We start from the raw sequence: 136,045 nt of genomic DNA, 5'->3' as shown, positions 1-136,045 counted from the left end.
TTATACTCTGCCATGAGTTAGAAAAGGAAAATTCACTCTTTCCATTTGTCTACAAAAATAAGTGTACTGGGTGTTTGGTGACCAGTCAGTACTCTCCACCAATATATTAAGCCATTTCCCACAAAAGCTTGTGGGCACGTAAGGTGCACAAACACAGCTGATTTGACCTTGTATAGAACTGATCCATTTAAATGCACAAATATTGTCCACATCTTAGAAAGGCATAATAAAACCTTGCCTAACTTGCTCTGTCATTTATCATGTCCACAAAGAGTCCAGTGGGGGTCATTAGTACCATTTGCAGTAAACACTTCAGGGGGCCACAAGGAAATCCTCACCAGTAATGACTGATGACAACCAAAACCTCACACACAACATTAATGTACAATGTATTCATACTTGCTGCTCAGGAAAATCTGTCACAAAAAAAAACGTAATATTAAGAAATTACATTAGTTACAAGTTTATATCTACTTATAGATTTTTTTTTTACTGAAATATGAACCCAAATTTTCAATAAAATATTCTGATAATAAATATATATTTTAGATTGTACAAAACATATCCAAGATATCCGATGGGCCCAGCATTTTTAATTCTCAGCTACATCTAACGAGCAACGGTCGTCTGCACAAAGGTTAGTCTGCACTAACAAGAAGGAGACCCGAGAGAGAAGCCGGCGACAACCACAGAAGCACAGGGACACCAGCTGGGACACTAAATGACCCGAAAATAACTCTATCAAAGCACTTATGGAGTTTATACATAATAGTGACTAAGTTGCATTGTGATTTTGAGATCAGAGGACTCAACACTACTGGTGTTTGACAGCACAGAATACAGAACAAAGAACAAATATGAATATCCTGCAACCCAGTCAAAGATGTTCAATTTCAGTGTGTGCGTGTGTGTGTGTGTGTGTGTGTGTGTGTGTGTGTGTGTGTGTGTGTGTGTGTGTGTGTGTGTGTGTGTGTGTGTGTGTGTGTGTGTGTGTGTGTTTGACGCCTGTAAGGGCTGAGGATTTAAGAAAGGTTAAGAAGGATGTTTTGTCTAGATAATTTTCTGACATAAAACAATATTACATGAAAATTATTCATGTAGGGCTTTTTAAAATAAAAATCTAAAATTTTATGTTAAAATAATTTTTTGCACATTATCAAAAATGATGTAACCTGTTAAGATCTTTAACTCAAATTGTACTTACAATCTTATTTTTTAAATGCGTAAAATGACACATTGATGCACACAACACTGCCGCATTGCGCTGCTGGAACTGACAGCTGAATCTGTGTATATTCATAAGGTGATCTGTTATTTGTGGTTATTTTATGAAGACCTAACAAAAAAGACAGACTATTTATATATAATCAAACTTATAAATATATATATTAAGGATATATTCCTGAACGATAAATTGTGAGCTAATACTAATTACTCACAGGAAATGTGTTTACTCATATAGAAATTTGGTTAGCAAGTGCTTCAACACTTAACACTGAAATAAACTGGTTTTATTAAGTCAAAAATATTATCTGATATCACTGTACATTAGGTTATGCCAAGCAAAAATGGTATTGGTCATATCTGCAAGAAATAGCTCCTTTAGTTCACAACTACACATTTTCACTTCGTACAGCACAGTGCAATTAATTCCAAGGCGCCTTAAAATGATCTTGAGACTCGTAAAATAAATTACTGCTTCCTATAAATCCATATTAACAATGTCCTATAAGCACCTTAGTCACCTAATTAAAATTACTAGAAGCATTCATATGCTTTAAAAGTTAAGTGTTATAAAGGCCTATAAAAATGATAGTGTGAATGAACCTCTTATAGAATTTAACAGTCCCCTTGTGTGCTGGCGTGCAATGCATCCGATGCAATTTCACAAGCCGCAAACACTTTGTAACCCTTCTCTCATCTCTGCTGTCTACGCCACTCAAATGAAAATCTGTCAAGGCTGGTGATTTGTGCTAACTAGCTATCGATCGCACCAGCACAACGTGCGTTTACAGCTCGGGGGGCTGAATGAAAGGAGGAGGGGAAAAAAGGAGAGAAGGAGACTGCAAAATGAGGACAGCAATGCATAGTTGGTGGGGGGAAAAGAAAGGTGGGAAATACTGAGAAGAAAATACAATGTTTTGCATTTGGTTTACACTGAGTGCATAGACAGATGCGCAACGAATCCATTTGGCTGTGTGGTGGTGGATGCGTTTGCAAGAGATGGGGATGGTGCACTTGACAACACTGCATGTTAAACAATGGACCTTGACTTAAGGTTGGCTTCTCTGAAAGCTCCCCCCTGCACCCTCCCACCTGCAGTTAGCCCAAACAAAGGGGCACATAATGCACACCGGGGGCGAACTATTAACACGTGTGAAAGCGCACTCCGGCTGTGGCAATTCAATTATGCGTGTCCGTCCCGCTGCCTTTTCAGTAAAGACAATTACCGTTTTATATACTGATTAAACTAAAGGACAAGTGCCAAATGAAGGATGCACACATCAAATATATGAGCTTATGGTTTACATAATTATGCCGCTTAATGTTGATGTATAAGAAATTATTATTAATAATTATTATTAGTAGTAGTAATAATAATAATAGTACTTCTACTACTAATAATAATTATTATTATTATTGGTATTAGTATTATTACACAGCTACAACCTTCATTAGTTGTTCTAATGGTCTTTAGGTTTCACACACATGGAACATGTATACAAACGTATACATGTTTTTTTTAAACATTTATGTTACTTTTAGTAAAATGTTATGTTACTTTTATAGAGCATATAAGAAAAATTCTTAAACTATTCTACCCATCAAAGAGTGTGTCAGAACAGTGGCCTAAAAAAGCCATACTAAGAACTCAATTAAAGAATTTTGAGCAGAGTTTGTTTAATTAATTTAATAATAATAATAATAATCGTAATAATCATAATAATGGAGAGATTAAAACCATGTGGCTAGAACATATCAAGATGATTAATAGAGTATTGCTGTGAGTGAAGATCGAGATAAAGATCAACAGGAAATATTTCTAGAGATTTTTTTTTTCTTTTGAACCTCTGTTATTTAATGTAGCTTTTAATGTAATTTAACTGAAATAAATACTTGGATTTTACAAAAGCTTAGAGAGCCACTTGCTTTTGTTTTTCCTTAAGAAAATAGGTAGGTGCTTTAGTAAATGAAATGCATTTAATACATATCATCTTTTCATAAAACAATTAATCTTTTAATTAGTTGTACTTTTATGAAGCTTTCATATTTTTTTCTCACAAAGCCATTTTATATGATACATTCTATTTGTGACAAACTACGTGTGTTCTGTTAAATTTGGTTTACTAAATTAAAATTTAGTAAAAAAAAAAAAAACAACATTTTTTGAAAGCCCTCACTAACATAATTTTGACCTTAGATCATATCCAAACGATCTAAAAACTTTTTATAACTAATTTATAACTAAATCGCAATGATCTGTACGTAATTTTCCTTTTAATAAAAATGTAACGCAGAGAAAAACTCAAGAAAGAGTCACATCATTGCTCTTGCTCAAAACCACTATAATGTAAAGGAGAGCATTTTTTGCATGTATGCCTACATTAGTGTGTTTGTGTGTGTGTGAGCAAGACAGAGAGAGAAAGTGAAAATATATATATTTTTAAAGGCTATACATTTAAAATGGGGGGGGGGGGGGGGGGGGGTGTGTACAAATATTGCCACCTCATACATTTTATGGAGTGTTTTACTTGCATAAATCCAAATCTATACTGTAGTAAAATTATAAATATTTACCTTCTTTGATGGTTCCCTGGACTTTATTTTTTTCCCAAACAGACTTCTCCTCCTCTGAATCCTCAAGCAGAGACTTGTCACTGGGCACATACCAGGTGGCATGCTGCTCAGCCATGAGTGTGTCCAGATCAATGGTGTCCACGGAGCCCTTCCCAGCATCCGGGCTACAGCTAGAAAGCTCTCCATCTCCATTTTGACCACTGCAGTCACTGCTTTTTTTCTTATTTTTTCCAGCTAAAGGCTGGTCTTCTGAAATGCTGAACTGCTGCCGTTGAAGCTGGATCTGAGCCTGCAAAATTTCTAGTGGGTGAATTTCATCTTGGCCAGAGGTGCTAGAGGGTGTACGGGCTTGCTCCATGCCTGGTGTACCCGGATGGCTCACTCCACCAAAGCCATCCAATGTTGAGGTAGTGTGGTTGGAGAGGCCCATGCCTTGCCCTTTCTGCCCACCTATTAGTCCGTTGTCTCTCTGCAACTTGGGCGAGCCTAACAAAGTGCTGCGGCCAGCCTTCACAGTGGATGGAGCATCTGAGCTTGATGATACCTCATCCTCATTGCTATAATGTGTGCCCAAGTCATCTGTAAAATCCATGCGAGGGGAACAGACTTCAGACTTTGATACACTTTGAATGCCACTGTCAAGAGATGACATAAGGTCAGCCTGATCTGCCAGCAGCAGGTCACCCCCTTTCCCCCATGAGGGAGAGGTGTGGGACTTTTCTTGAGGTGTGCCTGTACATCTCTCCCCGGCACCAGCTGCTGAGGCCACCTGCTGGCCGGGACTTACAACAGGGTTACTGTTTTCAGAGGGGAAAAATATCCCAGGGCTCACATGGCCACTGTCTTTTTTTCTCCTCCCTCTCCCTCTCCCACTCCCTGTCGCCGCCTTCCCCTCACTGCAAGGGGTAGTGTCCATATTGTAATTTGGGGAGAGGGTGCTGGCTTCCCCCTGCACCATTTGATTTTGACCTGGTGGTTTAGTGTTGCTATTTCCAGCTGGAGGCATTTGCCCATTTTGGGGGGAAGTAATGCTTGGGAAATATTCAGTCCCAGCATTCCCAGTGCCATTAACTGCACTATTATTTAAGTCCTGTTCTGTCTGACTCAGCTTTCGTTTCCCTTCTCCCGGAGTCTTCTTGTTGAATGTCACATTGAGGTTAGGGGCCCCCAGGCTGGCAATCATGTTCTGACAGGCAGTAGAGAGAGCTGCCAGGCAGCTCTGTCCAAAAACATTGTCCTTGCCAGTCGTTTTGCTAAAATTCCCTAAGGAGAGTCCACCAAGTTTGCTGACTGAGGAACGTTGGTTAGTGGGAAAGTCTGATTGGGATGTAAAACTCCCTGGTGAGGTGCTCACCCCTTGAGAGTTACAGAGAGAGGCTCCCTGTCGATTAGAGCCTCCATAGGGAAAAGAGGACGGACCACCCATGGGTGGTCCTGGAAAGTCATTAGGGCGCCTTTCTGGTGGTGTATTGGGCAATCCAACACCTGTACTGGGTGACTGCATCTGTGAGAGGTTTCCCATGCCACTGTTGAATTGTGAGTGGACGTTGGGTGAAAGTAAGGGCTGCACATGGCCCTCCCCCGGTATCCTCATAGGCTCCTGCATGCCCATTCCATTCACACCAGGTCTGAACATCATGCCAGGACCATTTTGCTGCATTTCATGAGCCCCCACCTCTCTACCTGGACCCATGCGATGGCCCAGCATTTCCCCAGGTGGATGCGGCCCGGGAAACCACCCACTCTCCAAAGTTATGTGTGGGTTCCGTCCATCAAAGTTCACCATCCTCCCACCATTTTCTCTCTCGAAACTCGACTGAGGCATTCCTCCCACCGGGCCCCCATGCCCCAGTGGCCCTTGAGGAACATCACTGTGGTGACCCAGCTGCTGTAGATTCGGTTGTCTCATCCTCTGCTGCTGACTCCGAGAGGCCATTTGCTTGATCATCGATGCTGCATTTTGTTGCTGCTGCATTGACTGCTGCTCAGGCCCTGTAAGCTGCAGTGATGGGCCTGTTGAAAAGCCATCCGTCACAGGGGGGGTGAACTCTCCAGGCAGGCCAGGGTAGGCTGCTGGAGAGAGATTATTCTCCATACCAGGCGGGTTATGCATACCACTGTTCCAACTGCCGCAATTCTCCCCACCATGAGTGGCATTTGGAAAATCAAACCTGGGCCTCTTAGCCATATTTAAATAAGAAGAATCAAAGTGTTGCAGCCTCTGATTGGAAGGCTGCTGAGGAGGGGGTGGCTGCTGTTGCATGTTGAACATGGGGTCGCCATAACTATGCATCCGTCTGTTCTCTGGTCTGTGAATAGGGTATTCAAACTGATTATGCTGGCCAGGCATCATGACGCCTCCCTCCTGCATGCTGGCATTTGCGGAACTCGTCTCTGATTGTGGGGGCTGTGGGAGAGATGGTGGGCAAGTGTTCTGTCTGCCAATCAAGCCTGGCTGCTGCTGCAAGAGAGGATGCCTGGATCCAGGCTCTATCCCCACTGGTATTTTGCGTCCACCCCCAAAACGTTCAAAGAACACATTGTGCTGGGCTGAGGGCTGCTGCTGTTGAGGGGGGGCATGGGGGTGTTCTTTAGAGATGCCCTGCATTCCAGGAGCACGAGACAACCCTGGGTTTCCAGGAAAATTGGGCCCTGGCACCTGACGCCCAGGCCCAAAATGAGAAAGCTGAGAATCAGATTCAGAGGGGGAGTACACAGACACTTCAAAATGTCCAGATGAGGGCTCATTGGAATAGTTGTAGTCCAGTCCATCAACACCACCTGGTGGGGGCATTCGTCTGGGCTCTAGATTGTGACTTTCTGATGAAGAGGATGAAGAAGACAGGCCATGGAAGGAGGCAGCACGATTAGGTGATTGGTCCAAAGGGAGACATGGGGCAGGTACAGGGTGATTTCCGCTGGGGGGTCCATGGTGCTGAAAATCAGGCATGGAGCCTGTCCTTTGCTGCTGCTGGGACTGCTGCTGAGAGAAGCCATCTGCTGACTGCCCCTCAGAGAGTGGGTCAAACCCCTCCGTAAATCCTTGCTGGAGCCCCATACCGCTGTTGTAACCCATTATCCTTCCACTGTGTAAGCAAGAGGACCCAGGTTCAGGTCCAAAATTTCCACCAAAGTGTTGATGGTGTTGCTGTGAATGGGTTTGATGTCCATGGGGATTATTATGAGGTCGTTGAGGGTTAAAAAATCCATGCATTGAGGCCTGTTGTTGCTGTTGGAGATTCCCCACATGCAATTCAGAATGTCCTCGCTGGAATCCACCATACTGTTCACCTCCATTCATGTTAATGTTCATCTCAATCACAGGAGGCTCGTTAAGTGGGCCCATACCAGGCTCAACTGTCCCCTGTGGGCCTCCAGCATGAAAACCTGGGCTCTTGTAATGAGAGTTCATGCTTACTCTTGGCTGGTTAAAGTTTTTCTCAGTGGGGCCAAAATTTCTGTTATTAATCTGTGGACAAAACTGTTCCAGCCCAAACATACTTCCCACAATCAGTCCCGCATGACAACCAGCTTCCCTGGCTCCACTGCAGTGTCTACTGTCTCCTTTATTTTCTTTCTTTGGCAAACTCAAGCAATATCAACAACAAGTTGTATAATACAGGGGTAAATTTCAAATGTGGTATTGTCATCAATAAAAAAAATATGTTTGTAATAATGAATAACTAATTACTGAGAAAGTCTATGATATTGTAAATGAACTTGAAATTGTAATACGAAATGCTCTACAAAAAGTTTTATGGTCTATTCCATAATCTGCTCCATGTTGTTTCTTCACTGCTTTAAAAGTATTTCATAAAATATAAAAGAAATACAATTATTTACTACGTGGAATATTTGCACTGAACAAACAAAAAACTTATTTTTTGCCGAAATTTTATCTACATCACGGCAAAACACGACTGCTATAAAAACTACTCTCTTACCACAAAAACACCCTCACCTGACGATCTGACGACAGCTACAACACATATAGAAAAAAATATATAAAACATGTTCCGTCAAAACATCCTCCACAGACTATAATTCCAATGTGCTGTCAAATGTCCAGAGTGAGGTAAATGTTCTATTTAAAAATCCATTTTGAACGCATATTACAACACTTTCCAGGGTACCACAAAAATATCCAAGTCCATATGAATCCAGAACAGCGTAGGATTTGGTATCCACTTTCTTTTAGAAATGGGTAAGATTCTTTCAAATTGCATAAGTTGTAAAGCAATAGTTCCCTTGGGCTGAGCTACACAAGCGATGACACAAAAGTAAAGGCAAGAAGAAAGTCCCGTGAATGAGGGGGTGAACCCCGAACTCCCGTCTTTGTGCGCCCGTCTTTTGGAGCTCCGAGGGATAGGCAGCACACGCGCTATCCAAAGCCCGCCACCACAGAGCTGCTGGGCAACACAGTCCCATCGGTCCTGCTCATTTTCCGCGCAATCGAACAGCTTGACTGCAATTTCAATTACAGTCAACACTTGCACATTCAGGGAGTCCTGTTTTAATAGCACCAGTTCTGAGATTTGCTCCACTCCAGCTGGAAACGATTCACCGATAGATCACATACTGATGTCTGAGACGCTCAGCACTGCGCGCAACGACCGCAAGGACCAGCAACAAGTTTTGCATTTCAGCAAGGTCCTCCGCTGCAAACATCAGCCAATGGTTTACGTGCCGAGGGAGGGACGATCTCTTAAGGTAGTCCAGGATTTGTCTGTTTTGCGTTACGAGAAAGGGTTTTCAGGTGCTTCAGAGAAAAATAGGCCTATTTGGGGAGGTTTTTTGGATCCAAATCTACTCACTGTATTAAAAAAAAACTTAAATTATTATTTATTTTTTTAAATGGTACAATGCATTTAATTTTACTGTTAGAATGATGTGATTTTACTTCATAATGACGTAGCCTAAGTATGATCATAATTTTTGAAATTTTAACAAGGCGGTCAAATTGTTAAAACAATGTTTCCATAAGTAAAAAGGGCTGGATTTTTTTTTTTTTTATGGAGAAAGGAGCATTCCAGAATTTCCACGAAGAACATCCATGCAGTTTGTTGGGATTGTAGGTAGCCTATTTAAACATTTATTTTCTTATGTTGTTTTAGTTTTATGTAAATTTGAGTGCTTTGTATTGGCTTTCGTGTTGGCTAACATGTTGTTAGTGTAGCAAAATAATGCATTGCTTTAGTGTCATGAGTCTAACACTGTTGTTTTGGCTTTACAGTCATTAAGCACATTCTACAGATTTTAGTAGCTTGGTATAGGCTATTGTCAATATATAATTCTATGATCTGTAAAACATACAGTTGAAAAAAAAAAAAAAAAAAAACGCATCTTGTAATCAAATCATTGTCAACCACAGCTGGTAGGCTATAGGCTGATTCTTTTGCATTTAATATCTTGATTTACGCCAGCTGATAACTGAACAACAGGTCTCTGAGAGTTTTGTGATGCTTTTACATTTATTGTAGAATTTTTGATAATACAGCGTAGTGAAAACCTGGATATTGTGGAATGGAAAAGCATTGAAAAAAACCATTTGTAGGGAGCCTCAGTCTATCCCTATGCAAATGCTTAACAAAAGCGTAAATGCGCGGCATAATTACCACCCGGAGTTTGCATTGTTAGTGCACTTCAAACTGCGAATTAACATTTCCATTCAGATTAATTGACCAATTAACATAATTCTGTTTACATTCTATCTATCTATCTATCTATCTATCTATCTATCTATCTATCTATCTATCTATCTATCTATCTATCTATCTATCTATCTATCTATCTATCAAAAGATGAAGTAGGTCTAAGCTTTGAATGTATCAAAGCCTCATGAACCCTATACAAAGCATTGCTGCTGCCCACAGTAATAATGGATAAAGTGTGAAAACTGATTATTCTCTTTAGCTAGCTACTGTCACGCTTGTGTGTAAAACTGCATGCATTTCAGTTCCCCTAATAATATTATTCCAGAAGAGGAGAGAACCCCGTCCTACGGTGCTTCAACTGATTTGTATTAGCCTAACGTCACAATCACCGTTAAAGTAAAGATTTGAACGTACACGACTCGTAGAATCAGAGAGTGTCTATTCAGAGTATTATTGTCTATTTCTCGTTTTAAATACGAAATACACTAATAGGCCTAAATCAGGAGCTTGTGAGCAACAGAGTTTTTTCTTTCTTTCTTTACCTAATGGAAGTGAACATGTTAGGTAGCCTATAGTAGCCTATTATTTTTTTTCTTCTTTCTGTAGGCTATATGTTCCTAAACGCATGTTAAACACAGATGCTTTATAAAAATAATTATTAATTAATTAATTAATTAAACAAACGATTTGCCGAGATGAGAAACCACCCATTTACTAAGCATTTGTTATTCTACCCAAAGGACCTGTGTACATTTAGGCTAATTCAAAATAAATTGTTAAATGACAATTTAAAACATCGTCTGTCCTCTCTAATATAATAATGATACTAACAATCATAATCATAATAGCCTAATAATAATAGCCCAATTAAAGCAAATAATTTTGCCGAGATGAGTAACCATAGACCTAATCATTTACTACAAGCATTTGTAATTTTCTTAAAATATTAAACAATTAATCTTGCAGGAGGAAAACACACACAATGTAAATAAATGAGTGTTAAGTGACACCAAAAGTGTCAATTTAAAACATCGTCTGTCCCCTAACATAACACAAATATGAAATCTCGATGTAATGCCGTTTATGCATGGCGTCTCCGCAACAAATACTTGGGTTGAACAGACTGACTTTTCTAAAGAAATACATTTTTCTCCTATAGGAGAAAAAAAATGAGAAGCCATTGAAATTCATTTTTCGGTGAACTGCTTTCGCTGTGGAAATTCGGTGAAAAAGACACAGTGCCATCTAGCGATTAATAAACAACATGCAACTGTATAAAACAGTGTGTGTTCATTACAGTTCATGGTTGATAACAAAAAAAGTAGGCTACTTTTAAACCAGCTCGCATGATCCTTTCAAGCCCCAAACACTCTATTCTGTTGGTGAGACGAGTCTCTGAACTAATGGTTAATCCTTCCTTCTTTCCTTCCTTCCTTCCTTCAATCCATCCATCCATTCTCCAAACCGCCTATCCTCTGTTGGGTAGTGTGGGTTAAGGTAATGATGAAATACAAATACAAAATCATAACTATTAAAATGCTGTTTATTGTTAATATTTTTTTTAATTATAAATATTTAATTTAGGTCGGTGCAGCGAGCATCTTCAGAACGCTGAGTAAAACTGCACACTGGGTTAATGGTAATATGTTTTCTCTTGCAACCAATCACATTCTTCTGTTAAACCTGATATCTTATTGCACTGTGAACTATACAAAATGGTTAAGTGAATGATAAATATATATATATATACTGTTTAGTTTATTGTTTATATTTGTGTATTATATTTAAGTTTGGTCAGTACAGTGAAAATATTGTCAATGACTGAATCAAAAATGCTTGATTACTATTTGAGTATTAAAAACATAGCAGCAAAACAGAGAGATAATAAATAAATAAATAAATCGTTACATTAAATTAAATTAAATTATCACCACAAGTCTGCATTCGATGTCTGGAAGGGTACTTGGAATTGAGATTGTTGTTTTGTCCCAGAATTTAATCAGTGCCAAATGACAAGGCAGTCAAAGGCAATGTTACAAGCTGTTGAGAAAATAAAGAGGAAGGCAGGGGTGGGCACGAGTGGGAGGGGTGTGGAAGAAAGACTTGAAGAGAACATGATGAAGTCGGAGACACTAGCTGGAACAACAGAACTGTATCTTTTTTTTTTTCTTTTTTTTTTTCACAGTTGACTGCAAAGAATTTGGCAAAAAAAATGGGAAGCACAGAAAGACAATAGAATGAAGAAAATCAGTGCACAAAAATGAAACGTTAAGAACTGAAATGTAATCAAATGAAGTGGAATAGAATAGAATAGAATAGAATAGAATAGAATAGAATAGAATAGAATAGAATAGAATAGAATAGAATAGAATTCCCTAACAAATTAATCACCAGTTTTAAAAAAAAAGATATAGGTTGAAAACTGTGACAAAATAATTGTATTGTAAATGTTGAATGCAAAAGGAGGAGAAAGGTTTTGAGTCTAATATCCAAGTCTATAAAGACTATCATCAGTGATTATATGGACTGAAACGTTTAAACAGTTTATCACATATTTGTTTTTTAATTGTTCTGTAAAAATTTGTTTCGATTTTGCATCTAAGGTTGAAAGCATTCATGCTTCTCCATGCTTCTTCTATTCATTCTGAATTGCACAAAATAGTAATTTTGTATTATTGTCGTTTATTTATTTTTGGATAATACACATACAGTACATTGCAACAACAACAAAAATGTATAGAACTGGTTTAGGGGGAAGAAAGTGTGTGTAGTCTAATAAATGGGATATACCATGCTTACTTATATAATAAAACGGTGAAAAAGAAATGTTGGCCGTGGAATAAAGCAAAGCTTAACACATTGTTTTGAAACTGCCTGTTTTTAAAACTGATGACATCCAAAGATTCTTTCAGTGTTTTATTATTATTTTGCTCACAGTTGTCCTTCCTTTGTGGAGGGGAAGTAGTGCAATGCAACCCTTTCTCTGAAGAACATCCAGTCCTGTCAGTCAGTAGTGGTCCGTTTAGAGCTGTAGGTCAAGGGTTTAAGTATCATCTGTCATCCAAAGGAAAGCAATTGTTCAAAGAGGGGAAAAAATGAAGTGCAGCAAAAGGGATAGAACACTTAGGCTGTATATTTAGTTGATAGGTCCTTTACATGCAATCTGCAAGCAATCACATCATTACCACATGATACAAGCTGATTGGATCCTGCAGCCAATGAGATTGCTAGTCCTGCTTTCTCTGAAAGCCTCCACCTCCCCCAGCTCCTCCTGCCTAGATCTGCAGCAGCATATCTTACATGCTTAAGTTACAGCAGTGTGTTTATGTAGCTATTAGCATATCTTACATGCTTAAGTTACAGCAGTGTGTTTATGTAGCTATTAGCATATCTTACATGCTTAAGTTACAGCATGTATCTATTAGCATTAGCAAGTCTGTTCTTGCTCTGTAGCAGCAACAGCGGATCTAGTCTGTCAAGACCAAATACATTAACAGAAACAAAAGGCTGTTCACTGAAAGTGGTCACAATATTTATTAGATATAAGTTTGTCTTCTGTTTACTTTACACAGTTTATATATTGCTAATTGATAAACAATTAAAATGTATACTTTTGAAAGCATCCTTCTTTTTTTTTTACTATAGTAAAATGATTATAAAGCCCCAAACATATACACCTTATTTTTAATGTAAGAGCGTGTGCAGCCATTTGAAACTTGAATGTGTGAGGCTTCCGTTGTCATTCGCTTCCAGCTATTTTATCTGTCCAAAAACAGTCCATTATACTGCTTACAATTGCCAAATGTTATCATATTATTTTAATTTCATTATCTGGTGTGTAGCGCAAATATATCTTTTACCGTCTACGGGACTTTCTTCTAGTTATTTACCTATAGCGGCCTATGAACCTGAAGTCTCACACATTCACAGAAAATAGCTTTATTCTGCTGTGTAAAATAAGGTGAATATGACATTGAATTAGATGCCAAAATATCAAACCAAGTGGCAAGAATAAAATAGCACAAACACACTTTAAGTAAATTATTCAGAACTATATAATACAAATATACACCATATACACTCTTAGAAAAAAAGTTTCTATATAGAACCTTAAATGTTCTGTCAGACGCTTCATATATAGAACCTTTTAGAACCGTAAGCTATTCCCAGCATAGGATCATTTTATTAATTTTGTTGTAATTGATTAATTTAAAAAATATATATTATTTGTATTTTTTATGAATTAAACAGCTCGTAAATACATTATCACAAGAAAAACTTAAATAACCTTGGAACTTAAAAGTATTATGCAATCATCTAAGACATTTTGGTAACATGATTATTTCGATGGTCCACTTTAGACATTCTACTAACTAAAAGTAACTTCGTTATAACTAAGTCATTAGAGCAGGGGTCGGGAACCTTTTTTGACCAAAGAGCCATTTTTTCATTTTTGGATAATGCATTTTTCCAAAAGAGCCACAGTAGAAAAATATATATATATTATTAAAGACGTGCTTTTTTTCAATAAAAAATTCAACAGTAGTAATTATTAGGTCCATAGACAACTAAAAACAAGCAAATATTCAGCAAACAATAAATAAGTGGCAATATGGAATTAATTGTGCAGGGCTTTCACTGTGAGGTTGAGTTACCAAGTGATGAGCATAAATCCTGTTTTGTGTGCGTGTGCGTGTGTGTTTGTGTGTGAGAGAGAGAGAGTGAATGCACACAGTACTATCTGCTGTGTTTACGTGAATACTCGACTTGGCATTTTGTTATATTTCTGTGTTTATTTGGCCGTTTAGGCGCGCAACCGAAGACAAAGGCTACTGTGCTTGTCCGTGTTTGCTCGGAGCGCGCGCACAGCATCCTGTCAGTATAGTTCAGTTCTCTTTCACGACTTTTAATATTTAATTTCAATATAAAGCACATCCTGTTCTTTTCTTTCTCATTCATTCATGTTTTGTTATTAATAACTTTAAACAGAATCGTTAACTGAAATCTGCACGGATTATCAAAAATACGACACATTTATAGGACATAAAGGGTCTCTGCGGCAAAAGTGAAAGTACCAGCGGGTGAAATGTCTCTTTGCGCAGCAAAGCACCCGTTTAAATAAAATGATATATTAAAGTTTATAAAGCCTACTTTTACATTTTCGCTGCTGTTCTAGAATGGTTTTCGCCAGCTTGAATCCCAGTGCAGGAGCTGTAACTTAGGTTACCACAGAAACGTAAGCGGTTAGTTGATTGCTGTGGTGACTCGTGACACTCGCGAACAGCACTGAACACGCACTTTTGCCGGTACAACTTTAATATTATTATTATCATAAACTTTTCATTAACTTCAGTAGGCTGTAGGCTACTACAACAAGGGAATTGTAATTGGCTGCTTTTTCTGCAGAGAGACGATCTGTTGATGTGTTTTAATTGTTTCATCGATGGTTTGTTGATAAAGGGTGAGAGACCTCGCGAGCCACATGATTTTTGCCAAAGAGCCAGATGTGGCTCGCGAGCCATAGGTTCCCGACCACTGCATTAGAGGATTACTAGTACTAGACATAGTTACTACTTTGTAGTTGCAAAGTTATTTATAATTAGTAGAATGTCTAAATTGGACCACTGAAATAAAGTGTAACCAACATTTCTCCTTATAGAACCTTTTGACATAAAGGGTTCTTTGAGTCATGAACCCTATATAGAATTAAATTGAACCCTTTTTTTTTTTTTCTAGTACTATTCAAAATAAAGACAATTTTAGATTTTTTGTTTGTTTTTGTTTTTTGGCACTTTATGGCATTTCCTCATCCCATGTCATGCAGGAAATGTTCTCTGTGACCTGGGCTCATCCTGCATGAGACCGCAGGAAGAACATCACAGCTCTCATACAAGGCCAGAATTAGCACAGCGGATTTGGTCATGTAAAGGGCTCGACCTGTCAGAACAGCAATAGAGGCTTTAGTCTAGAATAGATAAAGGTGATTTATATTTTTAAATTCGGAAGTTCTGAAAAATTGGTTCATTCTGTCTAGAATAAATGGCAAAGAAACCCCAAGAAAATGCTCCAGAAATCTTCTTAACTATATTACTTTGGTTGTGTGGTTTGTTAAAGTCTGTAACTCTATGTGTGAGCAATAATAGTGATGTTTGGCTTCACAAAAATTACTAATGAGACGACGAGGCAAAATTAGGCTGAAATTTAATCAACTGTATATTTTAATGTTTAAACACACACACACACACAAAGAACATTCTCACTATTTTGAATTTCAGATGAATTTACACACATGCATTTTAAACCACTCTTTGTTTTATGCCTATAAGCATTAATTAAAAGTAGATGCCCAAAATTCTAATTAAACACTTGATTTTATGTAGTCTATAACCAGTCTCAATACACTGATAAAACATTTGCCTGAAGTCAGGAAATACTGTACTCAGAGTTTGTGAGAGTGAAAAGTTAGTTCTCTGACCAGTAGGAATGTAAAAAACATCAACAAGCAGAGAAATGATTATCCAAGCAGGCATATCTGACAGCAAGTGCTTGCGAAATTGAAATATAACCATCACATAGGCAGGAATTGTTATTAAAGGTGCACCATTGAAAGTCAATTAATCTTCATAACAAAATTCAACTACATTTCAATGCAGTTTGCAAACACAAAATATGGCAGAGCTCTATCATTACAGGAAGTTAAACTCAGTCTAGGCAGTTTTTAGGAGGATTTCATGTTTTGATTCAACAGTCATTTATGCTGTTACACAAGCTTAAAAATACTGATCAAATTGATCAAAAGATGCTAAACGTGCCACCATGCAACACTTTTCAGAATATTATATAAAATAATAACAAGCATTACATTACAAAAACGGATTTTCAATGTTTTCAATGAGGTAAAATGGTACGAAGGGACACTTTAGAGCACAGAGGGGAAAAGTAAGGCAGGACAAGTCAGTACAAGTGTGGAGGAACATATTCAGAGGTTAATATCCTGAAAACAGTATAAGAGTACCAAATGTACTGTAACACTGGGTCTTTAATAACATTCATGTAATACAGCTCCCAAAAAAAAAAAAAAAAAAAAAAAGTCATTCCAACGACAACATTTTTCATTTTTGGTTGATCCTTTTCTTTAGCATAGCACATAATCTTTGAGCACTTTGAGCATTACCTGCAATATTCCATAAAGGCTATTGTTATAAAAGAAGCATGCGATAAAACACACTGAAAGCAATCTTCAACCTTAAAGGCCTCGTGGGAAATCACCACACAGGAATTCACACCTGGGAGTGTTTGCGCATCTGTGTGCATATTATATATGCTTGTACAATTGTGAGTTTTGGAGCGAAAAGTGTTTGTAAATGATATGTTCCCAAAGTTTGTTCTTAATAAAGCCCAGGCAGGACAAGACAAGAGTGAAGGAAGTGAAATGTAAAGCCTGGCCCTGCCCTGAGGGAAACGTCTGGGAAACTGCTTTAAATGAGCAAGTGAATGAACAAGAAAAACTCTGTTTTTGTGCTTCAGCATTTATGATAAAGGCACTGTGGGGATGAGAGGTTTATATCTAAAATATCAGTAACAAATCTAAATGTAGAGCTCCTGATTGAGTAAATCTAATGGGATTGGCTCCGTTGGTTTGATTTGGACAGGCCGATGTGGTCTCTCTCCTTGAGGAAAGCCTTTGTGGTCGTGGTTGGTCTCATTCATCAGCAGCGCTGGTTCCTCGCACTTGACCTTGCTTGCGAAGCTAAAAAAGAAATTGCAGAAAGAGATGTTTGTGTTTGGACAGAGTCATGGATTATGGCTTATGTAGTTGCCACAAAAAACTTGAACATATATTACTTATTAAAATGTTGCGGAATAATTATGATTTTCAATGTTTTTGAAGTTATATGCTCAACAAGGCTGCATTTATTTGATCACACTCTAAAAAATGCTGGGTTGTTTTAACCCATGTTTTGGTCAAATACGGACAAACCCAATCTTTGGATTTGAAAATTTGACCTAAACATGGGTTGAAACTGCCCAGTATTTTTTAGAGTGCACAAAAACATTGTGCAATATTACTACAATTTAAAAGAATATATTTTAAAAAGTAATTTATTCCTAAATTCCCAGCAGCCATTGATCCAGACTTCAGTGTCACATGATCTTTCAGAAATCATTCTAAAATGATGATTTGGTGCTCAATCATTATCAATTATTATTGGTGCGCAATTATTATCATCAATGTTGAAAACAGATTTTGCTGCTTTATATTTTTGGGAACCTTGAAATATATATATATATATAGTGCTGGGCAACGATTAATAGCATCCAAAATAAAAGTTTGTGTTTACATAATATATGTGTGTGTACTTTGTATAATTATTTTGTATATATAAATACACACGTGCATGTGTATTTAAGAAATATTTGCATGTATATACTGTATTTATATTTATACATAATTTATATTATAAATAAATATTTATATATAAATAAATACAAATCTTAAATATATACATGCATGTGTGTGTATTTATATATACAAAAATAATTATACACAGTACACACACACATATGTAAACAAACTTTTATTTGGGATGCGATTAATCGCCCAGCACTAATTTTCTAACAGCATTTATTTGAAATGAAAATCGTTTGTAACATTATAAATGTCTTTACTTTTTATCAATGTAATGCATTGATGAATAAAAGTATTAATTTATTTCTTCTTCTTTTTTTTAAATCATAGGCTACTTAGCCCAAACTTTTGAATGGTATTGTATCACAGTTTCCAAAAATAAAGAAATAATTCAGCACAACTGTTTTCAACATTGGAATCAATCAGAAATGTTTCTTGAGCACCAGATCAGCATATTAGAATGATTTCTGAAGGATCATGTGACTGAAGACTGAAGTAATGAAGCTAAAAATTCAACTTTGATCACAGGAATAAATTACATTTTAAACACATTAAAATACAGAGCAGTTCCCCTACATTGTAATAATTTTTCACAATATTACTGTTTTACTGTATTTTTTGATCAAATGCATGCAGCTTTAATGAGCATAAGAGACTTTTCCCCCTTGTGTATTTGTGTGTAAATGACGTATAGGAAGAACAGACTTGAGTTCAGGTCTCAGGACATTGAGCTCAAGTCGTGACAAAGCCAATTAGTGGCTGAAATTGGTGGAGCTCGTAAGAATTCTTAAACAGACAAACGTTAATATCACCTGAGCAGATAGCAGCGGGAACTAACCCGTCCATTCCTCATTTGGAATCATGGCACAGGTGCTTTTCAAGCGCAGAAATCCATTTGTATGTTAATGAGCCCTCAAGGCCTCATGCCACACATGCTCAACACACATCAAGCGCACACAGACTGTTAGATCCCCAGAAAACCACAGACAGAGGCTGTTATGTCACGCAGTCAGAGAGTTTTGTCAGAGGTTGGACAGAGTCACTGTTAGTCAATAACAGACATTTCTTTCCCAGGCAACGGACCAGATATTCTACCTTTTATCCATTGACCCTCTCCAGACGACAAAAATGCTCTCTGAAGAAATTCTATTACTTGATATTGGTGAGTTTCTTCTTGTTGAAAGCATGCTGGATATACATTTCCACTGTGATAAATTAATTCCAAGATTAAACATGTGAAGTTAAGTATTATATACAAATTGTATTTATGTATTGCCAATGCAGAGTGAATTGGAAAAATTTATTGGGCATAAATATTTCTTGCTGGCCATGAAACTGTACTTTGCAGTTATTGTTTTGATTAAAAATATATTTTTGTCTGAAGGGCAGTTGCATTATTTAATCATTTTCGTTGACTTGCATATTAGTGAGAATGAGCCATAGAGCCATTGTGATTTTGTTCCTCATTGATCTGTTTTGGTGACTTAATGCAAGAATTCTTAAACATTTGTCAAAAAATCCTTTACGTACCCCTAGATGAATTTCTGACAGGAAATGTCCCACTGTGCTCACAACACAACAAATGTTTTCTTTTAGACAGTTTGATTTGACTGACTGAATAAATGAATAAATATACTTTGGCAACCCCTCTGCCAAAAACCACGCTTACATTTAACATAGAATAATATTTGAAGGTCTACATATTATCAGACATATTTTACATCAAACTAGCATTTGTTTATATAGAAATTCCTTCTCGCCAAATGAATTGTACTGCGTGTTCGTGTGAGGATTGCTTTGAACTTGAAAAGGGACAAAATCACAAAACTATTTCACCATGTTTTATTTCCCCTTGTAAAAGTATCGCATTTGGGGGCTGGTCTCCCCAGGGGCCTAAATTATGATGGTAGTTAAATAAACTCTTGAAAAAGGGTTACGGGATTATTTTCAATTTGAAGAAACCAAACCAATTCAATCAGGCTTTGATTGTACCATGACGCTGATCATCAACTTTGTCACCTCAGGCTTTGATCTTGAGTTCATAGAGCATGAAAGTGTGACATCAGTTGCGAAATCGCAAGCCTTTGTAACTGACGTAGGCCAGTAAGATCTGTGCGTGTAAACCTCACTCCCCTGATCTCAAGAGGCACTCTAGCGACTGACGCTAGCGGCTGCGGTCTTTAGCCTCCTTGTTAGAGCGCCCGCCTCCCACACCATTCGAATCCCGCTCGGAGCTGGGTGGGACTGGATAAATTTGGTGCCGTGACCCGGATGCGAGTGAGGTTTAGGGGGGTGAGTGTAACTGTTGTAGGCCAGTAAGAGCTGTGTGTCTAAACCTCACTCCCCTGATCTCAAGATCACAGTTCGAATCCCGCTCTGAGCGGGTCAGTAGGACCGGTTACACCTTGAAACATAAAGAAACTGCAATTCAATTTTCGCAAAAGAATCAGCAACATTCATTTCTATCTTCTGTCAAAGATGAACTCTTTCCCCACCATTGACAAAAATTCTATTTTCGGAACGCTATTATGCATCTTCTGAAAGAGTAAAGAATCTCCTGATCAAAACACAGACAAAAAAAGAAGCAGAAATAAACAATATCACATGTAAGCAGATGCATATGTAAAATAATGGGATCATCAATATAAAACAGCATATAAATAAAAAATGCTTAATGTTACTGCAATTTTGACCCAGGATGAGCTATAGGACTGTGAAGCTTTGGGGATATTGATGGACTCTATCTACTCTGAATCTGATCCAGATTTATTTTATTTATTTTCAGCTTTATGCTCAAAATGTTGCTTTTTCGTTAATGAAACTTAACCACATTCAAGTGTTGATTAAACAAAAAGGAATGCATAAATCTAGAATGAAATTGGGGAAAAAGTTCATAGATTGAAGAATATGAAGAACATAAATGCATTTACACAAGAAGAAGAAAAGTTGATAAGCCACTGATTCCAAATCTTATTATATATTACACATTATCTGTATATATTTATATTCATTTAAACTAAATGCTTAATAATAATTGTTAATAAATAATAAATAACAATTTTAAACTAAAATTGCTCATGTGTAATAGAATAGGGGTGTAATAATTATATAAATAATATAAAATAATTATAATAAATAATCATCCCTATAGCCAGACAATTATGTCTTTTAAAAATCAGTTACTATGTAGTAAGCTTTAATTTGGAGTAAGAGAAACTGGGGGAGTGACTTTATTGCATCAGACATGTCACTTTGCTCACAGCGGATTCAATTTCGGTTTGACATCTTTTACACAGAAGATATTAGCAGTGAAGCTATGAACTTTCATGGTGCCTAAAAAACAGGGTTGGTGCAAACTAAACTGAATCATACCTGGCTAGCCACCTAAACCAGCTTCACGGTATAGGTCCCAAGTCAATCCAAACTGTTTAACTCTCTGTAACTAGGTGATTTCTTCAACGGTGTGTCATACTATGGTAGTTAAGCAGTGAGTTACGTCATTGTACGAGAAACGCACCCCTGATTGATTCATATGGATTAGTTTTACAATCTCTTTATGATCTTTTTGATGATGATAGAATTTAAATTTTTGGGTGAAATAACCCTTTAACAGTGGTCAATAACACACAATCACCTATTCAAAGAACATCTGATGGCACGCACAAATAGAATTACCGTAGTACCCCAGAGTGCAGTCTGGACGATGGGGTGGGGCGACACTTTTAGGCGGGGCGACACGTGTCGCTCCGCCCACACCCAATTTAATTGGTTTATAATACCGCAATCTTATTGGTGTAGACGATTCAGGTCTGAGCATGCGCATTCCTTTAAGTACGATTTTATGAATGATTTGGCCGTATTAAAGAAATATTAAATGCTAACTTTAATCGTAGGCTATATGTCTATCTTGTCGGTTTACCATGGTAATTTTAGTTAAGATCTTTTGGCTAATGTTTTATTGTACTTAAGAAACAGAATGGATGAAGTTATTGTTTAAAAACGAACCCAGGCCTACTTCAAGGAGATGCTTTACAAACTCGGGATTTTACGCAAAGGATGATAATTCACTCTAAGAATGTAAAAGCAGCTGATTTTAATTTTTAAAGCACGACCGTTTTTTGTTGTCATTTTTTTAACGAGATGTTGTCCAATGCGTGCATTATTTGGTAGGCTACAAAGTGCAAATAAAATGTTTAATGGCAAACTCACGTTTCTTTGTTAATAAAATGAGGGCCTGTTGGTTCTGTAAATCCCTATGTTATAGTTTTAAAGATTCATGTTTTCTATAAGTGTCAACCGTAGGCTACTTCGATCTGTTACTGTGACATCAGGCCATTGGGTTTTGTGCGTTGGTTACAATAGAATTAAAACCGTGTAGTGCTGAAATGTGAAAATAAATAAATAAATAAATATGTATTTAGTAAAACAGATTTATTATATCGATCTGGGCTTGTATACTGTTTGGTAGGCTAGCCTATTATTGTCTTATTTGTCACTGTGGTTTTGCTTTAAAATAAAATAAATTCGGATTTATCCTATGTTTTACTGATATACAGTGAATTATCATAATTTGTGTAAAATCCCGAGTTTGTGTTTATTCACTGATCCTAATGGAAAAACGAAGAAGCATTTACGAATGATTTGAAATTCCGGAGCCCTGCATGACATGCGGAAAAATATTGTCTATATCAGCCTATAGAAATTATCTCTCCTTTGATAGCCTGTGCTATGCCAGTAATTTCATGCTGTCATGATCATTGCTCACTAAAAGTGGCACTGACTTATCTGCAGGGTAAATTAATAAATATAAGAGTAGGCTATCTAGGCTAAATCTCAAACAGTAATTTATCAGCAACATATTTCGTGATATTGCCAAGCCCTAAAACTGCTTAATATTTGCCTAAAGCTTACAATATGATTTTTTTTGTAAAGCTGCTTTGAGACGATGTGAATTGAGCGCTATACGAATACATTTTGACAGTAACTTCATCTAACTTGATTCGTAAATTCAGCAAAATATTATCCAATTGATCATTAAGCTACTGAAATCGGAAATCCCCATGGTTATCATCACTTAATATTTCTGTAGTATTGCTAGTCGTAGATCATTCATAAACTCCTACATAGACTCGTACATAAAGGAATGAGCATGCTCATGCCTCAAGCGTCTACGCCAGTAAGATTGCTGTATTATAAACCAATAAAATCGGGTATGGGCGGAGCGACACGTGTCGCCCCGCCTAAAAGTGTCGCCCCGCCCCATCGTCCAGACTGCACTCTGGGGTTACTCGAATTACCGGTATAGCTTTTCAAAGATTATAACATCCAATCAGGGGTACATTTTGCATACGACATGACTCGCTTCTTAATCACCATTGCTGGAGAAACTAACTAAGCTAGTCACAACTGTTTCCCGAAACCACAACTTTGTCGTGCATCCGTTGTTCAAACCACGTTGGTTCAACAATATAAAGACGTCACACAGGTGGTGGAGTAAAAACGTCTACTAATTAATCCATTCTAGATTGAATTAATGTCAGATTATTGCTGAATGTAAATATCGAACATGGCTTCTGAAGACCACTTTGCTTTATTTCTAGATGTTTCAATCAATGGCAAATTCCCCCTTACCTCAATCCGGGGTTCCCCCAACATACCAGAGCACGTATACGCATGCGCACTCTTCAGAAACAGCACACTTTCTCAAGCGCATGATCTATGTATTGACGTCATAACAAGAGACTATGGTCCAGATTTACGAAACAGGGCAATTACAAAAAAGCGCAGATGTGAGTGGAAAAAATTAAAGAACACAGACGCAGCCGGATAATTTCCCTAATGACCAATGCAATCTATGAGTTAGCGTCTGGTTTAAGACATGCTTTTTTTGAGCGGTAAATAATGGTGCAAACACCAGTAAATTGACAACCTTAGTAAATCACCTTGCATGATTCATTTAAATACTTTCCTCCCAAAAATGTTGCGTCTGAAAGAGAAACTCCTACAAATGCAAATGCAATGAAGCCGCAAAAATAACTGTGCCCACGCCTTTTCAGCGCAAATTTTTCACTGCGTGTCTTTTGTAAATCCTGACAGTAGTTTTTTAACGCCAAAAGAGGGTTTGCGCTGGAGCAAGCTGTTAGTAAATCTGGCCCTATGCTTCTAACCACAAGTCGAGAGGTGTAGGCTAGTTCAAATCACACAACTTTGCGATGCGGTTTGTGAATGTTTGTTGGAACTACGGTTTCGGGAAACAGAATTGTTTAACTATGCTGTTAACAAATGAACTTGCAACCATAGTTGGCTAACGATGCCTTTGGGAAGTGCATCCCAGATTAGTTGTTTTTTTAAAGGGATACTTTACCGTTTTTTCATATTAAACTATGTTATTCCCTTAACTAAGACGAGTTGATACATACCTCTCTCGTCTCAGTGCGTGCACTAAATCCCTCTGTCTTGCGGCGAAACTTTGTTAGCCCAGTTCATTTAATATGGGCCAAGCAGAGAAGCTACCAAACACCTCCACGTTTTCCCTATTTAAATACAGTTACTCGCGAAGTGTAACTCGACCTAGGACGGTGACACAAAACAAAACGTTGCGCTTTTCTAAGCGTGTAAAATGGATAACTATTTTGTATGGCGGAATACCATAGCAAGTGCTTGTAAGCACTTCGACTTGGCGCAGTAATATCTTCACTAGAGGGAGCGGGGGCCGGTGAGAGGATTTTTCACGAGTGAAGATATTACTGCGCCAAGTCGAAGTGCTTACAAGCACTTGCTATGGTATTCCGCCATACAAAATAGTTATCCATTTTACACGCTTAGAAAAGCGCAACGTTTTGTTTTGTGTCACCGTTCTAGGTCGAGTTACACTTCGCGAGTAACTGTATTTAAATAGGGAAAACGTGGAGGTGTTTGGTAGCTTCTCTGCTTGGCCCATATTAAATGAACTGGGCTAACAAAGTTTCGCCGCAAGACAGAGGGATTTAGTGCACGCACTGAGACGAGAGAGGTATGTATCAACTCGTCTTAGTTAAGGGAATAACATAGTTTAATATGAAAAAACGGTAAAGTATCCCTTTAAGCAATATCCAAGAGTCAGCCGCTACATCTGACAGTTAATGACATAACGTAACATCATAGAAAGATATGCAGAGTTCAGGCCACTTTGAAGTAAATAATCTGAAATATGTAATTGTGCTTATTTGTTAATGTTAGTTATGTCTGTGAAACTTTCAGATGGACATAAATGCTGATAACAATGTCTACACACAGCTCTTACAAACGTATTTTATAGACTTCTTCATTATGTGGAATAGGTTTCTAAAGGAATTGTGTATATCGTTTAACTTGTTGCCATTTTTAAAGCGAGTGACAGCATGTGCCACCAATTTTAGAATGACCCAACAATACACTGTGCTGAATCTTTTATAAACACCGCATACATAAATTTGAATAAATAAATGAATTTGCAAAATATATCTGAATATTAACTAATCTGAAATTCAAAACAGAGTCTGTCAATTATTGGGACATCTCCAAATGCCTCCATCTGCTCAATTTCATTGCATCCTTTGTTTCCAAATCCTTTTCTTTCCCTCTCCCTTCTGCTTTCTCTAGCCATTATTTGTCAGTGGATGGCAGAAGAACTGTATTTGGACTGCACACCAAAGAAACTCTGCAAGCACTCTAGGATTGGAAGCGCCACGAGACAATGATATTTTTGATCTGTCTGGAATCATTCTGAAGGGTGGGTGGTCTCCAGGCAAACGATTACAGGCCAGTGCACAAAATCTGGCTTTTTACTAGCGTCATATTCAAAGCCAAGGGTCAATAAGCAGTTACAGTTTGCAGATGTGTTCAAAAGACTAACTAATACACTAATAGTTGCAAGTTTTGACATGCTGGAGTGAATTAAAAAAACCTTTAGATGTTGAAATTTGATTTTCAGAATAACTGTTTACATATATATTTCTTTTACAAAAAAAAGAAGATTATTTTGTCAAGTTGATAGTTAAAGTAAAGGTCATGAGAATTTGCCAAGTCAGACATATTTTGTTGATCCTGGAACAACATTCCTGTCCAAAAATATTGTCCTAACCCTATCCCTGCCCCTAAACCTAACCCTACCCATAAATTATCCCTAAAATCAGAGGGATATGATAGGTGAATAACACTGATGTAGAAGCACCTAACCCTGGTTGTAAGCCTAAACTTGACATAAACTGTAAATTTGTCTCTCAAATCTGATTGGTTGATTGGAATATTGTTCCAGGATCAACAAAGATGTTAATCCAGGAACAGGTTGCGCTTGGTGAAATGATGTTCACTTTAAAGGAAAGCAGCCAAGAAGTGCCAGTCATACAGTGGGCACAGTGAGAATTGGAAACAGCCTTTGCCCGCTGATTGCTTTTGCTTCACAGCAGGCGAGACTAACGTGCAAGCACTAATCTCAGTGGCTAGTGCTTTCTCGCATTTTACCGAACACAAACAACGGGATTATTACTTTTTTTTTAAAGCCTCCCAAAATCTCAAAGTGTATCACTACTTAATTCCTATGCATCGATTGTGCTTTGATGATTTTATTATTACTATCTGTTAATTGTTATTCTAAAATGTGGAATAAAAAAATAAAGAAATATGATCTAGTATGTACAAATTGTTGACAGGTATATTGTACAGTGGTGTAATAATAATAATAATATGTTTATTTTATATAGAGCCTTTCGGTCACTTTACAATAGTAAGACCAATAAACAGGACAGCAGGCATAAATAAAGGCAAAATAAACACTGAGTGTAGAGAAATATAGCATAGAGAAACATAACATACATAACACAAATCAGATCATAAGACTAAGGATCAGAAAGACATAAGGTGAAAAGATATGTTTTAAGGCGGGCTTTGAAATCATGTAATGATGTGAGGTTGCGAATTATTGGGAAATAGCAGTCCAGAGTGTTGGGGCATCGATACAGAAGGACCTGCCACCAAACGATACTAGTTTGTGGCGAGGGACCAGCAATCGACCCAATAAAGACCATGGAGGGCTTTGAATGTGATGAGAAGTATCTTGCATTGAATACAGAAACGGGTAGCCACCGTAATCTGCGTAAAACAGGTGTAATGTGGGAGGATTTCTTGGTATGTGTGAGGACCCTGATTGCGGAGTTCTGAATACATTGGATTGGAACTTATTTAGTATTGTAGTGTGTGAGCCAGACAATACAAAGTGCATTTAATAATTAAAACAACGCTAAGCAATCACTGCTGTGAACCCACAATCCTCCCAGTTGCACTTACATAGCATTTTTTAAGCTAAACTGGATGTAGCTAGTCCTCTACAGCCTTTGTGCCCTGCACTGACCCCCTTTTACAAATCTGAGTACTAAATGATAACATTAGCTGACCAGGGTACATGACAATAAGCTGAGAACTCATGTACCCCATCTGTACAAAGAGTACAACATATTAATAAAATGTGGTATAGTATTACAAATATAATATTTCATAAAATGCTAAATCAATTTTCCTTGTTCTTATGATATATAAGAGGTATTTATACCATTAAAACATCCTGCAATATTGATAGCTTAAAGCGTCCTCCTCCTCATAAACAAAGCATTTATTTAACCAAGCTCCAAAAATTATTCGTTTGGATGTATTGTTGTGTCTGTGACATCACACAGGCAAACACATAACTGCCTCAAGAGCAAGAAATCGACAAATCGTTTGATATTATTGCACCATAGGCCCCGCCTACTGGCGTTCAGTCATGAAGTCGCCATGAAACGGAAGTTGCGATAGTCTTTTCTTCCCTATTGTCACATATACTGTACAAGAGAAAACATTTCTCATTTTTGAGGGGGAAAAAAAATGTTAGAGCTGGACTTAATTTCATCCTTCGGGAATTGATTGGATGGTAGGAAGTTGGGCATTGCTAACTAAATGGAGGTAAATAATGATTAGCACAGATAAATAATTTAAAATAAACATTGCAACACTCTGTATTCATGGTAACTTTAATGGCCGCGACACAGACGTGAGCATTGCGTCGCATTAAAAGCAAATAAAACCCATTATAATTACTATACAGTATACTGATACTCGTTCAATTTCTGACATACTCCACGCACTTGAGTCAGTTGACAACAGTCTGTACAGACTTCAGAAGGATCCGGAAAACAGTGGACGGTTTATTTTTAAATGACGTCCTGGATTGTGTCGGAAGATTATGTTTGTTCCAAGCATTTGATTGTGCCTTGTTGACAAAAGAATCAAATGCAGTGTAATGGAGAGTTCGTAAAGAAACCTTTGCTGGACCTGACAGCAGATACATCGCAAATCGTGAGCAAACGATTTCATAATGCTATGTCTGTAAATGTACTCATGTGCAATGGCGAGGGGGCGTTGATACATTTCCCTAAGCGATGATGTTAACCAATCAGTGGCAGTGTACTGACAAGCCTTGAAAGAGCCACCCCTTCAAAACATTCATAGATGATGCAAGAAAATAATTTTTCTGCATATATTAAAAACTTTAACAAAACATTATAAGTAAACCTCAAGGAACTAATTTTAAATTCTTAACTTTTTTAATTCACACTAACAAGTGCTTTTCTTCCTGACAGCTAAGTTGGGGTTTGACTACAGATTCAGCTAAATCTGTGTAATGTGTAAATGTGTATGAGTGTACGCACCTCCTCCAGCTCTTTCTGTGTCTCCTCTTCCATCCTTCTGATATCCTCCATGTTGAGCTCTACCCACTTATCAATCCAGCAGAACAGCTGCCGGTGGAAGTTGGTGAAGATTCTCTTCTCTTGCTTAGTAAATGACCGAAAAACAAAGCACATAAATCACAAACCATTCCACAGAATTATTTAATTACATAGCAAAATATTAAGTAGGAATGTCAGCATTGAAATGTTAAATTTATTGGTAACACTTTATTTTAAGGTGATGTGTACTTACATGTACTTACTATAGTAATAATAGTAAATGATGCATAATTACAAGTAACTAACCCTAAACCAAACCATAACCATAACTCTATAGTAAGTCCATATGGTTAATTAATATTACTCAGAGTAAGTACAATGTAACAACGTCACCTTAAAATTAAAAGTAACCAAATCACTTATAACAAATATCTCAGAAAGGTGAAATTCGGCAGTTTTATTCCTAATATACAATAAAAATTGACTTTAGATGGAGTTAAATTAAAACCATTTCTAATATATATATGAGTTAATGCATTTCTAGAGATCTTACCTTGTGAAGGAAGCTTTCTATCCTGTTCTGCAGGCCCCACCACTTAAACTTGACCGTGACAAGCTTGTAAGCACACATTCGTGGGCAGTCAGGGTTATTTACCAGTTCTTTCTGTGAGGTTTCAAACATAAATTAATGAAGCTATGTCGACCATGCAGAAATTAAATCTTAACGTAAAACACTAATACAGTACAAAGGTCCTAAAATCAAATTATGCAGATGCTTTTCTTAGAAGATCTCCAGAATAGATGCTGTAATAATCTGCAAAAACACATTTTAGGTGCGCCACGATCTAAAAAGCCTTAGGAAGGTTAATCTAGTCTTCAATACACACAAATGAAGACATCTCTAATTCATATTCATGTGGACACGCACATGTCTTAGTTTGTGCCAATCACTGTGATGCCTTTTACGGTCCATCAAAGCGGAGTGATTCATCTTCATTAGCTCTTAACTGCAAAACACTTCCACTAATACACTCAGAGGTAACTTACTCAGAGGTCATTGTAGAAATAGCACTGTACATTTTTACTGAACTGTTATTTTGGATTGTATCTTTTGAGATTGTACTGCTGTTTAAATTCACAAGGCCAGGACAAAAAAAAAACATAAAAAAACAGACTGGAATCATTATTCACTGAAAACCTTGATATTCAGCCCATCATTCTCTCCCTGTTGTGTGTGTGTGTGTGTGTGTGTGTGTGTGTGTGTGTGTGTGTGTGTGTGTGTGTGTGTGTGTGTGTGTGTGTGTGTGTGTGTGTGTGTGTGTGCGTGCGTGCGTGCGTGCGTGCGTGCGTGCGTGCGTGCGTGCGTGCGTGCGTGCGTGCGTGCGTGCGTGCGTGCGTGCGTGCGTAATCCGTTAGTTGCTGAGAAAAAGTTTGTAATTAAATTGTAATTATTTATTAATTGAAAATGTTAACGATTACAAAGGGATTACATCTGAATATTTTCTGTAAAAAGCTAGGATATGTTGAATAATATTCATTTAATCACACAGACACACACACATACACACACACACACACACACACACACACACACACACACACACACACACACATTTAATTCATTTCTTTCCCAAATTGCACTGACTGCTCTAAAATATGAGACACTAATGTTTCAGGAGTTTAGGACACAGAATAGGCCACATGCTTATTTGATAACTGTTTTATTTCATATTTGTGTAAATGCATATGCTTTATTTTTTTTAAGATGAACTGTTTTTTGCAAGGCATTGTTAGATGCCAGTGTTTCCTGTCATATGTGACCCTGGACAACAAAATGGAAAGCTGAAAGCTGAATAAATACGCTTCCCATTGATGTATGGTTTGTTAGGATAGGACAATATTTGGCCGAGATACTTCTCAATCGAAATATTGAGAAAATCATCTTTAAAGTTGTCCATTTATGTTCGTGATTGTGCTGCATTCACTCACAAAAATACATTTTTGATATATTTAAGGTAGGAAATTTACAAAATATCTTCATGGATCATGATCTTTACTTATTATCCTAATGATTTTTGGAATAAAAGAAAAATCGATAATTTTTACCCATAAAATGGATTGTTTGCTATTGCCACAAATATACCCGTGCGACTTGTGACTGGTTTTATGATCCAGGGTCACATATGAATTTAAATCTGTATTTCAAGATCTCAAAGTAAAAAGAGATGATAAAGCCTGATTTTGTAGTGGCTGTACACTAAACTAAATTGGGTTAAACTTTATTTTAAGGTGTCATTGTTACAGTGTAATTATATATTTAAGTACTGAGTAATATTAATTAACAACATGTACTTACTATAGGGTTAGGGAAGGATAAGGGTTTGGTTAATGATTAGTTGCATTTAATTATGCAAAATATTACTAAAGTAAGTACATGTAACATGTGTAACAAGAACACTGTAAAATAAAGTGTTACCCTAAATTTTTAAAATCTTAATTCAAGTGATAAAGGATTTTGAAAGTCTGACAGTAATCAGTGTTGAGCGCTACTGTAAGGTTAACTCTGCCTGGTTTAAATGTTTGAAAATGATTAACAGTTGAAATCATTAGTTAGTTCTTTATTGGCATTGACAGTTCCACATAGAACTTTAAACAGCCATGGAGCATTTCCATTGCAAAAAAGGCTCTTTATATTACTATAATATTCTTCAAACCAAGAACAACATGATTCTTTTAAGAACTGTCTTTTAAGAAAAATGGTTCTTCTATAGCATCATTTCGAAAAACCTTTATTTTAAGAGTGCAGACTGATCTGGAAGGCACTTTCCTAAAATCACTGTAAGCCTAAGTACATCACAGAACCATTTACCACCATTGGTCTCTACGATCAACTTAGCTCATGATGATTTTGGGAAACGCAGCCCTGGTTGTTGAGTTTAGTTTGCTAAATCGATCCAGATGCAGAGATTACCAGGCCACAAGTAAATCAGTGTCAGTAAATAACAACATAAACTTCAGTCCTCACACTAAAATATTGAATGACTTTAGAAGACTTTGAGTATATATTACATGAGAATTCTTCAAAATGTTTCATTCCTTTGATGGAAAAGTAGAATGAAGGGTGAGAAAAAGGGTCCCTACCATCCAATTGGGTCCCAGTGGTCCTCTGCCGGTCTTGACTGACTTAAAAATAGCTGGATCCTCATCTACCTTGTAGTCCTGTATATTAACAGATAAAAATCAACCTTAGTTTAAAATGTATACTGTATACAAAAATGTTGTGAATTAGACTTGCTCATCATCATCAGTGAACAACTATAAACCTTAATTGTGTGGATACTCACATTCTTAACCAATATAACATTTGGAAAGCTGCTGCATTTTTTTATTTTTTATTTTTTTTATTTTTTTTTTAGAGCTTATTTACACTTTGAAACTGCCAAATTTAAACCCTTAGTAAGCAGATTCATCAGGGAATATATGTCAAAACTTGAGTCAGGTACACCCTTATAGACTGAGGTTATGCCTAATAGAGCCCAAGTCATTAAAAAGTATTCAAGGACAGATGCAGTGAGGTAAGGAGAGGTTAAGAAAAAAACACGGAACAAAAAAATAATAGACTTAATAAACCAGAGACGGTGGAAACTGGGAGAGATGGTGAGAAAAACAGCTGCTGGTAAAATAAATGGACGAAAAGCATTTAATTTTAACTGGACCTCCAGGGCCTCGCAATTGTAAATAAATCATGATACGCCTCCGGCAAAATAACAACTTCTCAGTTTCTGTACAGTTAGTGAGGCAAACAAGCATTGAGGGCTTGTGTGCGCGCACACACACACACACACACACACACACACACACCACTGTCACACTGAGAACAAACCGACCTGTTTAATACCAAGTATGCTGTCTGGAGGCCAAAGCCTGATGATACGGTAACAATGCTTGGTGTGAATTCATGTAAAGCAGAGGTTTGTTTGTGTGCCAGGCTATATAAGCCCTTAATTACTCGAACCCAAGTCACGGTTCTCAGCACAACGCCTGCAGCCATGCCTGAGGCCAGAGTCTGATAGGGCCCAAAGACACGGACAGCCAGGACACCAGAGAAAACTGCTTCATTAGACCATAATCCCTCCTTCCCCTCACACAAACACTCTTAACTAGCTAATCAATGCCAGAGAGGAGCATTACATTACAGTTATTTTCCATCCTATACGCATGATTTTTGAAACCGCAGACCTTGTTAAATTGGTCTTGCTTCCTCATAATACGTCATTAAGCTAAATCTGAAGAAATAAAATGGCATAAAAGAAGGTTTATATATTTATATATATACTGTACATATGTGTGTGTGTGTGTGTGTGTGTGTATATATATATATATACATATATAAATGTATAAATATATAGACAGACTTTTTTATATATCAGTTTTAAAATGTGGCAGATAAATAAGATGTATGGAAAAACTCACCTCTAGTTTGTTTATGAACACATTCAATATGACTATACAACAACAACAACAAAAGTACTATTAATAATTAACAAATTTGAAATGATGGTTGGTGTGCACTTGCAGAGATGGAGCACCACTAAAGCACAGACTGAGCTGTTCCTAGACACTGAAAACACAAGATCAGAAGCTTCTCGTGTGTAAAAAGAAAAAAAAGTGTCTTGCTTCAAGCACAAGCATTTTTGACAGCTTTTGGCGTGGTTTGCATTTCATTCCCTGTGGCTCTTTGCAGAATCCTGCAAGACATTTGCATGCAGTAAACTGATGTCACATTATCTGCCACTTACGTGTGCTACCTTTTGCTTTGATGTGCGTGCAAAATTTCATGAGTTTTTGAGCATGTTAAGGGCCTCAAAAGCCTCTGAAGCCTTGAAACAAGTATAATAAATATAGTTGCATGCAGCAATGACGGGCCCAAGCACTACAGTACCACCAAGTGGCTTTTTGGAAAACAATGCACAATAGACACATGGTTTTAACCTCGGGTATTCTTTGGTTGTTAGCGACCAAACAAAAGGTACGTTTTTTATTTTAGAACATTTTTTACTTCATCAGAATGGTGCAAAACTTGATGATTAATTTAGTCGCACTTGACTATGTGAATGTACAAAAAATATTGGGAAAAACAATATTGGAAAAGGCTACATTTTACTTTAAAAGGTCATATTTGTATTGCTGCATAGTAAACAAATGAGAAATATAAATATATATATATATATATATATATATATATATATATATTTGATGAATCAGCCCGCTAGCAATGTCAGTGTTATGAGTTTGTTTCCCAAGGAATACATGAACTGAAAAAATGTATACCTTCAATGCAATAAGCTGCTCTGAATAAAAAGGTCTGCCAAATGCATACATGTAAATAATATACCATAGTACTTTATCTATCAGACTAATTAAAAACATTTGAACACTAATAAAGACAAAAACATCTTGACATTTGAATGTGACTCAGTGAAGGATATGTGTCCCACTGGAACCCGTTATGACAACGTTTGCCAACTGATATGTATTTTCCGCTCAACACACCGACTGATGTTATCATGCTGGCTGGCTGGCTTGAGTTTCATTGTAGTCTACAATATTTCATCATCTACAAATTATTTCTAGAGAATTTATTAGTTTTGACAACCTTTTCTGGAAAATACACCTGTGAAATTCCTTGTTAATCCTAGGTTTTCTTTGCTCATGGGAACCCTGGTGATTAAATATGTAATAGGTGTTCAAAGAGGAAGATTCATTTGAGTTTGTAACTATATTGAGTGTAGCAGCTCAACAGACAGGGTACTTACACCAGGGGCTACTTGTTCTTTGTCTGCAATGTCAATGGGTGTGACCTCCACAGACCTCCATGTAGAACTGTCCAATTTGTGAACCTGTTATTCATAATTTAGAGGATTTATGATCACAGCAAATCAGTACAACAATGCTCACAACAAATATTTCAAAGCTATACTGTTTGTGTCCCTTAACCATTCAATAATAAAGTGTGGTTGTTACATCCTGGGATGTAATTATCTTTATTGTAACACTAAGAGTTTATCTAATCAAAATTCGTATTCCATTTGTGAGATTTGTGCGTAAAAAAAAAAAGGAATGTACATGGAATGTATAATTTACATCAATGTAATTTTGCCCAGCATCCATAGAACGAATACATTTAAATGATTATAATTACTGGAATAATTTTAATACATCCGACTTTCTTTTCTGCATTTTACTTTGTGTGTATTTGACCCTTTAAGTCAAATAAGCCGTTAGGCCTGGTTTCACAGACATGGCTTAGATTAAGCCAGGATTAGGCCTTAGTTTAATTACAACATTTAAGTAGATTTTATAAACGTTCCTTAGAAGAAGAAAAACATGACTGGTGTGCATCTTGAGACAAAACAAATGTACTGACAGTTCAAACAGCTCAAACATATATTTTAATCTGGGACTATCTTAAAACCTTGCCTGTGAAACCGGGAGTTAATCTGGCAAGGCTTAAAACGCATTCAAAGGATAAACCTTTGTGACACTTTGTGAAAACGTGACAATAATCCAAAAAAAAAAAAAAAAAAATGTTTTCTACCAGTTTCCCGTGTCTACTGGTATATCGTTCACCTTAATAGTAAAGTTAAAATGGAATTTGATCTGATATCATAATTTTAAACTCTGACTCTTCTGATGCAGAAAAGTTAGTTCTTGCATTCATGACCTCGAGACTGGATTACTGTAATGCTTTATTAGCTGGTTGTCCTGCATCCTCAATAAACAAGCTACAGTTAGTCCAAAATGCCGCCGCTAGAGTTCTTACGAGATCAAGAAAATATGATCATATAACACCGATTTTATCATCACTGCATTGGTTACCTATAAAGCGCCGTATTAATTATAAGATATTGCTACTGACTTACAAAGCCCTAAACGGCTTAGCTCCAGTCTATTTAACGGATCTTCTATCACCCTATAATCCATCGCGCTCTTTAAGATCACTAAATTCAAGGCTTTTGGTCATACCTAGGATATCCAGAACCACTAAAGGAGGAAGAGCATTTTCACATTTGGCTCCAAAACTCTGGAATAGTCTTCCTGATACTGTTCGTTGCTCAGACTCGCTCTCCCAGTTTAAAACTAGATTAAAGTCGCATCTCTTCAGCCAGGCATTCTTATAATCCTACAGTTCAAACTACAATCCGGCCTCTAGCTCATAAATGCCAGAGGAGAACTGGCCCCCGACTGAGCCTGGGTTCTCCCAAGGTTTTTTTTTTCTCCATTAGGTCACCTGATGGAGTTTTAGGACACCATTAGGTCACTTGATGGAGTTTTTCGGTTCCTTGCCACTGTTGCCTTTGGCTTGCTCAGTTGAGGATATTTTGGGGATATTTAATTTAATTTTATCAATCAATAAATTCCTCTTGAAAAAAACTTTGTTGTATTATTTTAATTTAATACTGTGAAGCTGCTTTGATACAATCTGTATTGTGAAAAGCGCTATACAAATAAACTTGACTTGACTTGACTTGACTCTTACCCAACTTCTGGATGTAACCGGTTTAATAGGTATTCCCTCTCATGAGCCTATTAAATTCATAGATAGCATGTTTTTTTTATGAAAACACAGAATATATACAAATGCACTCACATTCTCTAGTGTTCCAAGGTCAGGTTTGTGCCATGTCTCAATCTTGATGAAAAAATCATCCTTCATGTACTCATTCTGGGAGAACAGAAATCAGAGCATTGTATTGTGAAACAATATACAATATGAAATAACATACAGGCTAATATTTCAAAACAGATACATTTCTAAAAGATCTCTTAAATAGATTAAATTGCAAAGAATCTCAAAAAGCTTCATGTTTGCAGGTTCAATTTCAAATGTGGTGAATTGAGATCTATATCAGCTATCATTCTGAAGGTTGGGGTCAGTAAGAATTGATTTAGTCCTAATCAGTCTAATATCACAACAGGATCATGTGACACTAAAAACAGGAAATTCAGCTTTGAATTTTTTTTTTTAGTACAAGTTATTTTAAATAATATTTTACAATATTACATGTTTTTACTGTATTTTAAATCAAATAAATGCAGACTTGTTGAGCACAGGAAACTTGTTTAAAATAAATAAATAAATAAATAAATAAATCTTACAGATTAGTGTACATGACTACTATCCAAAAAATAACTTTTATAAATTTAAAAGTATAATAAATTTAAGAGATAGATTATTATGCAATTGTGACTCAACATTTCATGTGATTTATCAGTTGGCAACCATATACCATTGATTGACAGCATTAAAGACCCAGTGAAATCAAGATCAAGAACAGGTTTTGTGACTTTTAGTCAATATCTATTAACTTTGTGGCATTCTAAATGGTAATGCACTTTCTTAAAGTTGACTAAATAAACTTGTAGCAAATATAAAACTTAAAGTCTTTCAGGAAAATGGCCAAATAATCTTGTATGCATGTTTGCCAAATCTTTGTCCAATAAAATGCCTTTTAGAATGACAAGTCATCGACTAGCAATAGCAAACAGCAAATTATGGGTATGTCAGGCTATGACATTTGCATAAGCACTTGCTTCACAGGGTCTTGAAAACTGTCATTCCTTACACGTGATAAACAGAGGTAATATAAAAAGAGATTTTTTAATTTAATAGAACCAACAAAGTTTTCAGTGCACTTACCGTTACAACTGTGGCAAACGTATATCAAACAAGAAAAAAACACAGATACGATTAGAGGTTACACCAAAGAATTAAAACCAGTTATCCTAATAAAGTCTCTATATATTAAAAGTAAACTTCATGTTCATTTAAATTCTTAAAACCTAAAGAATGTAAACATGATTAATCATTCTTAATGAAAGTGCAACTTACTTAGGTTGAATGTTTAGAATAGAAATTAACTGATGAAGCCAAGAAATATATATGATTTTATAATGAACCATTTTAAAGCATTTCTTTCACTGGTTGGTGCATATGTTTCCTGTGCACATCTCTAACCTGACAGTCTGTGATGCATAACCCATAAGCTTGTTTCAAAGTTTTCCACCCACTTGTTCTGCAGTAAGGGTAGGCATTCCAGGCCTTTTCGTGGAACACAAGCGAGCCTTCAGGAGCGATCACCTTTACAAAGCCTGGTACTTTGCTGGGCAGCAGAACATACAAAACGAAACACACAAATGATGTTTGAATTACTTAAATGTTCCTAAAACGTGTTATATATAATATGTTGTCAAACTGTATTGAAAGCCAGGCTCCTCATGCAGTCATGACTGGTATGCATACAGGTCCACATCTGCATACCTTTTGAGATGGTAGATTTTGTGCGTGTACTGTCCTTTCTCGCCATCCTTTTCATAGGGCTCATTCTTCAATATCTCTATGCCCTCTCCTCCGCCGGTCTCATTCTTGCTGGCTTCTGCCACAGAGTACAGCTGCCCTACTTGATACTGAAACGGATCATAATAGCCAACAACATTTAGGCTATGTTCAATGGATTCTACTACACTGCTTACTGCATCTGGTGACTGTGGAGGTCATTTGAGGATAGTCAACTCATTGCCATGTTCAAGAAACCAGTTTGAGATGATTTGAGCTTTGAGACATGGTGCATTTTCCTGCTGGAAATAACCATCGGAAGACGGTAGACTGTGGTCATAAAGGGATGGATGTGTAGCCCATCTTTAAGATGCGATGTGTTGTGCGTTCTGAGATGCTCTTCTGCAGACCTCGGTTGTAACAAGTGCTTATTTGAGTTACTGTTGCCTTTCTATCAGCTCAATCCAGTCTGGTCATTCTCCTCTGAGCTCTGGCATCAGCAAGGCATTTTCACCTACAGAACTGCAACTAACTGGATATTTTCTCTTTTTCAGACCATTCTCTGGAAACCCTAGTGATGGTTGTGCCTGAAAATCCCAGTAGATCAGCAGTGTCTAAAATACTCAGACCAGCCCATCTGGCTCCAACAACATGGAAGTTTGCTGAGGCCCCCTTGTGGGGTTGAGAACCACTGAACTATACCATATTTTTATTTTAACATATAAGATTGCTTTGGTTTGTTTAGCATTTGTTGGTCACTGCATAATTCCCATACTTCAATTTGTGTTATTTCTTAGATTTGATGACTTTACTATGAATCTAAAATATGGAAAACTGTACAAATAAAAGAGTAGGTGTCCAAACTGTTGACTGTATGCTAATGTAAATACTTCCATATGCTGCTGTAGTAAAACTACAACCAATGTTCACAGTCTTTCACAGAGGCATGAGTTAAATAATGTATAATGTGACAGTATACATTTATATTCCGCTGCTTAAAAAAAAAATGAAAAGCAATAATAAACTCACCTCTTCAACAGTGCATGGCAAAACAATGTGGCTGAAACACACCGAGAGATACTGAAGTGAGACTTACATACACACACAAAAAGACAATGCAACATAATTTATACAAAATATTCTTGGTGAGGAAAGAACATGACAGGCACAGGGGATACTATAGTTTACCCAGAATGAAAATTCTGTCTTTTTACTCACCATTTACTCACCCTCATGTTGTTTCAAACCTCTATGTTTTTTCATCTATGGAACACAAAGGATTTTTTTCCTAAAATTGGTTCTTCTCTAATGACTTGTTTATTGGTGCGAGGGCAGGACAACCTGTCACTCACATGAGATCCACCAATAGCAAACAAAAAATGATTTACATTATATGTATTGACATATTACACTGTGTCATTATTTATTTAACAACTATTAAGCCAAAATTGAAAAGCAATAGGTAAACTAAGCTTCCATAGGAATCAAGAGGGTGAGTAGCAGCCTGGCGCTTATAATCAAATGTCTTTGATTAACTGATCATCAGCAAGTGTGCCCACCTCTATAAAAGCAGAGGTTTTGGCAGTTTGCTGGTCTGGAGAATTCAAGTGTGTGTTAACACAATAACAAGGAGGAAAGACGTCAGCAATGATCTCAGAGAAGCAATTGTTGCTGCCATCAATCTGAGAAGGGTTATATGGCCATTTCCAAACAATTTGAAGTCCATTATTCAACAGAAAGGAAGATTATTCACAAGTGGAAAACATTCAAGACAGTTGCAAATCTTCCCAGGAGTGGACGTCCCAGCAAATTCAACCCAAGGTCAGACCGTGCAATGCTCAGAGAAATGGCAAAACACCCAAGAACTACACCTCAAACTCTATAGGCCTCAGTTAACTTTAAATGTTAAAGTTCATGACAGTACAATTAGAAAAAGAAGGGACCAGTATGGCATGTTTGGAAGGGTTGCCAGGAGGAAGCCTCTTCTCTCTAAAAAGAACATGGCAACACGGCTTAGGTTTGCAAAAGTTGAATCTGAACAAACCTCAAGACTTCTGGAACAATGTCCTCTGGACAGACGAGACCGAGGTGGAGATGTTTGGCTATAATGCACAGCGCCAAGTTAGGTGAAAACTAAACACAGCAAATCAGCAAAAAAAACTTCATACCAGCTGTTCATCACGCTGATGGAGGGGTGATGATTTTTGGCTTGTTTTGCAGTCACGGAACCCGGGCACCTTGCAATCATTGAGTCGACCATAAACTCTTCTGTATACCAAAGTATTCTAGAGTCAAATGTGAAGCCATCTGTCTGACAGCTAAAGCTTGGCCTAAAAGCAACAGAACAATGATCCCAAGCACACCAGCAAATCTACAACAGAATGGCTGAAAAAGAAAAGAATCAAGGTGTAGCACTGGCTCAGTCAAAGTCCAGACCTTAAACCGACTGAAATGTTGAGGCGTGACCTTCAGAGAGCTGTGCATAAACAGATGCCTACAAACCTCAATGAACTGAAGCAACGTTGTAAAGAAGAGCGGGACAAAATTCCTCCAGAACGATGCGAGAGACTGATACTGTCATACAGAACACAATTCCTTCAACTTATTGCTGCTAAAAGTATCGCTACTAGCAATTGAATCATAGGGTGTACTTCGTATGTCACCCATGGCTTTTCCATTTTGGCCTAGTTTTTGTTAAATAAATAATGACACAGTGTAATGTTATTTGTTGTTGTTCATCTGAGGTTTTATTTACCTAATTTTAAGACCTGCTAATGACTAGATAATTGTTATTATGTTCTGATATGTAAAACCTTAACATTCTAAAGGTTTTCTTTCTTTTTCACAAGACTGTATGATATATATATATGCTGCACAGTACTGTATACTGAAGTTATCAAAAGTATATGCTATAGATATAGATATATTATAGAACTATCATATTGGACCTTTTGTTTGTTGACGTGTCAGGTGTGCAATTCCAGTGGCTGTATCTCATATTAAAGGCTGTCACATTTTCGTTCGAATCATAGAGAATGTCTCATTTCAGAAAAGTAACCATTATAAAATGAACTGTTATTCTCTATGAGTCGTAATTTCAGTCATTTCTTTTTTACTTTGGATTTTAATGGTTACTTTCCTGAAATGACAAAGCCTGCTTTTAGGGGGGCTGAAATTCTACACATTTAAGCTGTGAATATTTAAACTGAAAACATTTCACACACAATATCATTATTAAAAATTCAATAATCCACATTCACCTTCCAGACTTCATTTACAAAATATTCAGTTTGTTTAAAAATAACACCTGTAATATTCAATGTAGGGGTGCACTGCTATGAAGATTTTGGCCGATAACCGATAAGTCTTTATATTTAAAAAGCCGATAACCATATTGGCCTATAAATCTAAATCCAAATTTTTACATGATTTTAGAGAGCCTGATTACAAAATCAAAAGTCTCACCCTGAAAAGCCAAATCCCAAGCACACAATTATAATGTTCTCATTATAATGTTATGTAGCCTATATGACAGACTTGCGCTGGCTGCACATGTTCCACTTAATGTTTTTTCCTTTTTTGAAGTGATTTCAATCATATTTTAAGCAATTCAAAAGCATCATGGCGAACAGAGTGTATCTGAAGTGTCTAATCTGAAGGAAATAATCCATTATTTATCGGCTTTAAGATATCACCCTAATTTACTTATCGGGCAGATAACGATAACATTAAAAAGTAACATATATCGGCCGATACCGATATGGTGGCCGATATATCGTGCATCCCTAATTCGATGAGAAATTTTCATTTTTTCATTTTGCTTTACAGTAGAAATAAAATGGGATGGCATGAGGGTAAATAAATGATGAGAGCATTTTCATTTTTGGGTGCACTATTCCTTTAAGGAACAAGAATGTACAAATATGTGTACATATGTCTTGTTGTATTGTACTCTAGAGATTAGAATTGTTGGTCCCAAGGAGCCAGAACTACCCTCAGCTGAGATACTGATGTTTACGTAAACATAGGCTATGTCAAATCTATGTAATTATATATAGTATATATTATATTTTTGTGCACCATTACAAAAGGGTAGTTTTCTTTATATATTAAAATCAAATTTTAGAGATTTTACACACATAAAACCACTGCTAGAGAAAACAAGAATTTGCAGACTATTGACTCAAACCATCATAGCTACTATAGCTTAACCTATAATCCCTGTGACAACTAGCCTCGATCTACCTTAAAACAAAACTTCAAAGTAGACAAAGTTACAAATGAGCTAATTGTAATGTCATAATTACACGGCGACACTTTTATTGTAGCACGTGAGGTATGAAAACGACTTCATGTGATAGAGAAACGTTACGGTAAATGATCAACTGCGTGCGTTTAGTCGCTGTCAGAGCCGGTAGGCCAGACCCGAGTTCACCCGCAACACACACATTATCATCATCATCATCATCATCATCATCATCACTGTTCACAAAACATGTAAAAGTCACGCAAACTATGTAGAGACTCTAGCAGCATAGGTAAATTGGAAAACAAACTATTCAATATGAAATAAGGCACCATTAACATCTATAAAATAAATAAATAAAAATAAATGTAACACTCACTATTCTTTGATGAGAACCATCTTCATCCCCACGGCTGAGCCGCTCGACTGACGTCACATGCGTTTATAAGGGCGCTGTTCAGTGTGTGTGTGTGTGTGTGTGTGAGAGAGAGAGAGAGAGGGAGAGAGAGAGAGAGAGAGAGAGAGAGAGAGAGAGAGAGAGAGAGAGAGAGAGAGAGAGAGAGAGAGAGGAGACTGTAAAAACAAAACAAAAACATTTTTTATGTCAAGTTTTACACAAGTTATGGGTGTCTCTCAGCTGCACTATAATTTCAACAACTATTTTGCCCCCAATAAAGTTTTTATTTATTTTTATTTTTTTTACGTTTACTTAGAAGACAACAGTGTCAGTAAAGATGATATAGGCTACTTCAGATGAGATATGAGATGGGCTATGTGAACCAAATGTCTTTATAGTGTGTCATTTACAGTCAAGGTGGGATTTGTAGAAACCTTAGCAAAAAGGATGAGTCTGCCATTTTATTCCATGATTTTATGTCATTTCCACCACTGATGGCTACTTCACCACAGAATGAGATGTTAGAAAAATGACACTGTGGTGGAAATGTTCATGATTTAGAGAAAACAAAAACGACATTATTGTCTTGTGATGTATGTATATGCACTGTTGGACACTGACAAATTAAATAAAGAGAGAGTCGAGTTTTAGAGAGTCGAATCCATTTTGTGATCAAAAGAGATGAAATGTTTTGAAAAGAAAACAAAATGCACAAATACCGTCATCAAACTACTGCGTGGGTTTAGTGTAAATATTACAGTTCTCACAAATGTATGGCTTCTTCTTCTTATTAACATTATTAAATATTGTCCTGTGTTGTGATAGACAACTAAGGAATATGGTTGTTATCAACGATCAGCAGCTCCTTGAATTCCTTTACAGCGTGTGTTTGAAAGTTTTTGTTGGATGTGGGACTCTGACAAACAAGCTGCTGTTGTTAAGAAGATTATTGTGAGCATGAAACAGAAAAGCCTTTGTAAATGGACACGTCACGTGTGGCTTTGAAAAAGTGCCTTTTTCCCCCCATTGTGTAATGTTTTTCATGGAGGAAATATCTAATATATATCTGTCTATAATTTAAAAGTCTAAACCTTTGACAGGACAAAATACAGCACTGTTATAATGTAAAAGTTATGAATTTATGAGATTTAAATGAACTTAAATTACTGCTGATACATTTTAAGATGGAATAGAACAAACTAAATGTCTTCTTTTGTGGTTATGAGAAAACACTTAACTGTGATAGCGAGTCCAGGTCATTCACTTCAGTCCTGATGATGAACCTCTTTTAACTTTGTTCACAGCAGCATCACAACAGTCTAAAGTCTGAAAGTGTTGTAAAAGGTCTCATAACCCCATGAAGTCACGTAAGGACAGAGCTATTGCAACCTGGAATTAACAGAATTATCAGCTTTTCTGATTCTGTGCAACATTCACAGTAGGATTTACTGTTACTACGCAGGCAGTGGAGACTTACACTTATGTAAGTTAAAGGAATAGCTCACCTAGAATATAGAAATGCTCTGGGAATGATAATCCAGTCTACAGGTGCTGGTCATAAAATTAGAATATCATCAAAAAGTTGATTTATTTCAAGAATTCAACCTAACAGGTGAAACTAATATATTATATAGACTCATTACATGCAAAGTGGGATATTTCAAGCCTTTATTTGTTATAATTTTGATGATTATGGCTTACAGCTTATGAAACCCACGAAATCAAAATCCCAGAAAATTTGAATAGTACATGAAATCACACAGTAATTACACAGTAATACCATGGTCATTGAACCAGGTTTTGGTTCTTTTGGCAGTGTGGGCAGGTGCAAATCCTGCTGGAAAATGAAGTCAGCATCTCCATAAAGCTTGTCTGCTGAAGGAAGCATGAAGTGCTCTGGAAATGTCCTGGTAGACGGCTGCGTTGAGTGGACCAACACCAGCCGATGACATGGCTCCCCAAACCAACACAGACTGTGGAAACTTCACACTGGACTTCAAGCATCTTGGATTGTGTGCATCTCCATTCTTCCTCCAGACTCTGGGACCTTGGTTTCCAAATGAGATGCAAAATTTGCTCACTGCCAAAAGAACCAAAACCTGGTTCAATGACCATGGTATTACTGTGTAATTACTGTGTGATTTCATGTAATATTCAAATTTTCTGGGATTTTGATTCTGTGGGTTTCATAAGCTGTAAGCCATAATCATCAAAATTATAACAAATAAAGGCTTGAAATATCTCACTTTGCATGTGATGAGTCTATATAATATATTAGTTTCACCTGTTAAGTTGAATTCTTGAAATAAATCAATTTGTTGATGATATTCTTATTTTATGACCAGCACCTGTAACTTAAGAAGATATGTGTTTGTGTGTTATAAAACATCATACTGTTAAAAGTTTTATAATGCTAAGCTTATACTAAGTTTTATAATGTATTAAAACTGTTGAGATGATACGTGAAGGTTTTTATGCATTATAATGCCTTTAGAACACCCTTATAATGCATTAAAAAGGTTTCATAGAAAGTGAAATTAAAGCAGTTTAGCATAAGGCTGTAACAACAAAATGTGAAAAATTAAGGGGTCTGAATACTTTTGCAGGGCACTCTACAAAGTTCAAAATTAAGAAGAAAGTATAGTTCCATTTTGTTATCTGTGTATCACACAGTGCTGCTCAAAAGTTTACACACCCCTTGCAGAATCTATGAAATTGTGAATAATTTTAACATAAAAGGATTATTTTTTATTTAGTACTGTCCTGAATAAGATATTTTACATAAAAGATGTTTAGTGCACAAGACAACAACCACAAAAAAAAGCTGAATTTATCAAATTTACCCTGTTCAAAAGTTTATGTACCCTTGATTCTTGATACTGTGTCGTTACCTGGATGATACACAGCTGTTTTTTTGTTATGTGATGGTTGTTCTTGAGTCCCTTGTTTGTCCTGAGAATTTAAACTGCCCAATATTCTTCAGAAAAATCCCCTGAGGACAACTGAGGGACTCAAACACCTGCACTTTTGAACAGGATGAAAATGTCCAAATATTTCTTGTGAATGTTTTCAGAATCACGGAATCTTTTTTTAATAGTTGTGTTTGAGTCCCTCACTTGTCATCAGTGTGAAAAGATGGATCTCAGAATCATACAGTCACTGCTGGAAAGGGTTCAAATTTGCAAAAGATGCTGGAAAACTGAAGAATTTTCGGGACCTGGAGGACTTTTCAGAAGAACATTGGGTTTAACTGCTCAGGACAAACAAGGGACTCAAGAACAACCATCATGGATCATCCAGGTAAGGACACACGGTAATAAGAATCAAGGGTACATCAACTTTTGAACAGAGTCAATTTTATAAATTCAGCCATTTTTTTGTCTTGTGGATTATATGTAAACATCTTTTAAGTAAATTATCTTATTGAGTATAAATCCATTATTTTGTAAAAATTAACATTTTCTTTTAGAAAATTACTTTAGATAAATACTTTCAAGCTACTATTTCTAACAATACACAAGATAAAAAAAAACAAAAAAAACATTTACCTAAAATAAAACAATTTGTGCAGTTTACTGGTTTACATTCAGTAAAAAAAAAAAAAAAAAATCAAACAATAGCAGGTATCCAAATACATCCATGCGCATTTGATCCTAGATACATACCATACCAGTGTAGAAAAGACATTTATTTTAAGTGTAGTATATTATGTACAGACACAATGACATTGTAAAGCACCATTCTAGCCCAGTTCACTCCACCAGTGACACGCAATAAAGTGTGATTGGATTCATTTTCCATGTAGAGCTGCCGACTTCCAGCGACACGAGCAACAGTGACCATCGGCGACAGGATGACGGCCTGCCCAGCAAACACAAGCTGACAGAAGTTTATGCAAACAAGCAGCGAATTTCACGTGTCGCCAAAACAGAGACGTCAGGAGTAAGCATATGTAGTAGTTTAAATTTATATTAAATAAAGGCTACTCAACACAACCAAATTGCCAGTTGTTTATAGGAAACGGCTTGTTTTGGCCGCGTATTCATAGCCACAATGGCCAAGCCTGCAAATAGGTTCTCTTTTTTATATCTTATATTATATATGTACAGATTGCATTTAAATAACCCCCAGAATGTCTTTGCTTTAGTAAAAAAATAAAAAAATAAATTAAAACTGATTCCATGTAAACAACATGGAATAACACCCGTAAATGTCATTCATAGCCATTACTGCATGTGACAGTGGCTAGTGTTTCCACTATTAGCTGCCCAATAACACTTACAGCATTAACAGATTTCCATGTTGTTGAAATCGGTTTTCTTTCTCGTAAAAGACTTTCTGGAGAAAAAGAATATTTAAAATGGAATCAGTGCATGAAACGTATAATATAAGAAGAAACTGTGTGTGCTCTTTGCCACTGCGTCCATCTTTATGCAGCCAAAGAACAAGTCGAGGGCTATCCGGATCCAAGAGACCATTCAGGCTGGAAGACTGTCTGATGTACTCTGGAAACAACTCAGCTTGATTACAAAAGTGAAAACAAGAGGGAAGCCAAAAGCCGGCAATTTTGTATGTGGCGAGTAGCCTTGATTTAACATCATAACAACTACATATGATTAACTTCTCTGTCTTGACACACGAGATGGATCATGTGTCTTCACTGCCATTTGTAGTTGCTCCTGAAAATCGCTGCTTATTTACATAAGTAAAGTCACATAACTGGGAAAACCTACATCCTGTCACCAATGGTTTCTGTCGCTTGTATCACGGAAGTCAATGAAAATGAACAAGGTCATGTCACATTGCAGAGCACTGATAATTGTGTGTAGAATACTGTTGTTGGTCAGAGTAATAAAACATGGCCTAATAAAATGTATCAGAGTAATAAAACAGACCATAAATATAGGCATCTAAGAGGATCTATTGAAATGGTGGGAGAAAACAACATTAAAAATACAATCGTCCATTCCACATTTAGACAAATAACAGACTAACATGAATTTCACAGAATATAAAAATGTGTAAAAGTCAGTCACATAACATGCAGATGTGGACAGTGGAATCTTCAACAATATTAAACTGTTTTTGTCTTCTTGTACAGACACATTTTCAGTTCACGTCTGTTTGTGGAACAGCTACAGTCTCTGTGAGCGGGATGTGACATGTTAGCCGGCTGCTAGCAGTCCTCCTACAGTCTTTACCACTTGCCCCTTTTGCTCCAGTCTTTAGGAGTGAAATGCAAACATTTGGAGTCGATACGGAGGTGCCGCTTCTGCATGGCCCGCTCATGACCTTCCACTATGTCCTCTGATAGGGTGAGGATATACTGACCCTGCAAGGAGATCAATCAAGCTCAACAAACCACACTCAACTTTTAAGCAAAAAGTAGAAAACCACCAGGGTGGATGGGAAATCTGAAACTGAAGCACACATCCGCTTGGGATCGCTTACCTTATAATAATTGATGAGGTTGAGGTATTGAAGTGTTGAGATCACATCCTCTTTCTTGACACTGGTAATCTCACTGATTTCACTGAGAGAATCACAAATAACGTTAAGAACAAAACCACCAGCCAACAAATTTTATTACAAGCTTTTTTTTTAAATGAACCATCATAATGGATGTGGTAAATCTCTGGAAGAAATGTCTGGGTCGTATCTGACCCCCATATCAAAGGAAAAGTAAATTATTTCGCATAAAGTTGTATTTCACACTGTAATACACTTTGAGAATTAAACGCATTAAACAAGTTAATCATTAAATTCTCATTATTGTAAGAACAATCTGGTCAAGTCTATTTTTTTATTAAAATCTGCATAAATTAAAGGCAGTGCAACTAATATTATAATGTACGTATACTTACAATTGAATATATCTCTGATAAAGTTCAAATTAAAAAGATTTTATAATCCTTACAGTAATGATAATTAGGGGTGGGGTGTTAATACTGAACTTTGGTACAATATCTTGAAAAATATTAATATTAAATACCATTTTCTATCAACCGAAACTCTGCTGTCTGAGATTCCACACAACATTATTATTATTATTATTATTATTATATTAAGACAGAAATACTGTATATTACTATTGTAATACAACTGCACTGTAAAGTGAAAATACACAAGAATATTATCATTACTACTTTAATTAGTAAAATTACAATACTTACAACTGAATTTCTTCACATGCAAGAGTTAAACCCTCAAGCCTTTATTTTGGCAGAAAACTGCAGGGAGATCTTTAAGTGTCTATGCTAAGTTTACATCCACTTCTCATTACAAATCTTTGCTATAATCATATGTCTACAAAAAAAGTTGGAAATGATGCGAAAGGTGAAAAAGCATAACTGCAGCACATTATGCTCCCAAATGCATGTTAAACTCTCAGCACTTGCAGAGTTGGAGTGTAATGCATCTAATGTAAACCGCTCTGAGATTCTTAAAACACCGTATCATAAGCTACTCGTGACGCTGTATGGTGACGCTCTGAAACAATAGACTATATACTTGTTTAATTAAAATACACAGTGCAGTGAGTCTCAACTAGATGTCTGAGAGAACACTAGGGTGATTAAGTAAGAGTAAGATTAAGTCAAATTCACCCACATACACTTTATGGTTCAGATTTTTGATAGTGAGGTTAAAGACGAAGATCCTTACTTGATGGTGATCTGCGGCCGTTCTCCATTCTCTGATTTGAGGTTCATGAGGATCTCCAGAATAGTTTGAGACCAGTAAGAGCGATAAGAGAGCAGACCCAGATCAGACAGAGGCTTCTCTGGAGTCCCTGTCTTTCCTTCCACTTTTGAGAGCTCATAACCTGACAGATGTGAACAAAAAAAGGGTTTTTTTTTTGGTTTTTTTAAAGGTTTGCTTATGCGACCTACACATTATTCTGAGATGGCAAGCAATAACTTTCAACACATAGTAAAAAATAAAATAATTTAAAAAATCCTTACGTGATCACTTTCTACGTTCCTTAGTAAAAAGATGATTACTCACTAAACTCGATTAGTAGTTTGCCATAGCCTCTTCTCTGGTAAGGTGGTAAAGTCAAAATGCAGGCTACATTATAGTCTTCTGTTGATTCCTTTTCCTTTAATGGGAGGGGAAAACACAGCCAATGAAATGCAAGCAAGCTTATCAAACTAAAAAAGGGGACTAGCCAAAATTGTAAAACACTTAGAATATCAGTGCATTGATGGAAGCAAAGCTATATTATACCTTGGAGAAGTAGCCGACTATGTGGAAACCCTTCGAGTCATACTCTGTCATAACATAGAAGAGGAAAGGATCCGTGTCATAGTACAGGGTCTTGTGGTCCAGGAAGCATTTGGCCAATAAACACAAATTTTGGGAATATGTCTGTGCAATGGAAGAAGAAAAAAACTGATTTTAACAGGCCATCAAGAAATACATTTCCATAAACATGTGCCTCACAACCCTAACCCTCTAAACCAACATTAGTTTAACCACACTAGCTCCAGTAAATTAGGGCTGTAACCGGTTCTTGGTTTAATAGGGTCAACAATCTTTTAGAAAGCAAAGAAATAGAACAGTGAAGGAAATTCTAGATCTAATTCTAGTTGGGAAATGAATAATTCCATTCGCAAATAATATTTGCATTGAAATACGGACACATACTTTTATTTGTATGCCTTACATGCCGAAAAAGTAACGGCCATATTTGAGAAAAAAAAGTCGAGTAGTTCGCATCACTTGATGTTACTGTCGGTCATTTCACATTTCTATCGTAAAACAGTTGACATGCATTACCTCACTCTCTTTTAATGTTAAACTGACACTTCGTGCTGTAAAAGCGTATATATATATATCCACGCTGGGGGATTTGATTTCACTATTTCTAATTACTGGGAGAGGGGGGGGGCTTAACGTCTCAATCCCCCTCAACGTCTATGGTGGTTACGGCCCTGCAGTAAAGTGCTGAATGCTATCATTTGCAGAACTTGGCAATTTCAGATGACCTAGATTTTAGACAAAATGGCAATTGTCTCATTCATGAATATATTTCTATTGCCTGACATTTATGTGCTCAGTTACAATGGTGATCTTTCCACCCATTCAAATAGAAATACACAGATTATTCTCTCTCTCTCTCTCTCTCTCTCTCTCTCTCTCTCTCTCTCTCTCTCTCTCTCTCAAAGCAAATTATATCAAACTAGAGGTTACCCACCTTGTTTTTCCTGCCATCTATTTCAAAAAATGATATAGTTCCTTTGCGATAGATCTCATTTCCTGGAGGGTGTCGAAGGTTGCATTTTGTCTGTAAATAGTTATAGACAGGTGACAGTTATCTGTGGGCATGTTGCTTAAGCCAAGAGCACACTAAAGCTTGTTGTTTTAAGTGTGTCTGTGCTCAGGTGCTTTTCAACAGAAAAAAAGAAGTGTAAGTGGCAAATAAGGTAAATTTTCAAAAAATTTAATTGATTATGGTAAACTGATTATATATATATATATATATATATATATATCATTTTTGATTAACTGTGATTGAAACATCTCATTAGACTGAATTTAATTATAATACCTGTATGTAATCAGCTAAATAATGTAAGAACATCGCCAGATGCAAGTACAGCTTGACAAATTGAACTGTAAGAATAGTTTGACCTGCACAAATAAAGGACATAAGCAATTCAAATATAGAACAGTCTATAAAACATCTGTTGTGACTGTTCAACATTAACATTACCTTAGAACCAAATTAGGTAGACTATATGCCTTGAGTTTTTTTCCCCACGTTATGACACTGATGTGCAATATTCCTTGCATTAAACCATCAAAACAAAAATATGATGGATTTTTTTTTTTTTACAAAAGATACACTTCAGTTCAAAAGATTTTTTAAACATTTTAATAATAAGTCTCTTCTCACCAAGATTTATTTGATAAAATAGTTAAACTAATATTGTGAAATATTATTACAATTGTTATAATTGATCAATTGTGTTCTTGCTGAATAAAAAGTATTTTTTTCAAAATCTTTTAAACAGTAGTGTATGTTTTTTTTGGTGCAGTTTTACTGAGATGGAAACAGACTCTCATATGACACTGTAAGAGGGTTTGACATTTTATCTAAAGCAGTCTAACTACAGAGTCCTTAGGCTCTTACCAGATGCCTCTGGAGACACTTGAGGCTCTTGAGGTACTTAAGACAAAATTCACAAAGGTAGAGGATGGGGAGGGTGGTGAGCTCCTGTGGGTATGGAGAAAAGTACCACGGCTTTAGCCTGTGCCGGCCCAGCTCAATACAGTCTATGTTCTTCATTCGCGTGACGATGTCATCGTGACTGCGGTCCGACACCAAACTACCAGTCATGCGAGGGGCAGAGGGGATACCATCAGAACTGTCCTGCGAATCCTGAGAGCACAGAGTAGAGTTAGAGAGATGGTGGGACGGCATCTAACAGCAGACAATGACAAAAGCAGATGACCTGTGCATAAAATAAAAAAACTCTGAACTTTATCATATCTCTAGGGAAATCTTGCTATCACTGTAAATATCAGGAATTACTCATTTATTATTACCCAATTAACTGAAAAAGGAAAAGAGATACTATTATCTTCCATAGCCGAAGTATAACTGACTCTTGCATTTATGAGATCCAATGGCTTTTTAGCTAAATTTCTATAGTTTGAGTTTCATACTTTTCTCTAAAAAGCCTCTCCTAAATGCCTCCACTTTAACAGACACACAATCAAGGCAATGGGAAGTAAAGGAGCCGGACCTCTCCTGGTGGCAAATAGACGGTGGAGCAGCGAGGGTTGTTATTCTGGAACACCTTTACCATCTAACAGAAAAACACAAGTGGAGGCAAAGCTTTGGGACATTTTACTTGAAAGTGGAGGAAAACAGGTGATAGCAACAAAACAAAAAACAAAGAAAAAGAAAAAAAGACAATTATGAGTAGGGTAGACAAAACATTTTATATATTTGATTAGGGACTAATGGGACTTGCGGCCTCATGTTCCAAAACCTCACATTCAACGTTTTTTAGATCACTTTATATTTACTTGTATACCTGCTTTTGAATATACACACACACCCAGATTCATGCTAACCAACGAGATATGATAACTTTATGCTAGCAACTTCTAGGCAAATAACAATAAAATGTGTGATATTTGTAAGAATGTATTAAAAATGAGTGATAATCAAAACCTGGGATTCAGCCATTTTAAGATGTGATAGAGATTAAAAAAAATGTGCATCGTGCAGTGCTAAAAAAAACATCTTTAAATCGAGTTGCCGGTACTACCTCATCCGTTCCTCCACAACTTTTCCTTTTTCTCCCTGGCTGAGAAGGAATAAGACGACGTGTTGTTCCATTCTTCAAGAAGAAAAAAGCAAAGTCAAAATTAATAAGCTCTCAAGTTCTTTTTATTCTGATAATTAAACAGCAACTATTTAACTCTTGTGACAGATTAAACTAACAGACACCATGATTCATTTCAACGCAAAAAAAGGTATTTTTTTACCGTGGTGAGAGAGGCGAGTGGCTCATGTTCTTCTCTGGATTTAATGCTGAAGGAGGAGTCCCTCATGGCGGGATAGACCGAGGCCTGACTTGCCTCTGCAGAGCTAGGAAGTGAAGGCACTGGAATCGCTGCTGTAACTTGTGTTGCCAAAGACACAGATTCTGCTTTTCTCTTCTGAAAGAGCAATCAGAAAGACAAATGTGAAAATGAAACACAAAATTCTTAAAAAAAAAAAAAAACGAAGAAAAAGGTCATTTCTATATGTTAGCTAAGATGCGCTAGGTAGGTTGTTCTAGATCAGTGGTTTTCAACTCTGTTCCTGGAAACCCACCACTCAGCACATTTGTATGTCTCTTATCTGACACATTTAAGCTGCCTTCATGTGCTATCGGAATTACTGTATATACGAGTTTCCTAGTCAGAATTTGGACATAAAAGCCCTCTGAAGTCATATTTACTGACTGGAAAAAATCTGACAATTTTGAGTTTCCAAGTTGGCCATAAATTTTAAACATAGTCGAGGTGAGAACGATTGCTGCTGTGACTGGTATTCTTTATTTGTTTTTGTTTTTCCCACAACAGCTACATCGCCTTGTCTTGTCGTTTGCAGTAATTCATATTTACATATATGAATAACCATTTGAAGCATATTGTATGTTTAATACACAGCAAAAATAGCATGTACTGACCGGAAATCCAGAATTGTCAGCAGGCTAACTCTCTAGATAGCACAGCCAATGTTTATATGGTTGTCAAAGAATGGGACACTACACATTATTTTTAATTAAATATCTTCAATTCATTTTGGGGTTAATAAGATTTCCCCAAGAAATAGGAAATAGTCCCCCAGTCCTCCATGATTTATTTCCAACAACAAAGCACTTGAAAACTGAAAACTGACAAGCTCGTAATCACGACTTCAGAAGTGGGAAGTAGGAAATTTCCAACAGCACGTGAAGGCAGAATTATGGTGCGTTCGGGACATGTCAGAAAGGTTGTATTTACAAATAACACACATGAACACCACCACAAAGTCCTAAATACCAGTGGGAAGCTCTGGATTGTCTTTAAGTCCCGATCTTTACGAGTTGGAGGTGTGTCAGTGAGAAACATGGAGGAATACCACAATATATATAGGTATTTAGCAGTGACATTGTCAGGCTGTTTGATTTACAACAAAATAAGCTAACTGCCTGCACAAAATATAATAGCATTGTAATATAACAAAATATGTAACAAAGTTTACAGTAGCTTCATAAATTACTTCAAAACATAAAAGAGCAAAACACACCTGATGCACATTATTTGTTCTTCAAGAACTTTTTTCTAGAAGTAGAGCTTAAACCTGGCTGTATTTCTGTGTAGTTATATAAGAGAAGGTACACCACCATCTTGCTCTGACGAAAGTGACTTGAACGCACCTGACGTCATAAACAACTTCCCAACTGGTAAAGATGAACTTTCCAGGACTTGAACGCATCATTAGGCTGGGTTCACACGGTACGATTTGGCATATCTGAGACTAATTTTGTAAATCATTAGTCTGACATGTTCACCAAATGTAGTGTGACTTCTCCTATGACAAGAGTCAAATCAAAAACCAATAGGAGCACCAAACCTGATATTATCTTAAAGCTACACTGTGTAATTTTTTTTGTTGATTCTTAGCAAAAAACACTTAGTTCTTTCAAAAATATATGTGCTCATTAATGTATATTTACTTCTTTCAAGTAATAAAGTATTCTCGTAAGTTTATAATCTGCCATTGAAAGTACATACGGGTGAGGGGTTCGAATGCCGGTCGCCATGTTGCCCCTCCATCTTGAAACTACATTAGCCAAAGAGGGACATACATGTAAATTCAAGCTTCGCCTTTCACGCTTTACACTCAGTGACACAGAGACGAATGCGAGGGGGAGATTACTCGCGACTGCCGGCAGATTTGAAAGATTGCTGATGGAGGATCACGCCTATTCTCGAGGACATGTAGCAGAGTCGCCAAGGAAGCGAAAGAGAGAATTAAAACGTCAACGCGACAGGCAAATAAGCCAGACCAAAGTCAATACTGGAGTAACTTTTCCCAGATGGAAAGAGCTCATGAGGAGCAAAGATTTTAAAACGGACGCCGAGGTTGCCTGCTTTCTTCTCGACAGGTAATTCAGCCTATTTGTGTAAATTCGAAGTTTTATAGTTGCTTGTCTAACCATAGCATGGTTGTGCATAACGCCAGAACGACCTCTAGTATAACTTGCGTTACTTTTCCTCACGTCAATGGTGAAAAAGTATTGTTTACCTTGTAACATAAATCTGTGCTGCGACGGATCACAGGTGATAGTTTTAAAGGCGCAATTGGACGAAGTCGAACTGGAAGCCATGTTAATCTTGGAATAATACGGCCACCGTAGGAGTTAAAACACCCTCGAAATTGAAAGGAACAGAAACTAATATTCACCGGGTAGTCATATACAATTTCACCGCTAGATGGGGGAAAATATCACACAGTGTAGCTTTAAATTCTGGTCCCTGGATATGGCTTGGGTCTCTCCTTTAGTGTCCTATGGGATTGTTTTCACCAACTGTTATTTATACTTAGGTTTACGGACTTGAACAAACCTTTAAACCCAAGTATGAATAACAATAATCACAACTAACAGCTGATGGGAGTAAATTTCAGTCACTTACCTCATGTTCTAAAAGAGACATTACAGGAAGTAATGAGTATGTTGGTAATGAGTGATGAGAATATATGATATGGAAAATGCTTTCATATTCACTACCAGTTCAAATTTAATTAAGGTTTTTTCTTTTTTTACTATTGTTCAAAGAAGCATCTTATTCTCACCAAGGCTGCAATAATTTTATCAAATGTTGTATAAACATAGTAACAGTTAAATATCATTACAATTTAAAAAAACTATTTATTTTAAAATGTTATTCCTGTGATGGCAAAGCAATTTTTTTCAGCATCATTACTCCAGTCTTTAGTCTCACATTATATTTCGTAAAATATTCTAATATGCGGTTCAGTGTTTTGGTGCTCAAGAAATATTCTTATTACCAATCTTGAATTTTGTTTTGCTGCTTAATATTTTTTAACCAAATAACAAAAGAAAGAAAAAGAAAAGAAAACACTTTTATTCAGTAAGAACACATCAAATGGATCAAAAGTTACAGTAAAATAATTTTTAAATACTTTCATCATAAATGACAAATATATAAATACATAGGCTAATATATAAAGACATATTATTAATCATTGAACACCAAATCAGCATATTAGAATGATTTCTGAAGGATCATGTGACATTGAAGAATTGAAGACTGAAGTAATGATGCTGAAAATGCAGCTTTTCATCACTGGAATAAATTACATTTTAAAATACATTAAATTAGAAAAGTTATTTTAAATTGTGATAATATTTCACAATATTAAAAAAAAATCTGTATTTTTGTTTAAATAAATGCAGTCTTGGTGAGCATTAGAGACTTTTTGACCATTAGTTTGCATATATTTTGGAAAACAACACTGAACAGATTTTCTTTAGGAGGGGAAAAACAACAACAACTCTACAACAGATACTATGAATTGAAACAGATACTATATCTAGAACTGTATGGCATGGAAACTGTTTAAAATATTATCTTATTAAAATAACAGATCACCCCAAAATGAAAATTCTGTCATCATTTACTCTCATGTTGTTCTAAACCAGTAATACTTTCATCTGTGGAAGATATTTTGAAGAAAACAAAAAAGATGACAATTTGAAGAGTTTCGCCCTTATAGAAAAAGTCACTAAGATCCAAAACAACAATGAACATCACTGACATTCATTGTACGGATGGACACACACACGCGCGCGCGCGCGCACACACACACACACACACAACCTTCTATTGTGTTCCACCGAAGAAAGTTTGGAACAACATGAGGGTAACTGATGACAGAAATTTGTGTGAACGAAAATCTTTTAATAGTGGTAACATTATCATTACATAAAATGTTCAAGCTGCTTGATAATCGGCAATGTAAATTGAGTCGAGGCAAAAATTGCGTCCCTCACACTTGTTGGAAAATGTGATATGAGCTTTTTCGAACTAAATTCAGCCCATTGATTAAAAGCTCTTGCTTGACAGATTGAGTTTTATTAGTGTAAATAGGCAGGTTTGTCTGTACCGGTGTGGGGAGGGTTTTGCCTCTTGATGGAGCTGAAGCAGACTGAACGTTGAGATCTAGACTCTTCCTCTGAATTTGAACAGAAAGGAAGAGAGGATGGTAAAGGATTACATGGCATGTAAACAACTGCTTGAGACACAATGTTTCAAAATGAAGGTCAATCACTAAGGTGGGGGCGTGTCACATTTCATCTCAGAAATCCTAACATCGTAGGCAGATTTGAAATGACGTTCTTACCACATCTCTCTCTGGAGAACTGGGGCGAGACCCTGGCAGGCCGTTCTTCGTAGGGGTCTTTGCCTCCTTTTTGGGAAACTGGAGCTTCTTCAGGTCCAACCGGTCTGGAGTCACCCATTCATCCAGTCGCTTGTTGACTTGCCCAAAAAATATATTTTTTCTTTGCAGTTAGCAAAAAGGCTGAACAAATCTTGCATCAAACAGAATCGTAATATGAAAATATAATTGTATCCGTAAGCCAGGTACAACTGATTTATCTAATTGGCAGATAAATGTTAGATACTCACAGTCGATATAGTGGACATAGTAGAGCTTTCTCCCAGGAATGTCTTTGACACTGAGAATTTCAGCCAACGCTTTGAAGGAATAAAAGGGGAAAGGAGCATTAAAACAGCTGAAAGCTTAAATCAGATCCACTCATTTCAAACAAGGAAAATTGTATTTCAGATGAATCCCGTTAGAAATTTGCCCCACCAATTAGAATAGCCCCACCAGCTGATAGTCCAGCTACACAAACATCTAGACCAGCCTGGAGCAGCTTGAACTCATGTGAAACCAGCTACAAAAACAGGCTGTTTTTTTGCTGGATTAAGATTTTAACTTAATAATAAGGAATTAGAGAATGTCATGTGTTCACATCACCAGCAGACCACTTTTTTTTTTTTTAAACACGTTTGCCCTCTCTCTAACAAAACGTACTATAGCACAACAATGGTATTTTGCATGTGAATCTTGGAATATGTAAATCACACACCATTCAGTTGCATATCACACACAGTAAAGCATCAGCTAACACCATCACCACATTGCGTTTGATAACAAATGATTAACGTTCGGTAAGAAGAACAGTCCCTAATTAAGTAAACAGTTTTATATGGACTGCGAGTCTTTTGTTTACATTCTGTCCGGATCTTACTTACGCCACTCATCTTCATTTTCTTGATTTTTTCGCAGCACGGGAAGACGACAGCCTTCAATGATTTCCACCTATTGGGACATAATGCCATTATAAACGACAGCGACCAAATGCAACAGAGAAATGTCTTAAAACATCACTTAAAATACACAAAACCACACTGACTGGGAGATGCTTACCGAGGAGTCCGCCATCTTGTTAAATCACGGAACACCTCCGGCGCACAGAATTGTGGGTAAAAGGAGAACGCAGGATTGATGCTCCAGGGGGCGCTTGACGTAGTAGCCTACGTCCTACTCTTATTCAGAGCCATATAGAGATACTAAATACCATAACTGTATTATATACTACTACTGTATATAATTTATTCCGTTTTTGTCTCCTTTATCTCTTTCAACACAAGCACAAAGAAGATTCAGTGGATCCTGAAGACTCCCTGCACTGACGCTGTACCCTCACCTTCAGTTTCAGCTCCATGGATTTTGCAAGACTTTCCTTGCTCCTTATTTTTAATACATTTCCCAGTGTTGGTCTTTGTGAAAAAGTGCAGATACAAATACATATGATTAGCGCACAATTTAGCACAAAATCTTTAGTTCTATTTAGTTTGCTCCTGCTGACTTGAGCATATTTTCTCCTTGGACACTACAAGAACAACATAGACGAAAGGACATACAACATGCTTGACATGCAGTTTATTAGACATTTATAAATTCCATTGTGCTAAATCAGTGCAAAAGTCTCTCTCTCTCTCTCTATATATAGGTCATTGACAAATAAACCTTCAAAAAATGTGTTTTTTTAATGTTAATGTACATTTTTTACTTTTTGAAATTTAAACAAGTTTCAGTAGTAAACATTTCTAAGTGTTTAAATTCACCTGACATGGAAAGTGTACCAACCTACCCATACTTGAAAGCAGTTTTTACCAGTATTTGAGAGACAAACCTTTTCACTCCTCATTAAGGTTCCTCTGGACGATGCATTATCATGTATACTGTAATTAATAAAAGAACCATGTTTGCAGTTGTGCCACCCTGACATGCAAATTGCTGGACAAACGTTTTTCAATTATCTCAACAGCTTTAAAACAACTGAAATTTATTACATTTGTTTATATGAAAGGTTCAAATGATTCCATAGAATTTCGTTTTAATTTTTTATTCTTAAGACACCATTTTAGTTTTTTAGACTTTTCATTTGTTGCACAACCTGACATTTTGGGGGTTAAAGATAACAAAACGTAAAATATGTCTTTTTTAAATGTACTAAAAATGAATTAAAACTAAATAGGTTTTATAGATTATAAGTGATGTATGTCATGAATTTATAAAATTATGTTAAAAGGAAATAATGCACTTGGACACTTAGGAAATAATCTGTGTGTGTAATCATGTTTTGTTTTAAAATTGAATATATTATGTATTAATTTATATAGTAATAAGTGCATGGGGTGCATAATCATTGTAAACATTAAGATTAATGAAATTTCACTTATTTAAATTCTACATTTAACTTGTTTGCAATGGATTTTTTAAGACAATCACCTGTTACTTGCAAGTCTCCTGTCCTTGTGAGACCATAGTGAACATTACGTGATGATACCCTTAAATAACATACAAGTTTAAGAACAAAAATACTTAAAAACAACTGTAACAAGGTCTTTAACCAATAAAAGTTAGCCAAAAATATGTTAACAAAGGCAGGCAACGCTGGTTGACCACAATAAACATTAAACATTAGCAAATTTTTATCTTTTACAAATAGCATTGCTGTAACTACATTTACATTGTAAATCAATTCATTGATTGACTACAAACTACCAAAAATCACAGTTCTGACCGAATCACGTGACAACCAAGCATTTTGAACTTCCGTTGTCGCAACTCTCTCTATATGGCCTTCTATATGGCTCTGGTCCTACTGAGCTGCATTCATTTCTAAACATGTCTAAACATCTGTATGCTGAAATGTATCATAATTTAAACGTATTTTCACTGAGAGTCTGACCAGATGCGTGAGCCCGCTATACAGTGATCACAAACACATGTGATTGGTCCATTATGACCAGCGCGGAGAAAAGTAGAAAGTATCACGTGATGGATTGTACTGTTACTAGGAACCCTGCATGATACATACAAAACAAACAGTATTCAACATGTATAGTTAACTGTGTCTCCTCATTAAATTAGTTTCAATGGTAACACTTTAGTTTACGGTTCAATTCTCGCTATTAACTAGTTGTTTATTAGCATGCATATTATAAGGATATTGGCTCTTTATTATTACAATATAAATGCCTTATTCTGCATGACCATATTGCTCAATCTTACCCAATACCCAAACTAACCACTACTTTACTAACTATTAATAACCAGTGATTAGGAGTTTAATGGGACTAAAGTCATTTAGTTAGTTAATAGTGAGAATTGGACCATATCTAAAGTGTGATCGTTTTAATAAGATTCCTCAGTAAATGACAGCCGAAGCATATGTTGAAAAATAATAAGCATTTTATTTTACAAGTCAAGTCAAGTCAAGTTTATTTGTATAGCGCTTTTCACAATACAGATTGTATCAAAGCAGCTTCACAGTATTAAATTAAAATAATACAACAAAGTTTGTTTCAAGAGGAATTTATTGATTGATAAAATTAAATTAAATATCCCCAAAATATACAAGGCATGTCAATATTTGTGCAAGCTGAACAACAAGTTTAACAAAGCCCTTTATAATGCACGATTTAAAAACATAGGTTTTGTAGCAAAAATGTTAGCTAATTTGAAATATCTCCTGACCAGTTGGTGGCACTGTGCAGAAACTGCAAGTACCTTCAAATCATGATTGTGATCGTTGGACAGGTACCACCAAATTTCGTTACAATTTGCCAGAGAGAATTTGTTGATGTGCTATACTAGTATGGTTTGGTCAATTGAACAACTTCTTGCCAGCATGAACTTCTTGCCCTTATGGTTCAAAAGTTATTACTTATTAGCATACACATATAGGTGCAGATTTGAGTTGGTGGCACTGGGGGTTTAAGTTAGAGACTCTTTTTTTAATTTCTTTTGAGAATTTACTGTAGATGTTGAGACAATCTCCTATATGTGTGCCAAATTTCATTATTTTTCTACAGGGTGTACTATGGGCTGCCATAGACTCCAGAGTGGAAGAAGAAGACAACAACTAATGGAAACAATATGTGCCTTTGCACCTTCTGTGATTGGCCCCTAATAGTCAAGTCAAGTCAAGTCAAGTTTATTTGTATAGCGCTTTTCACAATACAGATTGTATCAAAGCAGCTTCACAGTATTAAATTAAAATAATACAACAAAGTTTGTTTCAAGAGGAATTTATTGATTGATAAAATTAGATTAAATATCCCCAAAATATCCTCAACTGAGCAAGCCAAAGGCAACAGTGGCAAGGAACCGAAAAACTCCATCAAGTGACCTAATGGTGTCCTAAAACTCCATCAGGTGACCTAATGGAGAAAAAAAACCTTGGGAGAACCCAGGCTCAGTCGGGGGCCAGTTCTCCTCTGGCATTTATGAGCTAGAGGCCGGATTGTAGTTTGAACTGTAGGATTATATGAATGCCTGGCTGAAGAGATGCGACTTTAATCTAGTTTTAAACTGGGAGAGCGAGTCTGAGCAACGAACAGTATCAGGAAGACTATTCCAGAGTTTTGGAGCCAAATGTGAAAATGCTCTCCCTCCTTTGGTGGTTCTGGATATCCTAGGTATGACCAAAAGCCTTGAATTTAGTGATCTTAAAGAGCGCGATGGATTATAGGGCGATAGAAGATCCGTTAAATAGACTGGAGCTAAGCCGTTTAGGGCTTTATAAGTCAGTAGCAATACCTTGTAATTAATACGGAACTTTATAGGTAACCAATGCAGTGAAGATAAAATCGGTGTTATATGATCATATTTTCTTGATCTCGTAAGAACTCTAGCGGCGGCATTTTGGACTAACTGTAGCTTGTTTATTGAGGATGCAGGACAACCAGCTAATAAAGCATTACAGTAATCCAGTCTCGAGGTCATGAATGCATGAACTAACTTTTCTGCATCAGAAACTGATAGCATATTACGTAGCTTAGCAATGTTTCTAAGGTGGAAAAAGGCTGTTTTTGTAACATATGAAATATGATTTTCAAAAGACAGGTTGCAATCGAGTATGACACCCAGGTCTTTTACTGTAGAGGATAAAGTAACAGGACATCCTATGATGTTAAAGTTGTATTGTGCGAGGTTTTGTGGGCGGATTTTTGAACCGATAAGTATTACCTCTGTCTTGTCTGGATTTAATAAAAGAAAATTACGCGTCATCCAATCTTTTATATCTTTAACACACTCTGTCAATTTGGAAAATTTTGCGTTTTCATTCGGCCGTGATGAAATATATATTTGAGTGTCATCAGCATAACAATGGAAACTAATTCCATGTTTCCTTATAATATTTCCAAGTGGCAATTAATAATAATAATAATAATAATAATAACAATATTATTATTGTTATTAATAATAATAACAAAACAAAAAAGAACACTAACTTGTATGCTCTTTTTTGATTGTGTTTAGGTTCTGTTTTCCCTGTGCCTGTCATCTGACCCAGGCTGTGTCCGAAATCACCCTCTTTTCCCTTAAACAGGGCACTATTTGAGGGGACAGCCATTTTTAGTGGTGTCTGAAACCATAGTGGACGTTACTGAGTGCACTCATTCAATCCCACATTGCAATGTTATAACGAGTGTACATCTGATACCCTCTGATTCCACAACAGCTCCCTCAGAGGTGGATAGCATAGCCGGCATGCGCACCTGGTCAGACTCGCGCATCTCAGGCTCTGCAGCAATGTTGGGCACACACGCTCCCCAATGGCCTGGGATCACGGCTTGCGGCGGAGAAGGGTTCGATGTCTGCCGTGGTCTCAAACTGCATTATCCCGACCAATGGGTTCTGGCTGGGCACTGGGTTTGGAGTGGGGCTGGTGATGTCATCAACGGTGAAGGATGATCCACAGGATACCAGCACCCACTCCACAGCTGCGCAAGCTGTGCGGTGGAGTTGCGAGAGCACGCCACAGACTGTGGAAATGGACAAGCATCAGCCTGCAATGAGGGCGGAGAATGACATCGCCCTGGAGCCTGAGTCACACGGAGAGTCTGACCAGATGCGTGAGCCCGCAACACCGTGCTTTACTGAGTAGTGCTTGTGGAGTTCGAGGGCTAGGAAACAAGCCCCGCCCTCATCCACATCCCTGCCACTGTGGAAATGGATTATATGACATATATATGTATATATATATATATATATATATATATATATATATATATATATATATATATATATATATCATGCCGGCACCTTCAGCTCCGTCTTCCTCCCGGCTACACCTTCGTCCTCAGTCCCACCGGCTAAGCCGCAGTTGTCAGGCTCCCTGGTTCCACCTCGGATGCTCGTCACCACAGCTCCACCTTGGTCTCCAGTGCCATCGAAGTTGCGTGGGTGCTTCGGCTCATCATCTCCAGCAGCTCCATCTCCACCGGTCATCCCTAGGGTGTTGTCTGCCAAGTTTTCACAATGGCTCCTCCCTCCCTCGACTTCACCTTGGCTGGTTTCTGGACCAACATCTGGCTCCTCCTGCTCCTGGCTCCCCCCACCCTCCACGTTGTTTGTTTAAGAATTATAATAATGCATTTTGGTTAAGGCGCCTTTCAAATCACTCAAGGTCGCCATACATCATGTCGCAGCAACAATAACAATATTAAATTAAGAGATAACAGTTAATAACAATGGCAATAGAATAAACGATAAAAAAGGGGAGAGCAACAATTACAAACATGACAACTTAAAAAATAAAATAAACAGAATAAAAAAGTATTAGATTTGAGTGCACAAAGTAATCATGGAGGATAAGCAATTCTGAATATAAGTTTCAAGTTTGACTTTAAATTGAGTTATCGATTCTGAATTACGGATGTTGACTGTGAGAGAATTCCAAAGGCAAGGAGAAGCACGGCTAAAGGCCCTATGGCCCATGGTGGATAGGCGAGCAGAAGGTGTATGGAGGAGACCCAATGAAGAGGAACGGAGAGGTCGAGAAGGGGTGTAGGGCTGTAGAGATCTGAAAGGTAAGGTGGAGCGAGGTTGTGAAGAGATCTGACGCTGGTGGGTAACGTCGTAATGACAACGTGGCAAATGTAGTACATCCAGATTGCATTCATACTAAAGACATTCGTACTATATAGAACAGACAGTATGCGATTTCAGTTTCTCTTTCTCTTTCGGTTTCTCCCATCACTACTGGGATGTTTGTGGCAAAGGCAGTAGGTGTGCGTGGAGTCCATTACCTCTCCAGTTCTCTCTAAACCTTTGAAAACAGGCCTACAATCAAATCTGTGGTTGTGATTACATTTTATTTAATTCATTCAATCGTGTTTTAATGCTAAATTCCTAATGCAGAACCAGGCAATTATTTGCCCATAATTCTGATGAAAGACGTAACAAATGAATATCAGTAAAGTGGTGTATATTATCAAATATATTAAACATGTTAAAACTCATAAATATTTTATATTCGTATATTTTATTTATACACAATATAATATTAGTATAATATATTCATTTTAGAATAATATCCATATATAATTGCAATTCAAGTCTTCCTCCTTTAGCATACTTGATTCAAAATTCATTTTAGTGCACAGGATGCTCTTTTTCATCGTCTTCTGTATGCAAAGCTTGTGAAACTAGCATTGTGGTTTCCTGCGCCAAATAATGTCACCACAGTGTATCCTTTTTAACGCTTGAGCTGCAAAGTTGATCATTGTATCCTAGCCTGGCAACGCTGTACAACGCTCTCTCTCTCTCTCTCTCTCTCTCTCTCTCTCTCTCTCTCTCTCTCTCTCTCTCTCTCTCTCTCTCTCTCTCTATAATATAATACAAAGACAACAATAACAATCAGATGCATTAGAAGCTAAACTTTAAAACTAAACTTTAAAAAATTAAAGTAAATACCTGACAAGGTTTGACATTGAAATTTAATAACTACAGGATATGGTGTTGTCATTGAAACTAACATACCATAAGAATGATCAAAGCCAAATAAGACAAAAACAGAGAAATCCCACATTGCTAACACCTCAGGTCTCACAAACCTGTGAAGACACAATAGTGTTGTTTTTTTCAGGTAAATACTCATGAATGGCCATATCTGTGTGTGTATTTATGCGTTTGGGGTTATAAACATAGAAATAAACATTTCTCAGATGTTTTTTTTTTTGTCTTCATATTTGGCAGTCCATAGGTGCACAGACTTTTCTTTTCCTCATAGAGCTTCATGGCCGCCTGTCAGTTTGTGAAACAGCTCCTCATTCAGGGTGTCACTCTGCTCTCGTCCTCGTGTAGACATGAAGATGTAGCCGCCGATGTACTCATGGACAATCTTACAGTCTGCAGTTACACAGCTAAATGCGATGTTCACATTGCCATCAAACTCAATGGCAACCTGGTACAGATAGGGAAGGGATTTATTATTTGACAGTGATATTTGATATCAGTCCGAGAGCTTGGAAGAAGCTTTTGTACTACATAAATCTCATAATATACAAAAAGAGAGATTACCTGTTTGATGTCCCAGTTGACATTCCATTGCCTCATGGTGTTGTATCTCCAGGTTTTCACAACATCTCCAACACTCAGGTCAATACGGATTAAACGATTATTGGCAATGCCGAGCACCTCATCCTTGCGGCAACCCTTAAACCTGCATTTATGTGGACAGAAATTGTACATGCTGTTTCTGATGTCACTTACAATCTGATTGTAATTCATTATTCTGCTTAGATTCTTTTACTCAGCAATATCATTATTATTATTAATAACATTTTCTGTTAGTAATATGTAATCTTTTGTCATGCATTAATTCAAATGATATCAAAATGAATATTTTTTTCTAAATAGTTAAAGGTAAAGTGTTACATCAAACAGAATAGAGCACAGTTGGGTTTAGGTTTCTTTCATTTTCTCAAAATGAGAAATTCAATTTTAAAGGGGTATTTCACCCCAAAATTTTAATTCTGTCATTAATTGCTCTCCCTCATGTCGTTCCAAACCCATACGACTTTCATTCATCTTTGGAACACAAATGAAGATCTTTCAAATGAAATCTGAGAGATTTCTGTCCCTCCATTGACAGCAACACAACTACCACTTTCAAGCCCCAGAAAGGTAGTAAAGACATTAAAGTAATCAATGTGACTCCAGTGGTGCAACCTCAATTTTATGAAGCGACCAAGTGCTTTGTTTGCGCAAAAAACACAATTTACCACTTTATTTACAAAATATTAATCTCCAACGCGCGTTCACGAGAGCACCACGACACGTGTGTGTTGTGTTGAAGTGAGAGCAGATGTGGTTGCGGGAATGCGCATTGGCTTGAAAGTGGTAATTGTCAGAAGACAGAAAGACAGAAATCTCTCAGATTTCATTTAAAAGATCTTCATTTGTGTTCCTAACATCTTACGGGTTTGGAACAACATGAAGGTGAGGAATTAATGAAATAATTTTCATTTTTGGCTGAACTAACACTTTAAATGTTTCAAGATACAGTAGACCTACTTTAAGGTTATAAATGGATGGTACATATTTCTGTTGAAGCCATTAATCAGCGGGAATATAAATGTCATATTATTTGTGTTAGGATCTGAACCTGGCCCTCATGCATACTATTAAATTACACCATTAGACTACCATGATTCACAGTCTTAAAAAGAAGTGGTGCATGACAGGCTCTGCCTACAAACAAGTTTTACTAAACTCACCTCACTACAATATAAGAGAGGCCAAAGTCAGGCAGAGCCTGCCAGATCTGAAGGAACTTCTGAATGGCATCTGTTAATGAGATCTGAGCTACATTCTGATAGGCCTCCAGGATTCTCGGCGTGAGCTGAACAAGAGAGAAAGGGAGAGAGAGATTAAGTTCAAGAGGAACAAAAAAGCCGGGATGAAACGTCACACTAAAGACTAATAATGCAGTAATTAACCAGTTCAAGTGTATTCCAATGACCCAGAAACGTGGTACCTGTTTGGGTTTGTACTTCTTCTGGTAGCGTGGAGAGACGAGGCTGTGTGTATTAATACTCTCATCTGTCTGAGCTGTGTTATTACTAGGTGTGGTTTTCTGCATGGCCAAGAATGACTGGATGCTTTGCACCTCACTAGAGAAGGAGCTGTCAGCCAAAGTCTTGCCTTTCGAGGCCAAACGACATGCTGCCATCCACCGGCTGTACTGTTGCTCCTACGAACAAGACAGAGTCAGAGTTTTATTGCTTTTTTAAAACCAAACAAAAAGGATATCTTCTGATGGGATTTGGTAGAGACTGGATCCAATATTCCTGGCATGTCAGAAGGATCTAATATTTTTTTAAGGTCTACAATCTAATTAGGCTCACAATGTTTTTAGGAAACACACCCCTGGACATTTTCTACTGTATGTAAACCCACAGACCTGCGGCTCACAGGACTTTTTTTATTTGAGTTTTTTTATACACAATTCTTTGTAAACTCTAGAATGCTGAATGTGAAAACCAGCAATATTAATGTTTGTTTAATTGTACACAATTGATTAATGGTACACAAAGCCCAGCTTGGGAACATATTTCACTGGAAACTAAGCAATTTAACATTTAAAACATTATACATTTGATACATTTATATAATTAATATTTTTACTTGGGATTTACACTTAATTTGAAGATGTACATAGAATTTATATTTTACAATTAGATTTAAATTGAAGATTTAGATTTAAAGGAACACTCCAACGTTTTTTCATATTAAACTATGTTATTCCCTTAACTAAGACGAGTTGATACATACCTCTCTCGTCTCAGTGCGTGCACTCAATCGGAATATAAAATGTGGCACTTTTTTAAGCTTGACTTTTTACTGCGCCGAGTCGAAGTCCTCCCAAGTGCTATTCCGCCATACATTATAGTTATCCTTTTTACCCGCTTAGAAAAGTGCCATGTTTTATTTTGTGTCACCATACTTGGTCGTGTAACTACTCGTGTAACTGTATTTAAATTGGGAAAACGTGGAAACTTCATCGCTTCTAACTTCATCTCTGTTAAAAAAAACGTATTGAAGCATATAGTTGTCGTGTAAACGTACCCTAATATACACATTGTGATGAACTAAATGAGGAACAGCTGTGATGAGGATTAGTGTTCATGGAAGCAGATGAGTGACGGGAAAACTCAAACAAAGGAATACATGTGATGAATGAAAACAAACTAAAAGTACATGAAAACAAAACTAACAAACACAACTGATATATAGTGACAATAGTGTCACTTGCTGAAAAGTAACTAATTACATTACTTAGTTACTTTTATGATAAGTTATGCATTACATTACTTTTGCATACATTTTTCCCACCTGGGCTGGGCTTGGTTGTTTTTTTAATAACAACAAAAAAAAGTTATATCTTAGGCAAATGTAAAGGTCCTTTCCCACCAAAAGTGAAATGAATAAGCCTCGGGCTGAAGGAAATACAAATTCACACCTGTACATAAGGTTGGATTGCAAAAGAATAAGTCAAAAAAATGTTTTTTTGGGGTAACATTTTTGCTTATTAGTATGGTTAAATTGGATAATCGAAGGTCAGCAGCAAAGACATTATTTAATAAAGTAAGATTAAAACATAAAGTATATTTGTGTAATTTAACATGTTTAATTATTGCAGGTTAGCATAATATTCTAAGTTTGCATTTAATTTTCTTTTATTTTGAGGAATTTTATTTAGAATTGTATTATTCTTTTATTTTGTTTTTGTGCAAGTGAGATGAGTAAATGCATGCTCACATTTAGTCTAGAACTAACCATCACGTTCACACAGCGCACACAACACCTCAACATGGGAACAGGACATGTGTAAATCAAAAAATGGGAAAACAAATAACTTGCATTATTTATTTGAAAAAGTTACTCCGATATTTTCCTGTAAATTTGAAAGTAATGTATTACTTTACTGGTTACTTTCTAAAAAAAAGTAATCTGATTACGAAACTCGAATTAATCGTAATGCACTAAACCCCAACACTGCTTTTGGGCTATTTTGCTTCCATAACTTCTTCTTTATGACTTCTTCATCTTTCAGAATAGTGGTAAGAAAACCTAAAAAAATTCACATTTCAGTGTTTGTTTTATTACACTATGATGTTTTCAAGTTATAATACATATGAAGGCAGTTTTCTCCAAATTAAAAAAAAGGTTTCAGTTGGGTTCTATGTAGAATGCCTAGGGTTCTTGACTTAATTTTAAAGAACAATATGAGAATGTTTCATGTTTATCGATTAAAATTTCTTCTAGTGTTAAAGTATGTTTACAAGCTGCTTAATTCATAAAAAAAATAAACACAATTAATTAAATAAAACTAAATCTATAAAACCATCCCATGATGGTAACCCCTAAACGATTCTATATATATAGCGATTGACAGAACCCTTTAGGGTTCTATATAGAACCTTTACATTACATTTACATTACACTTTATGTGATGAGTCGCTGCCATGTGGTTGGCTCATTAGACGTTTGCATTAACAAACAGGACTAAATTGACCAGTCCCTCGCTGCTCCAGCCATTGAAAAAACCCGAAATTGGCTAACCAACAAATATGAGTATACATTCTGATGTCATAGCTTAGCTGTTGTACACAGATAATCATTGACTTACATGCTCACAGCGCAAGTAGACCTCATTCATGCCCTCTGGCCCGGGTATCAGCAACCTGATACAAAACTTCTGCCCAGCAACACTTACATCAGGGGCCACCTCGCAACCTGTGTTGATGAGAGACTTGTTGTGCGTCTGTGTGACAAGTACATACATGTTTTAATAGATGAGTGTGTGATCACCTTTAAGGTTCATCTGTTGAATTGGTTCTTTACTGCTTTCCTCTTTACTCTTGTAGTAGGAGATGGTCGTATCCTTAAATGTAAACCAGTATTGTTTATATCCTTTCAGTGTCAGCCTCTTCGGTCTGAGAGAAGGTAAAACCACAGGGATATTAGTCGTAAAACGTGAGGGTTGTTTTTATAGCACTTTTCACAATACACGTTGTGAATACACACTGTGGCAAAAAAAGGAAAAACTTCCCTGGATGCAGGAGTAAAAAAATGCATTTGGCTACACAGTTTAAACATAATATAAAAATTATCTAGCTATGTTACTATATTGTCAGAACTGAATATGTGTCTGAATTGAGTTTCCCACCAAAAAAAAGTGAGGTATGCATGTTGGAGGGTGGGATTTGTGTCTTACCTGAATATTTTCAAGTAGTCATGTAGTTCTGGTGCTGTCATTGTTTCCTGTATGGACATTTGAGATGTTAGAGATGCCAACAGTCATTTCACATGACCTATAGATCTAAGTGACTTTGTGACTATCACCAAAATTATGATTTTGGGATGGTTTGAAAAATCTAATTACTTTCCCAATATCATATTTTATTATGATATGTCTTGAGTAAACAAAAAATAAACAAAACTACTGTGAACTGTGACAAGAGTATTCATAAATATCAGTTTTGGGCAAGTTTTCACATCTGTTTTATATTATTTAATACCGTTCATTCATCCCTGACAAAACAATTGGTCTTTTTATTTCATAGATGGTTTTGTTTTCATAATAGTTGTATTGCTGAAATCATGCTTAAAGGTCAATATTCTAATATCTAAAAGTTAATATTTGTCAAGACTTGGGTTGGATTACTGTCTTCTCTGCCTTTTCTTTGCATTGTTTTTGTTTCCTTTCTCCACGTGGTGGCAGAACACAGCTGATTCTCATCAGCCACTGGTTTCTGACCTGTTTTTGCTTCTCTCCTTGTTACTTGTTCTATATCTATGCTCGCTCTATGCTTTTTGTGTTAACTTCATCCTGATCCTGTAGGCCTGTCTGTCAGTTTTGTCATATGCAATTGGTTTGGTGTAGTCTAGTCCTTGCATTTATTTTTTTGTGAGAATTTAAATATGTGCCTGTTCTCTATTGTTAAAGGCATGTGTGTATGTCATGAAACTGACCAGCATGTCGTCTGCACTGCTCTCTCCTTCCATTTTCACCTCCAGGCACTGTAGAGCTGAATCTAGATCATCCATAGCCGGACTGGATGCCACAAACTGCTCCGTTAGAGACACTTTCCCAATGTGGTACTGATGTGACACACACACACACACACACACACACACACACACACACACACACACACACACACACACACACACACACACACACACACACACACACACACACACACACACACACACACACACAAGATCATAAAAACTTTCTGAATAACTGAATAACTTTCACTTAAGCTTCAGTTGTTTAGATAGATCATTGTTTATGAGTATGATGCATTGATTTCTGCTTTCCATCACCTATACCTGTAAGGCAGCAAAGACCATCATCTCTTCTTCAGTGCATTCAATTTCTTCCAGCAGGATGGCCCACCTCGCCTGCTCATACAGCTGTGTCAGGCGCACCACATCAGTCTGACAGGTACATATCAGGTTCAAATGTTTCATAATTACATGGGGGAGAAGAGGACAAAAGAAACATTATTTAGATTCTAAAAAGTTTTTGTTAAAAAATAAGTATTGCTGTTTTTACTGTCTGTAGATTATACATTTTATGAAAAATACTATTAAAAAATAATAATTTTTGAGGTAGTGACATCATCAAAGTCTGACCTCTTTAAGTAGAAACCGAATTAGGTTTCTAACAAAATAAAGTGTTTTATTAAGTTTTATTTTATATTTACATTGTTAAATTGTTGTTGTTGTAAGTTGTTGGAGTTATCGCTGTTTTACAGATTATCGGACAAAAATATTTAATCTAAATAATGTGATGTGTTGTAATAATATTTACTGGTTAAAGCTGTTATTTGCTCATTTTGCACATATTTGATGGTTATTTGGCCAAACACTAAAAACACAAATCTGTTTTCTAATTGAGAAACACATGAAGAACAGACTGATGGCGTCATGCCTACCTGTGGTGTGATGTCGTGAAAGCTGTAGTATTTGAAACGCAGTTGGAGTTTATCATTTTCTTTGACTCCCTGTTGTAGGAGAGAACGGGACGAATCCAACCACCTGAGCAGAGATTTTATCATTACAGCATATTATAACTATAATTTTTTTGTTGTTGTTTTTTTGTATGCAACTGTAGCTGGGGTCATGTATCAACTGATAAAATCCTAAATGTGCAGGTACTGTGTGTGATGGTATCAGACTGGTATCACTGATGGTATAACATTGATGAATAGACTGAATGAATACCATATTCATGTACCATGGTATTTACATGTTACCAATAATACCTAAAAAAGTACTGCCATGATAAATGTCCAAAACTTCAAATGAGGTCATTGGTTCAACTTCAAATGACCCAAAGCACACAGCCAAGACAATGCAAGAGTGACTAAGGGGCAACTCTGTGAATGTCATGTATTGGTCCAAACAAAGCCTTGGACTTGGAGAAACCTGGAAATGTGGGTCCACATCCAACCTGACAGAACTCAAGGGGATCTGTGGAGAAGAATGGCAGAAAATCCCCAAAGCCAGCTATGCAAAGCTTCATCATACACTCTTAAAAATAAAGGTTCTTTATTGTCATTGGTGGTTCAGTGAAGTCCCTGTAGCTCTGTGAAACCACTAAACGATTCCACTAAACGTTCTTTATAGTCAAAAAAGATTTTATAGATTATTAATGTTCTTCACAACAAGAACTGTTCACTGAAAGGTTCTTTGGGGAGCAAAAAATGGTTCTTCTATGGCATCACTGTGAAAAAAAACCTTTTGGAACCTTTATTTTTAGTAGTATAGACTTGAGACTGTAATCACTGCCAAAGGCTAACAAATGTTTTATCTTTAAAATAAATTTGCAAAGTTATCACAAATCTGTTTTTGCTTTGTGGTATATAGTGTTTTGGCATAAGGATGCACAAAGCAAAATGTAAAAAATGTATAAATACTTATTGAGTGCACCGTATAGAACATTTTCACACACGCAATATTCAGTATTTCTGTATTTCAATATTCTATATTCTGTAATATTATGAATTTAGTGGCCCTGGATACTGCATGTTACCTTTAGCGTATTACTCTACCTGCTGTTAATTTGTGCTTTCTCCATTACATTAGTTGTCTGGTACATTTTAGCAATGGTCTCTGGGGCCGGGGGAGGCTGACTGACCGCCAGCATCTTGTACACAGCCTCAGTTTCAGGAGATTCAGCATAGAAAGCAGGCATGCCATTGGCAAGCTTCAGGATGGTGCCTGCAATTGCACAAATTAGCACATACATTAAAAAAATGTGTATAATAATAACTAAACGTACAAATTTAATTTTAGAGCAGATTTACATGAACTTTACTTGAGTTAATAAATCAATTGTGCAGGTATTATAATGATGAAAGGTGTTTGTACTGTGATATACATATAAAAGTGAATTATTTGTATTATCTGTGTCTTTATTCACTACAAGCTCCTGCCACCAAGACAAAATCCTTGTGAGTGTGTTTGTGTAACCATAAATGGAAATAAAGGTCATTCTGTTTCCATTTCTGATTCTAGCAAGAGTTAAGTATGCTAAAAAAGTCCTAGCACAGTGGGTCTTACGTTATGTGAATTGGTTTGGAATTAATATTTTATGTCAAGTCAAGTCAAGTCAAGTTTATTTGTATAGCGCTTTTCACAATACAGATTGTATCAAAGCAGCTTCACAGTATTAAATTAAAATAATACAACAAAGTTTGTTTCAAGAGGAATTTGTTGATTGATAAAATTAAATCAAATATCCCCAAAATATCCCCAACTGAGCAAGCCAAAGGCAATACAACAACATATGTATATGTATAGCTCACTTGAAGGAAGTGGTGAGCAGGTGATGTCATACACCTCTGCCTCAACATCTTTATCTTTCTTTTTCTTTTTCCCTTCTACTGGCCAAAGTAGGGATAGTTCCTCCGGGTGGCGTATGTCTAAAAGAGAGAAAACAAATGTAATGTACAGGTGTCGTGCAGTAGTTTTCAATCAGAAATGTTGAAGCATCATTAAAACTATTCTTCAAATAGTTTAAATAAAATTAAACCAGGTTTGGTTTGGAACTGATGTAAAGCTTCCATCTATTGTAGACACTGACTGTTTCTTGCACAGGTTACCGGAAGCACGTTTGTTCATAACTTTGACGGAACCTTGCCAGAACGCTGGTCAAAGTTCTGAGAAAGATCCCTGTTAGCTGGGTAGATGATCTCAAAGCCAGAAGCTCAACTCATCACTCACTCAGGAGTTTGCAGATGCCCATGACGGTGCGGAACACAGGGCTGGAGAAGCAGACTCTCAGGCGGACGCTGATGGCGTTGGGCATTAGCAGCCGCAGGGGCTTGTGTTGGGGTGTGAGGAAGAGTCGGGCGTCTGCATGAATTCCACATTTATCCAGCGTCCAGGACGGTTTCAGCAACCACTGCTGCTTCTGCTCCCACCACAGAGCGTGATCGGACCAATCCCTCTTTATTTCTACAGAAGAGAAGAACATTCTGTCATCACCCTCATCTCGTTTCAAACACATTTTGTGTGAAACACAAAAGAGGGTGAACAATGTCTCAAAAAAGATTAGCATTTTGTGATGTCCAATTTGAATATGTGCAAATATTAACGGGTTGGGAAATGGCAGAGATTTTCAAATTATTCTATTATTTACTCATCCTCATGTTCATATGTTCTACTTTTAAGATACTTTTTTGTTCGTTTAGTTGAGTGTTTCAATCCAGTTGCTGTTCATTGTATGCTCTCGTTGAACAGAGTATAGTGAAAATTGACTTTGACTTTGTTTGGAAAGACTTGAGACTTGACTTAAGCCCGGTGCACACTGTACAATTTATAATTTAATCCTTTACGACTGTTGCTTGTCAGACTGTACGAACATGATCCCCGCTGTAAGCCGTGTCACACTGTAAGATCTCAGTTGTCATTAATGTCAGACTGTACGGCAGTCGAGAAGCGTTAAAAACGGACGCATGCAAGAAGACTCATCTGGACTTTTACATCATCGATCTGTGACCGGTTCGATGACTGTGAGCTGCATTACATGCAGGATTTGGTAGCACTTTTTTTTATGGTCCTTTTTGAACATTCTGTTGACTATAAGTAAATTTGCAACTTCATGTCAACTAACTCTCATTGGAGTGTTAGTAAACTGTCTGCTTGATATCTGCTAACTCTTTATTATAATGCTCCTCCAACAGACATTCTGCTGATTATAAGTAACTTTGCATGTACATGTCAACTTATTCTAACCCTAACCCTACCAGTCTACGAATACTCTACTAAAAATCTAATGAGAGTTAGTAGACATATACAGTAGGTGCAACATTACTTATAGTCAACAGAATGTGTTAAAGGGACCATCAAAATAAAGTGAAACCCAGGATTTAAATGGCGGTCAGCAAACAAAAACAATCTGTAGTGTTCATTTTGATCATGACTTGTCTTTAAAAAAAAATTGTGTGTAGAGAAAGTGGTGGTTTGTTGTTGTCTTACTAAATGAGTCATTAGTATTGGTTTATTTAGCATAGTTAGTATAGAAGAATAAAACATCATCAGCATGCACTGAAGGTTAATAAATAGAGCAAGATGAATCACAATTGTGGTTTTTATGTGCGCTGAAAAAAAGAGGATGAAAGAAAATTCACGAGTTCACACTTATGAATGATCAGAGAATAAATAGTTATGCGTATTTGGCGTGCTGTCCGGGGGCAGGGCTCCGAGCTCGAACACAGAGTACTCCCCCCGTATCTCTTGGTTAGGAAGATAACCAGGCCAGTGTGAGGAGATGGGGAGGTGGAGGGATGCTGAAAACTGTCGAGGAATATGGGTGTGTCGACTGTGTGTATTCATAGGCCTTTAATCATGCTGATTGAGTGGACCTGTTGATTACTGATTGCTGACAGCTGGTTGGAATGACTTGATTGTTTGATCATTAGAACATGTTCCTCCCGAACCTTGTTAATAAAACATCATGAGGTGAATATGGACTCGGTCATGGCTAGAGAAAAGCGGCCAACTTGGCATGCCAGTTTTGCAAATGGAGCTTGAGGTAAGTAGTTTTAAGTTTTAGCACCATGTCGAGTTGATCAATACGCCATTTCATGTTGCATATTTATAGTCAGTGGACGTAGGTCATAGCAGGAAACACACTCTGAGATGACACTGTCAGAAAATTATTGCAGGCTATCTTTGGTCACAGGAGCCACGGCCACAGACATCGCAACGATTGGTCATCTTTCGCCTGGGGCAGCCCAAAATCGTACAATGTGCACGGGGAATTAGACTCGGTGTCAGAGAATTGTGTCTGAAATCAACAATCCTATAATACCCTTAGCAATCGCATAAACATCTTATAATAAATCAGACATCAAAAACTCACGTGACTTTTCCACAACTTTAAGGATGACTCCACCAATATGTAGGTCCGAGGTGACACTGACTTTAAGAGGTGGTGCCTCCGATCCCAGTTCCTCTACACTGACGGACAGGTCCCACGATGCCATTCTGATTTGAAAAGAAATGCCATTAGATATTATGCTTCCACAATCTCAGTTATTTCCCTTTTTTTATATAGTTTTGCTATAGCTTTCAGTTTAGGCTAGCTTTAATCAGCACAATTACATACAATTGGGTGGTTGACAAATAACAAGTTCACGATTCATTTTTTTTGACCAAGAATTTATGGAAATATATTTTAAATGTAAGTAAAAAAATTGTATATAATAATAATAATAATAATATATATATATATATATATATATTATATATACACACATACACATATACACACATATAGTTTATACATATAATAGTTTATATAATAACTATTTAAATCAAATTTCAGTTTTGACTTGTGTGAAAGTACTTTGCATAAAGACTTAACCTTTAGCACTCTTGCTCTTCTCTAAAATTTGCTTAATAGTTTTATGTTAAGTGTGCAAAAAAGTAGAGTCAACTTTACATCATATACAGTTTTCAAAAACATTAATTAGTGAAAAAGAGAAATTATATAAACATGCTTTGTGGATTTAATGTGATCAGTGAACTTTGCTATTCCATTCAATCTACACACACAAGATCTACAAAAAAAAAAAATCAAATCTTGGTTAATTAACTGTGGTTAATGTATCAGGGTGCACCACTTGACACTTAGATATTTAAAAAACAAAAACAAATACACTTAAGAAATCCTCATGCCCAACCAAAGTTAGCATGTCTACGGAGCCCATCTAGGCCTGAAGGCCCATGCGTGCCCACCCCTCTCTTCATTTCTAAACCTCACAACACCCGTCACACAAAACATCCCTTCCTTCCTATCTGTTCAGTTTCATTTTTTTTCCTGTTTCTTACCTCGTAAATTTGTGGTTCCAAAAATGTTAAGCGATGGTACAGGCTACGCCCTTGGTCTCTTTCACTCTCTATCTCTCTATCTCTCTGTCTCTCAAGAACTTGTGAGACATGTGCTGTTACTTCCTCCCTCCTCCGTTTCTTGTCTTTTTCTGCTGAGGTTTCACCCCGTCTGTGAGAGTGAATAGCTGTTCTCGTTTTTAGACTGATTTCTTAAGGGTTCATCTGACAATAAATAGGTTTCTCTTCCTCTTTCTGTGATGGAGACTGGAGATGCAGTTCTAAAATGAAACAAAGACAATTATTAGTGTCCTTTCTGCACTCGTATTCATATATATATATATATATATATATATATATATATATATATATATATATATATATATATATATTAGCGGTAACACTTTACAATAAGGTTTCATGTGTTAACTACATTAGTTAACGTGAACTAACAATGAACACTTTTACAGCATTTATTATTCTTAGTTAATGCTAATCTTAACATTTTTAATATCAAAAGTTGTGTTGACAATAGTTAATGCACTGTGAACTAGCATGAGCATGAACATTTTTATCAACTAACATTAACAAAGGTTTGATGTTAGTTAATGAACAAAGTTAACAAATGAGACCTTATTGTAAAGTGTCACAGATATAACTATGGATTCTCAGTTGAGCACATTACATGGAAGGGATCTTGAAAACTTCTGCTCCCTCACAGTTTAATAAGTTTGACTTTTCTAAACATTACTGGATTTATATGAACAGTTCTAGTAACTATATAGTGCTCCCTGCTGGGTAGATTTTGAAGCACTGCAATAAAAATATTTGATCAGATTATGCTCGCTTCACTTAATGTGCACTATTTTAGATGCACTAGGTGAGATGACTGTTTTGCAATCTGAGTTAATAAAAATTAATGCAGCCATGTCAATAGTTATAAAAGGCATCACTGTTGTTGTATGAATAGTTTGAAGACGAATAAGACCGAGAAAAAAAAACATAGGCTACTACAGCCAGGACAACTTATCACAGCGGATGGACAAATAAATAACGTATTTTTGTCTTGTTTTTCACTCCCGGTGATTCCCTGGACGAGGTTTGCCGTGACTGAATTATTCATTTTCTCAGTAGTTATGACAACAAACCTTTTTTCTCTTCTTTGTACTGATATTTAGCCTGATGCGATGACATATGCATTTTCCCGCGAAATCCGTCCCCGGCAGCTGTAAAATGTAAATCATTTGTATAGTGTCATTAATAACATTCAGAAAACAGTCAGAAGCCGTTGATTACTTCCTTTTCAACAATGCCCAGATTGCCTGCAATATGTTGCTTCTACCTGTTTTGCTGGTTAAAAGCTAGTCAAAAGTTAGGATCATTAAGTAATGTCTTTGAAAGAAGTTTCTTATTTTTTCCAAGTCTGATTTTTATTTATTTTTTACATAACACTGAAGACTGGAGTAATGACTGGAGTAATTCAGGAATTAATTGCATTTTAAAATATATTCAAGCAAAAAAAGCTAAAAGTTATTTAAGATTTTAATAATATTTTACGCAATATTACTGTCACAATAATAAATGCAGCCTTGGTGAGCATAAGAGAAAATGTGTAAAAATCTTAACTTTTCTACATTTTTGTCTTGGAGAGTGCCTATGATGACCCCGGTCCACCATTGAAAGCGGCTACAATGGGCACGTGAGCGTCGGAACTGGAGCAGTGGAAGATGGTCACCTGGTCCGATGAGTCCCTACATCACATGTATGGATGGCCATGTATGTGTGCGCCATTTATCTGGGGAGGTCATGGCACCAGGATGTATTGTGGGACGACGACAACCCTTTGGAGGAAGTGTGATGCTCTGGGCAATATTTTGCTGGGAAACCCTGGGTCCATCCATTTATGTTGATGTAAATTTGACATGTGCGATCTACCTAAACATTGTTGCAAATCAGATACTGTACACCCTTGTCTCGACAATGGTGTTCCCTGGTGGAAATGGCCTCATTTTTGAGGAATGGTTTTAGGAACATGATAAAGAGCTAAAAGTGTTGCCCTGACCTCCAAATTACCCAGATCTAAATCCAGTTGAACATCTGTGGGATGTGCTGGTCCAACAAGTTCGATCCATGGCAGCTCCACCTCACAACCTACAGGACTTGAAGGATCTTCTGCTAACGTCTTGGTGCCAGACACCACAAACACCTTCAGGGGTCTTGTAGAGTCCATGCCTCTGCGGGTCAGCGCTGTTTTGGAGGACCAACCGCATATTACGCTGGTGGCCATAATGTTTTGGCTCAAGTGTGTACTTTGTTCAAATACTACGCACAATAATATGCATAGTACAAAAATAGTGCAAGAAGTATGGTAGTGTACCATTCCAAATAAACACATTGAATGCATGTTGAGTTACACAAACTGAATGCATGTTGAGTTACACAAACATCACACAACTTCATAGATCCAGAACTTTATTAAACTGATGTTGCATTTCAATATGGTGATGCTGAAATCACAGTCAGTTAATTGATCGCAAAGTATGAACTGAAGCGAAACAGGTGGGAGGCGATTTAGCTTGAACAAGCCCTCTGAACTGTGAACCTCTCCCCCACAAATAGAAGTGCATTATATAATACAGTAATAGCGAAGCATTCAGATTCAGAGACAGACAGATTTCTAACAGGCCGACTATATGTAAATTAATCACTGATGGCAAGCTAATGTCATATCGCTCCCCTCCCCTCTTCTCCTCCAAAGCAGGGGGAAAAAACATGTACAAAAATCATAAAGAGGACAGATTCAGAATGACATATCTGCATTTAAGCATTATGAAATTATACTCAAAACAAAAAAACAATGGCAAATATTGAGATGTAAAAAATAAATGCTTTTAATATGAAGGCTCAAAACCACTCTTTTAACACTCTGGCTAGATCTTTTCGTTCCGTAACACTGTAATGCCTGAAAACCACGACATGTACAACTGACACTAGTGAATGTAGTGCAGAGGAAAGACCGTTGCATTTTCAATCCAATTAAGGCTTTAAAAAAAACACCACATTCGTATTGGGAGGAGAAGGGTAAGGGTGCCTGTTAAATTTGATGAAGTAAATAATTTGGAATGCCACCATCCTTCGTATTCTTCTGTTGTTCTGTAGATGAAAAATGTCCTGGTTTTCTTCTGGTTTCCTTGGATCACCGAATAGCTATTAGCCCAACATCTATCAGTTTCTGAATTTTCTGAGCGATGACAGGGTTCTTTAGATGACTGGATGGACAGAAGAAATTGCAGAAGAAATAGGATTTAAAAAATTTGTACCAAAAAATAAAAAAATAATCATATTTAAATTATATTTGTGCAAATTCCACAAATTCAAGAACATAACGATTTTTTGCATTTGAAATTCTCATGAATTCAGTTTTCCCCCTAATTCTCCGAGTAATGCTGGATTACTTTTCATGTTGCATACTTTGGTAAATAATTGCAAATTATGGTAGTATTGTTACAGTTCTACATTTAAATTTACAGCCCCCCCCCAAAAAAAAAAAAAAATCTAAATCAGTAACAAGCAAAGTTTCCTAGATTCAAATATTTGCTTTTCTTACTCGCTGAGGGCCTGTGGGTCTTTCTGCATCTGCTCTAAGATCATGCGCATGGCAGGATCACTCATGATCTGCTGCACCTCTGGGTCAGACATGGCCCTCCGCTTCACATCCTCTGGACTGTCGTTACGTGTTGCATGGCTCATCATACAGCGTTGCAGACCCTCTGTGGCCTCCTGTAGTGACGGAGAAATATGATGTTAGTAGTGTAGGGCCATCTTCACCAGCACAATACTCCTAAAAATCTCAGAGATGCATTAGTTTTGCCATACCTTTGAGTTGGAATCGAGATCTAGAGCTTTCTGGTACACATCCATTGCTTTAGAGAAGTCCTTCATAGCCTCCAGTGCTGCTCCCTTGCGTGTGTAACCCTTAACTAAAAGTGGATAGTGTAAAGTTTTTGCAGAAAACAATAACTTACAGTCACAGGGTAGTTAAGCAAAAAATGTATAGCACTTACTGAAGTTAGGGTCCAGTTTGATGCACTCCTCACAGTCCTGATAAACAGACCAAGAGTTGATGGTTAAGAGACAGAATGGTAAAATTGTTAACTAGTCGATCTCATGTAGAAAACAAAACAATTATTATTATTATTTGTTTTATTAAACAGTGGTTTACTGAACAAATTGTGTCTCTGTCTTTGTAATAAATAAAGGTTTCTTAAGGATTTCTTTTAATCTCTGCTAATGCTTTTAACTATATAGAGAGCCCTTACTTGCACATTACTATAATATTTAAGGTTAACAACAGAGCCCAAACTATTAGCCTAAATTCAGTTGCTATTTATGTTTTTCCTCCAATTTGTTAGCCTAGAAATTTAGATGCACTCTAGCGGCAGCACATTTTATTTTGCAGCCAGTGTCATCTAGCAACTCTCCGTTGGCTTGCGAGCTGGAAAAACCAAACTCTAGTCAGGCCAATCACATCGTGTATAGAGTCGGTGGGTGGGCTTAACATAATGACGGCAGAGTTGTGACGGTTCCGTGTGAACTCCCTGCTACTTGAAAACAAAGAAGAGCTGCTGCTGCCGGCGAACAGTGGTCTTTCCAATCGGCTTTGGCCGCGACTCTGAAAGACTTGGAGTTAAGCTTTTCTTTGAGAAAAGAACGGCACTGAAGTCACTCTTAAAAAAGGAAGATGTGTTCGGAGTTTTGCCGACCGGATACGGCAAACGTTTAATCTATCAATTAGCTCCGCTGGTGGGAAAACGCTCGGGTTGGTTGTAGCGCTATCCTACTGCGTGCAGAGGGAATTTGAAAGACAACCATTTATCCCGCCCTCAGATTGAGCCCTGCCAATGGTGTGTTCCCAGACCCAACATCTTCATGTGGGTCTGGCTAGTCAGGCTACCAATTTGTTGTTGAAATATAATCATTTACACAATGGCTGTCATTTTCATGACAGATATTTTAAACATACGTACCGTGGTTTTTTCGGTTCGGTTTGATAACGTTACACCCGTTTTCTACTATTGAAATGTGGTGCTATGTGTGGTTTTAACTGAAGTTATCATGATCTACAAATTTATGAGACCAAAGGTTTTATTTTAATAAGAGTAGAGTTCTAACTTGTACAGGCAGAATATTTAAATGTTACTTTATAATTTTTTTTTTTTTACAGATGTTACTATTTTTGTTAATGAAAATAAAATGATATCCACATCCCAACTAGCTCAAGCTACAGTCAACTAAAGCTACTGCCAAATGTATATTTCTAAGCGACAAAACATGTAATATTATTGATATTATGTGTGCGGTGCTACTAAATCAGGTGCTGGTGCCATCATCTGTAGAAGTTAGTGGCGCCGGCGCCGGTGCCACTGCTCTTAAATGTTAGCCTGGAGCCCTGAGGTGTGATTGTACCTTAAGGGCCAGCTGGAACTCCAGTAGTTTGGTGTAGCAGGCAGCTCTGTTGCTGAAGAGTTTTGCATCATAAGGGTTTCTCTTGATGGCCTCGGAGTAATGTTTCATGGCTAAAGGATAGTCACCTTCAAAATACACACAAACAGAACAATTAGAATCTTAACTATTACTATACTATCTTATTTTCAAAATCAGAATCTCCTGTGTGAGGTTACAGCAATGTGGATTTGGGTTCATATACACACCTTTCTGGAAGGCATCATTGCCCTGGTTCTTCTCTTCCAGAGCCAAATCTGTATTGATGTAGGCCTGCTTCTCCAGATCCTTCAAAAACTTCTCCGCCTGCAAGATTTCATCACTTTAATTTTGAGGTGAATTATGACCAGGACACCACAGTCTAACAGGAACAATATATTAGGATATCTGGATTTTTCAACAAATCACAATGACCTGTTGGCATTTCTTGAGGACGTCAGGTGTGCGGTGCTCTGTCAGACTCTTGTTAAAGAACTGGATCGCCTCTTTGTACTTCTCCTGCTTAAAATAGGAGTTACCAATCCTGGCATATGCCCTGAAAAAGGACAGGAAGAAAGATTCTGTACATACTGTAAAGCAACCAAAGGTGAAAGTTTAAAGTTGATGTGTAAAGTGTTTACACTTCTAATGGAAATCAACTACAGCATTAGACCATAATCACATTTAAATTAACATTTATTTTTCAGTTTTGTTCTAGTACAGAAAACTAACTTACTTCGCAACCTGTCTGTAGTCTTCTCGGTTCTCTCTGCCCACCTCAATGGCCTTCTCACAAAGCTCTCGGCACTTATCAAAATCCCCCTTTTCAAAATGTACAGCTGAGAGAGTGAAAACAAATCATTTGAATCAGAAGTATCCAGCAGCTGTGTGATTGTGAAGAGTAATTAAGGTGGCTTCATCCTATTTAAGACTTTAAAAATAAACTCGCCACCAAACCATTCATTTGCACACTTGAACCAAGGCTAAGTGGAAGGGCAAGAGCTAACAAACACAATGAGCATTTACAAAAAGGATTCATTCTTGTTTTGGTGCTATGCATCTCACTGTTGTTTTTAAGTGGTTAAATGGTTATTCGGAGATATATATAAAGACTATATGACAGATGCCAGATCTTCTAATCATTACAACTGATCTCTGGCTAATTTGGTTCTTCAAATGAATTTGCACGAGCAGCAATGCAGCGATTGGCTGACACCAAGATAGCAACGTAATGACATCATATTAAAAACAGAGCATAACACACCAAAAAACTAGAATTTCTGGACCGTTATAAGGAAACAGCCAAGCAACCAAACCGACATAAGTTATAATAGATAAATAAAATGTACGGTTGGTTACATGATTCTCACATATTTAAATTATTTCATGATTTCACAAAAGTACAGAGAATTTACAGATTTTATTGCATTTACATTTAGTTTCAGTTGCAGGGTTGTTCCTGCATTAAAAATATTTTAACGGCTGCCAAAAATAATCTTTGTCCCGCCAAAGATTTACTTGATCATTTAATGTGATCCAAAGGTAGCTTGCTATTGCTAGCCTCTACTAAACTGCACACCCTAGCTTTAACCACTGCACCACATATCTATTATGTAGAATTCTTACCTGCTTGGTTTGACAGGTAGGTCATGTTGGTGGGATCGTGCTTTAGAGCTTCTTCATAGTGCTTCAGTGCAGTATCAAAATCTTTCTTCTTATATGCAGCGTTTCCCAGCTCCTTCTCCTTCACAGCCTGGTCAGGGTTAGGGTCAGACACAAGCATTAAGCCACTTCAGTCAGAGCACTACATGTACAGTGATGCTACACCAAACCATGTGATTTGGCAAAGAGTACCATTCTCTTGTTCTCTGGCAGGTCTTCCTCTTTAGGAGGGGGCGGAGCTGTCTCTTTGGGTTTGGGAGGAGGGGGCGGAGTCGGTTCGTCATCTTCATCCATGCCAGACAGATCCAGCCCCAGCAGCACTGAGAGAGTGGTCATCACACGAGGGTCCTGCAGTTTACTACAGTAAAAAAAAAAAAAAAAAAAGGAAACAACTAGAGATTACAACAAATTCTTAGAATATGCTAGAAAAGGCTAGCCTGGGTTTCCCCATGCTGCCTTGTGCCAGCGCGAATTTATTCACGCTGCTAGGCAGCCTGGACACCATGGACCAGATTTTCCCCTCAAAAAGGGAACCAATCACAGAACGGGGAGGGAGCAGCAAGACGATGACAACGTCTATGCGACACACTGAAGCAGTTTGTTTATATCTATGGATCCAACATGGCATCAGACGCGAAGTTACCTTTCGATGCAGCCTTAGATAGTGTTCTAAGTAGTTTAGAATGCAAGTTTCTTTCGTCTTCTTCCTCGTCGAATTTCTGTCGCTCTACATACGTCATCTGGTATAATTGAAACGATTGGCTATGAGCTACGTACAGGCGCATTTGATAAACATTCGTAGCGCCCAATAAACGGCTCTGGGCATTCGTAAACCACGCCTCAAATACGAGAAAATGAACATGTGGTTCCCAGACCACGTCTCAATGAGAAAGAGGTCTGACGTTAGCCAGGCTAAGAAAAGGCATACTACTCACATTTATTGGAAAATACGGCATGTACAGAGTATAACAATTTACTATATACCCAGATAACCTAATATTTGCCAAAATGTGCAGTACATGGGGTCAGTGTGTGGGATAGTGTATCCCATAATGGAATATATGGTCAACCACTATACAAGAGACCTTCGTTTAGCGTTGCACATTATCTAGTGATAATGACGCTGGGACCACACCACAAGATATTCGGGCCGATTTCTCCCCTTCCAACAATCCTAAATGAAGTCCCGATTATCTTGATGGTTCTACAGATTATCTCATCAGATTTTCCTGTGGTGTAATGTGTGTTAAGAGTGACTGAACCTGCTCGGAAGAACATCGGAGCCGCCCCGATCTCGAATCGTAAATATCCAACATGTTGAATATTTACGATCAGAAATCCTGATGTGGGGGGGAACCCCGAGGACAAACGCGCACGTACTCTGTTGATTGTCAGGTGGAACGAAACGATACCAATCAGAAAGCGAGCTGTATGAAATGGATATGGACATCAGAGATGGAGGATCAGCATGTCGATTTGTGGCAATGTTCAGTCAAAAGCAATCACTATCATAGCAATATCTTCCTGCCTATAGTCCGAAATGTTTATTCTGAAGTCTCGAGAGATTTAGCGAGATTTCCCGTTTTCGCAGTCGGGACTCTGGTTGCAAATCTCTTCATGTGTGGTGCGTTGTCTTCTTCACAACACGGCACACCACACACTCTTGGAGCAAAACTGTTAAATCTAGGCTTATATGTCCTCATGTTTGTGGTGTTCATGTTCATGTTTCTCACATTTTGAAAATCTTATAAGATTTTAAATATCTTTTGGTGTGGCCCCAGCATAACTGTACATTCTGCTAAGACAGACGCAGAGAAAGCGAGCAGCGGAAAGGTACAAAGAGCACCTACGTGCCAAGCTCTGAGGGCTTGTTCCTGAGCTGCTCCAGCAACTCCCTGTAGCTGGGGTCGGACAGCAGCGCTCGGGTTCGAGAGTCACCCTCCAGCTTTTCATATAAGTTGGGAATGGAAAATGGGTTCATCATCTTCTTCTCTGAAAAGTACATGACAACATTAGTCACAGTAAATCTGAGTATTTATCTATCCGTTTCTTACCATACTCCACCACACACACTACAAGTAACCATTTAATCTTAGAAAAAAAAAAGGTAAAAAAAAGGTACTAAAAAAGACCTAGTGGAAACGAGGTGGAAACCTAATAGGCTTTTCTTTTTTTTACCCAAAGAGGCTTAAGAGGCTTAAAGTACACCAGTTTCAAAGGTATATGTGCTTTAAGGCTTATTCAGACTGAGAGTGAATATTTTGACTTGAACAAGAAAAAAGAAAAAAGAAAAAAAAAGACAAATTCAGTTAGTAGAGCTGTGAATCTTTGGGTAGACTGTGAATTGATTCGATTCGCGATTCATAGGTTTTCGATTCGAGGACGATTTTTGCAAATTTAGAACATTCGATTTGAGACGATTCACCTTAAAATTCGATGCGATTCAATTAATTTGATTCTGCTTTTTTTTTTAGATGCATTTATAGGATTATTTAAATGCGTCCCCCAAAGTGTCTTAGTCGGTGTGAATTACACAGCGGCCTTCAGGGGGTCAGAGAGGAGGGGTAAAAACAAAAACACTGGTTTTTGGTGGCCAATATGATCATGTCTTATTTTACGATAGGAGTCATTTTAAATATCAGTGAAATTCCACAATTATCGATACTTCAGCAAAAACTAATACTAGGTTAACTAATGTAAGAAAAAGGTTCTAAAATAATTAACATAAGACAAGTAAACTGTCAGCAATACAATATAAACAAATAAACTAATTACAAATTAAATAAACAAACAGTGTTAAGTTTTTCAGGAAGTTGTACTAACAGTGGTTTTTATTCAGATAAGTAATATCCTACTACAAAAAATGGAATAATCAAATGCAAAATAACACTGCATTGTCCTGCATGGCACTGTGCTTATTAAATATAGATTAATCCTCATTAAAGCTACTTAAGTTATTCAATCACGATAAGTGAGTGATTTTCTTTTGCCAATTGTTGTTTGACTATCGTTAATGAGAGACTGCAGGAGGTATATTAGGCTGCTGTCACTTTAAATGCACAGATCCAATATACTGTTACAAATGCGTTTTTACTCAACTGTGTACGTTTACTTAAAGGAATAGTTCACTTAAAAATACAAATTCTGTCATCCTTTATTCACCCCTTAAGTTGTTTCAAACCTGTATGAATTTCTTTCTTCTGCTGAACACAAAGGTTATTTTGAAGAATAAGATATTTGAATCTGAAGAATGTCAGTAACCAAACAGTTGATGGACCCCATTGACTTCCATAGTAGAAAAAACTAAAACAAAAAACGATGGAAGTCAATGGGGTCCATCAACTGTTTGGTTACTGACATTATTCAAAATATATATATTTTTGTGTTCAGCAGAAGAAAGAAACTGAAACAACTTGTGGGTGAGTAAATAGTGACAATTAAAATTTTTAAGTGAACTATTCCTTTAAGAAATTTAACCTAATGTATATACGCAAATACTCTCCAAAAAGGCATTTTGACATTTTTCCGAAGCCAATTTGCTCATCTGCGTTAGGCTCCGACTTGGAGCACGCATACGGAAAGCCACCTAGAGCATGTGCCTATTTTGCGGCTAAATGCTCTTTTAATAACAGTTTAATATCAAACACGTCCCGTGAATTAGCAACAGTAGACTGCATTTCACAACATTTTTAGGGAGGAACAAAAGTGCACCGCTGTTAAGGAAAGTGCGCTGGACGGAATGAGGCAGCGGCACAATAATCGATTTAACTTGATTATCTTGTTTTCATAATGGTTGAAGTCAAAATCGAAAATCTATTTCGATTAAATCGCACTGTCCTAGCTAGGTACCGGTCCTGCAGAACAGGGCGGTAACGTCACATTACATTTTCAAATATATTTTGGCAGCCGGCAAAATATTTTCAATGCAGGAAAAACTCTGGCTTTTTGGCATTTATTCTAAAATTATGCCAAAAGAATAAAACATTCTTTACCTGCTAACCGTGCTTCCATGTTCTGAAGTCCCTCCTTGAGCTGCTGATTGGACGGCTCTTGACGTAACCCCTCCTGATAGGTCGCTTTGGCATCCTCTAGTCGCCCAAGAAACTCCAAAGCAGCAGCTTTTCTCGAGTAGCCCTTAAAAAAGACAGAATACAACATATGGAAAATGAAGAATGGCTCTGGAAGAAGATGATAACTAAAAGTAGAAACGGCAATCAATCAGGGAAAAATTGACCAAAAAACCCCCCCACAAAAACTCACCTTGCCCCAGTCCGGCTTGATCTTTATGGTTTGGCAGGCATCTTTCAGGGCATTGTCATAATCACCCTTCTTGGCATAGGCGGCGGAGCGGTTGCTGAAGAGGACGTGATTGGAAGGGTCTAAGGCCAGGGCCTCTGTGTAGCACTTAACCGCCTCCTCAACATTTCCTGCGCTCAGCGCTTTGTTACCTTGATCTTTCAGTTGTGATACCTAGGGACAAGGATGGATAAAAAGTAAGCATTTACATTTAATCAAGTTTTTTTAATACGTCAGGATAAGAACAGCAGCGACATTTAGCACTTAATTTAGAAACATGCAAGCAGCACCAGCTGTGCTCAAGTTGCAACTTATGCAATACTAAACTTTGCAACATTTAACTTAATTGAAATGTAACACTAAATAACTGATTCTGGTTAAACTGATTAAATAGCAACTAAATGATTATGGAAGCCTCTGACATAAAATAGCAGGTTTTTGCTGAATTGCATTGCCAAACTTAATCTGTAGAAACATGATAATGTTGACATTTACATGTTAAGAGAGCACTTTTGTTACTTTTACTATAAGTGTGAATGTAAAAAAAAAAAAAAAAATCATAATCAATGTCACTTCTTTTTGTATCAGTATTTCTTTACTAATCCTTGTTAACTTCAAGTACAGTTTCTGGATGTTATTTACATATAATACTTAATTAGTATTGTTTTTCAATGTAAAAATTTTAACTGTTAGATATGCAAGAGAGAAGTATCAAGGATAAACTGAAAACAATTCTGGGGTAATTCATTGAAGGTAAACATGTGTTATGCCACTATGCATTAATTTACAGAGAGCTCACGACCTGCTAGTTTTGTTCTGTCTTAAAGTCAGCATGAAACAGACGTTTTTTTTTAATTCACTATTGTAATGTATAGACCCTATGTAGCCCCGCCCCTTTTCAGCACTACACTCCTTGTGTTCAGTCTTCGGGTTTGTATTTCCACAGCATGAAGGTAAGATTTTACAGATTTATGAATGAACCGCTCGTTTTAAAATCTTCCCAGTCTACTGACATTTGTTATGACATTCACTTCAAACATTGCAATGCTCATGATAACTTTTGTAAACTCTTCAATAAGTAAATCCACTTCACCAGCTAATTACTCTTTGACAGCAATGCCATAGAAATATATAGAGCTACCACAAAAACGTAAGTTCAAAGACAAAATTCGAAAGACAGCTGCGCTCTTGTTTCTCTGGTGCATAAAGTCTGTATATGAGTGAAATTGCCTGAGGACAAAAATGTAGGGCGGGACTTGATTTTGTGTAATTTGCTATTGGTCAAACTCATGTGAGTGACAGGTAAATAGTGCAACATTTTGATTTAATGGTGACTTTAAAAACAAATGGTGCAACCAAATAAAGTACAGACTACAGAGTTAGTTACAAACTAGCTAGTAGTTACTAAGACTTTAGTGTGAACTTGTTAACGGCTGGAGCAACCCTACCTGAGAGTGTGCTGGTTTTTAAACGACCTAAACTACGTTGTTTTAAATGCAAGCTCTTAGAAACAGTGAACTGTGTGAGATGACACATTCGTGTGTTCAGGAGTGCAGCATCTGTTGTTGAAATTTGATATAAATCGTCAGTAACAGCTGAGGCAATTCTCCCACTTTGCAACACTTCTCTCTTTTTAGCTTAAATTATTTAATAGGGACCAATAAGAATTGCATAATACCAAGTGAATGAAAAAAGCCCCTATGGGAAAACAGGACTTTTTTTTTTACAATTCTTAAAGGGATAGTTCACCCAAAAATGAAAATTGTCATCATACTCACCCTCAAGTTGTTCCAAACCTGTATGAGTTTTTTCGTTCTGCTGAACGCAAAATATATTTTAAAGAATGTTGATAACCAGACAGTTGACAGCTCCCACTGACTTCAATAGTATTTTTTTTTAACTACGAAGTCAGTGGGTGACCAACATTCTTCCAAATATCTTATTTTGTGTTCAGCAGAAGAAATAATTCATACAGGTTTCGAACAACTTGAGGATGAGTAAATGATAGCAGAATTTACATTTTGAGGTGAACTGTCCCTTTAAGCACATTAAAAACAACTCGTTTTAATTAGTTATGATAGAATCCTATTATTAGAAATGTCCCATTATTGTAACATTTGCCGAATTATGGAGACTTCTCAATGCTACACATATTTCTAACTTTGATTGGAATGTAATTTAATTTAATTTAATATAATTTCAAAGAAAAGATAAGATACGCCATCAATTTAGTCTTAGCACGAGTAACTGAATGAAATGACGTTCCGCCCTTCACACACACAGAAGTCTCTAGATCTGACATGAGCTTATGCTAACTTGCTAACTGATGGAGGAGATCGACCAGATGAATAAAACCGCATAATTCACACAGAACAGATCTGTATTTATAATGATCGACTTCTTTAAGATAACCATTGCAGAAGAATCGTTCGCAGAGGTCGCAGGTTAAAGCACAGCGTGACACATCCAGCTGCTAACGCGTTGTTAGCCAACTAGCCATTACTATCATTGATGCGGTGTATATTGAGCTACACTGAGTAACGTTACGTCTTTAAAATAAGCAAAACACTTATAACATTTTTACCAGTTTATTTTGAACAATGATTTAAAAAGTCACCATTTTCTTCATAATATATAATACAGGCTGTTCTATACAAGTTACTTACTTTCTCCATAGTGGGCATGAGGTTCCAGAATCTACCAAGACACTAGCGTCGCTCCGCCTCTCTGCCTATTATCAATGTAGCCGGGAGATGGGTTGCCAGGTATTGTAGTTTAACCCCCTCAGTTTTATGCGTTTATGTAATGTCTCATGATGCACATAATAATTGAAAGTAAATTACATTATACAAACTATTCGTAGGCACACATTCTTACTAATTGTAATGTGTGCAATAATTAATATTTATATCACATAAAAGATGAAATTTGTAATTATGAAGCAAAATCAGTCTCCAGAAAATTCTGGCACATATGTTACGAATCGATGCGGAATGCTTGGCAACCGAATGAAAGAGACATTTGAGAAGTAGAAATTAAGAGTGTTTCTTTTCTAACCGTAGTAGCAGCGCTGCCGTCTCTGATTGGATTAACCGTAGTTTATTGAAGATACGAGGTCTGAGGTTGATGAGAAAAGTAATGCTGAATGTTCCCGAGCTGTTCTAGAATTCTCTTCGTTTCTATATCCTCCTGAGACACAGAAAAAAGTTTTTTTAATTTAGTATTTTTTTCCACGTGTTTTTAATACATTGTTTAGAGCATAAGAAACAAATAGAGAAAAAATAATAATTAATTATTCATATATAAAAAATGTGTTTTATTCATATGTTATGCTATGTCATCTGTAGTGGACACCAGGACTTTTTACAACAAAGTTGTAAAAAAAAACATGAGATGATATGTATTGGCAAAAACAATGGGATTTTTTATTTTTATTCAACAAAACATTTTTAGGTTTCGGGATAAAAAAAAAAGAAGAAAAATTTTTTTGTATAAAGATGACTCTCAACTATGTTATGAAAGATATAACGGAATTAAATGATATACAATTTTACTTTATGTATCATGTGGATAAAATGGAAATAAATGGGTAGTCCTATTCAATACAGTGTATCATTCTGAACACTGTTTCTAATTTGCATATTAATGTGTTCTTGGGGCAACGTGTAATGAAAAAAAAGTGTAATAATGGGAGGCAACATTTTAATAATAATATATAATATTTGATAGGAATATTGATAGATAATTACGATTAATGACGATTGCAAGAGACTGCGGTGTTTAGCGTCACGTAGGGAGTACCTGAACACTGCACATACACACATGTTGGGTTTTCATGTTTTATATGGACCTTCTATAGACATAATGATTTTTTTTTTATACTGTACAAATGGTGTATTCTATAGCCTAACCCTAAACCTACCCCTAAACAACCCTCACAGAAAGATTTCTGCACTTTTACATTTAAAAAAAGCAACACATAATATGATTATAAGCAGTTTTCCTCATGGGGACCAAAAAATGTGGGGACATTTTGTCCCAGTAACATAGGGAATACCTCATCCCCCCTCCCCCTACACACACACACACACACACATACATGCATCTATTAGTGTGGATGATCAAAGAGCAGCTTTCATTCACAGGCACTTCACACAGTTTCATCAGTTTCAGCACTCCATACTCAGGCAGTAATCATGATGCAGGCATGTCTACACTAGATCAGTCTGTCTACACCTATACTCAGTGCCTGTCTACACTACTCAGTGTCTGTCTACACTATACTCAGTGTCTGTCTACACTATACTCAGTGCCTGTCTACACTATACTCAGTGTCTGTCTACACTATACTCAGTGTCTGTCTACACTATACTCAGTGTCTGTCTACACTATACTCAGTGCCTGTCTACACTCTGTCTGTCTACACTATACTCAGTGTCTGTCTACACTATACTCAGTGCCTGTCTACACTATCAGTGCCTGTCTACACTCTGTCTGTCTACACTATACTCAGTGTCTGTCTACACTATACTCAGTGTACACTATACTCAGTGCCTGTCTACACTATACTCAGTGCCTGTCTACACTATACTCTACACTATACTCAGTGTCTGTCTACACTATACTCAGTGTCTACACTATACTCAGTGTCTGTCTACACTGTCTGTCTACACTATACTCAGTGCCTGTCTACACTATACTCAGTGCCTGTCTACCATATACTCAGTGTCTGTCTACACTCTGTCTATCTACACTATACTCAGTGTCTGTCTACACTATACTCAGTCTACACTATACTCAGTGCCTGTCTACACTATACTCTACACTATACTCAGTGCCTGTCTACACTATACTCAGTGTCTGTCTACACAATACTCAGTGTCTGTCTACACTCTGTCTGTCTACACTATACTCAGTGTCTGTCTACACTATACTCAGTGTCTGTCTACACTATACTCAGTGCCTGTCTACACTATACTCAGTGCCTGTCTACACTATACTCAGTGTCTGTCTACACTATACTCAGTGCCTGTCTACACTAAACTCAGTGTCTGTCTACACTATACTCAGTGCCTGTCTACACTATACTCAGTGCCTGTCTACACTATACTCAGTGTCTGTCTACACTATACTCAGTGCCTGTCTACACTATACTCAGTGTCTGTCTACACTAAACTCAGTGTCTGTCTACACTATACTCAGTGTCTGTCTACACTATACTCAGTGCCTGTCTACACTATACTCAGTGCCTGTCTACACTATACTCAGTGTCTGTCTACACTATACTCAGTGCCTGTCTACACTATACTCAGTGCCTGTCTACACTATACTCAGTGCCTGTCTACACTATACTCAGTGTCTGTCTACACTAAACGCAGTGCCTGTCTACACTATACTCAGTGTCTGTCTACACTATACTCAGTGTCTGTCTACACTATACTCAGTGTCTGTCTACACTAAACTCAGTGCCTGTCTACACTATACTCAGTGTCTGTCTACACTATACTCAGTGCCTGTCTACACTATACTCAGTGCCTGTCTACACTATACTTAGTGTCTGTCAACACATTTTGTCTGTCTGACCTCCTGCCTGTCTGTCTCCCATAAACTTGGATTTCTTGGATTCTGACTTCAGGATTACCCGCCAGAAGCTCTGGAGTTGACTTTGGTGTGACAATCTCTCTTTCACAAAGAAACTTGGGTAGAGTAAACCAATTGACCCTTCGCAGGGAGTTTGATTGACAGGCAATCTGACCAATCATAATCCGCCATCCAACATCTGGTCAACATGGTGAGGCATGAGAGCGGCGTGGCTTGTCGGACATAGCAACAGTAACTATAGGAGGTGGGTCTTTGCGAACGGTCAATTTGATCTAATCAGCTATATGACACATAGAGGCCTCTGAGTCTAGTACCACAGTACAGGGTCAGTTACTTCTTTGATGCTTTGATATTCGCCGTGAAAATGTGAAACCAAGGGCCTCATTGTTAGTACTATAACATATGTCAGCATTACACTAGTATTACATTTGTTAAATGAAAGGATTTATCTTGTTTGGAATATGCGCTGCATATACAGTGCTGGGCAATGAAGATAAATCTAAACTAGTAACCCTTGATAATCTGATATGTATAATGCTATTTAAAGGAACCGTATGTAAGATTGTGGCCAAAACTGATACTGCAATCACTTTCAAATGACTGTAGAGCGGTGTATCACCTCCCCCCTGACTCGAGGTTGCCAGCTAGGCTGCAGGATCCAGCAGGAACGTAGGCTGCTACAAGGAGCTTCCAATGGCAAGTGACGAGTCCTACACAGTACTTTTCTTTTTCGGCCTTTGTCACAACGTATTTCGGATTCATAATGATGTCTTTTAGGTTTCGTAACGTTAGACATTTTTTATCCGACATGTTTGTAGCTGCAGCTGTGGTAACTAGAGCAGAGCTGGCAACCCGGATGCCGAAACACTACTGACTTCGTGATTGGTAGATAGGTGGAGGGTGGAGCATCAGGCCAAAACACAACATGACAACATCAACATCAGTTGAGGGCTGCAACTTCACTTTTAAATGACAATATCCTGGCCGGGCTACTGTTGTCAGTGATATAAGTATTTGAAATTAACATGATTTCTTTATGTCTAGTGACACTTCAGGGCCATTTTATGATTAATTGAAATACATTTCTTACATACGGTTCCTTTAAATAATAGTTTCAGTATTTATAATATTAGTAAGAATTAAAAAGTTAACATGTTGTCCTAAAAAAATGTTTGAAGAGGGCCGGTTGCAAAAACTTCTTAGACTAGTCTTAAAATGTAGACATCTAAATGTTTTCCTTAAGTCATTTAGGCTACATAAAAAGTTAGATCTGTTTAATTCGAGTTGGAAAAGTAAGATTGCCCTTTGGTTAACTGATACTTAGTCAAACTAGTTCTAGCTATATGCAACTATGAGATAATTTCTTTCTTTCTTTCTTTCTTTCTTTCTTTCTTTCTTTCTTTCTTTCTTTCTTTCTTTCTTTCTTTCTTTCTTTCTTTCTTTCTTTCTTTCTTTCTTTCTTTCTTTCTTTCTTTCTACCACAGTCATCATCATCACTTCTTTTCATAAATAGACAATTATCATTAGCTTAATATCTGCAGCTCCATGTAACAGTAGTTACAAGTAACTTACAGCAGATGGCAATCACAGCATTCATAAATGATAATACCATAATAATAATAAAAATGCAGGTCTGGATTTTTCCCAATTCCACTATTCATGTGGTTGTATCTGTATGCGTGTGCATGTGTACACATAGGACCGTATTTAATTAATTCAACTTATATATAATTATATAATTGTCACCATGTGTTTACACACACAAATTATGCTTAAGCCAAGACACAAACAAAATAATAAAATGCTTCTACTGTGTGCTTTGGAAGTGTTTTTTAAAAAAAATGTTACAGTCATTTGTAAATACAATGATATATGAATAGCATTCACAAAGCACCATGGTATTGCATCTGATATCGTTGCACCATTGTTTTCTACACTGGAATAACATGAATGGAAAATCAAGGGCCATTGTGTGTGTTTTTTTTTTCTTTTTTTTCTTTTTTCTTTTTTTCTTACTTCATTTGTTTGTTCCCACACTGTAACAATAGATGAAGTCTAGGGATTACATTTTGACATGAACCTTGTGTTTTGTTTAGTTTTTTGGCTGATATATATTTATAATATACTCAACACACATTATAAACCGGATTTGGTGATTTAATATCTACAAATCATATAGGCTATTTTGAAATGCATTCAAAGCTATAATTATGCAATCAGTGTATGTTTTTAAATTTCAAGAGTCGCTTGGCAGGAAATCCAGCTTTCACCATATCAGAGTTATAAATGCTGACATGGGGATGTTTGCCAAGTGAAGTGTCACAAGTAAATCTGCCGTTTAGTCTTGGCCTAGTGGTTAGCAAATGTGCTTTGACACTGAGCTGAGAACCCACCTCAAACTCTCGTTATCCTATTTTACAACACAGAATTAAGCTATTTTCTGTGAATGTGTGAGACTTCAGATTCATCAGCTGCTATATAGGTAAATAACCAGAAGAATTAACACAAAAAAAAAATGTTGCACTACAAACCAGTGTGTTCATGATTGGATTTTCAATTAAAATAATATGATAACAAATAACAGTTTCCAATATCAAGCAGCATAACAGACTGTTTTTGTCTGTTTATCATCCGCCTGGCAAAAGCCATAAATCTGAACGTTTATAAAAGTGATTGCTCTTTCCTCAACAAGCTGCAAGGTTTGAGGTATGGTATCAATAATGCCTTCAGCCTCAAACACTGCAGGACGAGTCACGAGAATACGGGTTGCCTTAGCAAACACCACTAAAAACCTGCCATTCACAGTCCTTCCGCACCACTTTTCTCTCTAAAGATTCTGTCCGCAGAAACGTCTCTCTCAGTGTGTGTGTGTGTGTCCTGTTCACACTGAAGTGATTGGGAGTGACAGACTGAGGAGAGAAGAGACTGTTAACAGCAGAGGAGCTGTGAAATCAGAGCTGGGAGGTAAACCCACTGCACCAGGATCATCAACACAACACAAACCTGCTCCAGTGCACTCTTGCTACTCATAATTAAAGTCTTTGTAGAAATATACCAGAAGGATTAGGGCCATTTTTTACATGATGCTTGCTAAGACTCATATTTAGCGTAAAGGTGCAGTCACATTAAAGTCAAATGTCTATTGTCAATACTAGAGCTGTATGAATCACAGCTTACTGTGTGTGTGTGTGTGTGTGTGTGTGTGTGTGTGTGTGTGTGTGTGTGTGTGTGTGTGTGTGTGTGTGTGTGTGTGTGTGTGTGTGTGTGTGTGTGTGTGTGTGTGTGTGTGTGTGTGTGTGTGTGTGTGTCAGAAATTCCGACTGAAATGACTAGATTTTAATGGTAAATATGATCGTATAAGGTCCTTAAATCATACTTTTTCAGAAGGTTCAGATCTCTTAGACTTTGAAGGAGAGGTCCAGGCTATAGAGAGACCAGAATATCATGTAGACTTGGATGAGAATGTTTGACTTAAACCAGTAAGCAAACATAACTTTAAATTGTCATCATTTTTATTCACCTTTTGCCATTTTAAACGGTCCTATGGGAAATTAATGTTGAAAACCCAAAATACAGGTGTGTGCGTGCGTTCAGGTATTCCCTACATTGTGGGGACATTTTTTGGTCCCCAAAACTGCTAATAAATTATTATAATAATTTTTTATGATATTTTTATGTAAAAATGTTCTTTGATGGGTAGGTTTAGGAGCAGGGTTAAAGGACTGAATATACAGTTTGTACAGTATAAAAATAATGCCTCTCTTAAACTCTCTCTCTCTCTCTCTCTCTGTGTGTGTGTGTGTGTATGGCTTGACTATGAAAAATCATCTGTCTCAGCTGATAGAGACACTTACCTGTAAAACATTTGCCAAATAGCTGCACTGAAAGGTGTTGAGAGGCTGTATACGTCTGTATGTTTGTGTCTTGAGTGTGTATTTAATGTGCATTTATGTTCAACTGAGTGTGTGTGCGTGCGCGTGCGTGTGTGTGTGTGTGTGTGTGTGTGTGTGTGTGTGTGTGTGAGAGAGAGAGAGAGAGAGTCTTTCACAGCCCAGTGCACAGCTAGATTGCCTGCAGAAAAACGACAGCATGAAGAGAGAAATGAGGGAGGCCCTGCCAAAAGGAAAGGAAGTGCAGCACGCTGAGGACGGCTGTGAGAGATAGACGAGTAGAGTGTGAGATAAACGTGTATATGAGGAGGAAAGACTGGTAGCATGCTAAAGAGAGCAGTGCACAATCACATAATCATGCAGAAAAGAAATCATTGGCTCTGTTTCAAGAGTGAGCAGCTTTATCACATACAGACAGGATTGTTTTTTGTTTTTGTTTTTTTTAAATGTATACATCCTCGTATTATACTGGATTACAATTAGCATTATTATTAATATTTATATTGAGTTATTTGAAAACTAAAAACAAATATAGTGGGTGAAAACAGACTTGATTTCTGTAGGTTTCACCATTAATTTGTACCTTTTTTCCTTCCATCATTTTAAAAGGGTGGCAAAAAGGCAAAGGAATTAATTATTTGATTCAATGCACTTATAGTGCACATGTTTTTGTGTCGTACTTGCATTTAGAACAATACCATGTAATTACATCTTTAATTACAAATGTAATTACACTGTACAACCTTCTCTTATACGCCTTACGGTTACACTTTATTTTAAGGTGTCATTGTTACAGTGTAATTATATATTTAAGTACTGATTGATAATAATTAAGTACATGTACTTACTATAGTGTTAGGGTAGGATTAGGATTTGGTTTAGTTGCATTTTATGCATAATTTACTGTTATTGCTATGGCAAATACATGTAACATATGTAACAAGGACACTGAAAAATAAAGTGTTACCCACCTTACCTAACCATACCATGCAATCTGCCCCGAACCTTGCCCGTATTCTACTTCAAAACACTTAACCCATTAAAGCCCACCGGCAACTATAGTTGCTGCAGTGTATAGTTGTCATTTTCCTTTTGTAAGTATTTTTCTAGAGGTTGTCCGTGTTTATTTCTCAATGACATGCAAGAAAACAACCAAATAAAGGATTTCAAGAAAGAAAGAAAAAAGGTTCACTTCCTTCCTGTCACATGAGGCTGTCAACTTCCTACCCCTACTTCCAGGAAGCATGGCGAAGGCAAACAATCCCAAAGAAAGGTCATTTTCATGTTACTAATAAGTATTTTTTGTTGACATATATACATAATCATGAAGGTCTCTAGAATCATCCAAACAAAACAAATCTTACAAGAAATCTATAGTTTTCTGTATACTTAGTCAAAAGTCCAAGTGGCAACTATAGTTGCCGGTGGGCAAATGCCTTGTAAGTAATAGGTTAATAGGTTAATAAATCAAGGTTATTGGTCTTGTTTAGTGCATAAACATAACTTAACCCTTTAAATTACATCTCTACTGTACTGTACTGTACATGCACTGTTATTTTTGTTATTTCCCATTTTGTTATTTTTTTGTTATATAGAAATAATTTTTTCTTCATTCTATTTATTTGTATTTATTTATTTTCATTAAACTTTTTGATACATAATGCCCTGTTACGGCTGCACTTTGTTCTGCACTATGTTCCACCACTTTCACCCTTGTGCGCTGTTCGTTTGCGGTTTACAGTCTTTCTGTTTTGGGGTCTCAGAGACCCCAGGCAACATATTTGTGTTAGGCACTGAGTGTAATTTTACTCAGTTTATCAATGTTTTTACTCCACATTTGGACATTTTTACTCCACAAAATGTATATAAATAAATTTAAAAATATTTTTTAAATAGGTTTTTATAAATAAAAATACACCTTATAAAAGACCAACATTTCATTTTTCAACATTTCAACATCAACATTTCAACATCACCAAATTTTCATTCATGGGGATAACATGGATAATTTGACATGGTTTAGTGTAAGATTTTTGCCCAAATTTTGGAAAATGCAGTTTTAATCACATGTTGAACACTTAACACACTTAAAATGTATTTACATGTTGCTGCTGATTGGGCTGACATTTTTGACACACCCACCAAACAAGAGAAAACATCTCAAACCCCGTTGCACACCGTTTCCAGGAAACATGTTATTCAACCCGGAAACCGTAGCAAAACGTCGCGCACCGGTTTGAGCTTGAATGTGTCCCTGGTGTAGAACTGATGCAGGAGCCCAAGTGTACCGACCCCTGTGGCTTGGTTTCGGGAGTTTTGTGATTTTTTTGTTCCGCCCACAAAATACTTCAATCTGCAGTCCATTGGTTACACCTGTCACTGTGGTTCAGACGCTCCATTAAAAAGACTATTTTCATTTTTGTGTCCCTCGTTTTGTTGCTTCCCCTTGAGCCAGGGGTTGTAACACAAGGGTAAGGAGAAAAGATGGGAAATGTTACAAAAGGACATCTAGAGAGAGAGAGAGAGAGAGAGAGAGAGAGAGAGAGAGAGAGACTACTGGAGTGATATTTGATTGATTTATTCCATCTGCAGCAATGTCCAGACAGCTGTGTCCGTGTGGGAATAGTCGTAGGATTAAGGCACTGGTTCGTGTAATTAATGGCTCGTGTGTGCCAGCGAGAAGGAGATCAACATTAAATCAAAGCGGAGAATGTGTGTGTGTGTGTGTGTGTGTGTGTGTGTGTGTGTGTGTGTGTGTGTGTGTGTGTGTGTGTGTGTGTGTGTGTGTGTGTGTGTGTGTGTGTGTCACAAGGGAGAAAGGGTCAATACTAAATCACAAAAAACGCAATAGGCTTTAGAAACGAGCAGAGATTGTGTGTTTGTTGATAAAAGCACGTGTGTGTGTGTGTGTGTGTGTGTGTGTGTGTGTGTGTGTGTTTGTATCTGTGTTGCTTTAGTGTGTTTTCAAGATTAGAGATTAGATTAGATTTCCTTGTGCTTACAGTGCACCAACTACCAAGAGGCCACATCTCTTGTTATCGGGAGTATGTTTCAACTGAGGGAAAACCAATCATGCTGTTGCTTTGTATACCTGGATTGTTGTGATTAGCATTATCCTTGTGCCTACATATGCAAAACAGTCTTGTACGTGTGATATTGCATATAGCGATGTTCTTGGTAAACACTAGCTACTATTTGTTTTAATTTTCAGCCTCACAATTGCATTACAGTTTTTTGTTGTTGCTTTGGTACTGTTTTCACAAGCCTGTCAAAACTTTTAGTAGGCTACTAATGTCACAACAGATCTTTAAGCACAAGCACAAAACCTCAACCATTCTAGCACAAAACCTCATGGCCTCATATCTTTTGATAACACACTGAATAATAAATATTATTAAGAACATTATGGATTTTATTTCAATTATGCATGTAAGGTAGGCTATAAGCCTATAATAAAAAGGCACTTTTTTTCTCTAACATTCCATCATTATATTAGTACAAAACATAAAAAGTTTCCCTTTCACTACACATAACAAGTGGTTCATCTGCAGTGTAAACATTTCATTCACAGTAACTGCCTTTCATGATGCTATTATGATTGAACGATTCTTACAATTAAACTACTACTACAAAATAATTGTTTGGAACAATTCACTTATTGTTATAACCCGGCGCCATACATCATACACCCAGCGCAATGCGCCACCAGGCGCGACGCAAGTGTGTTTTGCTAGTTTCAGCCCGATGCAGTTATCATTTTCCTGCGCCACGTTTTTAAAATAGCAAATGCATTTGCGCCCATTTGTGCTCATTGTTGGCGCGTTGCTACTTTGAGGCAACTGAAATAGACTGCGCCAGAGCCATAGAGAGAGAGAGTTGCGACACTCCCATAGACCTCCGTTGTAAATAATGGCGGCGCTTTTAACCGCCTACTTCCGGGAAATGAAGATCGGAATAGTTCCAAACACTGTCATTTGGGCGTTGGACACCATTCACTTACATTGCTGCGCGTCGAGTTGTTCCAGAGTTAAGTTGCCGAAATATCGACCTCTTTTGAATTGTCAACTGTCTATATTGTATCAGAGGCCCTTTGCGATGCTTAGACTGGTCTTCATTTGTACATGCACAGCGTAATTATTTATATTTTACGTTGGTTGTTTCAACCAATTTTCAAGCACTGCCTGCTAGCTAACGTTAGTTAGCTAGCGCGACTTCGTCAGCTAAGAGTTCGGTAATGAATCGCTACCACCTTTATAGCAACTTTTATTTAATAACATTTTTTGGGATATACTAACTTTTCATTATGTTATTATTGTCTTGAGTGAAGCGGCTTGTGAGAACAATGCTGGACCTTTAGGATTGTTATGGCCATCACCAGTCCTGTCTGTTTCATGGATCACCTGCCCCTGGTTTTTGTTTTTCTTGTTCACACACACAAGCACACATTTTTGTTGTCTGTCATTGTTTAATAAAAAATATTTTATTTGAAAACCTTCATTTGTATCAGCCATGCTTAAATTCGTTTTTAATCTGTTATAGTTTTGATAATGTGTATGGCCTTAATCTTAAAATAATATTCTTAGTCTTAACATGATTATGTTTCACGTTGTGGTCCTGGGGGTGGCCACTTTCATCAGAAGAAGTGAGCTAGCTTCTAAGCGAATTCTGAACGGACCACCACGGCAGACCTCTTGCGTGATCACGAAGGTAGGCTAATGGCTGAATCAAAATTTATAAGCAAAATCACGGGAATCAATAGCCTAATACAGCCCAGTTGTGCTAAAATAAATATCATGAGACGTCCATCATCAGATGAATGATATGGAAAAGTTAAGTTAGAGCCGCTAAAGCCAGTGCTACTACCCATGCGAACATGAACACTAAGCTTTTCCCTCCAAAAATATAGCCTAAAACTTATCTCCAAATGTAAAACTGACATTAACAAAATGCAATAATGCAATAACAGCTGAAAAAGTACTTGGGTGTGTGTTTTATTTTATATTTACCGTTCAATAATGCAATCGCTGCTGTCTGTCCCATAGAAGAACATGACAGCCAGCGTACGTTTTGGAACTATTGGGGCTTACATGAACCACGTGACAGCCATAGCGGCGACATCAAAGATTGTCGCAACTCTCTCTCTCTATGGCTCTGGACTGCGCCATTGACCAACTGAAACCTGGTCTAAACTCAATGGAGCAATATTTAATTTTTTATTTATTTAAAGAGCTTGTTAGTAATATGCACCTCTATATAGGTTATTGCATCTGCTTATTACACTTATTATCTGCTTATTACACACACAGGGACACACAGCAGCACACAAACATGCCAAATATTAAAAATAAAAGGATTACAATGTAAAAAATTATTATTGTGTACATAAAGAAATGGAATCCGGCTTGTCCCTTAGATGGTCTGCTTGCGTGCTTTAAAACTTAGCGCACAAGCTGATTCGTTTCCTCTCTGGAGAAGCGTTCAGTCTTTCCGCTTGCAAATTCTGTCATGTAAATAGCGAATCCGCCAAGGCGCGAGCGCAACTGACATTTAAAGGGAATGGGAGATGAGACTCTGATTGGTTTATTGCACGTTACGCCCAAAACACACCCATTACTCATTAAGAGAAAGTGGATTCGCAAGTTCACTTGCGCTGTGTGCTAATAGACCATGCGCTTGGGACCATAGTGTTGTTGTATTGCAAAACGCTTTTGCTGCCATTGAGGTGGAATACTGGTATGGTTAAAACAGGTTTGGTAGTATGATTTTGTAAAGACAAATAAAGTGGCACCAATGGTTAAACTTTATTTTGATAGTCCACTTTAGACATTTTACTAACTATAAGCAACTTGTCGAATACATGTCAACTACCAGTCATTAGAGTATTAGTAGACTGTTAGGTTAGGGTTCAGGTTAGTAGATTAAGTTGACACGTATTGCAAAGTTACTTAGTCAGTAGAATGTCTGTTGGTGGAGCATCAAAATAAAGAGTTAGCAGATTTTTTAGCAGACAGTCTAATACTCTAATGACTGCTAGTTGACATGTAGTTGCAAAGTTACTTACTTTTATTTAGTAGAATGTCTAAAGTGGAGCATCAAAATAAAGTGTAACCAAACTAACTTTTCAATTGCATCTCTTCTCATTGAGGTTAATACATTTTTTTCTATAATTTAATCCAAATGATCTTAATGGTTAATTAATAATTCATTTGGTAAATAGATTCTGTAAGTCACCAAATCTAAAGTCCCTACAAAGATGCCAATATTCGAAATCCTTTTATTATGGGGGCATTTTTTGGTGAAGTTTTTTGAAAATGTAAAAATGCAAAGGTTTTCTGTGATAGGCAGGCAATATAATAAATAGTTTGTACAGTATAAAAATCATAATGTCTATGGAAAGTCCCCATAAAACATGGAAACCCAACATAGACAGATAGCAGGTAACTGTTATATTGGATTTTGACATTTTGCTTTACAGTACGCCATGTGATACTGTAAACCGATGCCTTACCATGGGGCTGTCAAATTACTGTAAGTCACCCTTTCAATTACCAAAGTAAGTTAATGTAATTCCATTTTCTAACATGATGACATCTGTAGCCTGATTTATGGTAACATACTTAATTCAGCAACACGAGTGATTTGAAACATGTATCTTACATCGTTGGCTTTTGACTGATTGTCAAAAGATCATACTGTCAAGCCTTGATGATTACATTTTTTTTTCTTTTTTTTTTTTTTTTTCTGATGGAAACTGAAGTCAAAACTCTTTTCACAGTCAGCAAAACAGAAGTTTGTGTGGACCAGACTGAATAATTTTCCATTGCTTTCACAAAGAAAGCATTTAATTAAACTTAACTTACCTAAAACATTATTCTCAGGCTGCTTTTTATGTACTAGTTTTTCTTTTAGGAAATGGAAATCTAGTTTTATCACTGTTCCTTTTTGTCCTTTTTAACATCATCTCAAAATGCTGCTGACCTCATTAGAAAGTAGTGATCACATAATACACACATATAGTCGAAAATTTGTCCTTGCTAATGCTATTTTTCCATGCTTAATTAGCTGCTTTGAAATGCACTAATCAAATGAAATAATACATTATAATTCAATCCCCTCTCTTAATAAGATTTGCAAGGTAAGTGAATGCTGTGTCCTGCTCTCTCATTCTCTCTGATGCTCCGTTTCAGTTTTTTCAACCTTGCACATGGCTGTAGGCAATTCAGCCACGCTTACTGTTACTAGGATAAAAAGGAAAATGGGATTGATTGATTTACGAGAGTCAAATGAAGGACAAAGAGTCAGAAAAGAGGGGCTGAGTGAATGGACGGGTGGAAGATCAGGAAACAGAGGGAGCATGGTGAGACAAAGACAAATGGAGGTCAATGGACAAGAAGACGAGGGAAAAAGTCAAATGTGTAGCCAGTGACCTCTCCCTTTTTCTGGGATAATCAATAAGAGAGAGAGACAGACAGTGACAGAGACAGAAGGGGAGGATATAATAACAAAACATGTCTTTCCTTTTACATTCTTTCCAGTCCATTCAACCTCTGAGCAATTCTTAACCAAAGTCTTTTTTAAGCTTGCCAGTTCACTCGATGACCATCTTGGTAACGCCCTTGGGCTTCGAGCCATACATGTTCATCTCCTACTGTATGCTTGAATTGAAATGCAGGGCTTCCTGCTGGCATGTGGACCCTGTTTCGCATGTGTAAGCAGCAATGTAGTATAACTGCATCAGTAGACTTGCATTTTGCTTTCACACTAAGAGCCTTCGCATGCACTTTAAAAGTTCAATTGCAGATGGACAAAAAATGGGCATACACAAAGCTGTTATATAATCACCATACTATGTGGAAAAGAGCATCCTTGTGAAAAAGAAGTGTGCTTAATTGTATTGAATGTTCCCTTGTAGTGTACTTAAAATCTTAAAAGTATATTTTTATATATTTAAGTATATTTTTTGCAGATAATATAATATTACTGAAATAAACACATTTAAAGAGTGTGCCTAAAGAGTTTAAATAATGTTTCTTAACACACTTGAAAGCACTTTTAAAAAGTGCACTTTGCAATAATGTCAAATTAAAAGTGCATTTTATATTTTGATCATCTATTTTCATGCTTTTAAAATATACATATTTTGGATGTGTTGACTAACATACTAAAGCACATGTAACAATATTTTAAATTTACTAAATTGCAACTTCATTACAAATTATAGATATATTTAAATACATGGCAGATTAAATGCATGCGGGTGTTGCACTTTAGTTCTGTTTAGTTTCAGTGTGGTTTGATTTAGGTTTCCCTGTTTCTGTTTTTCCCTGTGTTTCTGCTCATTATTACCTGTGTTCCTGTTCATTAGTTTCCATGGTTTCTAATTAATCCCACACTCCAGTTCATGCCGTAGTCTCCAGTCTCTGCTCCAGTTCATTTTAAGCCCTTAGTTTCCTCCATTCTTGGTTCGGTCTTGTTTGTGTTATTGTGTAGTTGCTGTTCTGATTCTCAGGCATATTCCCCCTTTTTATTATTCTTGATTCTATTTGGATTTGTGTGAGTTTAACTACACCTGACAGTATTTTTTATTTTTTTAAATTAACAAAATTTAAATACATCATCCTTCCTTCTTCCAAAATATGCTCTTGTCTTACCCTGATTCACTATTGTAAGCCGGTTATATTAGGTGTTTATATTTTAGACCTGACAGGACGGTTTTCGTGGGAAATTGCGTACAAACGTAACGCGCCCATGCGTGTCTCGTCATTTCCATAAATAGAGAAAAGTTGTCAAAAGGTGTGATGAAAGTATGACATGGCCACAAAGTTTTGTACTAGAACAGTTTGCTGCCAATACAGTTTTCATTGTACCATATGACTGAGTCTAAACTATAGTTGACTCTTTCAAGGTGAGATAAAGTAATATGACTTCTGTTTACAGTATCACGTGGCATATACTGTAATATAAAATCCTGTATTTGATGCCATCTGTCTCCCTTCCTCTGATCAATCTGATAGGTACAGTCAAAGATTGTTTCATCTGTCTTGTACTAAATCTTGTACTGATCTGTGTTAACACATTGCAAATGATCTCCCTCCCTCCCTCTCTCTCTCAAACAAACACACACACACACACACACACACACACACACACACACACACACACACACACACACACACACACACACACACACACACACACACACACACACACACACACACACACACACACACACACACACACACACACACACACACACACACACACACACACACACACACACACACACACACACACACACACACACACACACACACACACACACACATTGAACATTGTGGTTATTATCTGGGATAAATTATACCAAGAATTCATTAAATTAAGTTATCCATTTAAGAAATTGCACACCAGTTCTAGAATCGATGTCTATAGAAATCAATATGTACTAAATAACCATTACGATCAGGATTAAATTATAAAAATGTTTTATTAAACTCAGTGAGTAGAGATGCAAATGAAAAGTTTGATAGTAATAGCATTATGCAAGGCAGTTACTGTGAATGGAATGTTTATATAGATTTATATTATATTATATTATATTATATTATATTATATTATATTATATTATAGTGAAAAGGATATTTTTTTATGTTGTGTACTGTACACAAATAATTGAAAACATGCTGAAATGTTCAAAAGAAATATTTGAAAGAAAGAGCTTTGAAAATGTACCACTTGCTTGTGAAAATTGCACTAAAGCACTTGAAAAAACTGTAAGTAATATGTAGGCTCTAGAATGGCAGGGGTAGTAAGGAGTATGAATGGGGGAGAGGGAGCGAGTGAAAAGGATGGACGGTAAGGATGTGTCCTCTGGTGCAGAATGGGTTCTCCAGAGAGGCCATCTGTCATGTTTGACTGCACAGCCTCCGGCCCTCTGTCACTTCACCCTGTTACCCAAGCCTACACCGGCCCAACATGCCTTTCACAGTCATCATTTACCTAGCAGCTGAGTGGAAGGAAATACGTGTCTCCAGCTCTTGTCATCAAGTATGCGACAAGCAGCACAGTATGTCTTTGAATGCCACAATATGAGGGACAGTTGGTGATCTGCTCTGGGTCTGTGCCTCCATCACTAAACTTAGATCTGTTATCACCTTTAGCACATTTAATCTTATGCTTGGTATTTCCAATAGAAAACCAGAAAATATTAGGGAATTTTAATAGATGTAAATTTTTCTAGATATCCTCAGTTCTGAAATATTTCATCGGCTACAAATTGCTAATTCTGAATGCAATCTCATTACAAGACTAACAAGATTTTTTGTCATTTATGACACAGCCGGCACATCCAAAATCACATAATGTCTGAGTAGGTAGGGGAGAGCGGGGCACAACCTAACGCTTTTTGACTTTCTTAGTTTGTGTAAATCTACTTATGGTTCAGAGTATTTATTTTTTCCCACATTCATTTCCCACATGTCTAGTACAATTATGTGGTTTTGTTTTATTAATACAGTATATACTTTTTTCTTGACATACCCCGAAAGAATGGAAGTGAAATGTGACAACATGCCCCATAGGTGGGGTACATTGTAACATGTGTGGGGCACATTGTAACATAACATATGACAGCTTATAATGTTATCTGATCTAATAAAAAATATATACAAAACAAACTAAAATATTTTCTAAATAAAATACAATTAAAAAACTTTTTCATATAAAATAATGGCAATTTTTAATAATTAAATATAAACAAATTTTTTAGTTTTGACTACGAACACATGAAAACAAAGCTATACAACATAGTTCAAAACAAATAAATAATTAGTCATTTCTGAACATTGACTCTCAGTCTTTATTCACCTTTTTCTCACGTTTTCCCAATAAAATTAATAAAAGTATAGAATATAATAGCATATTTCTAATAGGGGCACATTGTAACGCAGTGTTACAACATGCCCCCGCCTGCACAACTGGGATTTAAACCCTGCTAGTGTCTTCTGCTAGTTAGCGAAGCATTAAAGAACTATCTCAACTGTTAAATAACATCTTGGAGATTAAAATAATATCAGATTTGTCTTATTTTAAATAAACACAAAAAATAGAGATGAAAAATTAACTTAAGTAAGAAATTTACTTTTGCTATGGTTTAATAAATGTCTATGGATATCTTCCAAAAAAATTATAATTTTGGCGGATTTTTTTTTTTATATATATAGTGTTGATATGGCAACTAGTAAATACACAAAGTTTCGTCATCCAAGAATGTGCGGAAGTATTTAAAACAAGCGTGTTACAACTAGCCCTGCGTTAGGTTGTGCCCCGCGCTCCCCTACTTTGAATTTGAATTGACTTGGGCCCTATCTTGCACCCAGCGCAATTGAACACCGACGCATGTACACCGACGCATGTATCATTCCTATTTTGCACCCGCGCACAACGAACTTTTCCCTCCACAGACGCACGTCGGTAAATTAGGGAATGATCTTGCGCTCCCGGGGGCGGTGCAGCGAAAAGAGGAGGCGTGTTCCGGCGCAAACGTTCCCTGATGCTATTTTACAGGTTTAGAAAACAATTCCGCCACTGACTTTAGACTAGGTTTTTCCTGGTCAGTGGCGGAATTGTTTGCGCATGTTATTCTATATGAATGTTGCTATTTTAAGGGCGCATGTTTGGCCATAATGTAGCGTGTGCACAACGTGCATGCACTTTGATTCTCTCATCTACACAGAAGCAGCAGTTTTCATTTTTGCAAATCATACATTATTACAAGGAAAAATATTAACACACGAGGGAAATCAATTTTTGTGTCCATGAAGATGTGAAAAAATAGGCATAAATCTAGCTTACACATTTACCCAAATTATTATACGCCTGTTTAACCAAAGCTAATTTGGGTGGGTTTCTCCCATCCCCAATGTTACTTCTCTGTCTTTTACGGCCCTGACGAGAACGTCAGTCTCCTCGGCTGTGAACCGCTCCTGGCGTGCGCCTGGCAAATCCGCCGTTATAATAGCAATCCGCCATGGAACAAGCGTGCCTGCGCTTAAAGGGAATGTGAGATGTCGCTCTGATTGGTTTATTTCACGTTACGCCCAAATCACACCTATGAATAATGAAGCTACTTCAGACAAACCCATTTTAGATTTGCGTCGGGCGCAAGAGTCATTTATCCTGCCGGGAAAATAGCAACAGCGCCCAAGATCCGCCCACAAAGTTACTTGCGTTTCGCGCTTGATACTTGCGTTTCAGATCGTTAAAATAGGGCCCAGTATGTTTATTAGAATTTTTATGTTTATAGTATGAATATGGGAAGTAAATTTGGGTGTACTACATCCGCCATGTTGATACTGTCTCGTTACACCAGCCATTTCCAAATCCTCTCCCGTGGCCTCATAGGATAGTAAAGTGTCCATCAAATGCCAATTCAGAATCTTGGAGGTACTTTTTACCAATTGTTTTTTTAAATACAATGTATTTGGACATACTACTCATTTGGTGAGCTGTTTTTCACATACTATAGAGTATAGGGAAGTATTCAATTTCGCTTCCCAGCCATTAACAAGATTTTCCATAATTTAAGATACAACACTTCCCCGCCATTGCCAAATCTTTCCGTGTTTTCACTGTTATACAGTAGGGATCTTCTGAAATAGTACAGCAACTCCGAATTCAAAAACAAGCGAAAGAGGAAGATCTGCGTAAACCAGAAGAAGCAGATAGACGATTGTTTACTCACAAGTAAGCCAAAGGCATTATGAAACACCCAAAACCTCCTAACAGTACCAAGAAAAATGTATAGGAAGAGGTATCGGACTGTGCATCTTTGAGGGTGTTGATGGACTCCATCTGCTCCATCTGTGTTCTGATCATCAAGATCATGAAGTCTTTGAAGAAAAGGGCCATAAAAGTGTTGTGAATATGTTTAAAAATGTGGGCGCTGGCTGGCAGTAAATGTTGGCGAGGAAAGAGTTCAAATGATTTGTGAAAATTCTAAACAAGAATCACAAATTAAATGTGTTATGTGTTATTACACAACCCAGAAGTTAGCTCTGGTCCTCTAATTTGATTGGACACGCATTGTTACAGTGACACGCAAAACTTGAGGCTTTGGCCTTTTTTTTTTTTGGTCGAGGGTGTACAATTTTGCTTATTTCATGTCAGTACCTGGAAAAATGAAAAGTAGAGAAATGTTGATATTGCTATGCCGTTGTAGGTAGGAGAAAGATAAATGAGAACGAGAGAAAGAGAGAGTGGAAAGTATAGAGGGAGAGAGAGAATGGTGTACTATTACCTTAGGACTGTCTGTCTGTTGGGGAAATGACAAACAAAGCTGTTTCTGGTAAGTTGAGGAAGGCCGTTCAGAGCCACATGTGTCGACTAAAAAGAGTCATTTTCAGCAGATTCTTTCCCCACGGATGAGGGGGATGTTGATTCAGAATAATAATTTCAGCATTTCTCTCACCTCTCTCTTATTTCCTCTCCTTCTGTTCAGAGAGGGCCCAGAATGGGCAGAATAGCTCTTCTCCACTGGGCTGATGCACACTTCTCAACCACAGCATCTCTTTGCCTTTTTTTCTGTTTAGGGATTTGTAATATTGGCAGTCAACAAAACAGCACAAAAATACAGAAAATAATTAATTCTGCAAAGGATAGCTAAGTGTGTTTATGTGTGAGAGAGTAAATTTCAGAGTTTTCACTCTACACTCAACCAGTGTATAAATGTCTGCATGCTACAAGTTATATGATGTCTACCAGTACCATCCAATACATTTTCATTAATTAAACCAAAAACAATTTAAAAAACAGTATTTCAAAACAATTGCTTTTGTTTTCTATTTTAAAGGTGCTCTAAGCGATGTTGAGTGACGCCACTTCTTGTTGACATTCAAAGTATTATCAAACAAAACGGAGGCTAGCTCGACCCTCCCTCCTCTTCATCCCGTCCCCTCCCCCTCCCTCCCGTGCTTCCTGAAACATTCATGAACCGATTAGAAAAACCAAACTGGATTTATCCACCTGTCCAGCAAAAACAGAGCCACCTGAATTTCGGATTGGAAGCCCTTCTGCCGGCGGAGTTCTCGCCACCTTTTGAACGCTTTTCCGATGAAAATCCTTCTCCTTTTCCCTATTCTTTGTTATTTGTTCATCAGAATGTCGTCTCTTTGGTCGTGTGTCGGCCATATCAAAATTCTCAAGAATATACATTTTTAATGTTAGTCGTTGTCATCGTAGGACATATCTCCTCTTGCTAACTTCCCTCTTCATGCTTCTCTCTCCTCCACTCTCCACACCCCTCTTCATGTGCGCGCGCACTAACCCCCCAACCCCCATCCCCAAATCATTCTTGTCGGTTATTGGCTGGAACACTGTTTGTTATGTTTCGTGGTCCAGGCTGGGCCAGTTTGTTTTTCTTGCCGTTTGTGGAGCCTGGGCTGTCTACAGAGACCGCGTTTTTTTTACAGTGTGTTCAGGGGACAGGCAGCTAGCGGATAGTGAGGAGATGTTTGCTGTATGTGACAAAAAAAGTTTTGGTCTAAAAAACGCTTGACATCACTTGGAGCACCTTTAAAGGGATAGTTCACTTTGAAATAACATTTTGGTATGTTTTAGCTTACCTCAAGGGCATCCAAGATGTAGGTGTCTTTTTTTCCGCAGTAGTTTCAATTTTGATATTTTTAGGTCAAACCGTTCTTGTCTGTCAGTCATATAATGCAGGTCTATGGTCACCGCCTCAAAGAGCATGCACAGAGTCCAAATTAAAACAATTCCCCATCGTCCAAATTAAACAATTCCCCATCGTAAGTACACATTGATTGCCTAAGACACGAAACGAGCGGTTTGTGTGAGAAAACGAACAGTATTTATATCGTTGTTACCTCTTGTACACAGCCACGTCCAAGTGATCTGAGAGCGCGGGCGGGTATATATATATACAATAGAAGTCGCCTTGGCTACTGCAGTTCATTGGAACGAAACCGTAGCCAAGGCGACATCTAGTGTATATATCTATACCCGCCCACGCTCTCAGATCACTTGGACGTGGCTGTGTACAAGAGGTAACAACGATATAAATAATGTTCGTTTTCTCACACAAACCGCTCGTTTCGTGTCTTAGGCCATCAATGTGTACTTACGATGGGGAATTGTTTAATTTGGACGATGGGGAATTGTTTTAATTTGGACTCTGTGCATGCTCTTTGAGGCGGTGACCATAGACCTGCATTATATGACTGACAGACAAGAACGGTTTGACCTAAAAATATCAAAATTGAAACTACTGCGGAAAAAAAGACACCTACATCTTGGATGCCCTTGAGGTAAGCTAAAACATACCAAAATTTTATTTCAAAGTGAACTATCCCTTTAAAGTTTGTATCTCCACTGAAAATAACATAAAAAATATTTACCTTAAGGTCAATGGTCTTCACATGGCATGCTGCCTGGGACAAGCAGGGCGGGGCCGAAAGCCGTGGGAACGGAGCGAGGTCGGTGGTGCGAGTGTTTATGAGCACAGACGAGCTCTGAAAGGATAAAAGGAGGAGTGACGACAATACAAGACGAGAGAGGACCAGGCCTGGACTTTATGTTGGTAGTTTATTTTAGCTTATGCAGCAGTTGTCTGTGAGGGGCTGCCGCTTTACTTTTGTTTTGTTCTTAATGTTTATTTGGTGATTAAATTTACGTTTACTGTTCGCCGGTTCCCGCCTCCTTCTTCCCTGAGCCTTTAACATTGTTACATTGATGACAAAACCCGGGATGAACGAGGGGCACAATGGGGAGGGGCGCTCTATGCTGAGGGGGATCTCAGTGCTGAGAAGATCAGACAGCATGAAGGAGCGGTGACTGTCAGGAGATGCCCTGGTTGCTCAACATTCAAATAGTCTGGCTCATTGTTTGTTTAGGCTAGTCCTGCAGTGTGCTATCAGAGTTTCTCTGAACCCCTCCACCTCCTCCAGCTCCACCTGTCCACCATATCTTATGGCGCTTTTCCACTGCATGGTACGGTACGGCTCGGTTCGGCACGGCACGCTTTGGCGCTTTTCCACTGCTTGGTACGGTACGGCTCGGTTCGGTACGGCTCACTTATGGCGCATTTCCACTGCATGGTACAGTACGGTACGGCTTGCTTCGGCTCGCTTTAAATGGTACCACCTCTGTTGAGGTTCCAAGCGTACCGTACCGATACTAAAATGTGACGTGAAAACACTGCAGATCACTGATTGGTCAGACAGAATCATCACTACCAGCGTCATTGTATTTACGACACGAGACACTAAACCCGCTAGATTTAAATAGCCAGTAAACAACAGCCAACGCTGTAGCACCTGTTTTAAAAGTATTTGCTTAAAAAAAAAAAAGCTGAATCGTGGTCAGTGGACGAGGTGCAGACGTTCCTCTCGTTGGTTGCCGAGGAGTGGATGGGGAAACACGGAGAGGAACATTCGCATTTAATATGATGATGTAATGGCAGTAGAGACGGTAACTATAACGATCAGTCCCACCCACTTTGAAGTGGTAGGCTACTAACTGCAGTGGAAAAGCAACCGAGCTAAAGCGAACCGAACCGTGCCGTACCGAGCCGAGTCGTACCACGCAGTGGAAAAGCGAAGCGAGCCGAACTGTTCTGCGCCGAGTCGAACCGTACCGAGACGTACCATGCAGTGGAAAAGCGCCATTACATGCTCACAGCAGCGTGTCTGTGTGTATATTAGCAGTAGCAAGTCCATACTTGCTCTGTAGCAGCAGCAATAATCAACAGCTGCAACATAGCAGATAATTTGAATGAATAATTTGATACAATGCACGTATCATGTGGCTGCATATGTTTTACATAGTGCTTAAATAAATAAATAAATAAATACCAGCATGTAATTACATCCATAATTAATTTCTGTTATTACATCTATAATTACACTGTTGACCTTTCCACTACCTCTTAACCCACCCATACCACCAAACCTGTCCCTAGCCTTACCCCTATCCCACCTCAGTAACAGCAAATGTGTTTTGCAATACAACATGAATACATGTATGGTGTACTTATTTGTTGATGTAAGTACATAGTAGTTAAAGACAACTAATTAAAAAAAGTTTGACCAATTATTCTTTTAAAGTTTGGGAACAACGAACACTAAGCACTCTTTCTAAGCACATATAACAAAAAAAACATATAGGCCTAAGTTAATGCATTCACATTGTTTAAAGAACTCAGTCCCAGAGGCAGTTTCAGTACATTTGCCTTTAATCACATAGAAAAAAAAACAAAAAAAAAACATACTTTATACAAAATAGTGTTGTTGTTTTTTGTCTGAGTTTTCATCACACAGTTTGACAGAGGAAGAGAGAGTCATATTTTCAAAAGCTAAAAAAACAAAAAAACATTCATAAAACAGTTGTTCTCTCGCTTGGTGAGATGGCAAATAAACAATCAAAAAACAGTCAGTGACCTCATACCTTCTACTTTTAAAAACACTAAAACTAGAACTAAAACATAACAATGTGATTCACTTGGAGTTTCAGGTTTTGTTTGTTAAGTAATGATAGCAGCATTTGTTTGCTCTGGTGACATTATCCAACAGCAGTTCAGAGAATGAAATATGCATCAAACATGAGAGACAGTAAGGGGTTCAACTTAGTCTGAAAAATAAGGAAAATTGTATTAAATATAACAAAATGATAAGGATTGAATTAAAAAGCATGATGTATTTGTGTGCACTGTGTATCCGGTTAATTGGCAACTTTACTAATCATAAAGGGTTTAGTTCTTTGTAAGTTATATTTACTATATTTGCACACACACACACACACACACACACACACACACACACACACACACACACACACACACACACACACACACACACACACACACACACACACACACACACACACACACACACACACACACACACACACACACACACACACACACACACACACACAAAAAAAACAGTGGGACACAATAACACTATTATCTAGTAAACTGGACTGTACGTTTTCAGTACAGCACTTTATTCAGTACAGTATTTACCATGAACCCCCAAAAAACACATATTTTCTGTTTTGTTTTTGTTATAAATAAATGGGCAACAAATAAAAAAGTAGAATCATTTTATTCATGCTTTTAATGTTAGTAGAAAAAATGATAACATGGTACTTTTTAAATGTAAATGCAGTTATATAAATATGCATTGCACAAAAATTATTAAAACCATCTTGATCAGTATTTTGTCATATTTTGTCGTTAAAAAGATCTAAACATCCTTGAAACAAGACAAATTTACTAAACTGATACTGATGAATTACTGATGAATTTTATTGTGAATTAATATTATGTTCCATCCCCCACTGGCGAATAATGAGTCAATACAACATTAATCCTTCTTCCAAAAACGTGCTTTTGTTTTACCATGATTCACTATGGTAAGCCTATTATAAATGTTTATATTTTAGACCTAGCGGGATGGTTTCTGCAGAGAATTGCGTACATACGCAATATGTCTTGTCATATCCGTAAATAGAAAAAAGTTGCTCTGGCTACTTTGACGCATAAATGTGCTGTTGTGTGTCATTTCGAAGGCTGCGTCCTCTGGAGATCGCATTTGTAGGCCGCATACGTTATAAAGGATGTCTTATTATAATGGTTACTGTTCTGAAATAAGACATCCATTATAACTTATGCGCCCGACAAACGCGACCTCTGGAGGACGCAACCTTTGAAATGTGTGGGAGTGTGTTAAAAAACACACAGAACAGAGGAGAGTCTGCTGGTTAAAAGAGAAAGCGACAGAGCTCGTAATAAAATGAGAATCAACATTGTCTTGGCTTTTCAGAGATGATGAGAACCGAGGGATTTGAAATGTTGTAAAACCGACGTGGAGATGGTATTTTAAATTACTCAACAGGTGAGTAAGGTATTTTATTGAACAGTTAAACTGCCATATGTAGCTCTCTGACAGAGTTCATTATAAAGCATCATCTATTGTGAAGGATCATTACATCACGGTTGTTGTAGCGCTGTGATGGAATTTATTCTCAATGAAGTAGCGTGTCTATTAATGGGTAAAGCTACAGTAACGTCTTCAGCTAGTCAGCTTGAGATCCTTTCCATCTAAACTGGTTATATCTCTTACGCCTAGTAGGGAATGTTTTATGAACAGAAGGATAATCATATTCATCCGCACAGTCACGCAGAGCCGAATCACAGCACAACCAAAACAATGTTCTTCCACAAAATGCATGCAGTTTTGTCTTTTAACCACTAGAGGTTAAACAGTGTTCCTTTAAAGGGATAGTTCACTTTGAAATTAATTTTTGGTATGTTTTAGCTTACCTCAAGGGCATCCAAGATATAGGTGTCTTTTTTTCCGCAATAGTTTCAATTTTGATATTTTTAGGTCAAACCGTTCTTGTCTGTCAGTCATATAATGCAGGTCTATGGTCATTATCTCAAAACACAAGCACAGAGTCCAAATTAAAACAATTCCCCGTCGTCCAAATTAAACAATTCCCCATCGTAAGTACACATTGATGGCCTAAGACACGAAACGAGCGGTTTGTGTGAGAAAACGAACAGTATTTATATCGTTTTTACCTTTTATACGCAGCCATGTCGAAGTGATCTGATCTGGCGTGTACGCAGACTGGTGCATAGATATATACACACTAGATGTCGCCTTTAAGACATTCGTTCCAATGAACTGCCGTAGACAAGGCGACATCTAGTGTGTATATATCTATGCACCAGTCTGCGTACACGCTAGATCAGATCACTTCGACATGGCTGCGTATAAAAGGTAAAAACGATATAAATACTGTTCGTTTTCTCACACAAACCGCTCGTTTCGTGTCTTAGGCCATCAATGTGTACTTACGATGGGGAATTGTTTAATTTGGACGACGGGGAATTGTTTTAATTTGGACCTATGTGCTTGTGTTTTGAGATAATGACCATAGACCTGCATTATATGACTGACAGACAAGAACGGTTTGACCTAAAAATATCAAAATTGAAACTATTGCGGAAAAAAAGACACCTACATCTTGGATGCCCTTGAGGTAAGCTAAAACATACCCAAAAATTTATTTCAAAGTGAACTATCCCTTTAAGCTTAAATCCAACAAATATTGTTAGGGTTATGCTTAACTTTTTTGAGTGTGATAATCATTCAGTACCAGTATATGTCAAAGTACCATTTCATTACTATCTGATACCTCTAGTGTATCATGCTCTGCCACAGAACGGGGTTCAGCAATAATTTTCCCATAATATAAAATTGACTGCATGAGGCAATGAAATCAATTTTGAAATCCATTGAAGCCTTGTATCGGGAATGTTTTCCTATTGTTGCACACAACTGAACTCTATAAGCCAGGAGTCATTAACTGCATGCTTCCATCACTTAGACAGCAAAAAAAAGAGTCATATTACACCATCCCAGATGCCTCGGTTATGACAGTGAGGAAGGCCATAGAGATGAGATGAGATGAGAGTGCTCCAGTGACATATGACAGACAGAGAATGAGAGGAAGCCTTCAGATGATATCGTCGAGTGACAGGCTCTCACTCTCAAGGCATCAACTACTGCCAAGTTCAAATTGAAAATAACACCCCAAAATATCACTCTGAGTCTGAATTCAAGAGCCAGATTGACTAAATAGGGGAAATTAGCGAGCGGCCGTTATTATTTTTCTAATAAAACAGCAGATGGGAGTTGAAAGTTCAGTGGGTAATATACTGAGAATTTGCACATTCAATGTCAGGCGCAAAATTGTTTTTTTGGGCGGTACATGATGGCGCTAACACCAGTACATTGACTACCGAAAACAAATACTCTCCACTCATAAAAGTAGCGGTCTGACTGGGAAACTCCTACAAATGTGTAACCAACAAGGTCAACCGCAAAAATAACTGTCCACATGACCTTTCAACGCTGCGTGTCTGAGTAAATCCTTACAGTATAGTTTTATAAAGCCAAAAGAGGGTTTGTGCTGGTGCAAGCAGTTAGTAAATCCGGCTTTAAATGCACAAAAATAGTTAATTCATAATACAGCTTCCTTTTGAAATCATCATGAAATATCATCAGGGTGCTTTCATACTAACACTTTCATTGGACGTCCGAGTTTGGTTCATTTGAATGATGTGAATGCTGTTTTCTGAACTCGGTTGCACACCCGCAAACTGTAAACAAGTCCACTTAAAAAAGGTGGTCTTGGGTATGGTTCATGTGAACTACAGTACGGTTCACTGCTGATATAGACGTAATCGTACTAAATCACAGGAGTGAACCGTTATTGATGACCTTTGATTTGGTAAATCTGTGTGTTGTGTGTTCTCACTCGCTTTGAGTGATGCACTGCTAGCTGCAAAAATGTTGCCAAAAAAAAAAAATCATTTTTCAGCAGAAATGGACTCTTCCCAAATGGGTCATTATAAACAATATAACAAGAAAAAAAATTATGAGAGAATGCTCATGTTTTCTAATTAATCTTTTGTCAAAAGTGTATAGGGTCACTAGCAACACGAGATGACTAATAGTGTTGAGTATAGTTGAACAATAATTGAATCTCTGATGACTCAATAAGTATGATTCACCTTTAATCCTCAAATTGGAAATACCTGATACACAATGATAACAAAAGAAAACAAAAGAGCAAAACTTTCATCAGCAAAACTTGAAATGGCTCATCGATTTCCTGCAGAGCAAGTTTTATGCAATCAAATATTAGTGTCACTGTCACTTGATGATGGATCTGGTGAAGAAGCTGTCAGCAATCAAAGTATTAATTTGAAGACATGGAAACATTGTGAACATGCGCCAGATGCATAATACAATGAGCTCCAACAATGACAGTGATGATGGTAAAAAAAACAACTGCCCAAACCTTCCATGTTCCAAAAGGTAAAGGGTAAATATGCTTTATTTTATTATTTTCTAATTGTCATTAAAATATCAGGAGAGGGGCCCGAACTCGTGCTCGGACCAAACAACTGATCCAAGTATGAAATCACCCAACACTAAAGGTTTTGTGCTGAAAGCAATGGGGTTAATGGCCACGTTGCTATAAATGCACTAAGGGACATCTTTATCATCTGTGTAGTGACATGAAAAACCCGAGCAGCAGTATTTGATGCCTTGGGAGTGAGAACGGGTTGTGTGTGAGGGGAAAGTATTGCTGTTATTGTACAGAATGAGTATGCAGGTTGAGCTCCTGTCTCAGGGGTGACAACAGAAGGAGTGTGTGTGTTTGTGTATGCATGTGTGTATATAGCGGAGCGTGTTCGTGTGCAAAGAGACATCTGCGTTAATGGGGTGCAGGTGGAACAACTGCTGGTCAGAGTCGGCAGGAGATGCCGAATTTGCAGATGGTTTGAATAAAACAGACAGGAAAAATTGCAACAGAAAATACTTTTAATGTACGCCTCCATATTTTTTGAACCCCTAAAGAACATCATCATCACACACGCAAGGACACACACACTGACTCTGTAATCCTTCTTCGCACATGCTGCAAATTCAAATGAAAACAATGGCGGCAGATCAAAGAGGTTTCTCAAGAAGGGAGGGGAAAGTGAAGACAGGGAATGAATGCCTGAACATTTCAGCTGCAAGCTGAGAGAAAAATATGATCTATAGGTGGAGCTTGAATGCAAGAACCCATTAACACCTGTAGAGTTGCAAAACCTTGCAATCTCATTGCCTCTGTGAGAGCTGCATGAATCTGCATTACAGTAATCATGGGAAATAAAATAACATGTTTCAATTGCTCTTGAGATGCAGTGAATATTCTCTTGAAAGCAGTTGCAAATTATACCTAAGATGAATGCAGACAGTTCAGCCAAAAATGAGCTAAGCATTAACCCTCATTCAGGTAAATTTGTCTAGTTTTGATAGGTTACAAGACACACAAGAACTCATGGCATCTGGAGTCATTCATTTCATGTACAGTATGAGAACTATTCTGATAACTATTTAAATTTTGTCATGTTCCTCCCACAAAATATTTGGAATATAGTCTTCTGAGTCATACAGACTACTTTTTTGTGCTTTTATGATGCCTTTTTGTCCTTTTGACCTGATGACTAAGTTTCATTTGATCAACATTTTGCTTCACGGTTCAGCTAAAATGTTTGTGTTCCAAAAGTAACTCTTGTCATTTGTCATGTTGAATTTGGAATGAAAAAACAATGACACAATTTCCCTTTTTGAGCAAACTAGTTCTTAAACTACATAAAGCAAACAAACGATAAAATACAAAATTTGGATTTTTTGTAAAAATACAACAAATGGGCTATGTTATCGAAGCAATGACAATAGTGGGTAGTTTTCTCTCAACTTGCCTATAAATAAAAGGCTGGAAACCCCACCAATAAAATTCATGAAGGCTCATTAAAAGCAAAATGATGTTTTTGGTTTAGAAAGAAAAACTTACTGTGAGACTATGAAACCAACTTGTACTGAAATGCCATGAAGTCTTGATTCATTTCCATCTCTGAAACAGAAGTTAGTAGCAGTCCTTTGTGCAGAGGGAAAGGAGAAAAACCAAACGCCAGCACAACAGCAGACAGCAAGAAGATGACAAAACATTTCATGCACAGTTCAACACCACAGCCTTCATTTCGGTTGGGGCCCTGCTTTAATATCAAATCCATGTTTTATCTGTATAATCTCTTGGTCTTTTTTAGTTTAGAAAATTCTCTCTCTCTCTCTCTCTCTCTCTCTCTCTCTCTCTCTCTCTCTCTCTCTACATCCTTTCCTATTTTTGACAAGTACAGTACATTGCCAAATAGTACATAAAATACAAGGCAGTGTAAGCTGTCTTAAATTCTCCACAAGTCCTCAAATACATAAATACAAATACAGAAGAGGAGAACAGAAATGTCCAGAGACTCTGGGAAAGTCTTTCGTACAATGCACACATACATTTTCTCACCGTCTACCATTGCGTAAATTGACTGATAAGAGGTCCTTAATTAGGATTCTCTCCTGCTGTTGGCTTAAATTAATGGGTTGAAGACATTGACAAACAGATCATTTTTACACAAGGAAATAAGTGAAAAAGAATTTTCAGCAAAATGCATCCACCTTACAAAATTATACAACATTCTGATGCTCTCTCTCTATCTCCCACAGTGATGGTCCACAGTGTTATGGTTCAAATTCCTGGTTTCCCTCTAACACCCTTTCTCTTCTTCCTAAGACTCGTAGCAGTACAACTGCTGTGGTTAGCAACGAGGCCATATCCTTTTCTTCAGTGACTTTTGGAGATGTAAATAAACGATTTAAAGAATGCAATTTTGTGCTAAGAATGTGGCTAAGCAACCTACAAATCTAGGTCCACCTTAACAGAACATTGGTTTCCTCTCTGTGCAAAACATTATAGGGGAGAATCTACTGAAAACAAGCAAGTTTTGTGTTACCATGAAGTTTTTACAGACATTTATTTTTAATAAGTGTGATACTGTCATGTTGGTGTAAACCGAAACAGTTTGTTTATAGTGGGAGAGCTTGGCTTGTCTGGCTGCTTTAGCTCTGATTGGTTGTTTGGGGGATTTAATAATGGATAAGTGATAACAGACTGACCTCAGTTATAGAGGAAAACCTTTGAATATTACATTGAAAATATCAGCAGGGCTTTATAACTTAAAAATTAAAGTGAAACAAATTTGAAAAGAACAAACAACACAAAAATCAAACTAGGGAACAGAGTCATGACAATGTCCAATATCTAACTTGCGTTGTTTGTATCTATCAACACACCAGGGTTCAGTTGCAATTTTAAAAATTGAAAGTCCTCAAGACACATAAACCCCTTTCATTCATCCTCCCAACTTTACACCAGTCTGAAAGTAAAACAGTCAGCATAACGCTCGTCGGATGTTATCATAGTAATATCAGGCAGCTTTCAAGTGTTTAAGATTTCAAATTAATTTAGTTTTTGAGGCATTTCAAACCTTGCAGTAGTTTTTCAGGGCCATGTCGTTGCATGGTCCAGACACTCCTTCTTTATTAGGAATAGTAGTCGTGTTCTGCAGCTCATATCTCCAAAAACAAATATGCATGTGAACCCATGCATTTTCCAGAAGGATCACAAGCCACAACACAATTCCAGTTTCTCTGAGCAAAGAGGTTATCTTGCTTTATGCAGGACTCAGAATCCTGGTTCAAATCCTCAGGAACCTTCATCTCATAGGAGAAAACTATTAAAATGAATAGCAGGTTGGTTATTTCCGATGAGAAGGCTGCCTTTAAATGCATTTAGCTTTATAAACAGTCTGTAAGCTGAATGCAGTGTGGGCTGCCCTTGAATCCACCTCAGTGCACCAGCCAGAGATAAAACAGCAATGTCAGGGACACTGATCATTACACCGGGAGGTGAAAATAGCATTTGGTATCACCACCTGAAATGGCATCATTGCCTCCTGGCACCACATTTATAATGCTTCCCTATAAGCATCTGGGCCAATTAAAAGTTTTATAGTCTCATGAACAGCAGGCTACATTGTAATGGAGACCAGAAGGCACAAAGGGATTCAGCCGAGCCCATGTTGATTAAAAACTGTGTATCTATGCAATACATGACTCCTAATTATGGTTTCTAAATCAAAGCTATCATGTGTAAGAGTAATCTATATCTGGAATGCCTCCTTCTCTATAGCCACGGTTGGTACCATAGCCAGAGTTGGTCATGTTTTGGGTTGGCTTGTATGGAACTGTGCCATTCGAGGGGAAGATGGTGTGTATAATGTAATCCTCTCGCACTGGTTTGGGTTGAAGGGTCTGCCTTGTTGCCATTGGTGTCATCTGAAATCCAGGACCTCTGATCTCCAAGATAGTATTGTCTTTCTTTGTGCCTGACTCAATGTAGTCATCATAGTGTTTGCTCTTGCGAGAGCCACTATGGCTGTAATGGTCTCGTGATTTGAGGCGCCCTGCACGGTGCCCATACCAGCAGAAAATGGCAATAATAAGAGCAAGGGAAACTATTGCCGTAGCACCTCCAATAATTCCTGCAAGTGGCAGAGAAGTAATTTGATCAGAGCTCTCTTCTTCACCTTGTTCCTCATCAGGCAGGCCGGGATCAGCCGTTTCTGTTCTGGCACAAACTGGAACCTCATTTGATTCTGTGTCCCCCCCAGGCAAACTACTTCTGCTTCCACTGTTAGACACTAGAGGCACCATGCAAATGATGTAGCTGGAAGCAGGCTGCAGGGAAGTGAGAAGGTACTCCCGCCGGTCACCCCTAACCAAAGTTTCTGTGATGGACCCCATGGCAGAGCTAGTTCCCAGGCGAAGCCAGCTTAATCGAAAGGAAGAAGATGTTTGCGCAACACTCCAAGTAACACGGATGCTGTCGTGGGATAGGGGTTTCACATTCAGGGCTAGGTTCTTGCCCACACCACTGCTGCTTAATGTGTAGTCCAACCCTGTTTCTGGAAGACCCAGGCCTGGTCGCTTGGACCTGAGAGTGAACAGGGACCCTTGAGGGGCAGAAAGAGTGGTAGAAATGACTCCCACCGCTCCACCACTCACCCTGTTACCACCAATGCCAACACCTGTACCTACTCCTCCACCACCTGCAGCAGCTAACTCACATTCATCCATCTGATTTGTGAGGTCTCTAAGCGCCATGTCTCGGACTCGCTCTGGTGTCTGGCAGATAAAGCCTCTCACGGTAATTGTGTTCCCCTTTGCCTCCAGCCAGTCATGCAGCCAGCGCAAATTGCACCCACAGTGCCATGGGTTTCCTCGCACAAGCAGCTGCCCCAGGTTATCCAAGTCCCTGAACAATCCTCTGGGAAGGGTAGTCAGATTGTTTCCGGAAAGATCTAGGCGTTGTAGTCTGCGCATTCCATCAAGTGAGCCCCGAGGCATGTGTATAAGGTTATTGTCCTGAAGGGAGAGTCTCTGTAGATGGGCACTGGGCAAGTTAAGTGGGGGTGTTTGAAGTGAATTACGGACCAGGGAGAGTTCTGTTAAGTTTGCCAGACGTGAGAAGGTATCATCAGCTATACGTTGATTAGCTAAAAGATTACCATCCAAGACCAGGCGGCGTAAAGAGGACAAACCTCGGAAGGCATGAGTGGGAATAGTAGAGATTCGGTTGTCATCTAAACGGAGTTCTTCAAGTGAGGCAGGAAGACCAGATGGGATGCTGGAAAGGTGGTTTCTGGAAAGGAAGAGGAGACGTAATCTAGGGTTGTCCGCAAAGGCCTGGTCCTCAATGCTCACTGTAGAAACCGAGTTGTCGTCCAAATGCAACTTTTCAAGGAGCGGAAGTCTAGCAAGTGCAGCCCTTTGCAACACTCTTATGTTGTTGTCCTGGAGGTGGAGCTCTCTTAATGAAGGTGGCAAATTCAATGGAAAGTCATCGAGCTCATTATCATAGAGATATATAACACGCACGGTAGTGTGATGCTCCAAGGACCTAGGAAGCCCTGCATTGTCAATGTGATTGTTCTGAAGATAAAGGACAGTTGCAGATGGTGGTAGAGGTGGGATTGCGCTCAATCCGCGGTCGTTGCAGTAAATAAAGTCCTCGTCACAGCGACACACAGAAGGGCACACTATGTCACCTTCACCATCCAATCCCAGTGAAGAAGCTGCAGTCATCTCCAATAGCTCAGCAAATAGCGTGAAGCACAGCAGCAGAAAGAAGAGCAAGTCTCGAAGCTCCCCTATACCTTCAGGAGCCATCATGCAACCAGCAAGCTCTCCTCGCCTCTGCTTGCCTTTTATAGCACAATTCAACCAATATAATGGTTCTTTATAGAAGATGACTCAGAAGTCCATTTGGACTTTGGACTTGTGTGTTTTCTTTCACCCTGGAAAAGATTAAAGAGAGAGAGAGAAACTGGTTTAAAAAAGTTAATACCTTGCATGGAGTTTTATAATGTTCCAATAAAAGTCAGAGAAATGCTAACATCATATACATGGCAGCACATGTTAATTGAATCATGTCTAATTGCTTATTCATGCTGATGATTTAAGCCATTTTAGTTGCAGTTCAACTGATGTTTGAACTGCTGGCCTCATTTACTGATGCACTAATCATCAAGTATTAAAATGTTTTGAGTGAGAAAGACTGACATGGCTTCCTCTTCAATAAAAAGTGAATTTATGACAAGAGTTGTAACTAAAAGTTGCAATGCAACTAACTTAACTACATTTAGTTTATCTTTTCCAGGAACAAGCTACTTCCAACCATGTAGCAGTGTACCATGGTTTTTTATGTCACATCGTGTTGTATAATATTGGATTTGAGAATGAATCCACTATGGCCTATTTATTGTCCTATCTTCCAAATCATATTGTATTTTGCACTACATTTGCACTCTCTATATAGATTTTTTATTGTGTTATTGATTGTATGTTTGTTTATTTCTCATGTGTAACTCTGTGTTGTTGTTTTTGTCGCAATGCTTTGCTTTGTCTTGGCCAGGTCGCAGTTGTAAATGAGAACTTGTTCTCAACTAATCTACCTGGTTAAATAAAGGTTCAATAAAATAAAATAAAATAAAATTGTGGATTTGTTCAGTTTAAAACTCAAACTTTTCCCCTTAAAGAAGCAGTGTTGGAAAATACTTTAAAACAACATCTTAAACAACAAGTTACAAGCTTCAAGCTCACATTGTAAAAACATTCAGTTAAGCTACTATTTTGACAACTACACTACAAAAAATAATAGGGAGGCTATTTAGTTGACATTGTCTTCTTAAATATATGACCATCCAATTATAAAATTTACACTATAATCAGATTAGCCATCCTTTTCTCATCAAAGAGGGGTTTTAATGAATAAATCCTTATTAGGCTAACAGCATTAAACTTGTGAAAACTAATTAACACATGAAATGGCCAAAAATATAATTAAAAAAATACAATAAATAAATAAAAATTATATAGCCATGGAAATCATCGGGTTGGTGAGATATTTTTTTTTATATTTTGTCTGTTTTAATTGTACAGCAGTATATTCAGTCATGTCTGGCAGCTGAAAAAAATTAGTTTTCACTATCATTAGGATATATGACAAGGTAAAGGTACTCTTTAATCTATAAGCATTTTGCAGATCACAGATTTCTTTGCAAACTAATTATATTAAACTCAGGACACACACTATGGAGATACTATGGTTATATATTCAACCAATATATGGCTATTCAACCAAACTATGAGACTGGATTTAAAATGATGTATTACAACCTTCCTCTATAAATCACATTGAAATAAAATGGCTGATCATTTAGAGATAATCATCATGTGTACCTCCTTTTGTAAAGTGTGGCATTGTGTTTACCAGAAATAGGACAATTAGTCATTATGGGCAACATCCCCAAAATATACTATATGTCATAAATGATTAAATATATCTAACATCTTTAGATCAGGAGTATCTCTAGATAGTGCATACCAAATTTTGTGCAAATTGGATAAAAAACCTAGGACAAGTTTGAAAAGTAGAATTTTCAAAAAGAGAAGAAGAAGAAGAAGAAAACTCAAGGTGGCAGGACATTTTTTTGTGTAGAAATGGATAAGCACATGTTCCATGCAAGTATAACCAATGACCTAAGACAAGACTCACTTTTAGGGCAGAAAAAGAATAACTGGCAAAACGGTACATATACTGTACAATAGGGAAAATGGAGCTATGGTTTCGTGCAAAAGCAGTGCAGTGCAGTCTGTTTGCACCCAAATATGTTGTGGTTTAAACAAAAAATTTGGTCAAATGAGACTTCTGACCAATATTGGGTATTCAAGTCACTGGACACAGTAGAAAAATGAAGGATCAAGAGAGAGAATGATATGCAGAGAGAGTGGGAGGGCTTAGTAAGCATGTGTTTTGACTGTCTGGATTAAGCAGGAATTAATTAACTACATGTACTTACTATAGGGTTAGGGTAGGATTAGGGTTTGGTTGAGGGTTAGTTGCATGTAATTATGCATAATTTACTGTTATTACTATGGTAAGTACATGTAACATATGTAACAGGGACACTGTAAAATAAAGTGTTACCGTATACTTTTATACACTAAAAAGTGGGCCAATTTAGTCCCAAGTAGTATTGAAACAGTAATCTTACAAGTATACTTTTAGTACATTGCTATTAGCATACGTAGTACATAAAGTATTAATAAAAATTACTTGAACTTGACTAAAGTACTTAATCAAATGAACTTTAAGTATGCTTATTTTTTTATAAGTGCTGCTAAACCTTGCCAGCCCAGTCCTGCTGCCGGCGTTTTCCCCTACGGCAATAAAAGCCCATTGTTCCCTACATCTGAGTCCTCGCTCATCCTTTCACTCAAAACCCTGACAATTTTAGCTTGCTTCTACAAGTCATTGAGCTCTTTTATTGCGACTCGTGTTTCAGGACTCGTACCTGTGCGCTCCACATCACAAGTGTACCAGGTAAGCTACAGAGCAACCTTGTCATTTTAGAAAATCCCCAAATACGGAGCTGGTTATGTGATGTGAAAAATGTATTATTAATGGTAACGTGTTTAAAGGTCATAACATCCCTGCTAAAAAAATCTGCATAAACCAGCATGAATTCCATGTTGGCCCAGACTGGTTTATGCTGGTTTGAGCTGGTAAAGTGCTGGTGTCGTTGGCAAGCAAAACAACCAGCACAAACACTTCCCATGCTGGGGACCAGCATGTAAATCATCCCTTATGCTGGTGACCAGCAATGCTATATTGTTCAGCAGTTATAGCATTGTCCATTGTAAAAGTATTAAAATTAGTCTTAATCTACCCCCCTGAAATCATAATTTGTGTGTAAAGGAAAAAAAAGTAGGGTGTTTTACTGCCACTAGGGTTCATTTCAGCTGGAAACCGCAGTGAATAATATGTATAAGTACATTTTTGTTGTTTTTGTTTTGCAAAAATTCCAATGAGCCTATGTTGATTATGTGTGTGTCGGACATGGACACCACTGTACCCGCCACAGCTTACAAACCAGATTGGCTGTAATTCGTCCATCCACACTGCGGGTGTCATTGTATGTATGTGTGCACACACTGCATGCCTGTATGTGGATGTTTGTATCTGTATATGGCATGTGTATATATATGCATGCCATCCTCAGTGTGTGTGTATGAGATGTTTAGGTGCACGCGTGGAGGCGAGGAAGGAGTGTGGCATAGTCACAAGGGGAATTGTAAAAATGGGGCTGTCCAGACAGACTGTCGCCTCGGGGTGTCTTGCTCTCTCTCCTTTCCAATATTCCTTCCAGTGGGAGGAGAGGACAAGACTATATCAATTTACATCCAGGGACTCTGGGACGGACCAGAGGAACATCTGAATGACTGCATGTGCATCGCTTCAGTGCTTCATCTACCAAACTCACAGTGAAATCAAATTATTTTGGCTCGTCCCTTCTGACACTTGGTAGCTTGTAATAAAACTGTATTTTATTAGAAAAGAACAATACACTAGTCTGATATTCTTGAGGCTAGTCACAAGAGCCATACTATAATTATAAGGTCTGGAGTCACATGTCCATTTGTATTTAAATGCTTGTTTGTTCTAGCTGTGGTTATGTATAGCCTATTGTTTTCAAAAACCTCTCTCCAAAGACTGTCAGTGCTAACGGGAAGTTGTGATAGTCTTTTCTTCTACTGTGACATATATCTGAGTTAAACGTATTCTCGAAAAAAAAGATGCAGGGACTTAATTTTGTCCATCGGGAATTGATCGCTGCAAAAAAGAGGGGAAGTTATTTGTGCACGGATAAATCATTTATAATAAATACTGTAATGTCACATTAAAAATTAATGGTGAGTTTAAACAAAAATAGTAAATGTCACAATTTGTAGATCACTGTTGCCCAAAACAATGGCTTTATATATATTTTTATTTTCGTGAATTGTTTTGTATCTCTTAAGTTATTCATATTTTTCTGAAAAGGGATTAAATAGCTTATAGATTTTAAATACAAATATTTAAATACATTAGATAGTATTTCATATTCAAACAAAGCTATCCTTCTCAAATTATTGTCAATAAACAGCAGGTTCCTGTTGTATCAATTTAGGCCATATAGTATGACCTGGTATAGATACATGTGTTCAATGAAATACATCCTTTTTTTCCAGCAATATTGGTGGAAATGTTCAATGCAAATGTAAAAAATAACTTCACTCTGAGAAACATTTACTAGACTTGGTCTAAAAAAAATGCATCAAGTTCATTTCAAAGTATTTAATTTTATATTTCCATCTTTGCAAAATTGTTTTGACTAATTTACAAATTTAGAATATTTGTTTCCCCCTCTGTTTTATATATTTATATATATGCTTTATATTACAGCATACTACAAGCCACAAGGCTGTACAAACTGTGGACGCGTTCTCAGAGTTTTGAGCAAACCTGCTGATTGTAATGATTAATGAAGGTAAGAAAAATAAAGGTAAATTTATCTTTTATTTGCTTTAAACTGAACATTTGGTCAACAGGTCACTTCAAACTCCTATTACCTTTTTTTCTGTGTTATTATAAATAAATAAATAAAAAAATAAAAAATATATAGTCTCCAATCTTGCCGTAAAAAACCTGGACAACAATAAATACTGAAGAAGACGCGAATGGTTGTGGTCTTCAGACCATGACAGATCATGTCTATTTTTTAGAAGCATCCTTATGTTTCAATAGATCTTGAAGTTGGCATTTTGGCTTTCTGACAAATGGACTGCAAACACTGTTAAAACACAAATGTATTGCATCACGTGTCGACTGCAACGTCCCCTGTGGAAAGTCGTTACACGACATTACAGATTATCTGTCAGGCAATGCATTGCTGTAAATATTTTGGGAACTGAAAATGTCAGATGCAGGAGAGAGGGGATTTTGATCGACGTTTACAAGTAACTGAGGAAACAGAGCGATTAAAGTTTGAATGAAAGCTGTGAGGGAGATGGAGGGACAGGGGTGAGAGACACTGTTAAGTCACTGAGCTCTTGGATTGATGTTTTGGGATGAGATGTCTCTTTATACAGGTCCCACAGTGGATTTCAAATAGCGCTAAAGGATAGACATAATCCATCCATCCATCAATTTACTGAGACAGGCAGTGTGCCAGTCAAATCTATTCATACACCTACTCTCAATTTACTATCAATATATCAATATATTTTTACAACGGCCTGTTCAAGTTGTGAAGTAAAAAACACATTTCAACCTTTTCAGATCAGACACCTAATGCTGGTTTCTCTAGTGGCAAATACTGTCAATATTTTAACTTAATAAAAACTTATATAATAGGTAAAACTTAATACATTTATCAACTAAATCACAATAAAATACTCTTCAGCTAGATAATATAGTTTATCTTGGCTAGCTGTTGTACAGCTGAAATGAACAGTTTGCATTATTGAATCATTTTCCTGTTATCACTGTAAAGCGGCATTAATTCAATCTATATTTCATAAAGCGCTATATAAACACAGGTGACTTTCCTTGACTAGGCTGTTTGCAGTACAAATACATATGTGTACTACTGGCTATTCTATACTCTGAATGGGACTTATCCAATCTGATTTCAGAATCTAATTGTAACTATTGTTAACAAGTGGCAGTATAGAGAGCAACAGTTGGGTGCCCGAAGTAAAAACTCCATAGAGAAATTTATTTTTAACAATAACTTAAGAACTACTGTGTGTTATGAGGTTGTTAATCAAACATTTTTTTTTTAAATAATCATGTTTAACATCTACATTTGTGGTGAAAAACTTCATTACCCATGATGCTGTACAGAAAATTCCACCAATCAGAGACTCAAATTGTGCCAACAAAGCTTGCCGAGAACATCCACTCCCATTAAGCACTGCAAATCACATTGAGTCGGTCTATTTTCAGATGCTATTTTGTTTCAAATCAAAGTTTGTAATGTTGCAATTCACATTCATGGCTTATAACACTTTAAAAAAGACATTTAAAAAATCCCTGTGGGATTGAACTTTTTTGTATTTTTTTCCTACTATGGAAGTCAATGGCTACCATCAACTGTCTGAACATTCTTCAAAATATCTTCTTTTGTGTTGAACAAAATAAAGAAACTCATATAGATTGGTGAGTAAATGGTGACAAATTTCATTTTTGAGTGAACAATCCCTTTAAAGAATGTCTGTTTTCTAATTATTTTCTTTTTTAAAGTGTAAAGGGTCACTAGAGACCCGAGGAATGTAATAGTGTAAGTTTTTTTTTTTTCTGAGCAACAATAATTGAATCTCTGATTATCAATAAGTGCAATGCCCCTTTATTCCTCATTGTGGCAATGTCTGATACACAATGTGATGTATCACTCATAATTAACACAGGCATAAAACAAAAGAATACACAAGTATCATCAACAAAACTTGAAATGGCTTTTCTTTTTTCTTTTTTTTTTACTGCAGAGCAAATACTGTGCGCAACCAAATATTAGTGTCACTGTCTCTTGATGGTGGATCTGGTGAAAAACTGTCAGAGATCAAAATATTGATTTTGAAGGCATTGAAAATGACAGTTTTGAGAATATGGTTGAGATCGAGAATATGAGCCAGATGCTGAATGTACTGGGAAATGAACTCTGACAAAGACTGTGGTGATGATATAAAACATCTGCTCAAAATGGACCCTTCCAAAATCGAAAATGTAACAACATACACTTTATTTGATTATTTTGTAATTGTTATTAAAATACCAGGTGAGTTTTATTGCGGCAGTAAGAGATCCATCCATGTTAGATACAGATCTATATATTATGTAATAATGATTGGCGAAACATTTAAAACATATAGGTTAAAAAAAGAATCACAATTGCCAAGTGTATTGGGTTTCCAGCATTAATATTAATATATTAGGTTACTATAGCATCATTTTAGTTTTCTACAAAGTCACATTTTGTTTGCATATTTGCCATATTATCCTAGATTATGTTGAACTTCCCACGCCACAAAGACCGCAATATTCTTATTGTTTGTCACCGGTTGCAGTTCAGGCTTTTCTAACATAAAATGTGTGTGTGTTTTATAGTAAAGCAGACACAAGTAATTATATAACTGGTGGTGGTTTCATAGTAACTTGTCTGTATTCATGGTAAACACGCCGTGTATCTAAGACATACTGTATATCTGGTGGTCTTAAACATATTTATATTATGGATTTCTAATTTTCGAACATGTTGGCCAAGTCAGTTTTCCTTTTTGATTTATGTAACATTATACAGTGCTCTGCCATCTGCAAGTTGCTCGGTAGCTTTTAGTTTTACAGTTGTAATAACGTCATGTATGTTAACATCCGACAAATAACTGAATGGGCCACTTCTTTATTGGCCACAATTATTTGTTGTTGTATGTAAAAGAAGAAGCATGGGACATGGCGTGGGACATTCTTTAACCATTCTCGATAGAAAACAGTAACAGCTTTCGGGTTTGGGACAACACGAGTGTGAATAATATCCAATTTCTGAGTGAACTATTGCTGTAAAGTGGGAAAGGAGACAAAAATGACAGACTTCACCTTTAAAAAAGACATTGTGGTTCCAACCTCCTTATTTTCTCTGACACAATGTACACAAGACACACATCCTAACAAGACCTGAGGAAAAGGGAGAAAAAATGGTTTTCATATTCTCCTTGTGTCAGCAGTCTGCTGTCAGCGCTGCCACATTTTACTGACTATCAAAGCTTCAGATCTCTATCTCTCCCCTTCCCGCCTCTCTTTGAGAGTGACGTTAAATAAGTACATATTCCAGATCCCTGTTGGATGCTAAAGGAGCCGTTCCACCATCAAAACCTGTTGCCATCGAATTCATTTGGCTCAATGTCTGTCCCAACAGAATCTATGATTAAAAATAAATCCTGGAAGCATTAGCGCTGAAGCTGTGTTCGCCTCCACAACGAAATGGCAGGGGACTGAACAAAAAGGCCACACAACCATGTGAGGAAAACTGGAGGAGAAAAGAATATTCAAATGTGAATAACTGAATAAGAAAAAAAATATTGTGTTGTCGTGTTCTTTTTCTTTTCTTTTCTTTTTTTGCACAAAGAGTATGCTTCACTTTATAAAGTAATTTGATCAAAAAAACCCAAAAACATTTTCTTCTTTAAAATATGCATTTTCTTCTTTTAATTTTGTATTTGTGTAACACTGAAGGTCATTTCTGGACACTCCGTGGAAGGAAAAGAAATCTCTTTAATATCTCAGCTGTTTCTCATAGGTTCCCATGAGATTAAATAGAGATCATGCAGGCTTTTCTCAAATCTGCTTTTCTTCTGAGATAAAGACTTCACACAAGATTTGCCTAGATTTACTCATTATGAACTCAAATATATTTCTCATCAAAATCTCCCAAAAGCAAATGATCTGATCTATGCTATTTACATTGATTTTACCAGCGATGTTCTCTTACTGTACGTACTGTAAGTTAATGATTATTTTTATACAAGTCCTGAGCAAAAAACAGAGCAACATCCGAGCAATAAAACTGTCATCTGAGCAAGCTTTTTATATTTTATTAAAGAGAAGTGCAACTTGAAAAATGTATAATATCCTTATATTTATCAACCATGTAGTGCCTATTAAAAGTGACTAAAACAATATTATGACTGGAGCTATCAACATGTTTCTAAAGACTTTGCATTCATTACATGCATATATTTAGTGTCATATGCAACAAAAGCTTCTAGCTTGTTGGCAGCAGTTCGAAATGTGTTATTTAAAAAATGTGCTGTTAAATGTCTGTATATTATACATGCGCTATTCTCTGCTCCGTCTTTTCATGTCAGCCTTCTCTTTAATTTTAATGCTTTATTATAGCTTCATGAAAGTGGATTTGGATAGAAGGTTTTTAACATTACAAAGTTGTTTATTGAATAATAAGCGACACACATGCATGTTAGGTCATATCTATTTGAAAGAATGACTTTTGGTTGCTTTGTTGCTTCAAATCACTGTCAGTGTGAATACTCATTTACAATATAGATGATAATTTTCACTTTGTAAGTTTTAACATTGCATAACAGATTTAAAATCATTCTAGAAGCTAAATAATACCAGTTTAAAACTGGGATCCAAGTAAAAATTACAGCAGTTTTACTACCTAGACTACGTTCAAAATAGAATAGGCCTGTGGAAAATATGTATTTCAGTATGTGAAATAATATGCTGTACTGTGTATGACAACATTTGCTATCTTACTCTTGTCACATTTTATCAAATGAGCTCACTACAATATGTTACATGTTTAATGCATCCAGTTTTTATCT

The 136,045-nt window shown here is 37.2% G+C and overlaps 6 protein-coding genes and 2 long non-coding RNA genes across 8 annotated transcripts in view; 1 reads left to right on the top strand and 7 right to left on the bottom strand.

Annotated features, from left to right (window-relative positions):
* mn1b (meningioma 1b) overlaps nt 1–8,481 on the bottom strand; it is a 15,467-nt gene extending 6,986 nt beyond the window's left edge. The window contains exon 1 of the mRNA XM_082170923.1: nt 3,799–8,481. Within this exon, the coding sequence (XP_082027049.1) occupies nt 3,799–7,297 (3,499 nt within the window). The 5' untranslated portion in view covers nt 7,298–8,481. The remainder of the gene's footprint in view (nt 1–3,798) is intronic.
* A 7,171-nt stretch (nt 8,482–15,652) lies between these two features.
* LOC309499659 (phosphatidylinositol transfer protein beta isoform) lies at nt 15,653–42,616 on the bottom strand. Its single transcript, XM_082171030.1, has 11 exons — nt 42,543–42,616; nt 38,947–38,977; nt 37,903–38,048; nt 37,653–37,744; nt 37,282–37,289; nt 36,232–36,306; nt 34,397–34,480; nt 31,722–31,799; nt 29,134–29,244; nt 28,563–28,685; nt 15,653–17,202 (listed from the first exon to the last, which is right to left on the bottom strand). Exons 1-11 carry the CDS (start codon nt 42,566–42,568, stop codon nt 17,155–17,157), a joined length of 822 nt encoding a protein of 273 aa, XP_082027156.1. The 5' UTR covers nt 42,569–42,616; the 3' UTR covers nt 15,653–17,154.
* Nucleotides 42,617–46,233: 3,617 nt separating this feature from the next.
* Nucleotides 46,234–58,634, bottom strand: kat5b (K(lysine) acetyltransferase 5b). Its single transcript, XM_082170977.1, has 15 exons — nt 58,573–58,634; nt 58,398–58,464; nt 57,765–57,833; nt 57,478–57,614; nt 57,241–57,309; nt 53,064–53,237; nt 52,844–52,915; nt 52,313–52,375; nt 51,697–51,945; nt 50,758–50,847; nt 49,788–49,928; nt 49,566–49,659; nt 49,224–49,383; nt 48,012–48,093; nt 46,234–47,892 (listed from the first exon to the last, which is right to left on the bottom strand). The coding sequence occupies exons 1-15, from the start codon at nt 58,585–58,587 to the stop codon at nt 47,758–47,760; spliced, it is 1,617 nt and encodes a 538-aa protein (XP_082027103.1). The 5' UTR covers nt 58,588–58,634; the 3' UTR covers nt 46,234–47,757.
* A 2,254-nt stretch (nt 58,635–60,888) lies between these two features.
* On the bottom strand, nt 60,889–62,819 carry LOC309499393. Its single transcript, XR_014206235.1, has 2 exons — nt 61,878–62,819; nt 60,889–61,846 (listed from the first exon to the last, which is right to left on the bottom strand). It is a non-coding gene; the product is annotated as an uncharacterized lncRNA (long non-coding RNA).
* Nucleotides 62,820–65,423: 2,604 nt separating this feature from the next.
* Nucleotides 65,424–78,050, bottom strand: fermt3a (FERM domain containing kindlin 3a). The gene is made up of 15 exons (XM_082170969.1): nt 77,863–78,050; nt 76,892–77,016; nt 74,749–74,982; nt 74,331–74,447; nt 73,575–73,743; nt 72,456–72,558; nt 71,848–71,955; nt 71,485–71,613; nt 70,727–70,773; nt 70,321–70,445; nt 70,139–70,245; nt 67,484–67,699; nt 67,224–67,348; nt 66,025–66,166; nt 65,424–65,908 (listed from the first exon to the last, which is right to left on the bottom strand). Exons 2-15 carry the CDS (start codon nt 77,013–77,015, stop codon nt 65,729–65,731), a joined length of 1,926 nt encoding a protein of 641 aa, XP_082027095.1. The 5' UTR covers nt 77,016; nt 77,863–78,050; the 3' UTR covers nt 65,424–65,728.
* LOC309499662 lies at nt 75,972–80,397 on the top strand. Its single transcript, XR_014206310.1, has 2 exons — nt 75,972–76,561; nt 79,509–80,397. It is a non-coding gene; the product is annotated as an uncharacterized lncRNA (long non-coding RNA).
* On the bottom strand, nt 80,315–92,078 carry stip1 (stress-induced phosphoprotein 1). Its single transcript, XM_082170976.1, has 14 exons — nt 91,965–92,078; nt 89,263–89,472; nt 88,995–89,136; nt 86,853–86,994; nt 85,195–85,360; nt 84,967–85,093; nt 84,077–84,179; nt 83,776–83,896; nt 83,571–83,667; nt 83,326–83,450; nt 81,924–81,960; nt 81,736–81,839; nt 81,467–81,639; nt 80,315–81,128 (listed from the first exon to the last, which is right to left on the bottom strand). Exons 1-14 carry the CDS (start codon nt 91,980–91,982, stop codon nt 81,056–81,058), a joined length of 1,638 nt encoding a protein of 545 aa, XP_082027102.1. The 5' UTR covers nt 91,983–92,078; the 3' UTR covers nt 80,315–81,055.
* Nucleotides 92,079–118,900: 26,822 nt separating this feature from the next.
* On the bottom strand, nt 118,901–126,598 carry flrt1a (fibronectin leucine rich transmembrane protein 1a). The gene has a single exon (XM_082170960.1). The coding sequence runs from the start codon at nt 126,491–126,493 to the stop codon at nt 124,406–124,408; it is 2,088 nt and encodes a 695-aa protein (XP_082027086.1). The 5' UTR covers nt 126,494–126,598; the 3' UTR covers nt 118,901–124,405.
* Nucleotides 126,599–136,045: the final 9,447 nt, after the last annotated feature.

This window comes from Leuciscus leuciscus (assembly GCF_965113295.1).
Source record: "Leuciscus leuciscus genome assembly, chromosome: 5".
NCBI lineage: Eukaryota > Metazoa > Chordata > Actinopteri > Cypriniformes > Leuciscidae > Leuciscus > Leuciscus leuciscus.
The sequence above is the reverse complement of the archived record's forward strand: the minus strand, read 5'-3'. Positions and strand labels throughout refer to the sequence as shown.

What these genes read in the sequence shown, in the direction of transcription:
- LOC309499659 (XM_082171030.1), bottom strand. Translation starts at nt 42,568, where the DNA reads ATGAAGATGGTTCTCATCAAAGAATA. An exon ending in CACTGGGACCCAATTGGATG is followed by an intron (nt 29,245 to 31,721) that starts GTAGGGACCCTT and finishes GAAACCTCACAG; the next exon opens with AAAGAACTGGTAAATAACCC. An exon ending in CACAGAAAGAGCTGGAGGAG is followed by an intron (nt 17,203 to 28,562) that starts GTGCGTACACTC and finishes TTTCTTTTTTAG; the next exon opens with CTTCGCAAGCAAGGTCAAGT.
- kat5b (XM_082170977.1), bottom strand. An exon ending in CTATGTCCACTATATCGACT is followed by an intron (nt 57,615 to 57,764) that starts GTGAGTATCTAA and finishes TTTTTGGGCAAG; the next exon opens with TCAACAAGCGACTGGATGAA. An exon ending in CACTCGCCTCTCTCACCACG is followed by an intron (nt 52,916 to 53,063) that starts GTAAAAAAATAC and finishes TTCTTCTTGAAG; the next exon opens with AATGGAACAACACGTCGTCT.
- fermt3a (XM_082170969.1), bottom strand. Translation starts at nt 77,015, where the DNA reads ATGGCATCGTGGGACCTGTCCGTCAGTGTAGAGGAACTGGGATCGGAG. An exon ending in TAAAGTTGTGGAAAAGTCAC is followed by an intron (nt 74,983 to 76,891) that starts GTGAGTTTTTGA and finishes TCTCTTCTGTAG; the next exon opens with AAATAAAGAGGGATTGGTCC. An exon ending in CTCTCTTATATTGTAGTGAG is followed by an intron (nt 66,167 to 67,223) that starts GTGAGTTTAGTA and finishes ACATAAATGCAG; the next exon opens with GTTTAAGGGTTGCCGCAAGG.
- stip1 (XM_082170976.1), bottom strand. An exon ending in AAGCCCTCAGAGCTTGGCAC is followed by an intron (nt 85,361 to 86,852) that starts GTAGGTGCTCTT and finishes TTTTTACTGTAG; the next exon opens with TAAACTGCAGGACCCTCGTG. An exon ending in ATCTCGATTCCAACTCAAAG is followed by an intron (nt 81,640 to 81,735) that starts GTATGGCAAAAC and finishes CCGTCACTACAG; the next exon opens with GAGGCCACAGAGGGTCTGCA.
- flrt1a (XM_082170960.1), bottom strand. Translation starts at nt 126,493, where the DNA reads ATGATGGCTCCTGAAGGTATAGGGGAGCTTCGAGACTTGCTCTTCTTT.